The sequence below is a fragment of the Mchenga conophoros genome, linkage group LG7 (assembly GCF_057382185.1).
Source record: "Mchenga conophoros isolate Kocher_MC1m ecotype Shallow Benthic linkage group LG7, M_conophoros_male_GT1.1, whole genome shotgun sequence".
NCBI lineage: Eukaryota > Metazoa > Chordata > Actinopteri > Cichliformes > Cichlidae > Mchenga > Mchenga conophoros.
The window spans coordinates 12433843-12555738 of NC_140532.1; the positions used below are offsets into that span (position 1 = coordinate 12433843).

Here is a 121896-nt window from a genome sequence, read left to right on the forward strand (position 1 = left end):
AAAAAGGCAAAAGACAGGGAAGTCTTACAAAGTCACGCAGCAATGCAACTAAGCACTTCTTGAGTCATTGTTTTACATCCAGCTTGTTTTCATAAGATGACTTTGAGCTAATTCTTCAACCAAAGTTCAGTCTTTTTTTGTTCAGCTGAAAGCACTCATTTATGTTTTGAGTTTCACTTCTTTAAAATGCTTTACAGCGATTAATACTACAAAATATGGAACTTAATGGTGAGCAAGGTGGAGTGTTTAGCTTAGCAGCAGCTGATAAGACCCAAAGGAGATCTAATGTTCATCATAAGAATCCTTTTTACTGTCCTAATTACTTTTTCACCCAGGGTTAGGTAGGCTTGGATGGCCTTTTTTGCCCTTAATAAATCTAATTTTCATTTAATTATGATATCATATTAATTATCATGTATATACTCAGGTTATCTTTTTTAAATATTACAAATATAGAGAAAAAAAGAAAAGAAATCAGTCAGCATAAGTGATCTGTGCTTCATTTCTAAACATTTCCAACTCTGCATTTCATAAACATGGTTAAGATACAAGATATGGTTAAGATAGGCTTTCTTTGTTTTATTTCTTTATTTGGTAATGTAGAAGCTGAAAGTTTAAAAAAAATCAGCTAACACCTTAGGAACACAGCTGGAAACGCTCAAGCAAAGGGACATTTTGCACAAAGTTAAGCCTTCGAGGCACACTTCTCTTTCACACTGAGCTCACATCCGGCCTCCACCTGGGGCACGTTCAATCTGAGGGGAAGAAGAACAAAACAAAACAAAACTTGGCAAACATTCAACCTTTTCTTTTTAGGTACACTTTCTTCCAAAATCAGTATTTGAAAAAACAAAAAAGGAGACATAAAAGCATTTTAAAGAACCACTATTTCTATTCAAAGAAATACATTCATTTTGTTGGGGTTGAATGGAACCGAGGTTACCCGAAATAACTGCCAGCAACGGCCAAAAGCCTCACCTTACCCATTTGGTGCAGAGCAGTATGTCCTTCTATCCATGCACTGATTGTTGTATGTTGTGTATGAGATAGAAGGGCTTAGCAAAGGTTGCAAATTATTTATTTATTAACATATCCAAATAAATTACATACTGTACCTTTGGCAGATTAAGGTCAACTCTCCTTTTTTTCATGTTTTAGTACCACAAGCAGTGAATTTATAGCTCCAATGTAGTTCAAAGTGCGCACAGGAGCTAAAATCCACCCTCTGACATCATGATAATTCTCAAGCACCTCAAGATAAAATCTTTGAAGGTGCTGTCCATGTGCCTTGCAGAAAACACAGTTAAGCTGCCCGTGACATGTGCGAAATTCAATTACAGACCTGCTGTGAATGCACTCTGTGTAACCCAGGGAGATTGAAGGAAGCAGCAGCCAGGTGGCGACCCTGTAGGCAGCAGCGAGCACAAATCACAATGGCCTGGGCTGCTGCCAAGAGCTGGGTTTCTGCCATCACACAGCCCACCAACACTCCAAGAGCAGCTCATGGTCACTCATCACAGACACTCTCTGTGCATCTCGCTCTCTCCCTCTCTCTCTGCCTCTCTTTCAATGTACTCAGGTCAGTGGAAAGGGATTGCAGTACACATTGTTGGCCACTTTGCTCTATAATTCATGTCCTGCACCTAAAGTAGAGTACTCAAATTGTATGCACTGTTTTATCGGTGCCTGCAAAAATAGAAGCATGCATGTAGAGCAAAAAGCTGCATATTTTTAGATTCATGAGAGAGCTCACTGGGGTTTCTGGGGTTTGGGGTGTTAGGTACCATGTGATGCATATCTCTGCAATTCTGCCATGTTAGATGTTAGGTAAACAGTGTGGCAGCTGTGTGGTCATCCTTTAATTTATACAACTGGACAGCAGTGTGACACTGGGGTGAGGTGGGTGGGGGTATTTCAGGTTGGTAAAGAATCACCCAGGCAGTCATGAAATCTGCATGTGCACAGACCCAGACTTCCTGCATGTGGCCGCGACTCAGTGGCCATGGGGAGGATCCTGCAACATCTCTCTGCTGTTGTTACACAACAGCTGGAAATGATAGGAGTGTCAGTGAACAACATATGGCTATCTCCAGTGACAAGATGAAAACCAAAGTGTATGTCCTTTAAATGCAAAGCCCTGGATGCGTGTGATTTAAAGATTTAAATGATAGTTTGCAGTACCACTGTACTGTCAGAACATAATGGAGCTGTCGTGGCTTCAGCTTCTCCCATTCCCCCCACTCATGAGCTGTGAGTGGCAGACCAGCTAACCGGGCTTGACACGGCAGAATCAGCCTGAGTTGAGAGGGAGCAGCCGTGGGAGCAATGTCTGCCTGCCACATTGGAGACCATCAGCAAGACGTGTCAGCCTCCATTCCAGCTCAAGTCCAAAGTCGTGTCGTATTGTACGGCAATCCAGCAACAGATAAACCTAAATGGTAAATGGCCTGTATTTGTATAGCGCTTTACTAGTCCCTAAGGACCCCAAAGCACTTTACACATCCAGTCATCCACCCACACATTCACACACTGGTGATGGCAAGCTACAATGTAGCCACAGCCACCCTGGGGCACACTGACAGAGGCTGCCGGTCACTGGCGCCACCGGGCCTCTGACCACCAGTAGGCAACGGGTGAAGTGTCTTGCCCAAGGACACAACGAGCAAGACTGTCCAAGCCGGGGCTCGAGCTGGCAGCCTTCCGATTACCAGGCGAACTCCCAACTCTTGAGCCACGATCGCCCCTATGCAATCATACCTAACAATCAAACAACAGAAAACATACACACGGACGATGCTTGCACTCTTGTTGCCATTCATGGAAATTAGCATTAAAGTATTTAACCATTTATGAGGTCACTCAAGAGATATTTAAGTAATCCAAGAACTCCCAAAAGTTTCCTCTTTTTAGTTCAAGTACCACTTTCATGTAACCTGAAAGTACCCACTAATGCTCTCAAATAAGCTTTTTTGCGATGCTTTATATAATCATCCACTAACTGTCATCATAACCATAAATCAAATAAACTGTGAGGTTTTGGAAGACCATCAGCAATCTCTTTGATCTTTGACCCACTGGTGGGGAATGACACAGCACATCTGGATCAAATTGAATTTAATAGGAATTTAATAAATTAGCAGCTGCCGGCCTGAGAGTGTTGTAAATCTATTGTAAAACTGCAAGCCTGTTTGTATTTCTGTTAATAATTAATCTGAAATATGCTTTATCATTAACGTCTTATAATTTTATTTTGCCAGTTGTGCAAATGACAGTTAGTTTCTTTGACATATAGGGAAGGACTGTTGCACTCTGGGAAGAAAGTGCACTTGCCTTTCTTGAAGAGGGCCTCTGCTTTACGTCCCAGTATCACCGCATTGCAGATTTCCCCACTACATCTTTCTCTTTTTATTTAATTCCTCTGTTCAGCTAATCTAGATTATTTAACAAAACATCATGCTTTAAAGGGATTTAAGATGTCTGTTTGTATGTTTGCTTACTCACTTTCAATCAAATAGGCTATGACTGCCACAACAGCCAACTTGTTTGTTCCTACATGACAATGAGCATGAGGGGGGCTGGATAAAATCCAGAAAGCTGTTTCTAAAAACGGAAGGAGTAATTAGTAAATGTCATTTGAGAGGAGTATGGCGAATTAGAAGCCTGGTGGATCATGTAATTAGGACTGGAGCCTTTTCATAGGCGGCTCAGGGAAGGACGAGGACACCACAGCAGCATCCTCTGCTGACAGCACTGTGAGCTGTTGCAGAAAACACCATTTGACACACACAAATACTCTCTCTCTGTTTCACACACACACACACACACACACACACACACACACACACACACACACACACACACACACACACACACACACACGGACACACATTTCTGCATGCAGACACAGATCACAATGTCAAGCAAGGCTGACAGTGATACATGACCGTTGCTCTCTTTACATGTGACAGATGTCACATGTGAAAAATAGTGTGCAGTGTACAAAACATAGAGTTTGATGTTTTAAGAACGACTTAATTTCCTGTAAGCTTCAGATTTTACATGACAATTTAAAATGAATGTGTTTTATTGTTTTAATAGTCCTCCTGCAGTACAGGAAGCCTATAAACATATTACTATATCATTAAAAAAAAAAAAAAAAAAAAAATATATATATATATATATATATATATATATATATATATATATTACTATAATATCTGAAGTAATAATAATAATAATAATAATAATAATAATAATAATAATAATATAATTTATAGGTACACGTGGAACATAAATCAATTAATGTTCATATTTTCATGTCTAAAACCAAAAAAAAGGCCGGGTTTTCATTTCAGGTGTCAGTTTGGCCCTTTCCAAAAGCAATTTTGAGAATTCACTTGTCTTTAAAATAATTTGTAAAATAAAGTATAATAATAATTTGATGGTTTTTGATTCTCATATATGAGTATATGATACTTTTGCATGACTTATAGATATCTACCTCGTTTGGTACAACAAGGTACAACAAATCCTTATTATTGCAAATATCTACTCAGCCAATCGCATGGCATGCTTTTAGTAATGTACGCACGGCAAAAGTATTTCGCACACTGGTGATGTTCTCTTCTGGGATTTTCCCCACACAACCATCTGTAGGGTTTACAGAGAATGAAAGAAAATATCTATTGAGCAGCAGTTCTCTGATTGAAAATGTTGAAAGTCCTGACTGCTTCAAGCTCTCAGGAAGGCAACAGTAACTCAGAAAACCAGCCAGGTGTCACTCCTGTCAGCTAAGAACAGGGAAATTGGGTGGTGTGGTTGGTATGGTTCATGCTGGCGGCGGTGTAATAGTGAGAGGAATAGTTCTAACTGAGCATTGTTTAAACACCACAGCATATAATATCATTGCTAACCACATCAATCCCTCTGTGACTACAGTTTCACCCTATTAACAGCAAAGACCTGGAGGACATCTTAGGTCAACTGAACTCCTCCTCTTGCTGTTTAGATGTCCTGCCAACAAGTTTTTTCAAAAAGGTCTCAAAGACTTTAGAGTCAGACCTGTTACAGATCGTCAACTTTTCTTTAATATCAGGTGTGTTTCCAGAATCACTAAAAACTGCTGTAATCAAACCTATACTGAAAAAGGACAATCTTGACAAGACACAAATGAACAACTACAGGCCGATCTCAAATCTCCCATTTTTAAGTAAGATCATTGAAAAAGCAGTTTCTCAACAGCTCAGTTACTTCTTAAAACAGAATAACTGCTACGATGCCTTCCAGTCAGGTTTTAGACAGAATCACAGCACTGAAACCGCTCTGACCAAAGTGTTTAATGACATATGTCTGAATACAGACAGTGGAAAAATGTCAGTCTTAGTTCTACTGGATCTCAGTGCAGCATTTGATACAGTTGACCACAACATATTACTCAAACGACTGGAGAACTGGGCAGGTCTTTCAGGAACTGTACTAAACTGGTTCAAAACATACTTAGAAAACAGGAAATACTTTGTATCAATAGGTAACTTCACATCTGAGCAGACAATCATCACATGTGGAGTTCCCCAAGGTTCCATCTTGGGACCCCCTCTGTTTAACATTTACATGCTCCCACTGGCACAGATTATAAAGAACAACAAAATAAACTATCATAGCTATGCAGATGACACACAAATATATATCACAATGTCACTAGGAGACCGAGGCCCTGTACAGGCTCTTGGTAAATGCATTGAGGAAATTAATGACTGGTTGTGCCACAATTTTCTCCAACTAAACAAAAACAAAACTGAAGTAATAGTCTTTGGTGCCAAAGAAAAACGATTACAGGTCACCAGAGAACTTCAATCTATACATCTAAAAACCACAAACCAGGCGAGAAATTTGGGTGTAGTGATGGATGCAGACCTAAACTTAGAAAAACACATTAAGACAATAACAAAATCAGCTTACTATCACCTCAAGAATATTTCAAGGATAAAAGATCTGATGTCTCAACAGGACCTGGAAAAACTAGTCCATGCATTCATTTTTAGTAGGCTTGATTACTGTAACAGCATCTTTACAGGTCTACCTAAAAAATCAGTCAGACAACTACAGCTCATCCAGAACTCTGCTGCTCGAGTCCTCACTAAGACCAAAAAAGTGGACCACATCAGTCCAGTTCTGAGGTCTTTACACTGGCTGCCTGTCCGTCAGAGGATAGACTTTAAAGTTCTGATGCTGGTCTATAAAGCTCTGAATGGTTTAGGACCAAAATACATCAGTGACCTCCTGACCCAGTATGAACCTTCCAGATCCCTCAGGTCATCTGGATCCGGTCTTTTATCAGTTCCCAGAGTCAGAACCAGACACGGAGAAGCTGCATTCAGCTTTTATGCTCCTTATATCTGGAACAAACTCCCAGAAAGCCTCAGATCAGCTGAAACACTCAGTTTATTTAAATCCAGGCTGAAGACTCACCTATTCTCAGCTGCATTTGAATAAAGCACCAAATCCACACTTTTAAGCTTAAATTTCAAAACTTACACTAACTACTGATCTTATCTATTTCTGATTTTATCTGTTTTGATTTTATATACTGTTTTGTTTGTTTGTTAAGCTTAAATTTCAAAACTTACATTAACTACTGATTTTATCTACTGTTCTGATTTTAACTGTTTTGTTTGTTTGTTTGTTTGTTTGTTTGTTTGTTTGTTTGTTTGTTTGTTTGTTTGTTAAGTGGGTTTAGAGCTCTGGGTAGCTCCCCAACTGGGTCTAGACTGGGTCTAGAGAGTATTTTAAATTCAGGGAATTTAAAATAGAAAGTAGCTCGTCCACAGAAGGACTGGTAGCTCCCCTTACGATAAGGGTTCAGATCGCGCGAACAGGTGTGGGATTAGAGCTCTGGGTAGCTCCCCAACTGGGTCTAGACTGGGTCTAGAGAGTATTTTAAATTCAGGGAATTTAAAATAGAAAGTAGCTCGTCCACAGAAGGACTGGTAGCTCCCCTTACGATAAAGGTTCAGATCGCGCGAACAGGTGTGAAATGTGTGTGTTTAATTAGTTTGTTTGTTTGCTTGTTTTAATCAATTTTAAATCATGCTTTTTATTTGTTTTTGTTTCTAATGTCTCTGTAAAGCACTTTGAATCACCTTGTTGTTGAATTGTGCCATACAAATAAATTTGCCTTGCCTTGCCTTGCCTTGCCTTACATGTGTCATCTTCATCTGCCTGCTTCAGAATAAGGAATGATGTCACAAAGCTGAAATCATCTCAAACTGGTTTCTTGAACATGACAGTGAGGTCACTGTACTCAAATGGCCTCCACAGTCACCAGATATCAATCCAATAGAGCACCTTTGGGACGTGGAGCTGACAAATCTGCAGCAGCCGTGTGATGTTATCATGTTGATATGGTCCAAAAGCTCTGAAGATTTCCAGCACTTTGTTGAAAAATTAAGCCATTCCTGAAGGCAAAAGACAGTCCAACCCAATACTAACAATCTGCACCTAATAAATTGGCGAATACGCGTACATTTACTATGAAACTGCTTTTTGAACACCACAAGAAATTTAGGGGAATGTTATACAATCATTTGTCATTTTGCAGACCTTAACTTTACCGCTCAGTGTTTAAATCCAACATTGTTTTATTCTGATTATCCAATAAAGGAAATAACCGTCAAGCTTGATCAGCACAAACGGTCATTTCCTATAAACAGACTCTGTCATCACTGACCCTCGTAAACAACACGCTAATTCTCATCTCAGTGAGATGTTTTGTCTCTGAGGCTCCGAGACAAAAAACTGAGCATCATTTTTGATTTAATCTCCTGGAAACTAACACACATATCATTTTAGGAAAGACTTCACTGATCCACGGAGCAGGGTGGACTGAAAATTCCTACAATAAACACAAGGCAGCCCTGGTGTGTTGTAGCTTGACTCAGAACGTCTACACTAACAATTCCTGCAGTGTTATCAGCTGCTTGCGTGTGTGTCAATGCAAATCTATTCAAAAACTGGGCAGCTCTAACTGCTCAGTCACAGCACATATATGCAATGGTGGGTCAGTTATCAGAAAAGCTGTCATCACACGCTTTCTACTTTCACATCTAAGCCAAGGATTCACTGATCACTTTTTTACATTCAGTTAAAATTTAAGTGTGAGTGGCTGATTGAAGAAGATTGGGGGGGGTTGTTGAGGAAGATGCTCCAGGACCTAAAGGGATTTATGGCAGGGTAGATCAGAGATAACAATGAAGATGGAGTAATAAATAAATCTCCTCTCTAAGAATTAGCTGAAGGACTGACAGTGGGAGATTACACCATGTGCCTTTTCAATGAATTGGATGCTCAAAGATGTGTATTAGTTTTATTCTTGAGCTTGTTTTACTGTCTGGCTCATTACCACAGAGACACACAAGGGTGGAGTCCAAAGCTAGGAAGATCAAAACAAAAAAGGGGATTGAACCCTTTGTGCAGGTGATGAAACCCCTGCTTTTAATAAAGCTATAAACTAGATGGAAATTTGCACATTTGCACAAAAATTTGCACAATATAACACATCTTTACATGCTATGGAATTATTTTAACTACCATACACAAACACACACAGGGATGTCCTCAGTCCTCAGATCACCATAAATTCTGTTTTTATAGATGCTTTATTTACATTTTCAAATTATTAAACAGTAACATCCTGCATTCTTTTATTTTTACTACTTTTCATAGCTTATAGTTTAACCTGTACCCGTAACTGAACATGAAGTGAATCTGTGACTAGAGCATATTTACAAACAGAGCCTATATGACACAGCAGAGGATGCTGGCCAGCAAATTATTTTTGACCTACTTCCTGTCATTGCCTGCATCCTGATTTACAGTACTTCAACTTTAAAATGCAGCAGCTGATCACATTCAGACCACACGTGCTAGGACCATGCTGAGCAGCCATTTAAGTGCAAATAAAAGACACCATATATTGCTTTTTTGTGGGTTTTTGTTGTTATTATTTAAAAGCAATTTGAAAGCAATTTAAAAGCAAAGCAATTTCTCGCCTGCAGGCGCTGAAATGTGCTCATGAGAGTCAAAGAGTAACTTTAAGTGTTGCATAAAACCACCTAAAGCTAGAAAATATGTCACGGAGAATGTAGGTGTAGATTCATCTGCAGCCTAAACGGCTGCTCTCCTCTAAAGTTGTTGTTCTGTTTTGAAAGCTTCGTATTTTCCATTTTCCTCTCCGTTGGGCCTCCTTGATCGTCTTGAGACGAAACCCAACTTATGCGGCATCTCGTCGAGACGTCCCTGTCCAGGGACCTGAAATCTGCTTTCCCAAGCATGCGTCACGTGACTTCACCCAGCACTGCCTGGCTGAGCACCAAGCCTACTGGTTTCTGGATATTTCATGTGAGAAAAGGACAAACCTCGAACCCCTTTTCCTCTTATCGTTCAGTCTGAGACAGTTTTGGGGTTTGTTTGTTTTTTTTACCTTTTTACCTCATCTTTCCCCCCCACACCATCGGATAATGTGGACCTTCAAAGCGCTCGGAGTATGACAAAAGATTTTAGGATGCTGGACTTGTGCTCCTCGTTTTGTTTTGTTTAGTTAAATGCCAACACGGTGAATGCGTCGGACAGAGTGGACAAGCCTGCTGCTAGAGGTCCGCATTGAGAAAGTCAACATCTTGCCTTTCTTTATTTGATTTTTTCCCCCTGAGCGACTTCAGAAGGATGTAACGACCGATCCACCTTGCGCATCTGAAGTGTCCTCATCAAAATGCAGAAGGGAATACGACTTAATGATGGTCATGTCACCTACCTGGGGCTTTTGGCAAAGAAGGATGGTACAAGACGAGGGTGCTTGAGCAAAAAGAGCTCAGACAACACGAAATGGCACACAAAGTGGTTCGCTTTGTTACAGAATATGCTCTTTTATTTTGAGAACGAGTCCAGTTCTCGACCCTCGGGATTATACCTGTTGGAGGGATGCACATGCGACAGGGCGCCTTCACCTAAACCTTCGCTGTCAGCCAAGGAGTGTTTGGAAAAGCAGGTACGGAGAGCGTGCGCGTGCGATCACGCACAAACAGATACACACGCACCGTCTTTTTCTGCTTTATTGTTTTGCAGACTTCCAGCTTTAAACACCAATGAGGTGCAGCAATACATGCATTATTGTTTTTCTTTTCTCGGATGCCTCTGAACTCCCCAAGCGCTTCTCTTATACATTCATTCTTCATATATCGCATCGCATGATGACCCCAAATCCAGTGCAGCAGAATAGCATGAGGTTTGCTGTATTGCACGTTATGTAATCCATGCATGACATTAATGATGAGGTAACAATATTAACACCTAATGATGTTACGGCAGCCCTGGCAGTAAGCAATGTGGTGCAGTGTTTTGCTTTGGGTTGCACCAAACCTGCGCTCGACCTAAAAAAAGAAAAAAAAAAAAGGGGGGGGGGGCTTGTAGGGTAGTTCAGCGGTGCATGAGTGCATGAAATGCAAATGGATTTCTAGCCTCGTGAAAACGATGCATTTGCATTTTTGGTTGGTCTCATATTTTGCTTTTTGACTTCCAGCCATCATGTTTTTGACGTTTCAGGGCGGAGAGTGCTATATCCTACCTAATGCCCCATCCAATAAAACGTGCAAAAAATAAAAATTAAAAATAAAAGTTGTGGCCTCAAGGTTTCCATCCTGTGGTAATATTTTGAAATTACACTTATGGGTCAGGAAACAGCAGGGTGCCTGTGATCAGTCAGCACTGATCTCTGTGACCTGAATGAAATGGTTCAGTGTGGAGTGTAATGCTGGAGGTTACATTTGCATTAAAGGTGACAGCTGTCATATTTTACCAGAGCCTTTCACTCTAAAGTAGGCCATAAGATTTTTCAAATTTGAGTCCAGATAACTGCAGATGAAATATTTATTTAATCCTGCTTGATTTCCTCTGGCTCCTTGTTCAATTATTTTAGGGTGGAAAGGTTAACAGGCTTGTTAACACCGTTATTGTGATTAAACAGTCGAGGAACACGATGCTCCAATGCTGTCGGCTTTCCTTTGCTCACTCCAGGCTCTGTGCCTGACTCTGTAGGTAGAGCTGCAATCCAATGTGAGTCCAGGCTCTTCCTGTGAACAGCTGCCCTTGTGCTGACAAAGCAGAATGCATGCACACTGGTAAATGTTGTGCTTGCACAATTGCTTTAAAAGCACCCCAAAGAAAGAAAAAACCCTCCTTAAAGATAAAAAAAACAATGTCAGCAGTGCTCTTTTACGACTATTGTGCTGATTTAAATATGACTGCAAGCTGACAGACAGATAACATCTCTGGTTTCTTGTGAAACCTGTTTGCACAGTGCAGCAATATGGGGTGCACTAATATCTGATATCTGAAGCATTGCTTCTCACTGTATACAAATATTTTAATCAGGAGAAATCACCTGCATCCCCTAACCTTACCTATAGATTTGTTGTTTAATGGCAACATTTTAGCAACCTGCCATAATCCCCACATTACATTTATCCTGAAATGCAGTTAGTGTGAAAATGATAATGCGTTTGAGCCCGAGGTTTCTATGGCAACCCTTATTTGCATCCTAAAGAATGATGCAGTTAGAAGAGGCGGGGTAACAGCGAGGAGAGAAGCAGTGTGTCTCATCTCTCCTATTAATGTGAGCGCTATCTGAGCTAAATTTGTTCCTCGCAGTACCTTGGAGGGGTCAGGGTCCAATTATAGAAAACACAGCTTGCTCACACTGGGTAACAGCATCGCATCAACCAGTATCACAGGCAGCCTCTGACGGCAGGATCTAAACTGTAATGTAAATCAGGCGATCTGATTAAGAAAAGACACTCTGGGGTCAGTGGTGTTTGTAATTAAAACTCGTCATGAAGCTGAAAGAAGGTTGAGTTCTAACTCTTCAGTCTAATGGGTATACATTAACAAAAATATTTCTGCAATAAAGCTGCTTGTCAGTCAGAAGTAACTCGAAAGGGTGTAAAAAATATTCTATAATTTATCGCAAAATGCCTAATTAATTATTTACCACTCACTTATGTACACCACACAGCAGGACTGAGAAGTGAGCTGCAAATCCGTATCTAAATTAACTTATCTGTATACAGCTGAAAGTAAATGATAGACAAGCCTTAGTGCTGTATCGCATCTCATACCTGTTTAGATCAGTAACAATATTTAAAGGTGCTTGACTGGGACATGAACATAAATCAGAATAAATACAAAATGCTTAACATGACTTCACACCAGACAGTCTTAGATAGATCATGAGGGAAAACTACAACAACATACATGCCTCTCTGCCAGAAATAGATTTTCTTTGACGGTAGGATGAATACCTAATGAATGTGAAGATGAAAGAGCAGTCAGCCGTGAATAATGATCAGTTGCATGTTGATAGGTGCCTGTTGAACATCTGCAGGCCAAAGATTAGAGTCTGGTCAGACTCAGCGTGGCTGGAACAGTTCAGAAGAATGATGACAGTTCAATTAACTGAATTGTGATGTTGATTTTATATAATAAACTCTCATCTAAACAAGTGTTTACAGGTAGAATATGTAGATATGAGATTAAAATAAAAAAAAGAAGCAGCTGATTCTGAATTTTAGTATTGTGTACGGATTCTCTTGAAGTGTTAAAATAATCTATTATAAGTTCAGTTTTACAATCACATTTAAATAAAAACACAGAAATATTAGCAATTAAACATATCCTGTGATACTACCACAATTCTTTCAGCTGATGAAGAAGATGTTTCCATTGCATCCTAACTGTTCATTTGTGTTTGGATATATTGTATATTTGAATACTGCAAACGAGCTAGTGATATTCAACAATTCAATGCCCACTGCGGATAGTTATGCAGCAGTCAGGGATAGGTGTGGACAAACTGGACAAACTGGAAATTAATTAATTAAAAAGATCTAAGCAGGTTTAAGCAGAAAAGTTAGCTAAAAATTAGACAAACGGATAACCAGTATTAGATAGACTAGATATTAATGATTACGATAGATGACTAATATACAAAAAGATGATACATGGTTGAAATATTGAGGAAAATTGCTAACGTATTAATTGTTAGCCTTAAATTACAGATAAACTGCAAAATAAATTTCCAAAAGTTGATTCTGTTCATCTGGACGTAGCGTTTTGTGGCGTTTTTGTGGGAGAAATGTTTTGTCACTTGGATGAGTGACAAAATATTTCTCCCACAAAAACGCTGGGTCCAGATGAACAGAATCAACTTTTGGAGATTTACTTACCTGGATGATTGAGCATGCATCAAGATGGAAAATAAATTCTTGAGCAATAGACTGATAATTATGCTAGATTTTTTCTGCCATTAAAATAAAAAAAGAAAGACAGACAGAATGAATGTCAGGCAGAGCTAAGCTGAAATTTAGGTTATCTCAATATTTTAGGTCAGATGCCTTCCTTTTTTTTTTTTTTTTTTTTTGTATTAACAGAACAAAAATAGTGGCAGAAACAAGCTTCCATAGTTAGCTGCTAGTGCTAGTAGAAGTTGAAATAGTTTGCTAACAGGACAAACTTAAACATTGGGTAAACATAAATGATAAACAGAAGCTAGTTAGCTAAAATTGCATTTAAACTGATATGTAACTGAATTAGCAGTTGAAGTGGCTAGATAAAAGTACAGAGATGTAGCTGAAATACTTTGCTGGGTTAACATAAGAATAGATGCAATTTTATACACAGTAAATTGCTGTTAAATAGAGTAGTAGCTAAAAGTAGTGGCTGAATAGCGGAAATAAGAAGTTAATGGTTATTCTAATTGATAAGTGGTACTCAGAGGTATCTGAGATATTCTAAGTAGTAATATACAATCACCTTTTATTGTAGTTTTTTTGTATAAAGGCTAGGGAAGCTGGCTAACAGAGGAGTCACGTAAAAGCAGCCAGAAGTATTAACTTTTTAACAAGCAGAATTCAGGATCTGTAACAAAACGAAAAGCACAAAAGCTCTTCATTTCACCAGTCACAACCAGTACAGCGTGAAAGGGAGAATGGTGATCTAAAATCAAGTGACAGTGAAAAAAACAGCTGTGAACAACTGTTCACAATGACTGGAGTTGCTAGGAAACAGGTATTGCACAGTTATGTAATTGGCCGTGGCTCCAGCCTCCATGTCTTGTGGCATTTCCTCCTGGGAACCAGAGGCATCCCAGGAACTGAGCTGGGGGAGGCTTCCCTCAGTGTGCTCCATCAACTGCACTGGTGGGCGAGGAAGATGTGGCTTCCCCGGGCTCTGTGTGGTTTTTAAATCACCCACTTGATGTCTGCAGCAGCGAGGCAGTGAAACAAACAAAGCAGAGGAGAAGCTTCAGTCATGCTACTATATATAACAGATTTATCCGAAAGGTATCTGATAACGAGTGCTCCTTCCTGCGCGCAGCATGTGCATTGTTGTTGTGTGTTGGTTCTAACCGGAGCTCCTCACCCTCTCCTCGCTTTTTGTTTCAGTACTATTTCACAGTCAGCTTCAACCACGAAAACCAAAAGGCCCTTGAGTTGCGCACGGAGGATGTAAAGGACTGCGATGAATGGGTGGCTGCCATATCACACGCCAGGTAAAGCCATGCAAAGGCATATCAGCGCATCAGATGGTAAATTAGTAAAAGTTTCAAAAGTTTGGTTAAAATTTGAAAAACTTCACGGAATAATGCTTTATTTATAAGAAAGTCCTCGTTGCTTTCTTGATTTATTTAGTGAGACGAGACAGTGTGCAGTTAGATGACATTCATCACTCCAGCTGATATACAAAACCATGTGGTTTGTGTGTTTTCATGTTTTTACAGTTACAGAAACTTGGCTACAGAGCATGAGGCTCTCATGCAGAAGTATCTTCATCTGCTTCAGATTGTGGAGACGGAGAAAACAGTTGCTAAGCAACTTCGACAACAGATAGAGGATGGGGAAATAGAGATTGAAAGGCTCAAGTCAGAGGTAATATTCACTGTGATTTCATTCTTAGTACTTCTCAAGAGTAGGAATGTAAACAAATACTCGGTCATACATGCTAACCCCCTCCACTTTGCTCATCCTCCTCAGTCAAACCAAAACGCACCATCAGCTAAATTCATTTATTCCAGTAGAGTCCTTAAAGAACATCTCCTGTATTTATTTTCAATTACATTATTTTATTCTTGGACTCTGCTAGGCGTGATTCACAGTTACAGTAATCCCTATTTATGATATACTGGGTCATGCCCCCTAGTTCACCCTAGCAAAAATGGATAAATGTTGGATTTTATTAAAATAAAGGTACACATTTATTTTAATTAATAAATATGTATTCCTATTTATTCATATTATATATTCTGTATTTATAAATGTGTATATGTGTATATATGGTATATTTATGCTTATATCCTTGCTATCATTCCCCTTTATTGTATCTGTAACATGCAACTTCTGTTGGTGCTGTGCTACTGGAAACTGAATTTCCCGGAGAAACCCACCCGAGGGATTAATAAAGTTTCATCTAATCTTCATCTAATCTAATCTAATTTCAGCACAATAGCATCAGCAAATTCTTGACAGTTCCTTAAAATATATTCACATCAGTCACATTAGCTTCACTTTGTATTTGGTGGCCAGTGTGGTCTGCCCTCCACTGTTTGAGACGCCCTGCTCCCCACGGACAGCTTTTTTCTGATTGGCTGTGCCTCATAAACTAAAGATTTAAGCAGCACTTTTGCAGCTGAGAATGACATCGTACAAGCAACAATTATAAAAACTGAACATTTAGAGCAGTCTCAAACCAGGGGGTTTTTGCTCATGTGCTCATACTTGAGACTTCAGTGTCATGCATATTGTGAGTATTCACCACTGTCACAACATATATGACAGAAAATAGGTCAAAGCCATTGTGTTTCATCAACATCTGAAACTGTTAACTGTACAGGGCATGTCATAAGTACTACTTTCAATTATTTACATTACTTCTAGTTTTTAGAGTAATATTCATGCATTAAGACCTAAAGAATACTCATTTCCTTGCTGTTACCTGCTCCTATTATTGTTTCAATATCACGTATGGCATCTAAATATTAAATGTTTAAAAATAATTATTGATTACCTATCTTTAATATGAGAACTACAAATTTATAGTAGATCTAAATAAGCTACACATGTCCCCTCTCAGGAGTAACTGTTTGGACAGTTTGGGGCTTTTTATGACCTTACCAGCACCCTCAATACTAAAGGGAGCATTGTTAAAATATCCAGGATTTTGTAACTCTCTGTCTGGATCACAAATAGCCCAGGATTACAGGCTTTTCCATCGTCAGGCAAATGTGTGGCAGTCACACAAAATATCAGTCAGACCTGCTGTAAATAGACATCCTGGCACAATAGCACTATATTATAACTGATTCTTACTTTGCACTCTCATTCCTTTCCAAAAATTTGTCTGCTTTCTATCCTCGCTCCGACCTGCCAGCTCAACAAATAACAGCTGAGCCAGTGGGAAAACGATGGATTATGCTGATTATTGTTCTGTTTGTCTCATATGCGGAGACTAGTGTGAGAGGACAGAAATGAAAGCACACCCCCCGTCGCAGAGAAGAATCATGTTCAGGCCAACCTCTCTCCACTTTGCATCTCCTTTCAGGAACAATGCCTTCAGTAGGGCCATGTCCCCAGCTGTATTCTTCAGATCCAATAGTCATTTTACTTTAATGTGCAAATGTGATGCTTGAAATTGAATTAGGCCCTGAATATGCATGGACTATGCTTCATGTTGCATCTCTACTATGAAATTCAATGACAATTAACTCTCTCTGTCTACAAAGCCGAGTCTGGGTTTTTTCTGTTTTATTTTTTTGGCACTCTGTCTACCGCCCAGTCAGCATACACACAGGACAGTTTGACTGATACATATTGCATTAAAATGATCAACGTTATGACCGATGTAAATAAATATTAATCAACGCTACAGAGGAGCAGCCAAGTGAGCACAGCTAGTTTAGTCAGGCTAATGTTTTAGTGTTGACAGTGCTGACAGGTCCTGTCCTGTCGATTCAGTCACTTTGTTTACATGCTGTTACAGTAAGTGAGAAGAAGAGGAGTGTGTAAGTGGGAATGACTGGTCTTTTTTGTGGTTGCTTCCGTGACAGATTGCTGGGCTGCTCAAAGACAACGAGAAGATCCATGCCAGCCCTGCAGCCGCTCCAACTGACGATGACTCTGAAATTAAGAAGATCAAAAAGGTAAAGCAAGCAGTCTGAACTTCTGCCTTGATTTCATGCATTTTCATGTTCTGAGAATGCACGGTCTATTGCAGGTCCAGAGCTTTCTGCGAGGCTGGATTTGCAGGAGGAAGTGGAAAACCATCATCCAGGATTATATCCGCTCGCCTCATGCAGAGAGCATGAGGAAGAGGAACCAGGTGGTGTTCAGCATGTTGGACTCGGAGGCAGAGTACGTCCAGCAGCTTCATATTCTGGTGAACAACTTCTTGAGGCCGCTGCGCATGGCCGCCAGCTCTAAGAAGCCTCCCATCACCCACGATGATGTCAGCAGCATATTCCTCAACAGGTTGGCTCATCCAGAGTTCTTCTCTAGATAAAGAACATAATCACAAGGACACATACATATAAGCCTTCACTTCACAGTGAAGAACAGCATACTGGCAACCAGATAATAATGCAAAACCTGATGATTGTTAGCCATAGCTTTTACTTTTTTGTGGTTTTTATGGCAACCAAAGCTTTTTTACTAAACAACAAAAAACAAAATAAAATCAGACAAAAAAGACACACACTGGTCACACTGACCTCAAACGAGCACTCGGGCAAACACAGTTTTCATAGAATTTTCCTTGTGTCTATTTGTTTTTTGTTTCTGCACCTGTTTGGTAATTTCTTGGCATCATCCAGTCAGGTTTGTGCCGAGTTGAGAGGAAAGGCACTGCTGAGACACTGGTTATGCTGATGAGGAAGCACTGTGCAGTTCTGGTCATCATTTTGGCACAAATCTGAATTTGTGTTATAATACACTCAGATTACCTGTTATTGCAAATGCAGACATGGGGCAGTTTATGTGGCTTTAGCTGGTACACCTTAAAAAAAACTACCGTATCTTTAATTTAAATTTTTTGAAAACTTTGAAGCTATTGTCTCATCTGTCATTGGTCTATAGAATTCAGGCCACAAACAAAAACCAGAAGGATCAGGTACCACAATTCCTTCCCCTTGTCTACATATTCTGCATATTCATGCATAGATATCTTTTAATAGATTACATTAGTTGTGAGCGTTTTGCCATGCATAAGTTTTAAATCTACTGCAGAATGATGCATCTGAAGCATTAAGATACTTTTTAAAATTTTAAAATGGAATATCATCTGCATTAATATACTGGTAACCTCAAGTGCCTGAATTTGTGTTTGATAAGTGAGCAGCTTGCAACAACTTGTAAAGAGCTACATACTCCCTGTGTATTGGTTTGAATCTTCAAAGCAGATCTCCGTACATTTAATGTGCAATAATATTGTAACAGATTATGTAGAAATCTTATTTGTTAGCAGTAATCCTGATAACAAGTCTGTTAAAGTAAATACTGGTTCAGTGTGTTGTTTAAACACTGTATGCAATAAAAGTCAAAGTGCACAGTACAACGCCCAAACTAATAGAATGAGATCAAATAAATGCAGTGTGTATACTGGCTCAGAGCGACATGCTGAGCAGTAAAGAGAGGTTTGGGCCTCTGGATATTATCAGTGGTCTAAAACAAGAATCATAAATGTAAATACAATAATGATAAATGCAGATTACAGAGGCAGAAGCACCATGCCTGGTTTGAGGAAGAGTTATTCCTCATAGAATTTGGATCATTAATGTTTACTTTTGATAAGACACCTTGGATGTCACACCTCTTCAAGCCCTGCACAGCTTACACACACCTGGCACAGCATGGATACCCTAGTTATTAATTATTTATACCTATGAACAATGCAACTTCTCAACAGTACACTGGTATTTAAAGACAACTAAATTTCTGTGATTGTTTTTAGAACTGTTATTTTTTTATGGTCTTTTCAAGACATAAATGGATCTCTTTAAATATGCAGTCAAACGTAATAACTGCTCAGATTAAAATTAGGATTATTACTCTTAAAATCTTTATAGTGTGAGATTAGTTTCCCTAATAAATGTTTTTTTCAATCTCTACTTTATTTCAGTGAAACCATCATGTTTCTGCATCAGATCTTTTACCAGGGCCTGAAAGCCAGAATAGCAAGCTGGCCAACATTAGTCCTTGGTAAGAGTCATGTCTTTGTTGAATTTCATTACTTTATTCATAATGCACTCATTCAGATGTTTGTCAGAGTGCACGTGATGAAATGTGATTAAAAAAGTTTGATGTGTCTGCAGCTGACCTGTTCGACATCTTGCTGCCCATGCTGAACATCTACCAGGAGTTTGTGAGGAACCACCAATACAGCCTGCAGATCCTGGCACATTGCAAGCAGAACCGAGACTTTGATAAATTGCTGAAGCAGTATGAGGCCAAGCCCGACTGTGAGGAAAGGACCCTGGAGACCTTCCTTACCTACCCTATGTTCCAGGTTAGCTCATTTGTCTCACTGATATACACAGGAATAAAGGCAGGCCCATTTGTTTGCTGCATAGGTGCAGCCTGGAGCCAGCTTTTGTTGTTAATTTTGTGCTCTCGCAGCTTGAGCCAAGTTCTTTTCTCCATAAATGTCACCCTTGAGCCATATATTTCACCAACCTAAAACTAGATGCCTTTTGCTATGCCAATGATGCCCAGCTGTGGCGGTTTGCAAAGCAGTCGGCCACTTTGTTTTGCGATTGCACTGCCTGTGAGTCAAATGTAAACAAAAGGGTCATCACTAAAAATCTAAAAGGCAAAATGTTAATCTTTTCTCCTTTTCTTTATGATGTAGACTGTTCCTATGTGTCACCTATAAAACTGGTACAGTATTTATCCCTGTTAATCTCTAAGAAATACTTAATTACAAAGTAAAAGCACGTTCTTAGTGGGTGATCTTAAAGAGTAATAACTGAAATCCCCCTTTAGAATAGAAGTTAGACCCTTTTTATGCTGGTACTCCAAACTGTGGTAAAAATGCTTTAATAATTATGTAAATATGTTTAAAACCTGATTAGTCCACCTGCTACAGATTGAAATGATTGGTTTTTTTCGTGATGAGGCGAAAAAAAGGTGATCACCTATCATCTGCAAGTCTCTGATCTGTCTTATTCCATCCTGCAGTGAAGCACAATCTTCACAGTCAAAGATTCAAAAAGACCAGTGAGAACTGGGAATGTTGAGTGCAGTCACATACAGCGAGGTCCTTGAAGAAAAACTGCTAGTACAAGTGATGTGAAACTGGTTCAACAGGTCACCTTTCAGTGTTAGAATGACCTGAAGCAAAGCAGCCAAAACAATACTGGAGTGACATCAGGCCAAGTCTCTGACTGTCTCCCGCTAGAATTCACCCCAGTATAACATCTTTAGAAGGACCTGAAGATGGTAGTTCGTGTGCACTTTTCATCCACTCTGCAGAAACTTGAGAGGGTCACCCACGAAGAATTGGCAAAATTGCTCACATCCAGGAGGGATTTGACTTCTCTAAAGCTGTAATGGCTGCCAAATGTTCAAAATGCTGCACTGAGTGCAACACATGAAACAGGTGACTACATTCTGAAGAGGCAGTGGCATTTATTAAAAGCTGTGTAACCAGATTTGACTGATTTCCACTTGAGCTAAACCAGTGTTTTCATTAATATTCTCTGGCCTGTTTACTGGACATTGTGGCTCAGACAGAATTTGGCTTCAAATATACATATTGTAGCATGGCTCATTAACAAAAGAATTAGCAGGCATTCGTCTGCAGTGTCTCAGGATGTCTTGATTATGTTTTCATGTCTATAAAAATGGTTGGTCTCGGAGCTCACGCTCCTTTCTGGCAAGGCACGCATTTTCCCCAACAGTCCACTCTGCTGGGGCCTGCTGCAGGCTGTGCTGTGTTGATAATAAATTTTGCTGATGAGTGTAGATTGTGCTCTCTACTGATCTTCTTCTCATCGTGCTGGCACATATTTATCCCTGTGTTTGTACGCTTGTGCTGTGCACATGAAAGATCTCGCAAGTGAGCACGACTCTCCTGCTGCTTTCTGTTCTGCCTCTCCAGATTCCTCGCTACATCCTGACTCTCCATGAGCTGCTGGCCCACACACCCCATGAACATGTAGAGAGAAATAGTCTGGACTATGCCAAATCTAAGCTGGAGGAGCTTTCCAGGTATAACCCATAGCCCCAGATGGGCGTGGTATCTTATATGAGAGTAACGTCTTTTTAATTCATATGAACACAAATAATAGATCAGTCTAAAAGCTGTTGAATTTTTTTTTAGAATAACCAAAAAAGCATGAAGAGATATTAACTGTAAAGATAAACAGATACATTTTTTATTTAACCAAACATATAAAGACCCAATTTCAGCTTTTTTCTATTTGATGTATAAGCTCCAAATGAGAATGACAAAAAGGCGCTTTTTTTGTGTTGTTTTTGTGCTTTCTTAGAATAATGCATGATGAAGTGAGCGAGACCGAGAACATCAGGAAAAACTTGGCAATAGAGCGCATGATTGTAGAGGGCTGCGAGATTCTCCTTGACACCAGCCAGACGTTTGTAAGACAAGGTAACTCTCATCTTTAAGTGTTGTACTTTGGATCCCAGCAGACAGCAGGGTCACAACAGAGAGAGGTTTCCTGTCCCTCCACATTTCTGACAGCCAGATTTTACATTTCCGGCACTTTATTGTGCAGCGTGGCACAGGGCTGGCTCTCTCCTCCTCTCGGTCTCTCTCTGGGGAACAACACGTACTCCTCGCTATAAGAGCTTTTAATTTCTAAGTGTAATTAGACGGGTCTGTGGCAAACTGATGATGAATCTGCAACTGCAAATGTCAAATGTCCCCAACAGGCCGTGATGGATAAGAAAAGAGAAAAGAGACATGGTCGATTATTATTCCTCTGTACATATAGTCATGTACAGAGGGATGTGCATATGCCTTTTCATTTTTGTCTACATGTGTCTCTTCTTTGCTCCTCCTTCATTCTGTTTGGACCCCTTTTTTCTACATAAAGGGTCCCTCATCCAGGTGCCAATGAGCGAGAAGGGCAAGATCACCCGTGGGCGACTGGGTTCTCTGTCTCTAAAGAAAGAAGGGGAGAGGCAGTGCTTTCTCTTCTCCAAGCATTTAATCATCTGCACCAGGGGGTCTGGGGGAAAGCTTCATCTCACCAAGGTGGGCCTGAGCTGCTGAGCTGGCAGCATCACAACTTTTCTGCAAAAGTCTGGGACACCTGACCTAAAATAAATGAATTAACCAACACTCGATGGAATATTCACTACATTTGCTCAGATACTGTAGGCTCATTAACATGTGTGAGATTAGCAAACCCCTCCATCCCAAACGTTTACTGAGAGGTTTTCAAATATTTTACATAATAATATGCCAGATTTTTATGAAACTGAACCCTTCTTTTAATACCGTCTGTGGTTTTTCCACAATAATCATTCAAAGCTGTTGCTTCTTTATGCAGCATGTATGAAGTCTTCATTTTTAGTGATAAGGTTTGCCCATATAAGAGATCCAGATGATATCTAAAACCCTTCTTTGTCCAGCTTAAATATTTGGAATAAAAACAAACTTCCTTTTATGTATTTAAACTTAAACCTAAATATTCTGAAAGGATAAACTAATAGTAAAGATGCCCTAAATAGCATCAGATGTACCTTTTTGAAGGCTTTGTGTGTTTTGCCAAGCTGAAGTTAAGGATACTTTGGAGAATAGGATGAAGATGAGGACATATATCACCTCTATATATGAATGACACATATTTTTATGCTGATGGAACTGATTTTTTTTATGTATGCACTACATTTACTACATCTACATGTGTATTGTATGCTGTTTGCAGAACGGAGTAGTTTCGCTTATAGACTGCACTCTTGTGGAAGATCCTGAGGGGACAGATGATGAGTGTGAGTGTTTAAATATTTTCTTATAGAAATGTGCTTCATATGTACTCTGTTTCATGGTTTAAATAACTGATGAATACTAGAGGATGCTAGCTTTGTTAGAACAAATGAAAAATAATGCTCCAGTAAAGGCAGGAGCCTTTACTGGAGTAGTGAAATGCACTACTTGTTTTGGGTAAAAATCTGGCACTGTACAATCACATATGACATGTTTATGTCTTTACTGGCTATAAATGAAATATATAAGGAAAATGACAAAAAGTCTTTGTGTTTGCCTCAAAGCTAAATCAGACAAGAGTGGTCAGGACATGGAGCACCTGGACTTCAAGATTGTTGTGGAGCCAAAGGACAGCCAGTCATTCACAGTCATCCTGGTAGCCTCCTCAAGGCAGGAGAAGTCTGCATGGACTAGTGACATCAGCCAGGCATGTCAACGCACATCACAGTCTTCCAGCAGTCAGTTACAGAAATCACTAACATTTCCTCTGTCCTATTTCTTTACTTCAACTGCATGTGTCCTGCAGTGCATAGACAACATCCGCTGCAATGGCCTGATGATGAACGCCTTTGAAGACAACTCCAAAGTCACAGTGCCGCAGATGATCAAGTAAGCTGCTTCTTTACATGTAACTTGGTGAAGCTGCTCCCATTTTTCTTTTTCTTTTTTTTTAGATTTGTATTTGTTTTCTTAACAGGTCAGATTCAAGTCTGTACTGTGATGACGTGGACATCCGTTTCAGTAAGATGATGAACTCCTGCAAGGTGCTGCAGATCCGCTACGCCAGCGTGGAGCGTCTGCTCGAGAGACTTACTGATCTCCGTTTCCTTTCAATCGACTTCCTCAACACCTTCCTGCATTCCTATCGTGTGTTCACCACTGCTGATGTGGTGCTGGATAAACTCATCACCATCTACAAGAAACCCATCAGTGCCATTCCGGCCCGGTCAGTCACTTTACATTTGGACAGACTTGAATGTTGCAAGGTTGTTGACAGCGCTTACCACAGACAAACAAATCTTATTTGAAGTGTGTGGCATCCCTTCAGACCTTGCCAGCCTGCATAAAGATGGAATTGATTTATTAGGATGTGAAGCTTTGTCATCCTCTAATCAATGTGAGGCACATATAGGAACAAAAGTTCTGTGGTTATTATACAGAAATTTTTTTGTTTGTTTTATTCATAGAATTTCATGAAATTACACAAAACATGACAGGAAAACTATAAAAAGATATTGACTAATTTGATGAGATGGGTGCTGCATTTTCTTTTCTTAATTGCTGGGTTTGTGTTGCAAAATGCATAAACTATACTTTTACACAGTTAACAATATATATATATATATATATATATATATATATATATATATATATATATATATATATATATATATATATATATATTGCAACTTAGGAGTCACTGACTTTAAAAAGCATTCCAAGCAACATCCAAATATCCATATTTTCCAGTGCTCTCATGTTAAATGAGCATGGAGCTTGGTGGTTTGCTGTGTTTGTTTTGTTGTTTCTCGCACATCCTCCTAAGTGCAAATTCAGTCAGTAAGGTACCCCATAATTAATTATTTTTCAATAATCTTTTAAACTTGACAGTAGTGGTTATAGTTGCTTTCATTGTATGGTGCAAATTTAAGTTTGATCATGAATTAGTGGCTGGACATGTAGAGGGTGCAGCATGCGTGTAGTGTTCACGGGTATTTGTTTCTCTGTGTTTGTGTACATAGACACTGTATGTGACACTGAAACGATTAAGTCTATTGATCTTTTGAGCTTAGCGTGTGTATATATAGAGCTTGTTTTATTGGTTAAATCCAAACACAGAGACTTAGCAGATGTGGCACTGCTACAAGGCTATGGTGACTCTGTTTCACTGTATGTTATGTACATATCAGTTTGTATTGGTCCAGTCCATCCTGCTTGTGTGGGAGTGTCTCAGCCGGGCTCTGTCACTCTATGGCAATCAGCCTCGGTGCTGCAGGACCCCACCCTCCTGCAAAAGATTGCACTGGTGCTAACTCTCTGCTCTGCATGCCTAGAGTAAGGGCCCTGCTGTGGAGCTCAGATCAGGGCTCTCTATATCCACACCCTGCATTATGCTCTCCCGTGGCGCTTGTCATGTCACTGAGAGACACCTACTCTTGGCTGCTTGTGTCAGCAGCGGCCATGCGCACTATCGCTCACTGTGCTATTTATGGGAACCTGTGAGGTCGCCAGGAGGCTGACAGGGAGTGGGAGAGGGTTTTCTGAAACACTGCAGTCAGCCGAGACATAGTTGAAAAGAGACTTCTGGTTGCAGGGCTGACTTGGTTTGCATAAATTATTTCAGAGGTTCTGTTTGTTTAGCTAAGCTCCTAAAATATAGAGTATAATTAACCAAATAAATAAATACGTGCCCTAACGTCTAATGTTTATCCTCCCCTGATGCAGGTCACTGGAGTTATTCTTTGCCAGCAGTCAAAATAATAAACTTCTTTATGGCGAGCCACCCAGCTCCCCCAGGGCTAGCAGAAAGTTCTCCTCCCCTCCTCCTCTCGCTATTGCCAAGAACTCATCCCCCAACCGCCGTCGCAAGCTCTCTCTCAATATCCCCATCATCACTGGGGGCAAAGCTCTTGACCTGGCTGCCCTTAGCTGCTCCTCAAATGGCTATGCAAGCATGTATTCCTCCATGTCTCCATTCAGCAAGACCACCTTGGACATCAATAAACTGTATGTGTCCAGCCCGATCGCGAGCAAAATCTCTGATGAGGGAGAAGACAAGAAGGAAAAGGTGGACGACCCCTCGGCATGCAAACAAGGTGGGTGACTTGTAGCCATTCAGAGTACAATTTGAACTCTGCTTTGCTACAATAATGTCTTTAAAAGAGCTTAATACTTACTGCTGTTTGCTTGTTACAATACAGATCTCTCTGTACGAGAAGAAAGTGATAATGATCAAACCCAGAGCGATGACGGGGATCCAGAAGCTTCTCCTACCAAATCTCCAACTACACCAAAAAATATCAAATGCAAAAACTCCTCAGGTAGATTGTGTCTTAGTCTTGTACATGATTTAAAATGAAATGTCGAGCTTATAAGTCACTTTATATTGTTACACTGGGAAATACTTGTATTTAACCTAGCTACATTTCTAAATAATGAGATCAGGATGTGCACAAATAATACTTGTGTCAAAATACAAAACACACAAAATTCTGTTTCAACGAGAGCACATGTACCACACTCGCCTGCTGTTAAAAATCAGCAGCCAATCAGAAGAAAGTTGAATTAAAGTAAGCAGAGCTAAAGTGGCTTCTTTCAGAAAGAGGGCCAACACCAAGGCCCTTATTTATCCCATATAAAATAAGATTATTTTGAGTTTTGAAAAATGCAAAACTGTTCACATAGAGTCTTAAGAACTAAAGAACTAGAGCAAAATACATTTGATTACACAGACAGATTAAAAATCTGCAGAGTTACTCAGAGAAAGAAAATTCTGCCAAAAGTAATGACTTGTTGCTTCTTCTTTTTCTTTTAAGTAATCTAGATCCACAACAGTTTTTATCAGCTTATTCCTCAGCACAGGCTCCATGTCTTGACCAAATTTCATAAAATGTTGATTAACTGTTTTTGTGTAACCTTGCAGATAGACAGATGGCACTTGACAAAAAAAACCCCTTGCAGCTGACAATACTTGCCGTCAAGCATATTTTACCATCTGTAGGAGAATGATGAATTGTTTTACTCTTTAAATAACCCCGTTTAGCCATATGCTGTCATATTTCTATCTGAAAAAAAATATGCCACTGTGGAACATAAGTAACATGAAATATCAGTCGTTCGATGGTTATGAATATGTGGGGAAAGCCAACGCTTGGCTTCAGTAGGTGTTAGGGAAACTTGTGTCATAGCAACTACACTGAGAGCGTGTTTTCCCTACCGCCCCCAGTAATGAGGCTGTTTCACTGGAGCCAAGATTATCTTTGCCTTTCAAATCTTATGACAGAATTATACAATATAAGTTTTTAAAACGAAGCATTATCTGGAATATGTGAAATAACTGGAATAGTGAGGCAATGTGTGGGATTATTAGCAGCCTATGATCCGTGTTCCCGGGATTTATACATCGAGGAGTGCAGAGAATCTGTTGATTCCTCTGTTATGCTGATATTTAGTGGCTATATTTAGCTGCAACCATCTTGAATATCAAAGCCTCTTGTAAAGGAAAGTCTGGAGGGAAACTTTTGCATTGGCCTGCAGTGCTCCCTAGTGGAGGTTTGTGAAATGAAAAAACAGGCCATCCAGCTTTATGTGTATATTGAGTTATAATAATAAATATACATTTACGGCTTGTATTTTTTTTAACTGTCCTTGTGTGTAGAGTTTTCCCTGTTTTCCTACAACAACGGCATGGTGATGTCATCATGTCGAGAGCTGGACAACAACCGCAGTGCTCTATCTGCTGCCTCCGCCTTTGCTATTGCTACTGCTGGAGCCAATGAGGGTACCCCTACCAAGGAAAAATATAGACGGATGTCCCTTGCCAGTACAGGTATATTCACCAAGAAAGTGTTGGGCAATTCTCTAAACTTTATTCTCCTTCGGTGCCTCTCATTTAATGTATTTTTTTGCAGGTTTTCCAACAGATCAGAGAAATGGAGACAAAGAGTTTGTGATCAGACGAGCGGCAACCAACAGAGTCCTGAATGTGCTTCGGCACTGGGTGTCCAAACACTCTCCGGTAACGCATTTCATAGCAGAGATGTTAACACAGCATCTTGGCATATTTTCTCCTTAACAGAGGAAAGAAATTGTTTTGGAAAATAACTTAATAAAAATTTGAGAATATTATCCACACAGAATACAACTAATTCAAAACTAACCTCATGAGCAGTGATGATCAATGACAAAATCTACAGTTTTCTATCATCCGTGTGTGCTGTGTGTGCCTCTCTAGGACTTTGAGAGCAACAATGAGCTGAAAACGAAGGTTATTGCCTTTTTGGAGGAAGTGATGCATGACCCTGAGCTGTTGACCCAGGAGAGGAAAGCGGCAGCCAACATCATCAGGTACCGCTGAGTGCTGTTTGAGTGAAAGAGGGATTAAAAGGCATTTTACTGGGTCATTAAGCTGTACATCTTTCAGAGGTTGACCTTCTTTTTCATGTCATCAGGACTATAACTCAGGAAGATCACGGTGACAATCAGATCGCGATAGAAGACGTGACACAACTGGTAAGTGAAGTGAGTAGCTGCTGTTCGTGGCTCTATTTGAAATCAATCCTCTGCTCACTTGGCTGCTCCCATGATAATAGATGCTGAATATTTTTGATCAGTTATGAGACATAAATTCAGCAAACAATTAATGCATTATGTGATAGTTAGCAGATGGGATTCATTAGACTGGAATCTTGACGGTGCGTGAATTTGCACATATGTAAATGTTGCTCAAGAGTGACAAGCAGTGATTTCACAAATGCCACAAAGTATTTTTAGATACAGCTGCAGGAAGTGTAATTGAGTATATTTATTATAATACTATCAGCTAGACGGGGGGGGGGGTTCTGCCTGAAAAGATGACAAATTCAAAAATAAATATTGAAATACAATAAAACAGTTAAAGATTTCTTTTGTATATATTTTGGTGTCCTTGATCACAGAAACTTTTATGAAAATAAGACAGTCAATAGCACATTTCAGTCTAGTTAAAAGTCATTTTACCAGCACTTGACAAACTGAAGATGTAAAAGTAAAAAAAAAAGAAAAATTTAGAGGCGAAGGTGCATCAAAACCTACAGAAATACCTTGTTTGGTAGATTATTTATTGTCATGTTAAAAAAACTAAAGTCAAGTTAGCTAATTTAGATCATTTGGGATCTGTTTTATTGTTTTTTTGGACTGTTTGTGTCTTTCAGGTGGGAGGAGGGAAAGCTGAGACCTTCGAGAATCACTCAGCAATGGAAATTGCAGAGCAGCTCACTCTGTTGGACCACCTGGTGTTCAAGGTCATTCCATACGAGTGAGTGTCATCACACCACACAGCCAGGAAGCACGAACACACCAATACATGCTTCACTTCTTCTTTCTTGGTTTGCCTCACAGGGAATTCTTTGGCCAAGGCTGGATGAAGAATGACAAAAATGAGAAGACGCCGTATATCATGAGGACAACGAAGCACTTCAATGACGTACGCTCCAGTCAAAAAGAGCTCTTATCACATATTGAACCCTTCTATCCAAACGTAACATGAAGTCTAAACTACTTGTTTCTCGTTTTTTTTGTCAGATGAGCAACCTTATTGCCACGGAGATCCTCCGCTGTGATGATGTTGTAACCCGGGTAGCAGTCATCGAAAAATGGGTAGCTGTGGCCGATATCTGCCGTTGTCTACATAACTACAACGCCGTTCTCGAGATCACCTCATCACTGAACCGCAGCTCTGTTTTCCGTCTCAAGAAAACTTGGCTCAAAGTTTCCAAGCAGGTGCGTGTCTCTATATGCATTGCTGCTAGTCCCTGAAGTGCATGGTATTGTCACTGAACGTGTTCATTATCACCATTTTTTTCTAGACTAAAGCACTGATTGACAAACTGCAGAAGCTGGTCTCATCAGAGGGGAGGTTCAAAAACCTCAGAGAGGCTTTGAAGAAGTGAGTTCAAGGACATAGTTTCAGACTGGATCAACAAAGCAAACAAGCAGCACAAGTGGATGATAAGTGGTTTTTATTCTCTTTTTTTTTATTCTAGTTGCGATCCTCCCTGTGTGCCCTATCTGGGGATGTATCTCACTGATCTGGCTTTCATTGAGGAGGGAACGCCGAACTACACCGAGGACAACTTGGTCAACTTCTCAAAGATGAGGATGGTGAGATGTTAGGCGATTCCTGATATGAAAGACTTGCGCTAAGTTTGTGTCACTGACATCCTTGCTTCCCTTTTTTCCAGATTTCTCACATCATCAGAGAAATCAGACAGTTTCAACAAACAGCATATAAGATTGACTTGCAACCAAAGGTAAATTAATTAATCGCAAAGACCACAGAGCAGTAGTTCCCAACCTCTCTGACAACTGACTACTTGAAGAAGCTATTTCTAATATACGAGCTGCAATCAAAAATTTCAGAGACTGGGCCTGTAGAAAGTAACAGTGGTACCTGAATTAAACCTGGGCAAAGGAAGCACTTGGCAACAGTGGAAACAAAAAACTCCCTTTTAACAGGAAGAAACTTCCAGCAGAACCAGGATCAGGGAGGGGCAGCCATCTGCTGTGATCAGTTGGGGTGAGAGGAGGGAGATAGAGATTAAATGCAGAGTGATGTATATACACACAGAGTGAAAGTAGTGTATTTTTAAGAACATTAAAAATACTGACAGAAAACTTCTTAAAGTGCACAAAGCATAAATGTAGAAAAATTGCTCTTGGTCTCTCCTGACCTAATGTGTCGTTTTTGGGAATGAACTGAACTTGTTTCAGAATAAGAATCAGAATACTTTATTAATCTCTGAGGAAATTATGTGGTCACAGTTGCTCCAAGACAGTAAGAACAGGAAATAACTAACTTAAATTTGATAATACAAACTTACAAATTATAACAGAATAAGTCTAGCTCTAAATATAAATATCTCAGTATATTACACAAATTAAATATATAGTTGACATTGAGGTGCCCTTTTTATCGTATTGACTTTGTAATTTTCTTTGTAGATGATGTGATATTAAGCGTGTGGAGAATGGAGGAATTGTACAGCGAGTTAGCCACAAGCAGGAATGAATTCCTGTGTTCTAAAATTGACATTTGGTCACAGCACGGATTTGAGTTTAATGATGAAGTCATAAATAAAAGTTGGATAAAGTGGGACAAAAAATAGCAGGAAGCAGTTTATCGCCATGCAAGGAGACACCATTGAATAGAGGTTAAAAAAAAATTAAATAAGGTGCATTTTTTTGCTTTCATATAGGCACTCTCTGAGCTTTTTGATTGCATCTTGTAAATGCAAAGGCTAAGTTCCTCTATATCTTTGCAAAGTATTTTTTAGAAAGAAACAGGTAAAGTCCTCCAATAACAGCAAAAACGTGGGATGTTAGTTTTTAATTTTCAAGGTGGAAATGCTTCAAAAAGATAAGTTATGAATGCTTGGGACCCTTTTAGATATATTGCATAGCACTGTTTTGCCCAAATAATGATTAATGTTTTGTGTTCTTGTTTGTATTATATTATTCAAATAAATCAAAATCAGGCCAAAGTAACTCATTAGTTCACATAATCAAAATTTACAGTATAAACATAATGATACTGAGGGTTGCAACTAGTAACTTGCTTCTGTTTAGTATTGTTTAAACTGTGAAAATAGTAAATATAATCAAATAAAAAAAGTCCTTAAATTTGCTTTCCCCCCCCCATATTCTAGGTAGCCCAGTATCTGCTGGACAAAAGCTTTGTTCTGGATGAAGAAAGCATGTATGAAGCCTCACTCAGAATTGAGCCTAAAGTGCCCAACTGATGGGGAAGGTGGCCCTCCATAGTATTTTCTTTGTTAATATTACACATCAGTTAACATGCACATCAACATTTGTATAGCTGTACATGCTTAAGATCTTGCTCCTCTGTACAGTAGATGTTTAAAGTTGTTTGACAACATAAAACATTTTAGTGTATATTTTTCCGTGTATGATTTTTGTTGTTGCCATTTCCACAATGACACCTGCTTGAAGGATTTTTTTTTAATTTCTATGAGTATTTCAAGAACAATAATAGAGGTCACTTTAGCTGCATGCAACCGTGTCTTCTACTGTGACCAATGACATTATTTTGCATCATGCCATACTGTATCAAATTTGCACTTCGAGCACTCGTGTTGCTGGCTGTTGTTCTCTTGGCTTGAATTTTATTGATGACTGAAGTTCTCTGCAACCAATGTAGCATTGTAAAAAAAAACTAAAACAAAAAAAATACTCCATAAAATCAGGTAAAAGAGCACAGAGAATATAATTAAAGGTAGACAACAGTGATCAGTGCAACTGACAGCAAGGTATCCAAAGCATATGTGTCTCTGTGCTTCCCGAACCAAAACAAGAAGGATTTGTTTCTTCATTTCTGCTCACTATTCTAAAGACAGGGGTTCCCAACTGTGCTTACCACACTGAATGTTTTCCTACAGTGTAACTGTGGAGCAGTCCAGTATGTCCAACCAGATATGAAAGTGAATACAAGGTAAAGGTTCTTGTTGAAGTTATTGGCTGAATGAGAAAAATGAATACAGTCCACAGGAAGGTCAACTCTGTGAGCTAAATGCTAAAATTTGCATGCTATATTTGCGAAGTTAACTGAACAACAAGCTCACCACTGTAGCTTAACTTGTTAGCATGCTCACATTTTCTAATTAGCACTAAACGTATATTGAAAGCTTACAGAAATGTTATTGGTTTTGCAAAAATCAGTCAAGTATTCACCAAAAATTGTAAATATTGTTCTAAAAGTTGGAAAGTTAATGGACCAGTTTATCCTCTGTTGTTGTTGAGACATTTTATTAACATCCACTGATGTAAATCACTAATGTAAGCTTTACCCTGTCGACATCATTGAAATCAGAAGCAAATGTGCTGAGATGTGCCAAAATATTTCAGGCTGAGCTGCGAAAAATCGCACTCTTGTTGCTAGAACCATCAGCTCAGTCTACATATTTATACTGATACATATAGCTGATACATATAGACCAAATGTGACAAATGGGACATGATGTGCAGACACAATCTGTACACACTTAATTACCTGTAGAGTTTTTTTCTTCTTCTTCTTTCTGTCAAGTAGTAAATGTTCTAAAGCTGGTAATGATAAACAATCCATAGGTTGGGAACCTCTTCTTTAAGTTAAGTTTAGCTATAGGATAATACAGTTTCTCAGTTGGCACACGAGGTGCCTAAAGTCTGCTGAGTTCACTTATAAGCTGTGTAACAACATAAGAGTGTTAAAGAAGTGAGGTTTGTGAGGTTTAAGGTGACGGATTTGTCACCTGCATTTTTGTTACACTTGAAGTGCACCAGTACAGTTCAACGAGTTTCCCCCTTTATGCTTGAACTTTTTGGTCTTGACTTGTTAAATTGAAACTCATGGAAAAAAAAAAAAAATCACACGCAGTGGTTAAGTGTTGTACCTTCAGGTTCGGGTTCTACTTCTGTAGAGTAAAAGTTTGTTGCTCTTCTGTAATCAAAAGACAATCTGTCCTTTTTGCTGTTCCAGTGATTGTGGAACATGACTGTATATCACTCTGTTATATGCATTGCTGTTAAAAACTATGATAAAATGTATGTGAATGACCTCTGCCTGCAGCATTCAAACACTATTTTTGTAGTAGTATAAGAGAGAGTGACCTGCTCTTTATATGAACATGGGAAAGTATTTTGTACTTTGTTGTTAATTCACTTCACTGAGATGCGCTGTACATTTTGTACATGCAACCTGGCATATTTCTCAATGTGGAACAGTGTAATCCTCTCAAAAACAACTTATATCACAAGCTTAACACAAAACGCTACAACAGTGTGGTCTTGAAACCATAACTTAGAGGTAGGAGAGCAATTCAAAGTGTTTTGCATTTATACTGTAATCCTGTCTATAACCATTTCTGTTAGCAGGAATATAGTAACGTAGTGCTTATTCTGTGAATATTTGTATGTATTTTTACTATGTATGTACAGTACACTTTTGAAGCTAATGTGGTAGGCATGCAACACCTTCACAGACAGAATAATACTATATACTTATACTGTATACACTTATAAATGCACATACTCTTATAAGGTATATAAACAAATAAACATTTTGCTGTAAGCAATACCCAATGGTATGAAAATTATCTTTCAACCCTCATGTTTCCACAGCTTAAGAAATATTCCCAGTTTTGTAAGGAAAAAAAAGATTAAAAGAAGATGAAGAACATAACAACAAATAAACAAAAATATGTTTCCCAGTTACCTCTTGATAATAAATTCATTTTATCTCAGGGGCATTTTGTCTCAAGTGTTTTTGTAGATCTTGTATCAGTTGACATGCTCATCTAATATGATGAAATAAAATACAGTCTGAAAGTTCTTAGCTTTATAAGCAGCTCTCTGTCCTAGGAAGCAACTGTGCTCAGCGGCCTACCGTGATCCGGCAAAATCCGGAATTAATATGAAAAAAAATATTTATGATCATAATTAGAATTTTCACAAATGCACAAACTAAACATGACATAAATTGTTTTCTGATTCAATAAATATTAAAATCCAAGTTGCAATCACATCATAACTTTCATGAAACCTGGGACCAGCTTAATACCTGGTCTACTTAGATTTTATTGATTTCCTTATTTCATTTACTAACATCACAAAAGACTTGGTAATAACGCAGGTCTGACTCTAGCAGTGAACTTGATGGCATATGTTTATCTTGTTTATTTATTTAAAAATGATTGCTTCAAGTCATACAAACCATATTATTTCACCAAAATATGCCCTTGTAGCGACATTCTTAAATGTAGACACATTAAAAAATATTCAAACACAGATTAAAAAGGAGGACGCTATTAAACATGTTTTATAGCATGCTCATGCTATAAACTGGGGCTAAAATATTACTAACAGATTATATACGTTTATTTTCCTGCTGCTTTATACATTTAGTACATAATTTCCATTTCTTTAATGCCACAATGTCACTTTAGCCACAGTTGAGACGCCGCTTATTTTATGTTTATTTTAACCATTTTGTACGAAGGCAGTTGTTGTGCATTGTGATGATTATTTATTGCAGTGCTCTCCATTTTTTAATAACTATAGCTTAAAGCAAAACGCAGTCCGTGAACCATCAAACATTTACCCGTGGATCGCAGAACTATAGCCACATAGTTGTAACAGCAGCTGTTCACCTCGTGACTCGCCTCATCTGTTTCACTTCACTTTCACACTCCTGCTGCAAATACTGGCACTTGGAACAGTCGACACAATGTTCGTTTTTCTTGTGCTCTTTGCGGCCTCTGTAACGTCAGCTTTTCGCCTGTCTGATCAAGGTAAGTCGCTTCTTTTGTTTGGTAAAGTCCGCTTTACATTCTTATTCCTTTAGTGCTTTTTTGCTTTGACATTTGCGCTACACCAGCTTTCGCTTTCATATTTACGGCCACGGCGTCTGTTCTATTGTTTCATGTTCTTTATCGGACACTTTTTAACATTTTTTTTTTAACATGGATTATTTACAGACGAGTTTCACTTCAAGTCATGGATGGCACAGGTAGGTTATAGCGCCGTGACATAAGCAAAAGATTGCGCTCAGTATGTTGTTATGAGGAAGTTGTCTGGTGAGAAAATCATAGTAACAACGTGGCTCAAGTGGGTACTGCATCAAACTTAAAAATAAATGTCTAAATCAACACCCTTCCTCCATGTACAGTACAACAAAGGGTACAACTTGAAGGAGTACTACCAAAGACTGCAGATATTCACAGAGAACAAGAAGAGGATTGACAAACACAATGAAGGAAACCACTCGTTCACAAGTAAGACCTCTTTGTGTTTGCATTAACGTTTTGTTTCACGTGGCTCATCCTAAAGTGCTTTCACCTGCATTTCCTCTCTTCCTGCAGTGGCACTGAACCAGTTTTCAGACATGACATTCAGTGAATTTCGAAAGTCCTTCCTCATGTCTGAGCCTCAGGTAATGATGCTCATACAAGAAGCATTTTGCAATGATGATTAAGCTGTTGTTGGGGTTTTTTTGACAAGTTGATTTTTGCAGAACTGCTCTGCCACCAAAGGGAACTACTTCAGCAGCAATGGGCCGCTACCAGACTCCATCGACTGGAGAAAGAAAGGGAATTATGTGACCCCAGTGAAGAATCAGGTGAGTCTGAACCTCAGACATCCACATGCATGGTTGCTCAGTCAGACAGTAGATTAAAAAAAAACATTATAGTAATAGTAAAAGGAAAAAGGAAAGCCTTTAAGGGGATGCAGTTTCCCCACAATGCAGTGAAAAATGTTACTGTTGCATGTCGATAACAGGTTAACTAAACTTACTTGCTGAGTGGCATTGCAAAAACTGTTTGCCCTTAAATAGTTTATCCAGTGTTCCTCCAAACAAAACATGTCAACAGGTCTGCTGTAAGAAAAAGGCCCAGTGTTAAGTTGAGTTTTTTTAGTATTTCTTTCAGTGCATAAAATCTTTCCTAAAATCTTTGTGTGTGTGTGTGTGTGTGTGTGTGTGTTTACGGCAAAGGGAGGCTGTGGTAGTTGCTGGACGTTTTCCACCACTGGCTGTTTGGAGTCTGTAACTGCCATCAACAAGGGGAAGCTTGTACCGCTGGTGACTCGTTTTTTATTAGCTGATTACGTATCAAAAATTGCACTTCATGACAAAGCATAATGACTAACTTTACTGCCTATTGCATTAACTAGTCAGAACAACAGCTGGTAGACTGCGCTCAAGATTTCAACAACCATGGATGCAATGGGCGAGTCAAACATTTCCTACCTTCCCCTTTAAAAGAAAATTACGTGTAATTGCTCACTCGTTTAATAACATATTAATTTGTCTTTCAGTGGTCTTCCCAGTCAAGCATTTGAATACATCATGTACAACAAGGGACTGATGACCGAGCAGGACTATCCATACACGGCTTTTGTAACTATCAACTAAAAAAAAGAAACATTAAACAAAAGAGACTTTTCAGTTACAAACAGTTGTGTTTAATGGCTTAATTTATTTTAACTGTGTCTTTTTGTCATTTTAGGAGGGTAAGTGTGTGTACAAACCAGAAAGGGCAGCTGCTTTTGTGAATAGTGTGGTGAACATAACAGCAGTGAGTATCCATCAGGGATTTTCATCAAGGAAAAGTCTTTAGTGAAGCGAGTGAATGATGACGTTTTTCTGCCGTCTGTCAGTACAATGAGATGGAGTTGGTGGACGCTGTCGGGACACACAATCCTGTCAGCTTTGCTTTTGAGGTGACCTCTGACTTTATGAGTTACCACCAGGGTGTGTACACCAGGTAAGAAGATGTCATAATTTCAATTTTGTCTTTTTTTCACATTTATTAAAACATACTAAGTGTTTATATGATCACTATATTTGCTATAACCAAATGTAAGCAGATTCCTGCATGTTTGCTCCCATCATTTTTCCCCTGCAGTGTCCATGAAATGAATGGGGCAGACCTTTACTTGAACCTACTGATCAAGTCTATTATTCTTTTGATGCTCACATAAACACACATGGTCAAAACCTGTTTTTCATTTGGACAGCAAGTTTACCACAACCACTGCTGCTAAAATAAGAACTGAGAAAAGAGGGTTTAGAGTATTTCATTCAGTTTAAAATGTCAGTAAAGCTGTTACTTTCAGACATTTGAGAGGTTTAGTTCCTCTTTCTGAATAAAAGATATAGAGTCAGAAGAAACATGTTCTGCTTTCAGCACTGAATGCCACAACACCACTGACAAAGTGAACCATGCAGTTCTGGCTGTCGGCTATGGACAAGAAAATGGTACTCCTCACTGGATAGTAAAGAACTCATGGGGATCGAGTTGGGGCATGAACGGGTAATTTTTCTAATCAGTCACATGTAGAAAAATTTCCCTAAATATTATGAACCAAAGAAACAGAGTAACAGTTTTGTCCTCTCACAGGTATTTCCTCATTGAACGTGGGAAGAACATGTGTGGACTTGCTGCCTGCGCATCATTCCCAGTGGTGTGATTATTACATGTTTGCACATTACAAAAGGGCCGACGATGAAGCCAGTTCCTTTTTATATTGTTTGTATAGAGTTTGTTTTAAAATCAGCTGCCTGTGCATCTACAGATGTGTTGTTTTTCCAAAAAAGGGAAGAAGTCTTAACCCCCATTCAAGCACTATGACAGAAAGATCCAGGTCACTACACTATGAAATAAATGTAACTGAAATTATCACTTCATTGAAAATCATTCAAACTGTTCTGATAAAATTTGCAAATAAACTCTATTAAATATGTCGAGTTGTTATTCACAATGCACTGCAGTAAAAAGTCACAGAAAACAAAGAGACACAAATGTTACACCCCTCTGTGACAATTTTATTGTAAATATTTAAAAAAAAATCGGAGATTCTATCCATTGGTTTAATTAGACCATTGTGACAGGAATGTTGCAGGGTATGAAGGGCATTATCAGCAGTGTTGGGTAAGTTACTTTAAAATAGTAACTTAGTTACATTACTAGTTACTTCTCTCAAAAGTAACTCAGTTACTTCAAGTTACTCGTTACTTTCAAAGTAACTAGTTACTAGGGAAAGTAACTTCGGTTTTACTCAGAATTCTCTTGTTAATGTGTTTCTTCCATAACTTTGCCAGTCTTCTAGCTTGCTTACTTGCCACAAGTGCACTGTGCCACCTACCAATAGAAAGGAAAAGATAATGTGCATATTCCCACGAGAGAAATTCCACGCCTGGACCGTCATTGACTGCTGCCATGATTCTAGCCTACGTCACAGAGTCATGTGCGCCTTTTACATCCAACACAAAAACTGCAGTCGTGGTGCTTTCGATTGTACTCAGAACTCAGAAATTCTGCCTTCTGAATAGGAAGATGTAGGTAACACCAGACTGCAGATGAGCTGCATACAGGGCTGGACTGGGACAGAAAATTGGCCCGGAGAATTTGACTAGAGACCGGCCCACCATTATAGGAAAAATCATAAAGCCTTTGAATGAAAATAAACACTGTTGTGACAGTGATGTACACTGTTTCGATGGTATATATGCATCAATCTATCAATCGTTTGTTGAAAGATTCAGATAATTATTTTTTAAAAGCTAGACATTTTAAATGAGAATAAGAAAGTATTTCCTTGTGCCCCCCTTTCCCTGTTAATGCCCTACCTGCCCCCTGGCAACACTTTGCTAGACCCGCCCCTGCACAGTTACCAGCTGTCAGCTACCTAAAAAAGGATCCTGGTGTTATTTGTCTCTCAGAAACAGTTCATAACTTCCCTTCAACTCATTCATGTCACCTAAAAGGTAAACCTGTTTCTCCATCACCTGTTCAGCTCTGATGATCCAGTAAGGACATCTCCTGGTTTCATCTTCATGTTTCCCTCTCACCACATATCCAAACCGTATCATGACCAGCAGGTTTACAGCTGTGGCTCCAGCAAACATCAGCTGATACTAGAAATTAATATTAAATAAATTCTAACAACAGCTGATCAAGCTTAAAAGTGCTGCTGTTGTTTAGCGCGACATCGGCTGGTTTCCTCTTTCGGCACAAAGTGGGCGATAAACAAACAAGAGAGACGATCAGCTGATCATTGATCAGTTTTCATGATTGAAGTAGAAACGGGAGAGGGAGGGGGGAGAATGAGAGAAGAAGAGGCAGCTGTGCAGCAAAGACAGAATAACTCCAGCTTTGTGCCTTTTTCATTGTAGCTGAATTACGGGACAAACTGTTCCTTTTCACCTCAATAAGAAACGCGTAATATTTTCTCTGAATACCAGACAGGACGGTTGGCAACTCTAATAACTTATGAACAAAATAAAGTTCAACATCATTAACTTCATAGCACCACCCAGCTGTATAGAAACTCCGTCATGCTAGCTAGCACGCAGTACGGAAAAAGTCAGAATAACGAAAATAAACTCCACCTAAACTTGGTTCATATCTGACCCAGATAGACTGCAGGTCATAACTTCTTACCTGAAGTTCAGTTCACACTTGGACCGGCGGCCGCCTCGGGTCTCTTTTCCTTCTGCGTCCCTTTTCCTTCATCCACCTGCTGGCCTCCACCACTTGCTAATGTTACTGAATCTGTGGAAGCTCCGCGATAGCCACCACACGAAGTAACGAGTAACGACCCTATCTAAATCCCAGTAACGACTAACGCGTTCCTGATTTTGGCATAATAACTAGTTACCGTGCTCGTTACCACAATAATAACGTAGTTACTGTAACGCGTTACTTAATAACGCGTTAGTCCCAACACTGATTATCAGTGCTGCAAACAACGTTTACCCGGTAGCTTGATTTTGTTGGGTTAGGGTTTCTGATTTTTTTTTGTTTTTTTAATGCAACTGGGCAGCAGAGGTCGCTATTAGGTAGGTCTTCGGTCTACTATAGCCAGTGGTGGGATGATAATTTGTATTCATAAAATCATTGCGTTTTATGTAACACGATCGTAGACGGTATTAGATCAGCTCAAAGTTACATTTTAGGCTGCTTTTGCATTATAAACAAGTATAAAATGTGCGTGTGAAACCGGCCCAATGTGTTTCGTGCACGCGGAAGACTACATTCCCCATGATACTCACGCCAAATCAGCCTCGGCCAATAAGAAGTCCGTTTGTTGAATGGGCGCAAAAATCTGTTGTCTGGGTTTACAGGTACACATTGAGAGAGTTAATCTCCGGTCAAAACAAAGGGAAAAATATTTAACTGTAATGAACGTTACTGAGCTTTACTCCAACGAGGGGTACGAGTGAAGAGCGACTCTCCGGGAGACAGGTCGCACGTCGTGTCTAGCGTAATGCTAAACAAACTGCTCGCTGCTACTTCATGAATTGAGCTCTTATTGCTAGCCAGCTAACACGTTAGTGCTGCCTCTTAAAAACAATGTCCAGTCTACCACAAAATAACTTGAAGGAACAGCTAGCGAGGCACAGCAATGCTGCTCAAAGCAAGCAGTCTGTTGCTAAACCTAAACCGGGGTAAGTATGGCCAAAAAACTGCTAGCTAACTGTAAGCTTTGCTAACAGCAAAAGGATGGATACGTTTTGTTATTTACTGTACACTCTGTTTAGGGTGACAGTGCTGGGCATGCGATATGGTTTCGAATTGCGACACTTTCACCTCAAAGTCTGTAAGACTGTCTGTTAGACTAGCTGTCTTAACAGTCATATTGTTTTTATAATTCAGCTCCTTTTGTGTGTAATTTTCAGGGCTTTTTCTTTCAAAAAGAAGTCCTCATCAGGTACGACCAAGGTGGAAGTCCCTACCAAGGTAATCAGCTCAAATGTTTTGGCAAACAGGAATGTCAATGTCCACAAGAGCAGTTTGGTGACTCCATCTCCTTTGACATTTTCAAACAAGCTTGAGAGACCTCAAAAATCCAAAATCAACAACTACTCTGTAAGTTCAAAATGCAAGTCGGATACCATCAGCCCAGCAGATATTGCCTCTCCTGCATCCCAAACACCTTCAGTGGTCTCTGATATTAAGTCGGCACCAGCTCCAGCTAAATCTGACAGCCTATCTTGTAGCAGTAATTCATTCAATTTCACAGCTCTGGATGTGTCACGTAGTTTTCCTGTGGACAACTGGGATGATTTAGATGACTTTGAAACACCAGCCAAGGGAAAAAACAACTCATTCAGTTCAGAAGTATCAGAGAAAAGTGGCAAACTAAACTATGATTCCTTATTTAAAACATCCAAATTAACTAGCAAGAGTGGTAAGCAAACCTGCATGGAAACAGATGAGCCAGAGGAAAATGTCAACACCGCTGCAGTTTCACCAGGACCCAGTTTAAACCAGGAACCAGCAGACTGGTCAGATGAGGAGGAACTTGCCATTAAGATGAACAGAAAACATCCTGCACATCTAAAGCATATCTTGAGTGACAGTGAAGAAGATAATAATGCTGAGCTGGAACCTTTTACAGGAAGCACAGGTAACTGGGTGTTTATTTTAGGTATACACTGGTCAACAGATTACATTTAAAAACAAAAAAACGCTATGTGCTACCATGTGTTACTCTATAGGTAACAAGAAAATATGGATTGACCCAAAGACAATAGAGATAGATGACAACTCTGAGCCTGAAGATGACCTTGATTGCATTCCACCTTCACCCATCCCTGATGAGATCATTTACGCAGGCTCAGCACTGGAGACAAGGTCAGAATTTAGACTTGTCTGCATATTTTACCAATCATACTTGTGTTTGTAGCAGCCAAAATGCTCGAATGTTCTCTTTCATCCTGTAAAAAGTTGTTACTGCCAGCAATCGCTTCTCTGTAGTGATAATAGTTAGATTGATGGGGAAAGTTTTAAATATAGACAGTATATAAGACAGCCTTGGCTTCAGAGATGGTGCCAGTGAGCAAAAGGCGTAAACTTGAATTTCTTTAATGGCCAGCAAGTTTGGTTCCTCTGAACTTCCTATCTGTGGGGGAAAAGATCTGTGGGTTTCTCATCTTTGACCTTAATAAATACTTAGCTGATGAACTTAATCACTCTTTCAGGTCATATTTATTATAACAAGAAAGTCATTTTAAAAATTACGGTTGTTCTAAGAGTTAGAAACGTATCACATGACTTTCTTTATTTTCAAACAGAGCTGAATCAGCTGATGCTCAAATTGGAGACAATGCTGTGAAATCAAAGAGCCCCGTCGCACTGCATGAACCATCCGAGCTCTGCTTAAAAGACAAAACAAGTGAGTGTTGTACCTTTAAAAAAAAAAAAAAAAAAAAAATCCTATACTTCATTTTATTCAAAAGTATGTTTTGTTGTTTTTTTTCTTCCATGTATTGAATTCTTTTCAGATGAAAAACTTTTTGCTATCATGGAGTCCATTTGTGCTCTGGTTGACTCCATCCCTGAACATGAATTAATTGCTTTGTCCTGTGGAGATGAACTTTTACTGAAGAGGGCCCAGAGGTGTGTTAGCTTTGTGTGTAGTTTTGGTATTATTCATGGTGTTTTAATTAAATGTCTTTATGACCATAATCACCTGCTTTTATCCTGCAGGAAGAGAATTCTTGCAACTGGCGGTGACTGTTTGTTTAGGATGCAGCAGCCAGACAGCACAGTGATTTCTGAACCCAGCTTCAAAGAAACATCTTTTTCTAGCAACGGTGTTTCATCCAACTGCTCTGTGCCTGTGGACTCCAAGAAGCCTCCTCAGCATAGAAGATCTTCAGTCATCTCTGTGGACTATGACTCTGATCACTCTGACAGTGTTATTGATATAAAGCCCTTGGATAATAAGGACAGCAGGGCAATAGGTGTTGAAACTGACAGTATCTGTGACTCTCCATCAGCACACAGGTTCACAAAGCCATCTTTTAATATATCTGAGAAATCAAGCATTGATCTTGATGGCTCAGACCTCTTCTTCTCACCCAAGGACTCAGAGAGTGGTGCGCAGAAGAAATCGAACAACACCCCAACGTTTGTAGCTGCTGAAGATGAAGAAATGGATGACTTCTATAATGACGACTTTGATATAGATGACTTTAATGACTCTGATATCCCAGATTACTTTGACGAACCACAAACTTCATCAGCTGTGACTACAGCAGTGAAAGAGGGGGGGCCGAGCAAGTCCTCATGGGAAAAGAAACCAACAACACCTACTTCTGCTCCAAAGCCGTCAACAATTTGTTCTCCAGGCAAGTCATTTTGTACTCACTGAATCTGTTTTTGAGGCATCTGAGAACAGCCTATTGTGTCCCTCTGGTCCACAAATCTCATACAGTTCTAGATTGTTACACATTCCATGTGTACTGATTTCATTCTCCTGAAATGCAAAACTCCATATGAATTATATATTTAACAGAAAACGTATGTTTTTAAAGGTGGTCTGTCATACCTGATAAACACAGGATTTGATTTTTAAGGAACTTGTCTTTTTTGTGTCTCTATTTGCAGAACCCACCTTCAAAAACCCAGCTCATGATCGCTTCAGAGGCTTTAACTTCCCTCATTCACAAGAGATGATGAAGATCTTTCACAAGCGTTTTGGACTTCATCAGTTCAGGTTTAATCAACTAGAAGCGATTAATGCTGCACTGCTGGGTGAAGATGCGTTTGTTTTAATGCCCACAGGTTTGTAAAAGCATGCTTACAGTAGCAGTGCAGCGTTTGCTGTGAAGATGTCCAGGTATCTTAAACTGTTGTATTTTTTAGGTGGAGGGAAAAGTTTGTGCTATCAGCTGCCTGCGTGTGTCTCGCTGGGGGTCACTGTGGTGGTTTCTCCACTCAAATCACTCATCGTAGACCAAGTTCAGAAACTCACCACTCTGGATGTAAGTATGCTTGTTTCCACTCGTATATTTGATCAGAGAAAAGTGTGAAGTGCTTATGCGTGTACTTGGAAAATGTATTTAATAAGTTAATTTAATAGGTTTAAAAAGTATTTTCATTTTAACAGTTTTTCAAAACTATGGGTCAGTTCATATCTTAACTTTTGGCAGTCAGATTTGGTTCATTTCACCAGTTGGCCCCTGTCTGCCACTTGATTACTTGATAATGATTGGATTATAACATGCATCTCAATATAAGGCCCAGGGGCCAGAACTTGTCAGGCAAAGACTCCAGTTTGGCCCAAAGGAAGGTCTTGGAAAGTGTGAAGGAGGGCATCATTTTTGCACTGTTAACTGTGTTTTTTGGTTTTTGTTTTTTAAATAAGTTTTGTTTTTCCTGTTGATAAACACCTCCCCTATGGCCATTCAATTAGAAAAAAGTAATTGGGTAACGTATAAACAATTAAATAACAACAGAAAAAATCCTGTCTACAATTGAAACAAATGTTTTTTTCAAAATAAGTAATTATTTTGAAAAAACAGACATCCCGGTGCATACGTTTTCTGCTTTATGGTTAAATCACAGCCTGAGAAATGAAGTGCCACAGCCTTTTCTAAAATTTTACACATTTATTTCTCACAAGTTAAGTCCAAAGAGTTGAGCTGACAAATGTCTTTAATTTACTACAGCAGCATTTCTTTGTCATGTAGAGACTGCATTTGATTTGCTTATATTAAGATATCGGAGGGATTAACTGTGTAGTTAAACTTCCTTAGACTGACCAAAAGTTTTGCTTGTCCAGCCCACTTGCATTAATGTTTTCACTAACAGCTCCTCACTACATGGGAAATGGAACTGCGAGTCAATATTGTGAATAGTAATTTCAGTCTTGGTTTAGGAAGTTTTTTATACTTCTGCTGTTTTGTTTTTTTTGTTTTTTTTGTGTTGTTGTTGTGGTTTGTTTTGTGTTTTTGGTTTTTAATTTTTGTTTTTATTGTATTGCTTTACATTTCAGATTCCAGCAACAAGTCTATCTGGTGATAAAAGTGATAGTGAAGCATCGAGGATTTATATGCAGCTTTCAAGGAAAGATCCCATTATTAAACTGCTCTATGCCACACCTGAAAAGGTGAGCTTTTTGTGACTTGTAAACTAATTTTGAAAGATTTAATTGCATAATTAAACATGTCTGTAACTATAAATTCTGTAATGCTTAAAACTGACTTATTCCTCACTCCCCCCCCAAAAGGTGAGTGCGAGTAACAGGTTAATCTCCGCACTGCAGAACTTGTACGAGCGAGGCCTTCTGGCTCGGTTTGTCATAGATGAAGCCCATTGTGTCAGTCAGGTATGCTCCTTTGCTTTCATGCACACCCAATCCTGCTGTATGCTTTTATTTTTAGCAGCAGCCATTTTGAATCATTCCATCATTTTAAATCTTTCAGTGGGGCCACGATTTCCGCCCAGACTACAAGAAGCTGCATGAACTGCGTCAGAAGTTCCCTAATGTGGCAATGATGGCTCTGACAGCCACAGCTACTCCCCGAGTGCAGAAAGACATCCTCAACCAGCTGAACATGAGTCGACCCCAAGTGTATGTCTTCACTTTCAGCCTCTGGCTTAGATTTAAAACGTGTGTGTGTGTGTGTGCGTGCGTGCGTGCGTGTGTGTTTTTCTTCTTCTTGCTGGATCAAAAAGCAAAACAGTAACTGAACATTTTTCTTCTAATGTGTTTTCAGGTTTACGATGAGCTTCAACAGAACAAACCTGAAGTACTCAGTGCTGCCCAAGAAACCCAAAAAGGTGGATGAGGACTGCACCAGCTGGATCAAGAAGCACTACCCACGTAAATAATTCAGTACTTTCTCTGATCCCGGTGCATGCTATTTTCAGAACACTGTCATAACTGCTGTGTTAAATTTTTAACTGTATATGAACACTTTAAGCCCTCACATGTCTGGAACAGTAGGTGGGAAATCAAAACAGTTTGCAGACAACAAGCCAAGTGGATTACTGTGTAGAATTTTATTATATCAAGTTGTTGGATGTTATTTTGGATAGAAATGAAATCCCTAAGTTCTTTTAAATCTGTGTTTTGTCGGGGGTTATATGCATCTGTCTGTTGTTCTGATGCAGGTGACTCTGGCATCGTGTACTGCCTGTCTCGTAATGACTGTGATGCCATGGCCGAGAGTCTTCAGAGAGCAGGGTTATCAGCCCTGTCGTATCACGCAGGACTCAGTGACAGTGACCGAGAGTATGTGCAGACCAAATGGATCAATCAGGATGGTTGCCAGGTCAGCTCAAAACTCAAATTATAGATATTATGAACATAACCAGCAGTCTGGGTACCGGCCACAAAGACGAGATCACTAGATGGTTGCGTAATTTAAATCATGGTTTCGAGTCATGCTTGAAATCCTCTTTTTTCATTTGCTGCCAACAGGTCATCTGTGCCACCATAGCCTTTGGCATGGGCATTGACAAGCCTGATGTGCGCTATGTGATCCACGCTAGTCTGCCTAAATCAATGGAAGGATACTACCAGGAGTCGGGGAGAGCTGGCAGGGATGGAGAGATCTCTCACTGCATTCTCTTTTACTCCTACACCGACGTCCAGCGCATCAAGAGGATTATCAGCAGTAAGTGATAGAAAATCAAACCGTCCAGGCCAGTTCAGCTCCTAACATGTTTACACAGTGTCTTTTTGGCTTCTTGCATTATCGCAGTGGACAGAGAAGGTGACAGACACACCAAGGCAACTCACTACAACAACCTACACAGCATGGTGCACTTCTGTGAGAACGTGATGGAGTGCAGAAGAATTCAGCTGCTTGCTTACTTCGGAGAGCTGAAGTTCAACAGAAACTTTTGTAAGGACCATCCAGACGTCAGCTGCGACAACTGTACCAAACCCAACGTAGGAATCATTTCTTCTATGTTGATGATGTATGTAACCTACCGCCAGCTGTTTGTAATTGGCCATCAATGTTCCTAAAAACAGCAATACAAGATGCGAAACGTGACTGAAGACGTGAAAAAGATCGTGAGGTTTGTCCAGGAGAACTGTGAGAAAGTCGGAGCAAGGTTTGGCAAGACTGCTAACCAAAACAGACTGACCCTCAACATGCTTGTGGATATCTTCATAGGTACAGTACATACACAAGCAAGCAGTAAAAATGCATTTGGCAGCTAGACAAGTTGATATTCCCAGTACAGTTGTTTGAATTATGTGTGGTTAAAAACTGTAAATGTTCTTTTATGTCAGGCTCTAAAGCTGCCAAGGTACAGACAGGAATGTTTGGCATTGGAGCAGCCTACTCCAGACACAATGCTGACCGTCTTTTTAAAAAGCTGGTTCTGGATAACGTCCTGGTTGAAGACCTCTACATCACCAATGGTGGGCAAGCTGTGTCTTATATCTCCGCTGGAACAAAAGCAATGAATGTGCTGTCTGGACACATGCAGGTAAGAGGTCGCACATCAGCGTTTAAGGCCTTTACAGACCTGACAGGCATGATGAAATCAATTATCAATTGTTTTTCTTGGTGCTTTTTAATTTGCTTGCAGTGTGTATTAGAAATTCATATGCTAAAACATAGGAATTTGTGTCATTTTTACTTTAAAGCCCTTTGTACACCAATCGTTTTAAGTGTCATGAAGAGAGGTAGAGTAGGAAAATGCAATGAAGTGCTGCCAGTCAATGAAAACACTACTGGCTCTCATCATTTCCCAGGTGGAGTTTTATGAGACTGAGAGCGCGTCCACCATCAGGAAACATAAAGCTGCCACGGCGAAGAACGTCTCCCGGAGAGAGGCAATGGTGCAGGAGTGTCTTAAGGAGCTGTTGGATCTCTGCAAGCAGCTGGGGAAAGCATTTGGCCTTCATTATTACAACATTTTCTCCACTGCCACATTGAAAAAGATAGCTGGTAATTAAACTTCTCAGACACAGAACTTTTTATTTAATTTCAAAAGCAAACATTTTATAACTTAACACACTTTTTGTCACATTCAGAAAAGCTTTCTTCTGACCCTGAAGTCCTCCTGCAAATTGATGGTGTAACAGAAGATAAACTGGACAAGTATGGAGCTGAAGTCATTCAGGTCCTACAGAAATATTCTGAGTGGCAGCTACCTGGTAAGAGATCCTACTGAAGTTTTGCACATTGTAACTTTTTGAATCACATGATGGTGTGCTAACAGGCAGGTGGGCAGCATGTTCACCTGAGTTTGTGAATAAGATAACTTGAAAATGAGGCAGCATAGGAGCTTCCAGTTATATCAAATTGTATCTACTTAAAATCTCAGACCAGTTTAAATTTGTGACCTCAATGTCAGAGGTCAAGGTTTCTTAAAATCTTGTGAATGTGATCAAGACATCTAAGATTTTGGCATGTCTATGAGGAGGCTGACCACTAGCACTAGTGGTTGCCTGTAGTTTTTTTTTTTTTGTTTTTTTAATTTAACACAATTTGTGTGAATTTAAAAATAAAGTTAAATGTCTTCTGTGTATCAGAGGAGCAGGCTGACAGTGGAGGCGACGGGTGGATAGACACGGCACGAGGTCGCACTCGTGGAAATGATGAGGATGACACTGAATCCTCCACCTACTTCCGTAATAAGTCTGCACAGGGACAGAAGAGAAAGAAGGCTCCGTTCTTCAAGTATTCCAAGAAGAAAAAAGGATGTGGCAACACAAGCTCCAGTTCTAAAGGGTCTGTAGAGTGTTGTCTCACATTTCATCATCCAGTTGGGGATCATATTTGCCAATAGGCGTCCCTTGTAACTGAACTATTTTTCTTTTTTGCTTTCTTTTGTCTTGCTGTGGTGATTTTTGTGGATTTAGCCGTGGCTACAGCAGCAATAAATCCTGGTCGTCCTCCAGCTCCAGGGGTGGAGGTCGAGGGTCCAGGAGCTCAGCAGGTGATGCATCAGCAGCCAGGAGACCAGGATTATTGGCAGCCCCGATGCCTCAAAGCAGCCAGCGTCCGTTCTTAAAGCCAGTATTTTCACACTTGAGCTAGGACTCCTTCATCCCGTATCTGACTTTGTAGACTAGTAAGCTAATTTTCTAATCCACCAAGCTGCTGCTTCATATTGGACCAGCTAAAACTGCATTTTCTGTACAGTTATCGCATGTTTATATTGTTGTACATTTTTACTTTCTGTGGATGGAATCCTTCCCTGCACTTTTGTGCTTATCTTATTTCATAATAAAAATAAATTAAAATTTTATTCATGAGTATCGATGTAACTTGTTTTGTTTTTACACAAAACCACACGAGCAGCTGCATCCGTTTTTAACATTTATTTCAAGTTTGAAGTGTCTTATTTAATGGCACCAGTTACAAGGGACTATTGGAGAGAAACAATATTTTATACTGACTTGTACAGAAGGTTACCTACAGTACAAACATTGGTTTTGGAATGGATCAGACTGAACAAGAACTGGATTTGGCACATGGAGATATATATATATATATGTATATATACTTTTATATTTAACATAATTAAACAGCAATCTGCGATCTGAGGATAGAATGAGGCAGACTAGAGAACACGCCACCAGACATGGATATGCATATACACTCATTGACGTGTATGCACAGTTGTGTGAAGGTCTGTACTGGGAGCGAGCAAAGGGCAAAAAGCAGAGCAAGCTGTCTTGGGTTAGTTTCATTAAACCCTTAGTGCGAAAAGCACCATTCACATTAATGTGACAGGGGCTCTGGCCAGGGAGGAAATCAAGCCAATTAAGAACAAACCACCTAATTGTGGTCAGGTAAGTTGGTTTAAGTGATTGCAACAGAAATCTTAAATTCTGATTATTTTTTTAAATTTATTTTTTTTAGCTGTTTTAGCTAATAATGACTCAGATATGTAGACAACATAACACGTCACAGTAAAGTGCAGTCCAGTAGAATGAAAAAAAAGCAACCTCAGGCATGAAACTTAAGATCTTTTTGTTACAGCCTTCATAACAATCGATCAAAAGTTTACAGAAATCTGGTGGTTGGCTGTCATATGAAATTGCATTTTAAATCCATGCAGCTTATGTTACTGGGTTAATTCTCATCACGTGTATTTTACTTTTACTAAAATTCATGTTTCATCTTCCACTGCAACCACATATTTTTTTCAAAAAGTACAAACAAGCCAATTTTCCTTATGAACCATAAATGACAGATATAGCTTCTGTCATCTCCCATGAAGTAAAGTAACTGCAGAAAATGGAAACGTGGCACCACAACTGCAATGTAATGTCAGGTTAGTCACAGGAAACAAGCTTGCAAAGAGTTTTGCCTGCCTGTTGAACACTAGAGTCTAAGACAGAGCTGAAAAGTGTTTTTCCCCTCTTGGTTTGGGAGATTTAAGGATGGAGAAGTCTGTAGCCGAAAGAGATGTCGCGCCTCTCTGTCTCCATTCCTTCATCTTTGCCACTTTGGTAAACTGCAGAGTGAGGATCCAGGCACAGGGAGTAATGTTTTGCTTAACAGTGAAACAACAGAAAACAGCAGAACAAACATCCACACAAGAGGTCTCTAAGGAAAATGCCATTTTAGAAACTGTGATTACTGATTGCAAAGGTAACTGAGCGTCTAAGCATTCGAGTCCAAGCATCGTTGTTTGAGTGAGCACAACAGCAAATTGGGCGAATAAATTTGGCTCATCAAACATTAGTCATCATTAGATCTTAGTATACATGTTTTTCATACTTTTTGCTCTTACAGCTGTTTATTGCTTCATGAATAATGCTGCCTTTTTCTTTTTCTTTTTTTTTTAAATTGTTGCATGTTCAGAGAGACCGCTTAAGCTACATAATGCTGAGAGATGTAAAAGGAACACTTTTAAAAAAAGATGTCTACAACAATGCAGCCTGGCTGGACTAAAGGGTCATACTGACCTCAGTGAAAAAGTAATAAATATGAAGTATGAAAGTACACAAAAAAAGTCAACCCACCCGCCCCGCTCCACCCCCTGGTAGGAAAAAATGTGCTTTTTTTTCTTTTCTTCACTTAAATAAGCTCCTACATCAACAGCGTTCTTGCTAGTGTTGCTGTATTGATTCCATGTTTCCTTTTAGCATTGTGCTGAGAAATGTCAGTGCTGTTACCTCCACCAGAGATAACTATGGCCTGTGAAAGACAATTAGCCAAAGGAGTGGATCCAGCCACAATGCCAGTGTGCAAGCTACTCTGTCTGCAGTCAGGCCATAGCAGAGGACTTATATGCTCAGATTACACAGGAGCAAACAAATCAAGTAGCACCATCAAGCCTTTAGTGGAGCAGCTGCAGGAGGGTGTGTGTAAAAAAACCAAAAAAGAAAACAAAGAAGAAAAGAAAACATTAACCCTGTACAGCCGTTGATCAGCCTTCAATTTCGAATTTACATGGTAACTAATCCTTCAGAACTTCTCTACATCTCTTTCTCGTCACCCCTCTCACTTCTCCTCCTTCTCTGCTTTAGTCTGTCCAAGCCTCCACTCCATCACCATGAATCTTGCTTCCACTCCTACATAATGACACACTAACACATACACCTGCATTTGGTGCAGGAGGTACAACCCCCCCGATTTTAACCAGAATCCAGCAGCCGCGACAGTTATTGCTCCCTTGAGCTGTGAGACGGAAGAGCCTCAAGCCTGACCAAGACATCAAGGAGCAGATGTTATCTGATATAAAACTCCAGATAAAGAAAAGATTCCTGTATGCAGTCTGTCTCCACCAAAGTCGAGATTTCTGGTTTCACATTAGTTAATTCTAGATTAATTTATTGTTTCAGTGCGATTTTCCTTAATCTGACCAACAGATACTGTATTTATAAATGCAGAGAAAAGATAATTATTGCATTAATAGTAGCTAATTTTATGCAATATTCATTTTATCAAAACAGCCTCCTAGTTTTTTTTAAATGTTAAATTTTTAAGAATGTCAAATTACTTTGTGTTTGTTTTTTTAAGAGGACCTTTTATATCCTTAAGAGTAGCTTTGCATGAAAAACAGCTTAAAATAATTATTATTTACCTCATTCTGTGCTTTAGTGCAGCCCTTCAGCTTATCTTCTGTCTGAAATGAGCTATTTCAGCTCCCCCACTCCATCAGGTGAGTGGTGGTTATGTGCGCACACAACCAGCACTGTGTGCCTAAACATGACCATATTAGGGACATCCGCTCTTACTGACATCATGCAGGTCCAAGGGTCCAAAAAAACCCCCAAAACAAAACAAAACAAAACAAAACAAAACAAAACAAAAAAAATCAAACTGTCAGCAGCCTGAAGTCTGAGCTTCTGTCTCACATGGATTATTTGCACATTTGTATACTCAACTATCTTAAACATGAGAATCCAGCATATTTAAATATCAAAAAACAGGTCCCCTTTAACGTAGATCCAGTCAGTCAGGCTCCGTCACTTCTCCAAATTCTTCAAGTAAAATAAGATATGATAAAGTTATGAAAGTCGGACATATGTTTTTGAATTATTTAGTATTGGTGGTACAATGACATTCCAGATTTAATTCAATCTAAACGGTCATTAAAGTTGCACACACTCTGCTGGTGGAGTGATGGGAGGCATGATTAGTGTTGAGTGGATCTGGATAAAAGCCCTGTTTGTTTGTTTTTTGTTGTTGTTTTTTTGTTGTTGTTTTTGTTGTTTTTTCTTTTTTCTTTTTCAGACCTCCTTCCATCTTTCCATAAATGCTTCTGACCTTACAGCGCTAAAAAAGGTATAATTTAATCTCAATAACAAAATAACATTTCAGTTCTGTTAAAATATACATGGAAAACGTGTCAATATATATTAGGAAACAAACTAATTTGTACAAAAAGTACAGTATTACTCTTATTCTAACAATAATAATAATATAGTCAGAGCAAGGTTGATATGAAACCAAAATAAATCAAGAATTCTTCATACAAAGAAATCATTGAAATTCATCGAATTTCAACGTGATGAAAAAAAAAAAAAAAAGCAAATCAAATTAAAATGAAGAAATAACAAAAGAACTGAACCAACGAGCACATTCAAAGTTCTTAATTATTAAAACCATGTCAGCATTGCACATCTACCTAGACTATCATCTACTGGTGCCAGTGAATCTTTGCTCATTGTGAGCGTTTTTCTAACCACGTCTGACACTACTGGGAAAATAACACTACAGGTATTGGTACTTATTTCACCGTATCCTTATAAAGTGTTAGAAAATAACCTTGCGAACCTTGTATACAAATGTATACTGAAGTCTAACTGTGTCTTAAGCTATCGATAATTTCTATATTCCCAAAAAAAACTCATTAACCACACTTTCTGTTTTCCATTCCACACGCCTTCACTATTATTCCCGTCAAACTGCTTTGTTTTTCTAATGAGGTTAATCTGCTGCCGACTTCTGATGGGGATGAATCGATATCAAGCGCTATTACACCACTTTGACTCATGTATGGTTCACAGCAGAAGGCCCTTTGACTCTGACGTGACTCACTTTCATCTTTTACTGACAAAATCAACTTCCTTGATCACCATTCACGACCCCTTCTCCTTCTGCTAATCGTGTTTAAAAGCAATAAATAAGAAACGAAGGCAACGTTCATCTGTTGCGACAAAAAAAACATCTTCTGTTCCGGTAAAAGGAACTGTTTAAAATCCTTTAGTTCTTTGCTTTTCTCTTTAATTTTTTTTCCTTTGTTTTATTTGAAAAAATAAAATACCTGAAATGGCTTAAAATTTAAAAAAAAATTGCAGAAAAAAGGTGTCCTGGCTTTTGTAGAAAAAAAAAAAGGAAAAAAAGAACAACGTAAGCGAAACGAGGAGGGGGTTGAGTGGGTGAGGGCAACTTAAAGTGGAGGAGGGGGAGAGAGATCCTGGCCCGGTGTTACCAGGAGTGGTCCAAGCTGTATGTCTGTCTGCAGGAGGAGGATGAGAGAAGCAGGGTTCATGGTTGGGACGAGGCTGCCCTCCATCACTCCGGAGTCCTAACCGTCTTGTCAGACCCCCGAACAGGTTTATGGACTCTACGACCTCACTCTCACTTGTTAATGAGCAACCCGCCCACCCAGCGGAGCTTGCAGGCAAACCACCGCCTGAGGGGACAAAAGTATTCGTAATGGAACTGCTCAAATTCGGGGGTCTGGCGGATATCAGTTAAAAATGCAATGTCAAGGTCTGACTCGGTGAGGATGATGAGGAGGAGGAGCAACACAAAGAGGAGTCCAATGGTCACAAGGAGCAAACGGAGGACACTTAAGACAAACTTATTCACCTGTTCCACCTCGCTGAGGGCTGAGTCCCCCCCTGCGCCCTCCTGTGCAGATCTACTGTCCGCACCAAAATCACCCCGTTCCCCATGCATAGGGGTGCTCGCTTCCGACTCCTTTTCCTCCTCAATGCTGCAGGGCGCTCCATTGATTTGGCGTGATACGGCTAGTTCCATGCTGTGCTCAGCCACCGGCGTGGGCAGGACGCTGTCAGAGGGGCTGTAGGCCTCGTCAGAGATGACTGCCATCCCCTCGCTGGTATCTGCGACCTGGCTCCGGGAGCGTGGTATAAAGGATTCCCCGTGGGACACTGAACGCACCGGTGTAGAGTGGGCACTGTCACGCAAGGACTCCAGACCTGCAGAGGAGTTCAAAGAGGAAATAAAACAAGGGAATCACATGAAGTAGGAAATATTACACACATTTTAGACATAAAGAACTTATATAAACTTGGCTATAAAGGGGCTTTATGATAGTGGCACAATCGTGAATAATTTTGAGACTATTTTATACAAATTTCCAAACCTGCCTGTCACTCCAAGTTTTGATTGGTCTTTTTAACTGAAATTAGTGGAAACCACAGCACAGAGACAAGACTCCCCAGAGTGATATCTGTTGGATGCTGCTGATGCTTGTAAATCCTATTTTAGTTTTATTAGGCAAGGCAAGGTAAATTTATTTGTATAGCACAATTCAACAACAAGGTGATTCAAAGTGCTTTACAGAGACATTAGAAACAAAAACAAATAAAAAGCATGATTTAAAATTGATTAAAACAAGCAAACAAACAAACTAACTAAACACACACATTTCACACCTGCTCGCGCGATCTGAACCCTTATCGTAAGGGGAGCTACCAGTCCTTCTGTGGACGAGCTACTTTCTATTTTAAATTCCCTGAATTTAAAATACTCTCTAGACCCAGTCTAGACCCAGTTGGGGAGCTACCCAGAGCTCTAAACCCACTTAACAAACAAACAAACAAACAAAACAGTATATAAAATCAAAACAGATAAAATCAGAAATAGATAAGATCAGTAGTTAAATGTAAGTTTTGAAATTTAAGCTTAAAAGTGTGGATTTGGTGCTTTATTCAAATGCAGCTGAGAATAGGTGAGTCTTCAACCTGGATTTAAATAAACTGAGTGTTTCAGCTGATCTGAGGCTTTCTGGGAGTTTGTTCCAGATATAAGGAGCATAAAAGCTGAATGCAGCTTCTCCGTGTCTGGTTCTGACTCTGGGAACTGATAAAAGACCGGATCCAGATGACCTGAGGGATCTGGAAGGTTCATACTGGGTCAGGAGGTCACTGATGTATTTTGGTCCTAAACCATTCAGAGCTTTATAGACCAGCATCAGAACTTTAAAGTCTATCCTCTGACGGACAGGCAGCCAGTATAAAGACCTCAGAGCTGGACTGATGTGGTCCACTTTTTTGGTCTTAGTGAGGACACGAGCAGCAGAGTTCTGAATGAGCTGTAGCTGTCTGACTGATTTTTTAGGTAGACCTGTAAAGATGCTGTTACAGTAATCAAGCCTACTAAAAATGAATGCATGGACTAGTTTTTCCAGGTCCTGTTGAGACATCAGATCTTTTATCCTTGAAATATTCTTGAGGTGATAGTAAGCCGATTTTGTTATTGTCTTAATGTGTTTTTCTAAGTTTAGGTCTGCATCCATCACTACACCCAAATTTCTCGCCTGGTTTGTGGTTTTTAGATGTATAGATTGAAGTTCTCTGGTGACCTGTAATCGTTTTTCTTTGGCGCCAAAGACTATTACTTCAGTTTTGTTTTTGTTTAGTTGGAGAAAATTGTGGCACAACCAGTCATTAATTTCCTCAATGCATTTACCAAGAGCCTGTACAGGGCCTCGGTCTCCTGGTGACATTGTGATATATATTTGTGTGTCATCTGCATAGCTATGATAGTTTATTTTGTTGTTCTTTATAATCTGTGCCAGTGGGAGCATGTAAATGTTAAACAGAGGGGGTCCCAAGATGGAACCTTGGGGAACTCCACATGTGATGCTTGTCTGCTCAGATGTGAAGTTACCTATTGATACAAAGTATTTTATTAGATCTGAGTGCTACATTTGACAATGTGACTCACTGCATTTTACTGAATGGTCTCCAACATTAGGTTGGCATCTCTGGTACAGTCAGTTTTAAGGTGGTTTTATTCTTATTTATAGGATAACTCTTTTAGTGTTGATATTGGCAAATCACAGTCATCCTTAATGAAAATGACCTGTGGAGTTCCTCAGGGATCTGTCCTCGGCCCTCTCCTGTTTTTTCTTTCTCCACATGTTATCCCTGGAATAGATCATCCATAGTTTTCACATCTAACTTCTTCCTCACATTTGTTTTAATTTAACTGTTTTTTGAATTATAATTTTCTTTATTCCTCACCGTTAACCTCATTGTGCTGTGAGTATTCCTACACCTAATATGTTAACTTTTAACTCCTCTTAAATGTTTTAATTACTTTTTCTTCACTTGTTCTTGTTGTTGTTCTTCTTCTTGCTCTTGTTACTATTAAAGTAAGCGGTCAGTTATACTTTCCATCTAATGAGGCACTCACACACACCCTTTACTGTAGTTCTGGTACTGTTGAAAGGTTTCTGTTTGACCAGCAGAGGTCTGTTACGACATGCAGACACACAGGCTCCACTTTGAGAGCTGAAATTTGATCACGCTTTCTCCACAGTCAAGCAGTTAATGTGAATCATTTTAGAGTGTCTGTATTGTCCCAGGGGGAGATGTGTTTTCAAAGTCTGTCTACACAAACTATAGAAATAACCATGGCCAACATATCATATGGATCCTCCTCTCCACCCAGTGTGCATTAACACAAATGAGCACTAATAAAGTTTGTTTGTTTTGCTCTTTGAAATTCCAATATTACCAACATTACTAACATACTCATTTTGAATCCAATCCAAATGTAATGTATATATCCTTCAACAACAAAGCAAACAACCCACACGGGCTCTTACACAAAGAGGGTTGGAGAGTGAAGGGTATCAACCCAACAGCAGGAGTGGTATCTTCTCATTTCGGTGACAAGGCCCAGGAGGACCACTGGCAGAGCAATACAAAATGAACTCAAAGCAGGCTCCTCATGCATGTTTCCAGACCAGAATCAGACTCTATGAGGGTGGCATGAGGTCCAGACCTTCTTTAGTGGCACCTGGTTGTTGCCTCCCCACTGCACCTGCTGTCTCTTTTATTTGCACCAAAGCAGAATTTAAAATGGTTTTTGTTTCCTAACTGGACAGACTGATATCCCCGAAGTTTAACTGACTTCGTGTTATACTGATCGACTATGGTTTTCTACTAATGATCGACTCCTAGTCCTACTGTGTGTTTACTATTTTCTTTCAACCCACCATTTCTGGGTCAAAATCACTAATCTGCTACACATTTCCCACAGTTGAGTTTTTTCTATTCTTATTTTGATTTCATTTCAATTCTACTCACATTGAGGTTCAACTCTGATTTTGAAATTTGGTTCTTATCTGTGTAAGTTTTTCTGTTATTCTAGTGATATTTTTCTTTTTTTGTGAAATCATTTTATTAGCAGTAGCAGAGCTGCTACTTGACTAAAAACACTATCATCCCATAGTGCTACAAGCAACTATTGAACAGAGGTTCAAAGACGAGCCAGATATACAGTACTGCAGCTGAACTGGTCATAGTACAGTACAAGAGAGGCACAGTATAGATGTCAGTGAAGACGAGCTGCTGAGATCTTTGCTGACGTAATCACATTCCCCACAGTGTCAAAGCAGCAACATTACACCTTTACTATAAAGAGAAGGGATTAAAAATCAGCTTTTGATGAGGAAGCACAACACGAAAAGGACCTTTTAAAAACTGTAAGAAAGTAGGGCAGATTATGCCCGGCACCTAAGCCTCTGCGGACATGAAACTTAAGTCAAGTGAAAAGAAAGCAGCATAAAGGCTGTGTGAATGTCAGCGGCTATCTTTACTCAGAGTAGATCTGCCTCAGCTTATCCTGTGTTCTGCTTACAGCAGCGAGCCAGTGAGTAGAAAATGTGTTTGCCATTTGTATCTGCCATATTTAGAGCTCTAAATTTTGAACACTCTAGCATAATAAAACTTTTACAGAAACCACACACACCACATTATCGTGCTGTACTCTTGAAATATGACAACAGCGACTTAAATTTGCCTGTCCAATAAGCTGGAAGCGCAGAAGACCACAGGACTTGTATCACTTTCACCTCGCTCAGGAGGCAGAGACTAATTTAGAATAGAGAACCGGCCAGTCCATGTAAAGCACACTCCTGGCTGGTTCTGTGGTGAGTTTACCTGGAGGATTGCTGGGCTGAACGGAAGGTAGCGAAGCGCCAGAAAGAGGGGTAATCTTGTCAGACCCCTGCAGCCCAGTCAGGGCAGGGTAGAGGGGCAGGACGCCCAGGGCCTTCCCCAGCAGTCGAGGCCCCAGGCTCAGCACGCGAACTTTCACATCCCGGTAGCAATGATTGATCATACGCAGGTGGACATTCACCCGTGTGGTGATGCGGATCAGACACTTCACCATGGCTGCAGCGTGCGCGTGCTTATCCTGTCCTTATGGTCCCTTTCCAGAGTCCAGGCCACAGGGTGTGTTTGTGTTAGGCCGAAGGGTTCTGCTTTAGTTGCGGAGGTGAAAGAGTGGGTTCCTACACCAGTACTACAATCACTAGCATTGGCCTGGCCTGGTTTGGCCCCACCCAACCCAGTGACATAAATGGAGTAAAAGACCCAGGTTATTTTCAGCTGGCGTATTAATACCGCTGCAAGTCACCCAGTCAGCACACACACTGGTGGGTGGGTGAGGAGGGGTGCGGGGAGCTTTCTTCAACCCACAGCAAAAAACCCTCTAAGACGGTACACCTGCTTCTGACCTCTGAGTCCACTGAGTGGTGGTATGTACTTAAAAGCCAGGCAGGCAGACCAGGTCTAACCCTAACCCACAAAAGGGGTGTACACCTGCTGTGTCCATCTCAGATAACAGAAACACTCAAGCCACCTGTTCAGGGCCAGCAGGCCTGCAGGTGGGCTGAATAAGTGACTTTAGTTGCCACAGTGTTGGCACAACATGCGGTCAAACATACACACATCTCCAAAATGCTGCACTGAAGTGAGGCACGCTGACGGACGCACACACCTGCAGCACGTCCCACCAGCATGGACTGCTCCAAACAGCTCTAGTTACATCATGTGCTTGTGTGTACAAGCATTTTTTTTTTTTTTATAATTTCTCAAGAAGAGGAGGATCTCACCCATAAGATCGAGATTAGATCTTCATATTGACGATTTCAAATTTTGCGTGTCAGTTATTCAAGTGAACAGCCCCTGGCACTTGGTACGGTAATAGTGAGGAACTCAGTTCTTACCCTCCATGATAGATATGTGCACAGCCCTCCGACGCGTGCGCGGTACGCTGCTGAGCCGCGGCCCGTGGGTGATGGATGGACAACTTCTGCTAGGCACGAGGCCAGCCCTGCAGAGACAAACACAGACAGGAATGCGTAAACATCTGAGCTGTGAGTGAAGGTACTGTGGCCAGTAGGCGCTGCTGATATAAAGACATCTACAGTAGCTTGGTTCCTAAGAAAATGGAGGAAATTAAAGAAAATTGTGATCAAACATTCTGACCTCTCCTGAGTTCATAACTCTACCTGTGTATTTCTGGAGGTTCGCGTTTGATTTTGGCACTCTGCTCCATCACCTCTTTTGCCACTCGCCCACTGTTATAAAGCACAGAGACGATGCTCAGGATGAGTTCCACATACACGCACGCTCACACGCACAAAACCATTCACCCACCACGGTCTCACCCAATGCTATGAAAGCTATAACTGCAGTGGATGAGTATAGTAGATGAGCATCATGATTGATTTTGTCCTGGTGAATTCAGCAGTTTGTAACTGAATTACACCCAGTAAGACAAATGCACACACAGACTTCTTGGCAAAAAATATAAAAACAATGATCATGGTTTGCCCTTTAAAAGTGAACTCCACATTTAACTGACTCGAGTGTTTTCGCCATCTTGTCACTGAGAAACTGAGGTCAATCTAAAAGTAGCCATGCTTTTAAGCATACACACTCCTTTGTTTTCTAAATGGGATTATAATTTACAAAATGAACATGATGTTGTATTAACCAAGACTTAAAACTGGTGATTAAGACAATAAATGCATTATGAAAATTTTTATAAAAAGGTCATAAATTAAGAAGCAGGCTTTTCTCTAAACTCAATACTTTTTGTTGTTTTTTTTGCAACTAGAGGAGTGTCATGCTTTCTGGTCATGAGAAAAAAATTGAAATGCCATTTTAAAGGCACTTCCTCATTGGCTTTCTTTTGCAGACCCAGAAGTTCTCTATGACTGCTTTGTCACATTCCTTCAGCTGTATTTATGCAGACAGGTTTAAGTTTATTTTCTTAGAGTTTAAGATTTTCTACTATGGCCAAAATGCTTCCTTATCGCTGGTGTAAGGAGCTTTACTAATAACTTTTCAAAAGAAGATTTAAACAGAACAATGTTTGCAAAAAGAGACAAATTTTAAATGTAATTTTTCATTACAAACTAAAGAGTCAGAAATCTTAAAATCGATATCTGAAAACCAGTATAAACAAAAATACAAGAATTATAATTAGATTAATGTAGACAGGAGTAATAAACTAGACTCTTTGGCCACTTAATTAGGTACACCTGTTCAACTGTTCAAACGCAAATATCTAAATTCACTGCATGTAGGCATGGTCAAGACTGAGCATAGGAATGGGAAAGAAAGGGGATTTAAGTGACTTTGAATGCTGTCGGTGCTAGACGGGCTGATCTACTGGGATTTTCCCACGCAACCATCTCTAGGGTTTACAGAGAATGGATTAAAAGAGAGAAAATACCCAGTGAGCATCAGTTCTCCAGTGAAAAAAAGTCCCGTTGATGTCAGAGGACAGTGGCCAGACTGCTTCGAGCCAATAGCAAGGCAACAGTAGCTCAGATAACCACTCGTTACAAGCAAAGTATAAAAAAAGAGCATCTCTGAATGCACATCACAATGTTGAAGCAGATGGGTACAGCAGCAGAAAAACCACACAGGCCACTCCTGTCAGCTAATAACAGGAAACCGAGGCTACAGTTTGGGCAGGCTCAGAACAGACGACTGGAAAAACATTGCCTGGTCTGATCAGTCTCAATGTCTCATGAGACATTTAGCAGGTAGATTCAAAATTTGGTGTAGACAACATGAAAATATTGATTCATCCTGCTGCGTACCAACGGCGACAGTGGTGTAATGTTGTGGGGGATATTCATTTTAAGCCCCGTGGTACTTATTAAGTATCATTTAAACCTTATTTCCAATGTTTCCAGCACCTTATTGAATCTGCCATGAAGATTTAAAACAGAAGCAAAAGGGAATCAAACCCGCTACTAGCACAGTGTACCTAATAAAGTGGCTGGCAAGTATCTAAATATTCCGTAATTTTTATGTCGTAATATAGATTTAAAACAGATCCAAAGAAAAAAGCGTGTCATGACATCAGTCCCCTTCATTTCCCCCTCTGTGTCCTCTGTCTTGGTAGGTGTCAGTCCTTTCCTCCAGGCAAAGGTACCCTGACTTTAAAGCACAGAAGGCCAGGAGGGCCAAGTCTTCTGGGAACACTTCTCTCCACTCCAGCTGGGGGTTTTCTGCAGTGTCCTCCCCTCCCTGTCATCAGTCATATTGCCTTGTCGTGTACTCTACCTGTAGCGGAAACGGCTGCCCTTGAAGAATAGGTTGCTGCTGGACACAGTGCGAACCTGACTTGACTTCTCAAGCCTGATGGAAAAAGGAAAAGAAGAGAAAAACAAAATAAAAAAGTAAAAGTAAAGCATTCAATCAAAGACAGCAAGAAGGAAAGCAATGACAATATCCCATATATTCTAGGGAGAATATGACCCTAATACGAACACACAGTTAAACCCCGAATGCCTGTGATCTTTTGTTTTCTGAATCTCAGAACAAACGAGAAACTAGGATCAAATATTCTTTTTATTAAATTATGCATCTCATCTCTTTGCACTTTGGGCAGTGCATCCTCAACACGGCTCCATACAGGACTCAATGTTTATATTGTCATACTAAGTGTTGCTTTCTAGGGATATTTTTGCTTCTATCGTGTGTCCTCTTTTGCTCCCACAGACTTCCAAGAACAGTAAGATTTTAATAAATGGAAGGCTGATAAGAGATTAACAGTCTGCCACTTCAGGGAGTCATTGAAAGGGTCACGCTGGGAGCCTCTGAGCTCACACACTGAGCTTTTGGGGGTTTTTTTTCTGTTAACCATGATTCCTGGGCTGCAGAGAACAGAGGAGACTCGCACAGTTACTCATGGCTAAGTCAGGGGATCCATATCTCAGAAGGAGCACGAAAGTGCTTGTGGTCTCGTGCCAGTGCACAGTCGTTCACTACAGGTCAGCAGCAGCTCACACCTCATTTTCTCGCTGAAAAACAACCAGGAAGGGAAGTGCTCTGAGGATACTGAGGTACCATAATCCTACCCTGCCTGTCAGAGCAACTACATCATGATGAAAGGTTGAAAAGAACAATTAAATGACTTACTTATAGAAAGCTTGATTCTCCACTCCACACTTCCAAAGGTGCTTGCATGCCTCCGGTGTGGGTGCAAAGTATGTCAAGATGATCTTTTTGTCCTGCACGTTGAAAATAAGTGGGCGTGCAGGACAATATAACAAATTCTGATGGAAACTTTCTACAGACACACTGTCATCAAAACATGCTTTTTCCAACAATTCATGCTCTCACCTCCTTCTGATTTGCATATATGTGAAAAGTCTTGCCTTCAAACTTGAGTTTGGTCACCTCGTTCCTGTCCGAAAGACAATGCACACAAAGCCACAGCCTCTTTAAATATTTATTATAGTTCGCATAAACAGTCACAGATATGTTTTGGATGCCAAAATAAAAAAGTGTTAATATTCCCTGCAGACAGGGAATGGAGAGCAAGGGAAATCTGAGTGCTGCTGATGGCAAGCAAACAAAGCCATTAGCCTAAATGCTGCAAACATATTACATAATAAGTCTGGCTGCATAATCATGACGGTAACCTCTTGACTTAAAAGCATGCAGGTAAAAGTTTAACAGAAATGCACCATGCTGTGTAGACTTTCATTTAACCAATGAGGCATTTTCCTGAATTAAATTAAGCTCAAATCAGCTGCAAGTACAAGCTCCTAGTATCTTTTCTTGATCTAGTTTGCAGTTTAGCTGCTGTAATTAGCCATCTGTGTTCATGCGAGCCCCCGGCACGTGTCACAGGTAGAGGCAGATGGAGTCGCTCTGTTGACTGTGACTGTACATCCAGCTGCTGTGCACGCACTGTTTCATGTAGATTACTCTGCATAAAAAGCATGTATGTCAAATAAGATTAACTAAAGGCCCGCAGTAAAAATGCTTGTCTTCTCACAGATCTGCTGTGAGTTGAGTACTCGAGGAGTGCGCTGCGATTGGCTCACATGAGAAAATGTTTCACATTTGGCTCACCATTTGAGAAAATGAACTCTCTTGTTTCCCTGAAGCACCACAAAACCGAACGGCGTGAAGGCGAGAAAAGCAGGGTTCCCAGATACATCCTGAAGCACACAAAACAATTTCAAAATAAAACTTAATGAGATAAAACCGAAGAGGATCCCAAAGGAATATTTAACCATTCAAAATGGACAGAAAAGCATTTACAACATGTCTAAAGAGAGCAAAATAGTAATTTTAAAAAAATGCCACCCAACCTTGCATGGATGTGGATCAACACCATACGTCTCCAGCATCTGAGCTTTCTGTAGGAAATTTCGCTCTGATGTTTCAGGTTTCTGTCCACTAAGAGAGATTTTCTGTGTCAGTCCACCACAAACATTAAAAATTAAATATCGAGATGTCTAAATGTGAAAAGGCTTGGAAGAGAGGAACGAACAAATACATTTCCAATAATGAGATCTACTCGTTTAGTGAGACTAAAAGAGGTAAAGATGAATAAGCGCCCAAACAGATCAAATATGAACACAAGATCAATTGAAGCAAATAAACTATAGGATGACAAAAAACAAAAAGAAACACTTATTATTGATGTCAGCTTCTTTCTGGCTGTCACATTAACCTAAGTATTCAGGGCAGCTCTGTGCTTACATGGTATTAAGTAAAAGACACACCACTAGTGGGCAGCAGTGTCTCATATGGTTTGTCCTCCCACAGCATCTAAAGTAGGCTTTTGCAATTCTATCTCTACTGTGACTCAGATTATTTCTTTAAACTGATTTTTATTTTTTAATTTTTGTTTTACTTGCCCCCTATTTGTTCCAGACACCTTTAACTATTAAACAACCTCAAAATAATGCAAGATAACACGGTGGCTCATTCATTCATTTTTAAAAATGATGCAGATGAATGAATGAAATGCTTAATCAGCTCAGCAGCTGTCTCCAAAGTGTTTTTTCCTGTGCCTCTTCATGAACCCGCTCCATCAGATCACTTTCACTGCTACTTATCAGGTTAATGCTGTGGCTAGGACCCGTCGCTAATAACTGTTCAAATAAAGGGCAAGCTACAGTCTAAGTGCTTTTCTCCGCTATCTGCTCAAATAACAGATGATAATCTGTCTATCCAGCCCAGCGCAAACCATTGATACCTCATCAAGCCAGTCAATTACATAAATGTCAAAGCAAGTCTAGTGTTTCTTTTGGCTGAGCGATTGCAGGTCATATATTTTGGCTCTTACATCAGCTCCGTCTTGTGTATGTCCGCAATCCTTCGCTCCAACTTCTCAGAATGTTTAGGAAAGAACTGGAACTTGGAGCTATAACCTTCAGGATGCTTCCCAGGGTCGTAATCACCGATCTCAGCTGGAGGGGGAATAACAAAATAAAAAAGATTTACATTTTAAACATGTCCACAGACATTCATATCAGATAGACGTTAGATTTAAATGCCAGGGGAGTCGGGCTAAACATGGCCAGATTTGTTTGTGGTTCTTGCCGTTTTGTTCTCCCTTAGATGACCCTGACGTTGATTCCTCTCTGCAAAGAGGAGCTGACCAGGCAGCCTATGTTTAATTCATCAGGCCATCCTCCTCAGGAGGACCTGCCTCCCTGTGAAGCCAGCTGAGACTGTGTGTGTGGTTCAAAGATGACAAGATGCCAGATAACAGCTTCAAAGACTTTATAACAGAGTGCAATTTTCTTGTTCATTACCTCGCAACTGACGTAATTATCATACGGTACAGAACAAGCTTTCATTGTTTCTGAGTAGTTTGCTAAATCACATAGAGCGAAAAGTTCATTGCATCACGTTAGGGAACTCTCTGAGGAGTATTTTTCGTTCTTGTGAAAAAATCCTCAGAAAATCTATTTTGCTTGGCTGGTGGTGTTTATCAGGACGGTGCTCTATGAGGCACAGTAAAACAGAGGTTGAGAACACAGTGAGAAGCAGAGAGTGGTACAAGTAATTTCCATCTGTCACTTTTCATTACCTTGAAGGATGTAGGCAGCCAGCATAGCCGCATCCGAGGTTTTGCACAGGAGCCGACCGTGATAGAGGTCTCTCTTGAGTTGCAGGAAGACAAGATATCTACAAAGGACAAAAACCACGTCAGCTGCTCTCACTGATTATAAGAAAACTGGTCATAAATACAGCTGATTTTCTCAGTGAACATTAGCAGGTAAACGATGAAGCAAGCAGGCATGGCAAACCCGAGCAAAGGCTACATGTTGTGTTCGTGTTCCCCATGGGTGGTTTGAATATTTCTTTTTGATTTAGTTGAAATGAGGGTTTTGTTTTGGGTGAAATAATGGCAGAAAGACCCCGAGGGAGAAGCTGCTACTGATGCCGCTGTGCTTTTCTTAAAATCTCCTGCCTAGTTTCAGGCTCATCGAACCAATCAGCTCCTGAATCGCGAACCTTAATGATTTGCAGCAAAGATGATGATGAATAATAGTAGAGATGAATATTATTATTACTACCATTATCATTACTGTTGTTATAGTTAGAGGTGAAAAAACACTAAAAAACCCCCAAGACCTGCTTTCTTTTTAGTGTCTAGAACATTTCCACAATGTTTTTTGTTTTTTTTTTAAATGGAGACATCCCATGTTATTCACATGGCAGCAGATTCACAGACCCTTTTAAAAATATGATGAGTAAACTGCACGCACAACAACATCCCCAGCTATTTGGTGCTGATGGCTGCTGATCTTTTGATTACACTTCAAAACATCTGCACACTGATATGAGCACTAATGAGCATAGCCAACTAATTCTTTTATACATAATAGCAGATTTTCACTCGTGATTATAAAGGGCTGAAAGAAGGATGTCAAGGATGTTACTGGGATAAAAAATATTGCCTATATTTAGTAAGTTAGAATCAAAGTAGAAGTGCAGACAGGTGAAGAGAGATGCTATAACCATAACCATACCAAACTGTGCTAAAAGAACAGTTCTGCATAATGGACATTGAAACGCCACTGCATTAGCTTATACATGGAATAGCCACAAGGACTCACATCTGCCATCAATAAACAAACCAAAAAGGAAACAGGAGGCAAATAAAACTGTAGGCTGATGTCAAACCAGTCTGTTATTACAAAATAAATTCAACCGACCATGTTGTTAATCTGGTACTCCCATTTTTGCTCTTTTTGCTGTTGTTTTTTTGTTTTATTGTAGGTGGTGAAAATCAACACCATGCTGCAATAAAGATAACCTGTAACTACAAATAACACTCACTGGACACTTCATAAGGTCCACTGTGGTATAGATTCAACAAAGTGCTGAAAACATTCCTCACACAGAGGTCCATACTGACGGGCTCATAAAGGGATGGCCATGGTCATCAACAATACTTGTGTAAGGTGTGACATTTACACAACGCTCAGTTGGCACTAAGGGGCCCATAATGTCCCAAAGTGTCCTCTTACACCATTACACCACAACCAAAAGCTTGAACCGGTGATGCAAGGCAGTATGGATCCATCCTTTCATGTTGTTTACACCAAGTTCTGATCTGGATGTTACAGCAGAAATCCAGACTAATCAGACCGGGCTGGTCAAGCTCAAAGCAATCTAGTCCAGTTTCACTGTGTGTAAGGCAGCGTTAGTCACTTAAAGCTGAAAACTCTAAAAACAATGAGCATCTGAAAAATGACAAGCTAATGTCAACATAATGTCAAACACTAAATGAGACGATCAATCGGAATGAGCTAAAACAAGATAGTCGATCCTCAAAGTCACTTAAATCACATTTTTTCCCAATTCTGACGCTTAGTTTGAACTTCAGCGGGTCGTCTTAACTGCTGAAATACACTGAGTTATTGAAATAGCTCCTTAACAAGCAGTTGAAAGGGTATACCTAATGAAGTGGCAGGTGAGTGTATTTTTATCTCTTATCAAAAAGCTGCCTATTTTGCCTTGAATTTAATTTGGTATTAACATAGTGTCCAAACAGTCCAATTTCAATGAGTGGGCGTACGCAGTGAATGAGCATGCAACTGATTATTTGTCTTGTCTGTGGTCTGCACCATGCTCTGCCCACTGCACTATAATAATAACCATGAACTCACTCCTTTCTCTCTAATTCATTTCCACTTTCAATTAGAAACCTTTGCCCCCATCTCATCTACTCATCTATTCTTTAGGTACAATAGAAAATATGAATGCATCTTATTACACAGCAGAGAGAGAGACGGAGCGGACCTCTCTCCTGTCAGTAATGAATACAAGTGCAAACTGACGCCGTGTGAACTCACAGCTGTTCGGTCCGAGTGAAAGTGTTACTTTCACCAATTTAAAGTGATACGTTATTAAGACAGGACTACATTTGAAGAGGATTATTACATGGAGAATGTGTGCATTTGCACAAAAATCTTGCATGATGTTGCTTTTAATCTTCCAACCATTAACTTTCAGCACTGCCAGAGAAGGCTGTTACATTCCTCTGAAATGGTGTTCTGTGTAATATTCATCATAACGTTTTAGACGGTAAAGTGCTCAAGCATTTTAATTATGAAGGCACATGAATAATGTTTCAAAAAGAGGCATGTTTGCTCAGTCTAGAAGTTTCACAGCACAAATCTAATCCGAAGAAACAAAACAACGCCCCAGCACAGCTGCCATCTCTCTTCTTTCCCTCTTTAGCAAACTTTAGCTTTAGAAAAACAAGAAAACACAAACAGCCTTTATCAACTCATCTGAAGTGAAAGCCACCACAGTGGGTCATACCTAGTGATTTCCTCCTTGAGAGAAGCAGGATCAGGAGGGTAGAACTTAACTCTCAGACACATGGTGAACGGAGGCTGAGCTGGAGGAAACAAACAGGAAATATTTGAGACATGTGCGAGGATAACTTCAATAATTGCCAACAATCAGCAGAAACGTGAAATCTGACAAGTGCTTTTAGAAATGTCTTTGGTCAAATTAATTTATAGGTCTTTGTGTCTCTTGATCGATGCATACACTCTGTAACTCTGCTAAAAATAAAAAAATCAACCAACAATTTAATCAATTTAATGAGGCCAGGTACAATAAAAATATAACCTCTTCAACTATACAAGGCAGAAGACTTTTTGGGAGAAATATTCAGATCTACATGCAATATTGTACAAAAAATACTGTTAGAAAGTCCTCCTTTTAACGGTTTCCACGAGGAAACTTAGATTATAACAATTATAATCTATAATAATCTCTTTTTTTTTATCCAGATGAAAGTCTTACTGAGATAATAAAAACATTGTATAGAGTAACCTGAACAAGGAAGCAGCAAAGATTTAACTATTAGAAACATAACAATAGAAATACAACTGATACATCAGACCAAATGACTAAAATGTAAAGCACAGTTCTTCAGACTTGAACAAACTGTTTACATTCCCCCGATCAGACTGACAAATAACTATTGATCTTTTTTCATTGCATTAAATTACTTAAATTTAATAAACTAAGCAACTAGCTTTTTCTGTTGCTACATCAAATGTACATCATATTGCTACATAATGTATGCGATTTTAAAAGATTTCCCAACTTAATTTCTTAATAGCTTAATAGCTTTCTTGCTTAATAGCTTCTTTAATTATAAAGACACAAAAAGTAACTGAAGTACTTACATTTCATTTGCTTTGCAATTGACTTTGTGAACTCCAACCAATGCTGCATTTGACAGAAAAACAGACAGATACAAATGTCACAAACATCCCCTGAGAGTAATCCACACATCAGCTGTTACTGCTGACAGTTTTACGTGGGAAAACCTGCTAACACCATGTATAGTGTCAGAGCGGTACAGATTGATCAGTGCAATAAGCGAATGCTGCATTGAACCTAAAGAATTTCCAGAGGTTTCTTTAATGACATCATCAAATACTTCAGGTAAATAAAATAATTATGGAAAAGTAATAGATAATGTTTCCCATTCCCTTTAATATTAAATGTTTATTCTTTATTAAAGCATTCAAAGATATATATAACTCTGATTTACTCCATAGAATAATACTTCAATTAGTTTATTCAGTCATCTGACATAATAAATTAATGACCGCAAGTTAAGCAGTTTAAACAAAGTTTACAGTTTGTGCATGAAAATGTGGCTGAGCAGGCAGGAATAGCCAGAAACATTTTAAAGCTACACTCTTGTACTCAAAAGATGAAAAAATAAATTATACCTGTAAAAGAGAATTTTTGAAAAGCAACACAAATGACACAGTTTTATTTTATTATAATTAAAATTGATCCATAATGTGGTTTCAACAATAGAAATATATCTCATTTTAATACTTCATTTAAATACTAATAATCATAATAACATTTTTCAGCAGCTTTGGTAATATTTTATCTACCCAAAAAATCAGACTTTAATTTTGTTTTGTTTATTTGCATTTTTTAAATAATATGCCACATTGATGATCTTTTATTATTATTATTATTATTATTATTATTATCACGTTACATTATAAAATTTAATAAAATATACACATGACAATAATACTAATACCGGGCTCTGGTGGCTACACTTGTGTGTTTCTAGAGCGAGATTCAGATCCTGCATTTCACTGGAATCGTATTCTCTCTCCATCTTTCTCCGGTGTTGTCTTCTCGCCAACCCAACCCACCCACAGCAACAACCACCAAAATAGCCCTGAGTGACAGCATAGGAAATGCAGCATCAGCAGAAATTGGTTCTTGTCTGAAGAGCTACAACACGATCTGTGAACATGTTAATACTTCATGAATCCAGCAGTGCAACTATATGCCTCACAGCAGAAGCGCCTGTTGGGACGGCCTTCAGTCTGAAAGGTGGCGTGAGTAAGAGACACCGAAGAACACAACTTTTCACTCTGGACCACAATCTCGGTCTAAATCAAAAACATTCAAATTTTAAACTGCAGGCATGCACGTCGTTTTGACACAACGCAACACAGTAATGTGTGCAAAAAAGTCACTCTTAGTTCACATTCAACAGCTTCTGCTTTTAAAAGTTTGGAAGCCAGAGATAAAACAAGGCAGTTTAAAAACTTAGCACTCTAGTTTCAACTCAAAGACTATATACTCTTTCACCAGAAGTAGGAACTGCCTCTCTACTTTTAAGATTAGGCTTAAAACGTTCTGTGACAATGAAGGACTCGACGACCACAGTGTTGCAGTTTTTCAGCGTCTTTTATTTTCCAGTTTTTAAAGTTCCGTCTTTCCAGCTGCCCCATTTCTGTAGCACACACCGCTCACCCCTCCAGTCCCAGCAACATCCTTAACAGGGTAGACTTGATTAGGTGATGAGGTCAGGTGTGCGAGCCGGCCTCCCCTGACACCACACCCTAAACCCACTGCTCGACCCCTCCCCTGCAGCTGAGCCACAAACCACACCCTGCCACACTGACCTTTTCAATAAAGCATATGGTTAGAGCAGGATCAGGTGGCCCTGAATCCTCCCTTAGTTATGCTGCAATAGGCCTTGATTGCTGGGGGCTTCCCATGATGAACTGAGCGTTTCTTCTCCATTTACCTCTTTTCACCCACTTTGAGTTTATAAGCCACTTTGCATTTAATGATTAGTAATTCTTAATCTCTGGATCTCTTCCACAGACTGTTTTGTCTCCTGTTTCCCTTCTCTCAACTCCGATCACTTGCTGCAGATGCTCTCTCTCTGAACCTAAAGCTACTTCCTGTTAAAAGAGTGTTTTTCCGTCCCACTGTCGCTCACTATCACTAAGTTCTTGCACAGTTGTCTGAGTGTTGGGGTTTTCTGTCAAATTACAATATATATTCCCCTGAGGCTATATAAATAAGATTGAATAAAATTGAAAATTATCTAAAATACCAAAGGAGGAATTGTCTGAGGAGCTGAAAATTTCCTTTCTTATGAACAATTTCAATTTAACAATAACTAACGCAAACACGTTAATGTATATGTCATAACATATAAGAAGTACGGATGGATGTTAATACCATTTCACTGGCACTATTAAGGTCAGATCATCTTCCAATCCCCTTATTGTCCCCTGATCATTTTTTTTATGTGCACAAAAAGTAGGAATGCAAAAGTTTTCAACATCAATACAGCTTTCTTAGCAACAGACTAACGTGTGACTCAGATGAGGCGAGTTTCATGTCACACAAACATACTACCATTTATAGAAAACGTTTTAAATATTTGAGGTTTATGATTCCAGTAAATTAAATAATTTTTAACATCTCAACTTTAACTGGTTCTCTATTTCCCTCTCTAGTAAAACAATGGGCCCATTAGGCATTAGCTGAACTTTCTATCAAGACTCAAAGCTCGTGCAAAGACATGAGACTAATTAAAGATAATCTCATCTGACCTCCAGGAAGAAACAGATGCCTTTCACCTTAATGATATTGTGTATTTCAAGGATGAGCATTTCTTTCTCTCAGACTAGATTTTAATTTTGTGAAAAGTACCTCACTAAGAAAACCATAAATGAAATGCACATTAGTATAAACACAAAAAACCTCTTGCCACACTCACAGATGTAAACACTTACCCGCTGCTTGTCTGGATCCACATATCTGATGCCAAAATAGTCTTTTTCCAGTAAGTTGAGGTTATGGCAGATGAGGTCAAACAGATATTGTCCCTTTGCATCCCGCTGCAATAGAAGAGCAGAAAAACTGAAATTCAAAAGCAGCAAATCACATATTCGAGCACATGGCCCCAAAAAAATTCAGCCAAGAAAAGCTAAGCCTTTAAAATGAGAAATATTTCCTGCTAGAAGAATGCTTTGCTCACTCCAGCAGATATATCTTGGATTCATCTAATATTAATACGAAGCCAGAGCCATCTGAAGTGTCTGGAATAAACCCCATCACACAGCTTAAAAAGAGAAAGGATTAAAAGTGATGAGGTCTTTCTCGGGTTTGCTTATATTTCTGAGTCTCACAATGAAGCTTCCCTCAGAGCAATGGTTCTCAAACTGTGCAGCAGGGCCCACTGGTGGGGCATAGAGCCACTACAGGTGGGACGCTGAAGACCAGGGGGAAAATGTGGAGTGAACAGTGAATAAATATGATGATTGGGGGACTTTCTTTCTGAACACGCTGTTTGGAAAGAAGCAAAAGAACAAACTGAGAGTTTCTCAGTATAATTGTTTAGCACTGGAAGTGTTTTACACAACTGCAGACACCTGCAGATTTAATTTGCCAATACATTAAAAGTGATTATTACAACTGTGTGCATCGCTACAGAAAGCCAGGCAGGGTAATAATTGAGTGCGTGGGTGACATACGGTACAATATCATGGCATATTTCGTGGGAAATACAGAAGAACTGAGCAGCTAAACTCAAATAACCTCAAATAGCAGAGCTGAAATTTTAAGCAGATTCAAAATCCTTAAATGGCAGGAGGTCAAGTACATTTAAAAAGTTTTAATTAAGCATGTGAAACTGAGCTGTCTACGACACTTCAGTGTCTCGGCTTCTGTGGTATTAACGCGTTACATCAGAGCATACGCCTAGTAAATGTGACGAGGTTAAAAGGTTGGTGATTAATCAATATCGGGAAGACAGCACCATTAATCCTAAGGCTACTCCAGTGCTGTCACTGCTCAACAACTACCACCCTGACTGGGAAACATGAGGCCAGGTACAAGATCACAGGGTTGACTTAATGTGGAACTTTTGCAAGCCTAAACCTCAAGTCCAGAAAGGTATAAAACAAACCAAGTCAGGCTTTCTTTGACTTAGCGATTCCACTACACCTAAACCTCTAGTTGGAGATAACGGGTATAATGATGGTGGTTATTTAATTTCTCTCTCCTTCAGGCTCTGTGCGCACTCATATATAAATGGGCATTTTACACATCATATCACTCTTTGATGTATGACCCCTTTGAGCTCCGCCTACTCCAATCAAAGAGCTTACCAGATGACGATGATAAAATCTAAATTTAAAAAAAAAAAAAATCTAAAGAACATATAATAATCCTGGAAATTAACGTTTCAGTGAATTATTTTACTGCTCAGTGCGCACACGGTGCTGCTGCTTAATGCTAAGGTGATGGTTGCACACTAGAGTTCTTAACTTTTAAATTGGATACATTTAAACGCTGCTGTACCACAGCCTCATAAAGCAGATGTGGAAGTAGCTTTAGGTTGTCTGCAGATCAAAGCAAAATTTCATTGATTGAACGGGTATTCTTGGTGTGTGTTCTGTGTTCTTGTAGCTGTAGTTCCAGCAGTATAAAACATATTCCAGCACAGAATCTTTAAAACATGCTGTAAACACAGCGATCGTGGCTCAAGAGTTGGGTGTTCGTCTTGTAATCGGAAGGTTGCCGGTTCGAGCCCCGGCTCCGACAGTCTCGGTCGTTGTGTCCTTGGGCAAGACACTTCACCTGTTGTCTACTGGTGGTGGTCGCCTCTGTCAGTGCGCCCCAGGGTGGCTGTGGCTACACTGTAGCTTGCCATCACCAGTGTGTGAATGGGTGGATGATTGTGTATAGTGTAAAGCGCTTTGGGGTCCTTAGGACCAAGTAAAGCGCTATACAAATACAGACCATTTACCATAAATAAAGGAATCGGTGAAACTGTGGAACTTAGAGAGCAAAAAAGAGAGCAACTCTTGTGACACACAAAACTCAGCTTGACATTTCTTATCTTCATCTTATTTTGGTTCTTTAGACCAGCGGTCCCCAACCCACGGGCCTCGGACCAGTACCGGTCCGTGAGTCGTTTGGTACCGGGCCGCAAGAGTTGAGGCTCAGGTGTGAAATATGGTTTTCAGGGTTTTTATCGGTTTTCAGTTATTTTGTTATCGTTTTTATTGTTAACTCTGTTTTCCTGGGTCTTTTCACGTGTGTTATGAATAAATCTTCTTTTTTTCGGTACCGGTACTAGTTTTATTTTGTTGTATTTATCCGCGACACCTTAAAGGCCGGTCCGTGAAACTATTGTCGGGCATAAACCGGTCCGTGGCGCAAAAAAGGTTGGGGACCGCTGCTTTAGACCATAACTTCACTGCTTTAGTTGCATTACAAATTACACATCATATTGTACAGTGTCTACGTGCAGAGCGTAATGCTTTTCAGCTAATAAATCCTATGGACACTGTTCACAAAACCCAAAATAATAAGAAAAAAATGAGAGACAAGCTGGTGAAAAGCTCTTCTTCTGCAGAGAAAAAAAAAGCTGTTCCCTAGCAAATCTTACATTTCCACTATTTATTTATTTATTTTTACAACAAATGTAGGTCAGATAAAAGAAGCCCACTGGTAGATCACAATGTTCGTCTGCAAGCTTTTAGTATCTTATTGCTAATATTTACTGCCATTCAGTGGAACTACAACACAGTTGTGTGTTGATGAAAGCTTTTAGAAGCAAAAAGGCCAGATATTTTCCCCGAGTGCTGTTTCAAAGCCAAACGGGCCTACTAGGACGGTAAATATTGGTATTTTCATATCCATCGGGGCTGGAAATATCAAGGCAAATTAATTCTAATTCCGCTGCGTTTCTGGTGTTTCAACTTTAGATTGTTAGTCGCAATTACAGATTTGAATTCATTATGAACTAGTTTATAACTAGTTTGATGGATTTGTTTGTTTGTTTGTTTTTTTTGGGGGGGGGGGCAGCCTCTAAAAGAAAGCAATCAAATCTAAAAAAAAAAAAAAAACACCCAGCTCGTGTCTGTGCCTGAATCTAATTGACTGAAGTCTTCCTAGTATTCAAGTCTCAGTGCTCACAGTGACTAATGAGGGGGTCAGCTGAGGTGAAGGTTGAGCACCCACAGTCAGCCGTCTGTCTTATTCCTCCTCCTCCTTTGCCCCGTGAAGGCAAGTAGAAGCGTTCCTGGCAGCACACCCCTGCATGTCATTACTCCGGCTGCAGATAACAGGCACTTCATTAGGAAAAGGCTTGTCAATGCCGAGCTTGTCGCTTACCCACCATGACTGTGTGCCAAATGCCCACTGGAGTTCTGCGACTGAGGGTAGCTGACCTTTATGCAGCGAGACTGGGGGGTTGCACGGGTGCTCGCCACTGTCACTTCAAGATTATTACTTTGTTGTATTATCACTAACCGATCTGACGTGCCTGTTTGAAAAATGGAACAGCAGGAACCCCTCAGTCTGCCTGGACACTATCACACATTGGCTGACAAATTAATGGAAAAACCAATAATAACATGCCTTAGTAAGAAATTTTTAAGTGTGCTGTGAAACTGATTCTCCAAGAGTCTGGATCTCTCCTGGAGGGATTAATACTATTCTCCCAAAATATATTTACTCATTTGACGTTTTAATGGCGCCACAATCTCCCCTATATGTTGACCCAATCAGTGACCACTGTGGCTGTGACCTCTGATCACTTAGAATAACTTTATATTGATTTGCAGTGGCCCTGGAGCCAATCCATGCCACCAAAAATGCGTTTGGGGTTAGGGATAAACACGGTTTCCCAAGAGTTCAAAATTCAGAGTTTCAGTCCTTAAACAGACACACAAGTAAAGCAACAATGATCTAAATGACTAAAGCGTTTAGGCACCATTCCAAATCTTGGTTTTATTACTGGATCCTAGAGCCAAGCTCAAGGAAACCACAGACAGCAAGAACCCAAACACATTAAAAAAAGCTTCTTTAACAGAAGAGTCAGACAGGACATCTGTTCTTTTGTTACATGGAAAGAGCAAGTTTGTTTAGTATTCAGCAGCAATCTCATGCATCTCTCTTGCTCCCTGGTGCCCTCTACACAGCACAGCTGCATTATCCTCCCACCACTCGCTCTAATTACAAGATAGAGGTGATTGCAAGAGAGAAAGAATGTCCTGAAATTTCTAATTAATTCTAATGAACCACTTCCTCGCTTTGACTGCAATTTTAATATAGCATTACAAGAGCCACAGCAGACTTACAAAAGGTTTTATTGATATAAACCTGTGGCAGAAAGAGTTTCAACACAGCCAGGGAAGCAGGTGTGACCCTGAGATCTCTGACGCCTGATCGTGTCGTGCCGCCCAGTTTGAAACTCTCAAAACAAAACAAAAAAAAATCTAGAAATAATCAGAGGAGTAAGAACACGTCATTTTGAAAATTTGTTTAGTAGGAAAAATCGCATGTGGCCAAATGTGTGATACATATATTTAAAAATATTTTAAAAAGTCACAATTCATTGCTTCAGCCTTACTGGTGAATTTGCATAAAGATGCTGTTTCTTGAGGGTGAGGCAAAAAGTAGAGCTCAGCTTTAGCTTAACAGCCTCAGTCTTCTTTTGAAAATGCTGAATTTATCGATAATAAGACGTGGTTTAGGGAGCTGCTCGCTCTGGTTGCTTACTTAATGAATTTTTAAGGCCTTTGTCAGGCATTTTTAATATTCTAGCTTTTGGACAACTTTCAAAATGAACGCTGTTAAACAACTTTAAAATTTCAAGGTTGGTACTAGTCTGGATGCATGTCAGGTTAATCTGTGATTCTAAACTGGCCACTGGTGTGAATGTGAGAATTTGAGCTTTGTTAGCTCTCTGGTAGACCGATAACCTGTCGAGGGTACTCTGCTTATTGCCTGATGAGAGGTGGGATAGGCTCCTAAATTTTAAAAGCAGTTAGGAAAGTGAATGGATAAAAGTTACCTCTCTTTGACTGTGTCCTGATCTCTCGCAGGCTTTCTAACCAATCTGATGGTCTGTTCTAATTAATACAATCTTTCTCACGTCTTTAACTGAAAACAGCACAGTGGTTCTCCAAGATCCTAAAGATCTCCCTGTGTACAATGAGCACTTCCTCTTCAGATTAATCATTAAAACGGTCTCCATGTCACCAGATAAGCACTGACCATCAATAAAAGATTATATCACTTTATAGTGAGAGGAGTGGAAACACAAAAAAAGCCATTTAGTGTGTGTGTGTGTGTGTGTGTGTGTGTGTGTGTGTGTGTGTGTGTGTGTGTGTGTGTGTGCGCGTGCATTTGAGAAGTGTAACCTTAAAGATACTTTTTGGCGTGAGGTGATTTCTTTGGTTTCATAGGCAGATTGCTTTCTTTCGTCCCAGCAGATTGAGGTATTGCACTGGTTAATGTTTCAGACAGATTCAGACTCCTGCTGTAGTTCAAGTCATGACCCCGCCGCTTCAGCCGGGAAAGGAGTGCACAAAGGGCAACCCACAACCGCTAACAGTTAGTAAGAAGCAAATCCTTACAGCACGTTTGAAATCAAGTCTGCTTCTAGCAGGTCTTTGCTTCAAGGAGCAGCAGATTATTTGTTGGGTGTAGGTCATTTCTGATTATTTTACACTGTTTTAAACTTCAGTTGCAGAAAATAAAGAGAAGTATCCAAGGATGATTTTAGAAATAAAGCTTTATCATTCAAAAGAGTTATTAATTAGTGGTTTGAAGCTGAATAGGACAGGAAAAGTGCTCGTTCTCTATAAATCTACTGAGTGCAAAAAAAGAAATGGCAAGAGTTCAATTTGGACCTCACAAAGCCAGTGTGTGACATTGAGTGATAATGGGAATAGATTAGGTCCCAAAATTTGGGAACATGTGGAGATTTGTTCATAGTTCTTCCTATGAGTAAGTGATTAAAAATACAACCAGTGTGAATTGAAACAATCAGACTTCTTCCCCAGCAATAATTTAATATACAATATCAAGAAATCAGTGCTCTATTGTAAAAATCATACAAAAGACTAATTACAAGCCTAGAAAAAGTGAAAATTCACTGACAGCTGAGGTCAAAAAACTAAAAAGACTCTTTGAGATGAACGAGTGTTTAAAGAACATCTCTAAAAACTTGCTCTGTTGACATACAGCAAGTAAACATACAGATTCTTTTCTTACTAGCGGGTCTGCATTAGCTTTGAAGCAGTTTAGCAACACACACTAATATAATGCAACACAGCATTACAGTAATGAGTCTTTGTACAAAACCCAGGAAACAGTTTGCAGTAAAGTCTCACTAGCAGAAAAGTGGGCCATCAAAACATGATGGGAATGTGCAAGGATTTGCCCCAGAAATGGGAGGAATCAGGAGAATAAGCAAAGCAAAAGGGAGCTACGGATAGAGAGATACGGACAATTGCTTTTAAAGCTCTCTCAGCAGCTGAATGGGTGACAGTTGAGTTCGCATTTGAAAGCGGATCTCATAAGAGAGAATGTTGTATTTAGCACAATGCTGAAGACTGCACCCAAATTATTCACAATTGACCCTGAATAGGTGACCCTGGATGAAGCTGTTCTCCTCCTAATGTTCTGACTTACACTGCTGCACTTTCACACAAAAGAAAAGAAAAGATGAAGTGCTTTATACGTCTGCAAAATGCAACCTATCTGGCATTCTGCTTACTATTTAGGTCAACAACAACAGCCTGGGAGACTGTATTTCTTAAGTTACATCATCCAATTTGTGATAAAAGGAACCACTGTAAAGCTTTGGGATATTAAGTATTTATAAAAGGAAAAAAGGAATCACAGTGTAAGTAAAATTATAATGAAGTCAAGTAAGAAAAACTGCAAACGACAAGCTCAACAGGGTAATTTATTAGCCACAGCAGCAGTAAATCAGGTGTTTATTTATTTGTGAAATTTTCTTCTAGTTAATCATTGGTGAGTTACCACTAACACTAACACACAGCCAGATTTTTAAGTATTCCATCATTAACCAAAAGTGTTGACCTGGCCACAAAAACATTTTCTATGAAATATTCCCACTATGAGGTGCACTTTGGTACAAAAACATCTATTACAATGCATTAATACTGGACTTACTGGGTTTGCTAAATATAAGGCAGCTTGATGTACAATATCTATAATGCCTTCTTTTATATGTAAAAATATTACATGATATTTAAATGCACAAATTTTAAAATTTCACAAAAACTAAATTATTAATGTAACAAATGCTCTGCGAAAATCAAAATTTGCATTAGACCATCAGGAGTGTTTATTATAAATTTAAGCGTGCATTTATTTTTTTAAGTCAAGAAATCAACATAATGAAGAATAAAATCATCAAAGCTGTCAATCAAATTACACTTAATGAAGGCTATTCCATGTAGAAACTCACTAACAGAGATTTTCTTGGATTGGAGAAGTGGGAAAAATGTAATTATAGACAAAGTTTGAGACTTGTGAACAATAGGGAAGCCTTAGATAGCCATTAGGGTGTCAAATGCAAATGCGTGTAGCGTGAAAATGCTCCTGGCAGAACACCACAGGCTGGTTTGGTTGGCTGCTCACATACATTCATGTATTGCTCATACATTATACTTTAAAATGTAGCAATTTCTAAAGCATTTACTTTTTTACCACTTTAATCGCTTATTTTTATTCATTTACTGCGTTAAGGTGAAAAAAATATAAAGTATAAGGACATATATTGTAACTTTGTGACACTTCAGCCAGTTCTGGTTTCATTCTTTACCAGAGTTTTTCTTTCTATACCGTACAAACACAAGGGTTTGGATGGAGACTGTTTAAGGAGATCGCAAAGAGTCTTCGGTTATGTCCTTACTTTAAAGTGAACATCATCCATAACAATACTGTATGATTAATGATTAGTTATACAAACATGCTTTCTGGGTGACAAAAACGATGCACCCTAGACCTGAAGTGTCTCTAGAAGTATATTTGATGGAGATTTGTTTGTAGCATGTGCCTAAATGTGCCTGCGGGGACAAGGAAATGAATATGTTTCTGAGTCATTAGTCCTTCAGCCCACCAGTGATGGATTTCGTTGCCAGCTCTACTCTAATGGCCTTTCTGTCACATTTCTCAGCTGTACATACAAGTGAATATTGCAGATACCAGGTTTTACTTCGTACAGCTACTTTAGACCACTGTGCAGGGAAGGTTTTAAAGAATACAATGCAAGAAAACAAAGCAAAAAATGTTGTCTTTATTTGAAACCAAACATTTTATTTTCTTTCGTACATCCCCTGGTTACTACAACATTCGTGTTATCTTGGAGTTGTTCCCCCACTGCGTAACATTTACTAAAAAGTGTGACAAATACCCCCAAAACTGAATGAGCAGCACAATTGGTGTCATGCTTGGGATTAGCATAATGAAAACAATGCCCGTTTTATTTATTTTGATTTTTTTTTTTGGCATTTGCACAGCTCTGGTGGTGATGTGCCAGTGCAGTCTCCCCCACTGTAGAGAGAGCCTGTCGAGCAATGACTCAGTGTGGCAAATTCAGACTACATCAACCCCGCGGCCCTGACATTTATTCCCATGCAATGTTAACCTCTAAAGGAAACAACTGGGCAGTCTTATAGCATGCAGCGTTATCACAACTACATGTAGGTCTGGCTCACAGGATGACACATTTTACCGGACGTGCCCATTTGGGCCGCTGGCGAAGACTCATTCACACATTGACTGACATCTGTCGTTACACTGGGTGTGTAGCCATAAGTACTGCTCTATAGATTTCTTGAAAAAGGGCAGCTGTTTAGTGCCTGTCAGCCTTTTAATCCATAGATGGCATCTAGGAACACTGGGCTTTAAAAGAACGTACCCCAGAGCGTGTCAGAAGTGTTAAAAGCTGCACTGCACGGTTTACTACCTGTCACTGTTCCCAGGCTTCTTCTACAGTGTGCCTCAGCACCAGACTCAGCCGTGGGCTTTTTCTAAACAATAAGGCAGCTAGATCATTTCTCCATTATCCTTCTCTTTGCCAGCACTAACCCCCTATCAGGCAAAGGCAGCCGGAGCCTTTCAGGCCGTCTTCACCAATGACTCTTTCAAGCCTGCCATCTCTAAAAATATGCGAATGCCCCCTTAAGGCCTGTTATTTCATGACCATGCACCTTCTTTTTGGTGTGATTATCAGCAGCACATGCTAATAATGTTTACCCCTTTTCTTTGGCAGTGCACACATTTTATAGATTTCATGACTCTCTCTCCCTTTTTCTCTATTTCAAGAGCTGTCTTGCAAAACTGCTTCTCTGCTCCTACTAAAACAATCTGCTGACACAAACAAAACAGCTGCTGAAAGCATTTGTATCTACTGTGATAACACCGCTACTGTCAGATCCTTAATGAAAAGCAAGACCACACAAGACAGAGAGCATGAAGAAAATAGGGACTTCTGGGTTCACTCAGATGCCATATCTTTTTACTGTCAAACTGCAATTTCCCTTCTGAATTCTTGGTCTTTTTCTGTTACCACCGCAGAAGGATATTTCCCAGCCGCCTCTTCTATTTTTGTCAAGTGGGCTGATTGAATCTGAAGGCACAGGAGAAAACATCAAAAGGGAACGGCCCGTTTGCACATGTGCATTTGACTGAATGCACCAGAATTACCATCGAATGGTGAAAATATCGGAGATTCTATAAAAGATAAAACAAAGAAGCTCGTGTATCATTTAAGTGGACTGTTTTATGTCAGCAGACTTGTGTTATATCTACCAGGATTTCTGGAGTTTAGCATAATTAGGTGCTAGGAAACAAATTGAAAATAATCTTTTGAACCACAAAGTGACCACATCACTAATAATGACAAATTAGTATCATTTTTATTTTTTTGATCATGGAAGCATGAATTATATTTTCAAAGTCTATGGGAGAAAGATAGGATTTTAATTTGGCAATTTTTTTTTACTTTGAGGTGGAGGTCACTGATATTCAAACTCATCCTAGATTTTTAATAGCATCACCTATTGTATGAATCCTAATGTATGAAAATCACTGAATTCAACCACCCATCTACCTAGTAGGGTGATGACAACACCCCATCATCCTTTTATGCTTGAGGGGTAAAAATTGGTCTTAACAACTGTGGTCACTTGCTTCTCTAATTTAAAAGGACTTTCTAAAAACAATCCAAGATAATAAGTAAATAGATAAATAACAAGTAATAAGAAAAATAATAAGTAAGAGGGCCAAGGGTATCAGTTAACCCATTTAGACAGGTTTGATTTCCAGACACAATATTTTCAGTCTTGTTTTTACTAAGGGTAAAAAATTGTGTGTTAACCAATCTTATTTAGTTAAACAGTCAAACACAGGCTGCAGTTTGATTCAAGCATCCAAATAGGAATGTATTTAATGGGAAAGAAAGTAAATTTGAATGTCATCAACATAACATGAACGGGAATATTGTACTTCATGAAAATCAATAAGGAAACATAAATAACAAAAAAAAAAAACAAAAAAAAAAAAAAAAAACACACAATAACCCAAGATGGAGCCTTGAGGTACAGCACACCAAATAGGGGCTAAGGAGCTGTGCCTTTAAGACCAACAACAAGTTGGTTCAAGTTCAAGTCTTGAATGCTGCACCCACCTGTGTCAAAGACTTCATAAAAGAACTAAAAGAACTGAAGAGAACTACAACAGCACAACTGTCAAAAGTATTGTCTCAGTGACATAATGGGATTTAAACTAGAGTGTAATACTTCACAAACACCATGAGTATCTAAAAAAGTGGTTTAGATATAGAAAAAACATTTGGTCAACATACATACAGTTATTATTTGTTTAATATCACATGCGGATTGTGAACTCTTAGACACAGAAGTTTACAAAAAAAAAAAATCCAGAGCTATCACTTTGTGTTGTTTGGATACCTGTGAAGATAGATTCACAGTCAGCTGGACTGCAGTAGCACACAAGCCCCAGGGCCCCATCAATAGAGATTTTAGTTCCCAGGATTCACTCCTCTTCCTGTGCCACATCTAGTTAGTCTTATGTGACGCTACCTTGTCCAAAGCATTCATGTTGTCATAAAGCCAACCACCAGAAAGGTGATGACAGGTGGGGTGTTAAGCAGTAAGCATGAAAAAAGAATGGAGTTAGGATGGAGTTGTGTTTCACAGCAGGTGTAGTAAAACAAATAAGAATTAAATTATAATTGAAGAAGTTCTAGATAGGAAGCTTTGCAATATAACATTTTCCTGTCTTCTAATGTAGCTGGTTACCATTGTTTTCTCAGGAGGAAACCAACAAAGGCACACAAATACAGACTCATTGTCTCTGGCATAACTGCTAATCACAAAGACAATGACAACAGTCACTGAGTGACTAATTTATCACATACAAAATAGTCCATGAAACTTAATTAATACAACTCTCTTATATATTTACTTCCACAAACAACTTATCCAGTGTCCTTACATTCCAAAAAGCACACTGATAACACACCAGCTTACTGACAGAGGTCTTTAAAAAAAACATCTAAAAGTGTTTTTGTGATATCATTCCCCTGCTTCCTCAAATACAAAGAGGCATCCTAATTGCAAGCAAACTGCACATCTTCCACCAAAAAAAACAACAGCACAGTGATAGGATTGTTTCTGTAAAGTCAAAAGGCAAAACATCAAAGTCAGTATAAAGAGGGAGACGCTTGACAGTGAAGTCAAGCTTTTCTCTGGTGAGTAGGCGGAAGCTTCATTTTTCTGGCTCTGCTCATAAAGTCACATCCAGATGGATGATAATACGTGCTCGAGAGTCACACTTGTTTTTTAAGAGATGGTGGGAAGTTGCTGTCAATCAACAAAAACAACTTTTCAGACCAAATAAAATTCTCTCTTTTAGTATTTTTAACACTCCACTACATGGGTAATTATATTATATTAATATTGGTAAGATATAAGTCATTTTACATGTCCAAGTAGACATATAAAAGCATACAGTTAAGTTGCTGGAAAGCAAAGAAAGAAAACACAATTTAACAAAACTCATCTAATTAAATAGATTGCATGTGAAGTCAAAGTACTTATGACTTGTCTATCAAGTCAACAATCATACAGTGTCCTTGGTTTTTCAGTCAGATCTACTGGTCACTACCTCACTGGTCATGTACACTTTTAAAACACCAAGACAGTGATGGCAGAAATTTTCACAACAGATCTTATATAACCAATGGGCTACATCACAGTGGACGTCCATTTAATATACTATCTGTTGCACGGCCATCTTAATTCTTCAAGACATGCTGAACTCACTTAGGCAAGCCTGAAGGACATTCAAAGCTCTTCTTTGGATGTTGGCCTCCTTTCATTCTGTTCTCTGTCAAGATGATCCCACACTGCTACAATAATGAGGTCCAGGCTCTAGGGAGGCCAATCTACTCTGTATGCATTTACTGCTTTGGGAATGTGTTGCTAAAAAAAAAAAAAAAAAAAGCCACTGTCAGTCATACTATTTCAAGATGGTACTGTGTGGTGGATCAAAAGCTGACACCTTAAGCTTCAGTGGACAGTAAACAGATCAACTGAAGGGCCTGATGCATCTCTCAGGTTCTGTGTGGGGTCTTTTCTGCATGTTTTTCCTATTTCTTTAGGATATGACTTTCAGATATTGCTCATCTGCTATAGATTGTTTTTTAGGCCTGGCACCTTTTCTTTTCCCTCCAGCTGTTCAATTTCCTTACATTCTTTTAAGGGCATATTGCAAAAATACTATTGTATGACACTTTCCTCTTGTCCATCACTTGTCTATTTTTTTTTTTTTTTAAGGACACTGCACACCATGCCAAAATACACCAAGCATTTTGGGGAAATAACTTGCTGGTGCAAAAACAGTAACAGCTACTTTGCTAGTAACAAAGTAACATATAAAGGCTAAGGACACCATTTAAAATAAGTTCTTTGCTAAGCTGTTTGTTATATATAGACAACACTGGTTCATCCTTTGATTTTGGTGCCTCTTCAAGCTTAAATAAGTCATAGGTCAGTATTAAGTGGCTTACCAAACAAAAATGCCTCCTGTGAAAATGATCAGGACTGGACTGAAAATGAGTGAAAAAGCAGCCAATGTCAAAAGAAAAACTCTCAAGACCACTTGAGAGTTACAAGAAACTCTGGCTCCAGAACAGGAACAGAGAGAAAGACAACACTACAATACAGTAAACGTATGCAAATTTAGATAGCTCTTAATAATATAACACAATCTGGATGAGAAGCAGTGCTTCTTTGTAAAAGGCATTTAACAACACAATTGTAGTAACACCTGGATTTCCCTTAAATCGCCCTTCAATCACAGCCTGTTGAGCTTGGTGAATTAGACTTCCACTGCTAGGCTATATAGCAGCTACTAGAGTTATTTGCCTAATTTGCAGACTTACAGGAACGTGCACAGATCTGAATACCCAGATATCTATGTGTGTAAGAGCAGTCCTCAACCACACTAGCACAGAAGCTGGCTGACTGGAGAAAAGATGCTAAGGAATTACCACCCTTGAGCTATTTAAAATGTCTCGTGCTTAATAGAGTGACCCTCTGTGATACCACTTCACCCTCACCATTGTCTCTAGAGCCCAAGGAAATATCACTTTACAGTGGTGAATCCAGCCATAAAAATGCAGAGAGCTGTTTGGCCCCGGAGACCGGCTGCCTGAGCACAGAGGCGTGAAAGACCCACCGCTGCCTCAGTGTGTCAATGCTCTAATGGAGTCCCAAGGGAGGCGCAATCTTTTCAATAAATGATTCAGAGAAACAGTTTTTGTTGAATGCTGCTCTGTGTAGTTTGACAAGTTTAAATGATGCCAAAGGTGGGTCATCAAACTTCCCGTCGATACCTTGTAGTGAAGACTGATTCAAACAGTTCAGAAAAGAAATTACAGAGACAGCTTTTGTAATTGGGATTTAATGATTTTTTTAATGCGCAGATTTTGCAGAGCACCTGACACGTAAAAACTCACTAGTTGTAGATTCTCAAGTTTAAACCTCCAACAAACTAAATGTTGGAACGTTTGAAGCATTTCTACAAAAAACAAGCACAATAGCTTTCCATTTTCAGACCAAATTATCAATCGATGTAATGAAGAAATAAAGAATAAGCATACATGCTCTCAGAGTAGTTTATAGGCTATCCCTGAAATCTTACACTAAATATCACAGGCTCTCATTAAAGTTAAGTAATGTTAGGCTCCACCATAATATAGAAAATTAGGAAATCATCTTTTGGTCATACACAGCTTGCTCACCCTCTGGGAAACAAAAGGGCCGTTTCAATGCCAATGAACTCTCTGGGGTGTCATAAAACTGACCTGTCATTGAAAATGCCAAAAGGACATGTAGCAAATCTTTCCCCTGTAGGAAACACAGCCACAAGGCTTCATCGATCCCATTGTGATGACAATTTTATGACATTACACAGTTGATATACTTATAAAGTGTCCTGCAAAAACAACAGGTACACTGAAGATAAAGGTGAATGAGACATTTCATAAGATTTACCCGCAATAGTCCCACTATACTACACTATTTGCTTTTATGTCATCTGTTCTTCCCTATCAGCTGTTATGGTTATTTTCATGGTGGACTTTACGAACTTCAAACTCATTAAATTTACTTACTGAGTTTGTATGAGAGCCCAGCACGTCTCTACTTACTTTTACCACAGATTAAGAACAATCTCTTTTAGACTGTGACGTTGGTCGACTATGTAGTGTGACAGCCATGAAGCTTGCAGCCCCGCTGTTCTGTACTTGGCAACTAAAGAGCCAACTTAAAGAGGTGCTTTTGAGTGTTAGGCCCAGGATTTATAGTGACAGTCTATTTGAGAGATTTCCTGTGGTGTCATTTATAGAGCTTCAAGGAGGAGTCTCCCAAACTGGACACACTGGACAAATAGGAATCCATTGCGCAAAAAATCTGATTTTTGATTATTTAACTGGTCCAATATATTGGCCGATATTTTGGCCAAACAAACAGATTTACCACCAAGTTCTGCTTGAACCAACTGATTGTTTATGGAGGGCCTTGACTGTCAAAATACATGAATGAAATACATAATTCAATAATTAATTAAATATGTAAATAATTAATTAAGTGTCAATTGATTAAAACTGTAAATAAATAAATTAATAAAAGTTTTAAACAAAATGAATTGACAATTATTCATATTTAATTAATTAATTGATTTTAATTTAGTAATGTGTGGCGGGACGCAGTCTGCGATGATGTTGCAGGTGAGATGGACGCACCTGCACAGCAATTGCAATCGCGCCTTGCCGGCTTAAAAGTCTGACTGTTTAATGTTGTTGTGTTGTTGATGTGTGTGGCAGCCGACAGAGTGTCTTTGCAACAGCAACGATGTGCAAAAGTGTGTGTGAATAAACAATGCTGAAAAGCATAAGAATGTCATCAGGTCTGCTGTGGGTTCTTTACATAATGGCACATTGAATTATTTAATACATTTAATTCAATATCATTTAATTATGTTTTTATTGAATTTGGCACTCAAGGACTCCACAGTTGTGTTTGTGGCACTTCAAACTCATGTGCTCCTAACAAAGAAGGTGCAGAGTGACTTCTTCTGGTGGAGTCAATGCTCATCACACGGCTGAAGGGTGTTTCTCCCATCTTTTCTTTATTTGTTAAATTTGAACTTTTTAGCTTTACGAATGCCATCTTCAATAAATTGGCCCAACCAACACTCGAAAATTGAAGTAAATGTAGTTTGTAGTGAAAATTCTTAATCTCTCTTAAAAATAAAATAGAACTGAAACAGTTTAATAATCAACATTAACAATTTGCAAACAACCCCCTCCAGGGGCAAGGGTACCTAGACCCGGTTTGTAGAGTACGCTTGGGGAGTGTGATCGTGTGTACAGCGTCTCTTTATGTCTGTCTCCACGTTGGTTGAGTGTGGAGTAAGTGCATATGAGAGCATGAGGGTGGGATGGATGTTTGTATATGTGTGTGTCTGTATTTCTGTGTCTATATGTCAGGTTGGGTGTCAGGCGCCACCTCTCTGGGGACATCTTAGGCCCTCCAAGGTTTGGAGGCCTATCTCCCCCTACCACCACTTCCCCTGCCAGTGGCGGACTCCCTCAGACATCGGTGCGTTGGTGGTTCTTTGTGTCCGGGGATGGGCGTCCAGGTACACACCGGCTCACTCCTTGGCGGCCGCATATCGGGGCCTGGAGCCTGGGGCTCGCTCGGGCCACTTCGGAGGTGGGGTGCCCCCGGCCTCTCGGCCTGGGGCTCGGTCACTCAGGCACGGCTGGCTGCCGGCGGAGCTCACGGACGCGTCATTGCAACTCCCCCTGGCTTCTGCTCCGCGGCTGCTGAGTGAGCCCTCATCTGGGACTCTCCTCAGCTCTTTCTGGGACAGTGGCGCGGCTGCCCCTCTGTTGGTCTTCCTTGGTCTCTTGTGTTCTGGGGGCCTCTGGATGTCTGGAGTTTTACCTGCTTCATGCCCTGGAGGACGGGGCTGTGGCCCCCCCACACCCTCTAGCAGATCATTACATGAAGGAACCTTTTAAAAAAAAAAAAAAACAAGCGCGTCCATGCTCACAGGTGTACACACGGGTGATCACACCCACAAACTACACCCTTTTTGGCTCCTACCTCAAAGCACACTGTGTTCTGTTGATCTTATGTGCTGCACAATAATGTTTAATATTTAGTATTTACTGTCATATTCCCATATATCATTGTGATGTTGTTTATTCTATTACTCTTGTTCTCTTCTGCTTGTTTTCTTTTTTCTTTCTCAGCAGGTGACCCAGGTGATTGATATATGCATTTTTTTTTAAAAAGAAAAGAAAAAAAAAAAAACAATTTGCAAACAAAAATCAAATTCACAATCATGGGAGTGCTGAAGCCTATCCATGCTGCCACAGGGCAAGAGATGGGGTACACTCTGGACAGGCTGCCAGTCTGCGAGGATGAAATAGAGAAACATTCACACCAATGACCAATTTACGACCAATTAACCTAACCAAAGCCCACGTATATCTTTGGATATACATGGAGGAGGAAGCTGACGTATCCAAAGATAACGCCAAACAGGGGGAACATGCAACCTCCACACAGAAAGGCTCCAGTCTGCATTTGAACCCAAGATCATTTCACTATGAGACAATGGTGCCAACCACTGTTCTACCCTTTGACTCAATCTTTCAACCCTTTCATTTTCCATGGAAAAAAATGGCAATGATTGGTTCAAGCCCATCAAATTCCTTCACAGTCCTTCCTTTTCGTCTTCTCTGAAAGTAAACCTATCATGCTGGGATTAAGAATTTTTCTTAAGCAGCTGACATCTTAAAAAAAAAGTAATCATTACAAATGGGAATAGACATTTTTCACTATTTTCTACAGACAGAAAATGCGAACTATTAAGAGTAAGAACAACAACTACAGCACTGAATGTGCTTTTACACGTGTTTGACAGATGATTTGCAAAAAGCCGTGCTGCTGTCATGTAAGTGTCGTAGGAAACACCTAGCTGTGAGGGATCTTTTGATGCACATGTCTGTGTCATCTGTGTGGACAGCTTGAAAGAACTTTTCTGTAAGTTGACTTCAGCTTGTTCAGGTCTCAGAGTCTCAGCCTTTGACAGCACAAGCTTCAGTGGCTAACCTTGCCGGAGGTTAACCGCAAGGAAAATGAAGAACCCCGGAACATAATTAGTTTGCATGCTTAATTAAAAGCTGGTATTTTGAGAGCAATCTGATTGTACAGCTAATATAAATTAAGCCTCTTAGGATGAATCTCCAGGAGGGGAGCAAAAAATAGAAATTTCAAAAGTAGCTGTGAGAACTCTTCTGGCCGTCTTTCACTTCCACGCAGCTTTGCTTGATCTCCTGGGGGAGACACAGTGCTGATTGTCTTAAAAGCCACAGAAGCTAAAGGTTAGAAATGTTTCATACTGGGGTCCAGTACACCATGTGATAAGACAAAGCAGTGTTTAAATGAGTTTGTAAGCAATCAAGACGTTTTTCAATAGAAGACGGGGAACCGCACTGCTAAAACAAGTAACCATGTTTCCACACAGCCATGACAGATAATGTCCAAGAAACCAAAGAAAGACAAAATGAACATCACACTAAACTACATATAGTGCGATGATCCTAACATTTTGTCTCATGCTATGAATCCAGCATAGACCTTTCCTTTAAAATAGTACGCCTTCACTTCTTGCTGAAACTCCAAGGATGTGGCAGCTTAAATTTGGCTTGAGCCAAGATAGCAAAAAAGAAAAAAAAAAAAAGGCTTTGGTCAGTGAGAGAGGTGATTTTACATTTAAAAATTATCCATTACATTTAAAAATTCATAATGTACAAAAAGCCAACGAGTAATTGTGTTCAGTAATCATGAGTTCAGTATTGACCAAAGCAGTCGTGTTTATGATTTTTACCATAACTAAGCAGCCCTGCCCTCAAGGATCTAATATAAACCTTGATGGATAAATCAATCCTTTTCTCTCCCTGGTATTCCTGTGACATTAGCGTTCCTTAAAGCGGATGATAAAGTAGCTGACAGTGAAGATGAGAGAGGAGAAGAGCCGAGCAGAACCTTTCTGTACTTTTACAGCACCAGTCTCTTATTCTTGCTCCTTTGAATACAAGAGAGTGTGCAGATGAATGGTCACAGAAGAAGGCTTAACATAATTATAGCACATAACAGGCAAAGCATAGGGTGGCAAATATGTTTTAACTTTCATCACAACGGTGCCCTGCTTCAAACACGTCTTTGACAGTCTCATAGCAACAGCCGTATCCATGAGCAGCACTCTTTTAGCCTCTCTTAGTCCGGCCCATGCTCTTTATTTCATGCCCTTTGAATGAAGGTAGGCAACTTGTTGCAGGACACGTACAATGTAAAGATAGCACTCAGTCTTCCTCAGTCTCAAATTCATCTTCAGCTGTCTCCCACACAGCTTACATAAGGTATTGATTTGAGTGTGCCAGACTTCAAATGGAAAAACAAGTGAGTAAGAAGCAACTCTGAATAGCTTTAACAAATAAAATTTTAAAGATTTATCCAAAACAAAGATTAGTAACTCAACATCACAGAGCCAATTGACACCTTGCGGTGAAAAAGAGCAACAAAGTCTAGTAAACATAAAAAACCCAAAAACTGAAGTAAAGCATCATGAGACAAGCAGGTGCTATGATATAAAAAGGACAACATAAAAACATTTTTATGTAAATTATTTACAAATCATGTAGAGCCATGTCAACAAAGGCACACCCCCTCCAATTCAAATCCTTGATGCTTTTCTTTTTTCCAGCTTTCTGTTGTAGATTTGCTCCCATGCTTGAGTCCAGTTGCCTGACCCAGTTTCAGTTCAATCTTTAGCTGTCAGACAGATGGCCTTCCGTATACAACACGTTGGTATGGAGACGACTTCATGGTCGACTCAATGACAGGAAGGTGCCCAGCGGCCATAGATCAATACCAATCATCACCCTTCCACAACCGTGGCCTGACAGTTGGTATGAGGTGTTTGCGCTAATATGCTGTGTTTAGTTTTCGACAAACATGGTGCTGTGTGTTAAGAAGAAACACCTCAACTTTGGACAGTGTTCCAGAAAATGTGTGGTTTGTTCAGATGCAACTTTGCATCTGCTGCCATTTTCCTTTTAGAGAGAGGAAATTTTCTCTTATCAAACCTAATAAATAAGCCATACTTGTTCAGTCTTTTACTAATTGTGTTGTCATGAATTTTAAAATGTAACATACTAATCGAGACCTTTGGAGTCTGAGATGTAGTGCTTGGTTCTCTGAGCATTACAGTCTGACCTTGGGGCGGATTTGCTTGGATTTCCACTCCTGGGAATACTGGCAGCTGTCCGCAATGTTTACTACTTGTGAATAATGCTAATGGATTTGATTAGCAGCAACTTGTTGCTACTTACCCTCCTGATTCCTATAGAAAAGGTGTATCTAATTTTTCACACACATATTATGCATTTTGGATTAGATACCTTAAATAAATAATGATACAGTGTAATTGTTGTTCATCTGAGATTTCTTTTTCCCAATTAAATGGATGTCAAACTCATTTTAAAATGCAGGCAACATACAGCCCACTCTGAGCTTATGTGGGCTGGACCAATGAAACGCCCCTTTCTGTCACTGCAGAAATTTAACTACACATTTAATCAAAACAGTATGTCTCACTTTTTCTACATGAAAAAAGAAATGCTGCTGTAGTCCAAAGTTTATTTCTTCCCCTACATTTTCCAAAGCCATCCAATGGGCCGGATTGCAGTCTTTGCCTGCCCAATTGTGGCCCCCGGGCCTTATGTTATACACCCCCGCCTTAGAGTATTCATGAGGTATCACTTTCACAAGAATAAAGATTAAGATATACTTCATCACAGCAGCCAAAAGCATAAAAAAACAACATTCATTTATATTCCTTCCTCAATACAAATAAATTGAATATCATAAAACAAAATAGCTAAAACAGGTACAAAATAAATAGCACAAAAGGAGTTCAGTAAAATGAAAAATATGATAAGAGGGACAGCCCAAAAATATAATGCCTCCAGCCACAGCTGTTGCTGGCACAGAGACAGCTGTGCTCTACTAACCTCTTAAGCTGCTTTTTGTTCAAAAGTATCCTCGTCTTAAGCTTCCTCACTTTGTTTATTGCAATAATGCTCAGAATTAAAAAAAATAATAAATAGTGAAACAATACCTTCAGCATGTTGTTGTTGCTCTGAGGAGCGCATATATCTGTAGTAATCACGCTGGCAGAAAAAGCAGACATTCTCAGTTCAGCTTGTCACCCTCCAAGTGCTGTCATGCTAGTTTGGCTCAGCCCAGTGAGCCTCTAAAGATGCAGCGTGCATGCAGCCAAATGCTTTTTAAGGCGATTTGGAAAACTGAAGAACACAACTTCCAGATACACTGTGCAGCATACAGGACTGCTGCTTGCACTTAAAAACTGACCCACACTGCATTTTCGTGTTGCTTTAATATGCAGAATCATTACTACAGAAAGCAGATTTTTAACAAAATGTTGTTTAAGGGCATTATAATATATCAACCAAATAATATCAACCATCAAATATTTTCCGAGCAACTTAAAATGTACAATAATACATTAAGGAAGTCAAGAAATTCATACTTCGCCAAAATAATCAGTATTAACAAAAATAATCCCAAGGTCCTCTTTTCCACCATAGATCATTTATTTAACCCTGATTTTAAAAGCTCCAAAAGAACCCCCACAGACTCGCTCTGTGAGCAGTTTGCAGACCACTTCAGGGGAAAGATCAGCGCCATCAGATCTGATATTTTATCTAATCGCGATATGATTGTAAACACATCTGAGGGCTCGATTGTACCTGAGGAGACACTGGACAGCTTTGTCCTGGTTAATGCTGAGAACTTTCAGAAGGTTTTCTCCACAGTGAGACCCACCACATGTCTTTTAGATCCAATTCCTTCTTCACTCTTTAAAACACTTTATGGATTTTTTTGAGGCTGAGCTTTTATACATGATGAATTGCTCTCTTCAGTTGGGTGTCTTCCCTGCTGCCTTTAAAACGGCGGTGGTGAGGCCCCTTCTGAAGAAGAGCAATTTGGATTGTAATGATTTTAATAACTACAGACCTGTATCCAACTTACCATTTTTAAGTAAAATCTTAGAAAAACTTGTTTTTACTCAGATTACTGATTTTCTCAATGATAGACAGATCCTGGAGATATTCCAGTCTGGATTTAGGGTGAACCACAGCACAGAGACTGCTCTCCTAAAGGTTTTAAATGATCTTAGATGTAACTGGGACTCCCAAAAGCTCTCAGTCCTGGTGCTACTGGATCTAAGCGCAGCCTTTGATACAGTAGACCACGCTATTCTTTTAAACAGACTAAAACACATGGTGGGCCTCTCTGGTGCTGTACACAACTGGTTCACTTCCTATCTCTCTGACAGATCTTTTATGGTGAGTATGGATACATGCTCCTCTAAGATCCATAAAATGACATGTGGTGTGCCTCAAGGGTCGGTTCTAGGCCCTGTACTTTTTAATTTGTATATGTTGCCTCTCGGCAGTGTCATCAGGAGGCATGGAGTGAACTTCCACAGTTACGCTGATGACACGCAGCTGTACATCTCCGTGTCTCCTGATGACACCAGACCAATGGATGCCCTTTTTAACTGTATCTTGGATATAAGATCCTGGATGGCAGAAAACTTTTTACAGCTTAACCAGGACAAAACTGAAGTTTTAATTGTCGGTCCTGAGGCTCAGAGAGAGAAACTCTTGTCTAAATTAGAGGCATTTTCACTATGTCCTTTGCTACAAGTGAAAAACCTGGATGTTATTTTTGACTCTGAGCTTGGTTTTATCCCACATGTTAAACATGTAACCAAAATTGGATTTTATCATCTAAAAAATATAGCCAGAGTCCGCCCTATTCTCTCTCGGGCCAACACGGAGATGCTGATGCATGCTTTTATTACCAGTCGCATTGATTACTGTAATGCCCTGCTCTCTGGTCTTCCTAAGAAGAATATTTCAACTTTACAACTCTTGCAAAACTCGGCAGCTCGTGTGCTGACGAAGACCAGAGGGCGGGCCCACATTACACCGGTTTTAGAATCGCTGCACTGGCTCCCCGTGTGTTTCAGGATCGATTTTAAAGTTCTTTTATTGGTTTTTAAATGTCTTAATGGTCTTGGGCCTTCTTATCTCTCAGATCTGCTTTTACCATACGAACCCTCGCGGACCCCGAGGTCCTCTGGTACTGGCCTTTTGATTGTCCCTAAAGTCAGGACACATACTCACGGAGAGGCAGCTTTTCAGTGGTATGGTCCTCATCTGTGGAACAGCCTGCCGGAGGAGCTCAGGGCCGCAGAGAACGTACATGTTTTTAAGAACAGGCTCAAGACCCACCTTTTTAATTTAGCTTTTACTTAGCGTTTATTTATTTTTTATGCTTATTTATTCTATCCTGTTATTCTATTATTAACTTAGGATTTACCTAATATTTTTTGATTTTATTCTTATTCATTTTTTAATCTTCTTACTCTATTTATATTTATATTGTATCCTGTTCTTATTTATTTTATCATTTTACCCTGTATATATCGTATTGCGTCATATCTCCAGTGTTTCCTTGGAGGGCGCTCTCTGCACCGGGGCTGTTATTGACCGTGGCTGCTGGGTCTCTGGGGTCCTCTCAGCCTGGTTGGGGGGCTCCTTGGCCTCCCTCCTGCTGTGTGCCCAGCCCGGAGGCTGCAGTCTGTGACCGGCTCCCGGTGCAGACGGCTCTCTGTTATAATGTTTCCTCACTTGGCTCATGCGAGCCCAGCCCAATTTTTACTCTTTAAGTGTGCGCGTGTGTGTATGTGTGTGTGGGTGGGGGTGGGGGGATATATGTGTATTGAGAGTGTGGGGAGTGAGTTGGAGGGTGGGGTGGGCTGCTTTTAACTATGTAAAGCACTTTGTGCTACATTTTTTCTGTATGAAAAGTGCTTTATAAATAAAGATTGATTGATTGATTGATTGATTGATTGATTGATTGATTGATTGATTGATTAAATAAGGATTAGTTTTGAGGTTTTTTAGATTTGTTTTTAGATCACTGGTCTATGAAACTTTGCATAAGTATTAAGGCATTTTGAAAGCATATACTCTCAGAGAACAGTACATATCTAACAGCGATTTATGGAAGGAGAAACATGAAGCACAAATAACTCTGCTGCCTTCCTTCAATCTTTTCTGAGCACGAAAATCATTAAACATCAATGAAAAGCTGAATTAATGCATTCTACTGGGTATAATGAGACTCTTCCCCACAGTGGAAAAAATGTGATGTCAGTAAGACCAAAAATAGAGAGACTCTTGTATTCCCCTTTTGTATATCCAACTCCTACAAAGATAGTATGAGTAAAACAGCAGATTTCACAGATTGCTGGGTTGGTTGGTTTTTGTTTTGCAATTTTGTTGTCATGCTAACCTGTCTCATGAAAAGTTACCTGGTCCAAAGAAATGATAAAAGATAATGTCATGTACAATTTTCAGTCTGAGACATTAATTTTTTGCAAATTGACAAGGAGAAAGTTTTTCTTATTGATCAATCCATAGAACATACGTTTTATCCAGCTATTCTTTTTTTTTTTAACAAAGGCTCGAAACCAATGATATTTAAACATCATCATAACACTATAACTTTTCCTTTGCCTTGCTAATGAAAATGATACTTTTTCATCATGAACCTGCAAACAAAAAGTTTCCTGGCAGCTTTTTTGTTGTGTTTTCGGGGCTCAAAGCCTTTTTTTTTTGTTGTTGCAGGTCAAAGCTTTTTGAAAAGCTTGATCGTGACTGAATGAGGTTAGTGGATTGATGCTGCAGGTAGAAAGATGCAGGAGTCTGCTGACTGACACAGTGGAGAGATGACATTGCCCTGGAGGGCTGGTTGGAGTGCAGGTGCATGCTGGTCCTGCCTGCCCACTTTGGATCTTGTCAGTTAAACAAAAAAGCACTCTGGCCCTGGAGCATCCTAAACCATTAAAAGGACCGTGGGTTTAAGAGAGTCACTCAAATATTAGTAAAGTTCCTTCAGCTTCTATTCCACTTTCTCACAAAGAGATTCCATATCACCAAAAAACTTCAGGATTTAGATGTCAGTATCCACTGCTAGAAAATGATATGCGGCTCAGTAAATTCTATATTAAATGCATTTAAAAACTGTAAAAAGAACTTTTACAAAAAGTACTCAATTTACAACAGCTACACGGTATTTCCTTTCTCCAATTATCCTACTATAGTTTTTGTGATTTATGGTTTTCTTTAAAGGTCAAAAACCATGAGTCTCCACACCGCCACAGACAGTTGAGGTGATGGTTCATCGCTGCTTCAGTGCCCTTTTCAAGACAGACAGGTCCAAGAAGAAAAAATAAATAAATGAATCAAAAAAGCAGAACCGGTCTGGCCGCTTGTGCAAAACAAAGGCTGGGCCACTTCACAGTGAGCAGCGAAGAGGAACAGATTGCTTCTGCTCTGCATGATCACAGTAGGGACCGTCCTGAAAAGGGTCTTTGTTTGCTCCGGGGAAGCTAGAATGGCGCGGCTCATCTGCACAGGATGGCATGTGGTCCGGTGTAACTGGAACCAAGGCGGCATGGGAGGCTGCGCTCTTTGCTGTAGGTTTTCCCCCCTCTGTCTTTCCAGCATCTACTCAGTCATGCAACTCTAGGTGCAATGATGTAATGCTGTAGGCAGCGTGCAGCCTCCCCACTGGCTCTCATAAAATAGAAGAAAAAAATATTCAAAAAAGCCTTAGAGACAGATGTGTTTCCTACACTTTCCACTTGATAAAAATGCTGCAAACATAATACGAGTTCCCTTCCACAAGTTAAATGAGAGCAATTTGTCTTCTCATCTTCAGTGTGAACCTGCGATGCATTTGTTGTGTTCTTACATGCATAAACATTTCCCTCAAATCCCACAGGAAGACGGTTAGAAAACTAATTAGCAAGTGCCATCAACAGAAAATTGCAACGTGAGCCAGAGAAGCTAAAAATTCCATCTGTCCACAAAATTACTGGGCAGGAATCTCAGCTATATATCTTCCAAAAGGCTAAATATGAATGTATACCACATACTATAACTGGAAAAACCCCTATATGATGTGGTGACCGAGGCGGACAGCGATCATTTCAGAATAAAGCAACAAGAAGCAGGCAGGAAAGGGCACACGCTTTCTCCCACTCTGCTGCTGCTACTCTTCTGCTCTAGATGGATGAGCTATTCTAAAATGAAAACCTCATCAACAATAAGATGAAGATCTCCTTAGTCAGCAAAGTAAAACTACAACTGGAAATGTGCAGGTAGATGTGTCAGCATACCTAAATTTATGACTCTAGCATGATCCAGGCTACATAACAAGCAAATGACAAAGACTAGCAATGGGAGAAAAAGGTTTACTGCATTAAAAAAGATACATGAATGAAAAACAAAGAATATGTACAGGAAAATTGAAACACTTTGGCACATTCAATCCTGTGATGTTTTTTTTAACTAAAGGAATATAAGACAGAATTTTTTAAAAGGGAATATATTGAAATTATTTTAGTTCAGCTGAAACAACAGAGCCACTTAAGCGGTTTTAATCATACCAAACAAGGCTCTTGCCTCTTTTTTTAAGGTTTTCCTAATTAATAAATACTTGTAATCCAACTATAATTCCTTTTCTGGAATAAATGTGGGTGTATGCGATTATTCTTTACCAAGGGTTTTAAATTAAATGTCAAGAAGAAGAGAGAAACGCTGATGTATCGTTCATGAAACACATTTCTGTGCAACAGGAGTCAAAGAAAGAAACAAAACACAAACATGTATGATTACACCGGAGTCGGGGAATGCCAGAGGGACACAGGTCATGCATGTGTAGGTTTGGTTCAGTGGATATTCAGTTAGACGAGCAATCCAAAACATACACGCACACACACACCCAAACATCAGGCAGCCATCATTGTATGGCTGGTTGAATGATGGTGATAAATTAGGGTAACATTTCATGAGGAAAAAATCTGTCCTTCATAAAAAGACATAAGCAGTAGCTATTCCTCAGAGGAAAGAGAAGGTCGTAATTATTTCTAAGTCTGGCCCTTTTGATTCTTTGTACCGTCCCTGAACAAGGAACCAAACCCCAACCAATCTCAGGCTGGTAAATGTAACCCAAGCAATAGGTGACTGGTTAATATCCAGTGATGACATGGATTATGTCCTGTGATCGAGGCAATGTCATAACACAGTGCATGGAGGGTAACAAACTCCCTAAAGAGATACATAACCTTGAATGAGATTCACTTGAAAAAAGCCTTTTATAACAAAATAGTTCCCTAAACCGTACTTTAGGCACCCAGAGAGAACTGGATCTTTTGCAAACCGCCCATGAGTCCAAAACGCTGATCTCATTACTACCATGTAATCAGCCCTTTTAATGATTCGGGCCCCCTTTCAGCCTTCCCTACACATTACGTCATCAATCTGCTCCACTGGGATTCAGTCCTACTCTCCTAGCGCTGAGCCCACTGGAGCATTGGGGCTGGATTAGCAGAATGTGCTAATGCTGCACCCTTCAGGCTCTAATTACTGTACCAGAACAAGCAGATATTCATCTGGCTGATGCATTGTTCGCTTTGCCGCCCTGCCAACTGCTGTCACTCTCCAGTCTTTACTGGTATGCCGATTTTGGACATAAAGGAATGAAAGAGCACAGCTAAACTGAAATTTTGGCTCACAAACCGGGTAATGTGGTGGGAAAATAGCAGGGAAAAGCTAAGCCTTATCTTGACTGTCATAACGCGAAGATCTGTCATGATAAAGAGAGGAGGCAAGTGAGGAAATGCAACAGGAAGTGTGACATATTTGTGTGCAGAGATAGTTTTGGGCAAACACTACACAGCACACCTGGGAAGCAATGACGAAATGAGCAGTTGCCATGGTGATCAAGTTGCACAGCCTCGAAGAACTCGAAGGACGAGAAAATGTAATTCTTTTCCCCTTGGCTGCCACTCCAGAAACACCAAAGATGGAAAAAATAATATTAATAATACAGCAATTACAATACAGCACTGCTCAGTTTCAACTGAACTGTCTGTGCAAATACAAAAGATCAAGGAATCAGGTAAAGATGTGTTTAAGGATATCGCGAATGAGCCTGAAACATTAAATGGACCACATTTTACACCAGAAGAATTATTATTCACATTCGTCATGCGACAGAAAGTAGGGCCACATCTTCACAGCTCGTTGGACTGAAATCTAAAAGCAGCGTGTTTTTCTATAATCCTCTCAGGCTAGCAGTTACATAAAACATCTTGATTGAGAGAAATAACCCACTACTGGATATGAGAACAGGGTCACAGAGAAATAAACCTGAAGAGTGGGCCGTGATCTAAACATAAGGGACCATGCGCAGAAGTGCAGATGGAGGCAGAAACAGCTAGAAAACCTGCATTAAAACCTGCACAGCTGCAACTTTAAAGCAGAAATTTACTGAGTGCATGTGATTTAATATTGGATGTGGCCTTATCATCTATCACATATATGGAAGACAGCCGAATAATAGAAACTAGCTTCTAATATCGCTCACATGTGATTCTTTGTGTATTGTATTCCTGGAGCCTGGCTGTGACTCTATTCTCTACGAGAAGTGAGACATCCATCTGGCTTTCTTTGGTGATGACATCCTGAAGGATTTCTGACTGTGCTTAAATAATATTATCTTGTTGGCATGGCAGTTTGCTGTGCCCCCACTCCCTTTCGCTTACTGCCTCCCCACGGTGACTCATCAGGCCATAACCTTGAAAAACGACCTTCAGCGCCCACACTCGGCATAGAAACACTGACAAGATTTACAAAGCACTTTAGCATTGGCCTTCATTTTCCTCCATCTGTCATCTTCCCAATTATGTAGGTCTCCGAGCATTTATATACTAATGATTCACTGGTTGGTGCAATACAGCATATTACTGCCAGATTCAATACAGTATTAGCTGCAAGATCATGGTGTACCGAGCCGGTTAAAGAGCCTGCACAGTCTTCTTGACTGGCTTGTTAACCTTCAACACAGGCCTGTAATAGTTCTTAATAGTCATGTTTAAAATTAAAAAGGATTACCATTGCCCAATCGATTCCACTAATATCTGTCACCACAGTGCAATATGCCAACCACTGTCCTGAGAGACAAATGCAATGTGCAGTATGTTTTACTGCCAAGCATCCGTGGGCCAAAAAAGCCTCAGAGGAAATTATAACCAGCATTGTAGGTAGTAAGGAGTCTTGCAGGGAGTCCTATTTTTGAATTGTAAATGATATGTTGTGAGATAATTAGCAGGCCAGGTTCTTAGAGAAAAGGAGCAGACTATTTAAAAGTGGAAAAAAAAATGTACAGGTGTAAACTGTTGAAACAATACAGAATTCATAAAGAACTCATGGTCTAAGATGAAGCAGTGCTTCTGTTTAAATGTGTGAGCACGTCACTGCAAATCACTGAATCATTCATTTGAGTCAGTATTCTCAATAGTAAGACTAATTATTATATTTTCCCATCACCAAGTAATCTGATTCTCTCACACAGGTCTCTATATGTCAGTGTGAAGTCCAGAAAGCTTGATCCACCTTTATTTATTACAAGACTTAGTGCTGATCACATTAAAAATGTAATGTTATTCTTCTATATGAGTCATGTGGCCCAGCAGGCAACTGAGCCAAGCTGGAGAAGGATATCTAATGCAAATGCATTAAAGAAACTGAAGACACCCTTTCAGCAATGATTTTATGGTTGCTAAACAGTTTTAACCAGAATGGATAGACTACCAAGTTTCCATCTAATGTTTTTATACACACGCGGTGTAAATAAAATGATTAAAGTGTAACACTTTGAGTCACAACGTGAGAGAATTAACAAAGACTTAATTTCTTATTCCGGCGAGGCAGAACCTGCATCTATCAGAGGAGACGTCCTTCCCACAGTCATCGAACTTGCTCAGAGGCAAACTCAAGTTTATCTGTACAATAATGTAATTACCCTGATATGACATTAGTGAAGTTGTGATTTTGTGCCATCTGCATAGAATTGAAGTCGTGCGCTGAATTACGACTTCACACAAATTGAGAAATCGGGAATTTGATTTGCTTAGCAACACATGCACCAGTAAACAGAGATTCTAATATATATCTAAAGATCACCTGCTCATATTTCACCCATCTTCTTTTTATGATACCCTTGATAATGATCCTATAGCATTAGCATTATTAGCATATTAACTTTGTGAAAAATTGTACATGCTTGGCATGCTGGATGATTCAAATGATTAGAAAAACAACAAATGGGCTTTGGCTACCACTGCCACAGAAAAGGCCCTGCTCAGCCTTTATGAAAATATATTGAATCATGCAGCTTTCTTAACAGCATGATCTTCATATTGGCTTGGCTATTACAGGGCAGAGGAGCACTGTAGTTACACAGTCAGTCAGAGCTGAAGAGCGTGTGCACTTGGTCTCATTAGAAGATCCTGCCAGAAGCAGCCAGAGGAAAATCAGCTGGATGCTACAGGGCAACTCCACTGAGTGGCATAACAGCCAATAAAAAGCCTGCCTCCAGTTTCTAAAATGCACGGTGGCAATAGACAAATACTGAGGTAAAAACTGACCCACAAAAACTAAAAACAGGAAAGAAGCAAGCGGCACAAAGAATATGAGCAAGCAACACCGAACATAAAGAAATACTTATTTGTGTAGATAGTGAGCATTTTCCATGACAATGAAAACACTTGCATTAAACCAAGGTGATGTTTGCACTGAATGAAATGGGCAGTGAAATATTGACTGCAGAGTCTGGCCAACATTCACAGAGTCAACAGGGCCTGACAGCTGGGTGGTAATTACTGCACCATTCACAGAAGGACAACGTCTTGGCAAAGACTCAAACACTACCACTGAGTTCACACCACACTAAAAGGTTACAAGTCAGTTCAATGTTACAGATAGGCAATATGCTGATTTCTGCTCAATTAGCAGTAATCAGCCTTAGTTATGACAAAGTGACACTAATTTAGTTTTATTAATGCAGCCAACACTCTTTCCTACTAAAATGCAGTGATATCTTAATATGCAACATCCTCAGCATTCAGTGCCCAATACATAATTCATATCCTTCATCTATTATTCAGCCACTCGCAACTTTATGGCACAGTCTACTAAGGCAATTACGTAATTAATGCAAAATAACAAGAAAGAAACCACATCGTCTATTACATGCAGTCCCTGGTGGCTGAAATTGTAACTTTTAAACACATTCTACTGTTTTTTAATAATAAAATCTCAAAAAGAGCAAGGACAGAAACTTTTTTATAAAGTTTCACCGATAATACAGATTAGTGATTGAGGGATGGAAACTGTATCATGGAATAAATATCAATAACCAGTATATTAATGAAGAAAAATGTACTTTGAGCATAATCAAAGCTTCATTGTACAGCTGTCTTTCCTACAGGCTACCTCACTCCTTAGCCTTAATTGTGACTACACAACAAACATTACCAAGCCAGAAACAACAGGAAAGGGGTCGTAATAGGATGTCCTGAAGGAGACTTCTACCTAGGGGCTTTCTATAAAGCACTCCTACCACAGTTAGTTACCCTCATTAATTATAGAGGCCAGTTAAAGCCTAGCATAGTATAGAGAAGCCTTTCAGGAAAGCCCAAAGGAGGTGGCAGTCAGCTGGCTCAATGACCACTGCTCTAAACTCAGCAATTCATTCAGGAGGGAAATCTGACTCCCTCCTGTTCAAGAAGAGAAAGAGAGAAGGTGCAAGCAATGAAATAAATAAACCTCAGTACTACTAGTCAGGTGATGCCATAATGCCTGTAAAACAGCTGTGTGATGATAATAAAACAAGATGCATCAGAAGCAGTCTTCTTTACAGAAATACCACTTCATTGCAGTGTTACAAAAGATCTAACTACTGAGTGTGTGTACAACAATTGACTTAACTCTGGTGTCCAAAAGCTCTGACACACACAAGGGCTTTGACTCCTGTTTTCAGCGGCTCTCCGTCTGTTTACAGTACCTACAGAAAAGCGTTAGCTTTGCCAGTTTAAAATAACTTGTATCTATTGTTGTAAATGTCTGAACGACCAAACTCCACTGTAACTCAAGTAAAGTAAACATAAAAGCGCAGCAATTAAACTAAGCAACAAAAGACTCGCGATTAGCAGCAGGTTGAGTGTAGTAAATATTTTTAGCTTGTTTCCAACACCGCCTGGACATTTTCCATTTTGCTGGATTTGTAACTCCACTTGGCGTTTCTTATTTGCAACTTGTTTCTTTAGATCACAATCGTGCTGTTCATATTATGTCACAATCATCCCTGCAGCATGTGCACCCGCTTTGTGTCATTCATCAGAGAAAGAGGCCATAGGCTACGTGTTATGTAACCTGGTAAACATTTTCTTAGATACCTTTATCTTGAAAGAGAATCAAACACCAGCATAGTATGAACAATTCAATCAATCCAAGATATATGAGTGAATTTTCCCAGAGCGCTTGTGCTCAGGGCACCGACAGGTTGGATATTGATAGTTGCAGATGTTTTTCATGATCCATGGCCTTTGCATTGTGCTTGAGGCACCATGTGGGCTGGGGGGTGCCGAGGCCATCTCTTCTGTTGAGTTTACTCTTCAAACCTGCACAGGAATGACTGCTGCTAAAAATAGCTAAGCTCACCACAAACCAGACTGTAGCATCATCAGTCCACAGGATATCTATTGATCACCATATTGATTAAAAAGATTCACACCTAATTGCTTTCCAATGGACTGTTATGATGAGAAATAGGCAAGAGGGAAGCCTCTGGAATAGGAGAAACCATTAAAGACCCTTTAAAGACAAACAAAGCTGCATATTTATTCAAAGTATAGCAACGTGTAAGGTTTTTTAAGCTGTTAGTATCGGAAGCACTACACGTTTTTTTCTCCTCACAATACTGTAGCACAATCTCATCCCTTTATAGGAGGGGAGATGCACAGTCTGTGTAGCTGTGCAAACAGTTCTTTATTTCCCTCAATGGCACATGTCTCCCACCCTTGGGGTAGTGGGGGATTTCTGCAAACCCCACATATTGAGAGGATAGCACCACTGTTTAAATAGTGCCCTCCAGACTGCTATTATGCTACCATATGGCACACCTCTGTCTGTCTTCTAAGTCAGAACAAAGAGAGAGCTGCCACTAAAAGCTAAAACCATTTCCTCATCTTTTGTGCACAAACTCTTGAAGAGGCACCAATGTACCCCCCCCCCCCCCCAAAAAAAAGCATAATCTTTGCATATTCAGACTGCTTTGAGCTTGTAGTAAGGCAACAGCAACTTAAATAATCAGCAAATAAAACCAAAGTATGCAGAAGAGCATGTCTGATAGAACAGGATGAGGAACCTTGGAGCAGATAGGGTATAGTAGTAGAAAACCACACTGGGTGACACAGCCAAAAACAGGAAACTGTGCTTGGTCTGATGAGCCTCAATTTCTGCTGTGAAATTTGGATGGTAGGGTCAGAATTTGGATAAAACAACATAAAAGCATGAATCCATCCTGCTTTGTAGCAGCAGTTCAGTGTGGTGATGGTGGCATAACTCTGTAGGAATATATTCTTGGGACACTTTGGGCCCCTAAGTACCAACTGAACATTGTTAAAACACCACAGCCTCCCTGTGTTTCCAGAACCTTGTCAATTCTGTGTCATTAAGAATAAAGGCAGTTCTGGAGGCAACTTGGTACTATTAAGGTGCACCTAATGAAGTGGCCATGTGTATGTTTCATACCAGTATTAACATTTAACAACTTCTGTAAGTAATTATTATTCAGTGATTGTAGCTTTTTCACGATTGTTCACATTATTCTATTTTATGACGCATGCGTCTTTTCCATTTGTTTCATCTACCCTTTCTTTATTTTTTAATTAATTCACATTTATTATTATTTCATTGTCCTCAGTTTTATTTGATGTACTCGTATTCTGGCCCATTACAAATTCAAACTTACTTCTTTGATGTTTTTTCATTAATTTATTCAATTAAAATGTTTATTATTGCAGGTTATTTATTTTCTTCTATTACTTCTTAGGCTTTATTATCAGACTGATTCATTAACAGAGTGAGGCACGTCATAGTTCATAGCTGGTCTGGACTGAACACATGAACAGCTTCAGTACTGTTTATGTCTCACATCTCAGTTTTATAGTCAGTTCCCAAACAATTTTCTCTGTAAGAACTCCAGATGTCAGGTACAATTATTTCATACCCACTCCTCCAGTGACACATTACACTGACTGTATACAAGCTATCAGAGTTCTCAAGATTTTGTTAGAAAGCAAAGAACAACAACAACAATAAAACAAGGCCCATATCTAGTTTTACCAGGAAATCGCAGAAAACACGAGTTCGGTCAGTAATAATGGAACAAACATCCCCAGAGAAACGCACACACTGAAGATTATATGCACAAGAGCTAAACATGAAACGTGAGACATGAAACCCTTATCACTAGGAGCCTACCACTTGTCCTGAAAACCCATTTTCCTCACGACGGCAGTGCAAGCGTTTAGCACTAACATGTGTCAGCTCTGAGGATGGTTTCTCGTTACATACTTACATACATTACAGAGCACGCCGTGACATTTTCTGAACCTAACAAAAAGGTGCTTTTAACTGACTCTACCATAGTGAGCGACAGACAAAGACAGACAAATGGCATATACTGATCCTGGCTTGTTGTCTATTATAGCAAGACACACAACTAATGAACCAGAAATAATGAGAACGTCTTTTTCCTTAACTGATTTCTACCAGCTGTTAGCAGAGGGAAAAAGAAAACAGTGAAATTCACTGTGACGGGCATCAGTTGTTGCTGCAGTCTCAGAGCTCGTTCCAGCTTTGTCAGCTAATCAAACTCAATATATGACTCGGAAATGCACTGCACTGGAGTAATGTAGAGACATAATGGGACAAAGTTGATGTCAATTATTTGTCTTTGTGATGCTCTCGGTGATAGAAAATCTATTACCAAGTAATACCAAGTAGTTCCTGACATACACTGGATTTTTAAGACCGATACCGATATTTGGTGATTTAGAAATCAGAAATTTTTTCTGTCAGACACAGGAAACAGAAACCGAGTCTTAAGAATGTTTCCAGGTTGAATCAACGCTGTAAAAAAATAAAAGCAGTTCAGAGGGCAAAATAGGATCGAACTATTAGGGAAAAAAAAAAAAATTCTTGCAACTAGACAGAGCAGCCTTTTAATGGCAAACACTGCAGTACTGTTGCTGCTTTTAATAAAAACACATTTGCTGAATTGAACCAGGACCTGCACTGGACAGCTGTCTTTGTGTGTTGGGGTTGTTGTGTATTTTCATTGGCCAGCCTCTTTGTCCCCCTGTGTGTGTGTTCATCTATGTCCTCTCCAGAGACGCTCATCTTTTCTGACTGCTGCGCTGACACACACACAAAGGAAAAAAAGAGACCGATTGCATGCATGAATAGCTGTCCATGTAATCTGCAGTCCCTGACACACGTGGAACAACAGGAGCCACCCAGGCTTTTATTTGATCCTAAGATGGACTAAAATATTGACAGATCAGCGATTTGTCGTGTAAATATGATGTACAAATGCTAACACAAACAATGCAAACAATCCAGAAAAATACTGACGCTCATAAAGCAACTCATCGAACTACCCACTGGAAAAGAAAATTCTTTCTCTCGAGGAAAATTATCCAGAGTGGGTGGAAAATAAGACAAAGATGAATTAAACACTGAAAGCGTAAATTTTCAACTCTAAACGCCAAAAACAACCGCTCCGCCTCATCTCAGCATCTTCCTGTACCGCTGGACACAGCTGGCTCAAAGCTCTCCTACTCTATCTTTGTTATTTTCATCAACTGTGTGTCATCGCACATCTGACAGAAAGCGTATATTGTCACAGATAAAAGACACTAAAGGAGAGGATATCAGAATAAACAGACCCTGCACTCCCTAAGTGCAGCTCAAGTAGCCCTCATTACAGGCACCCAGCCACGTCTGCAGGATGATGACAGGATCGTGTATTTCTCGGAGAGCTACACACTGTTGGGCTGGAGTACAGATGGTTTTTCCTTAATGATCACTTTCATTATGACGCACAAGACCAGCCGCCTTCTTCCTGGTAAACGAAACAAAACTGTAAAACACACTCTGCCGAACACTGCTAATGTGACTAGGGACAAAGTGCTGCAATTCTTTCACCATTTCATATCGATAAATTAATGTCAATAGTATTGTTTTGTTCATTCAGACTGATGGCAGCATGTTGGTAATTTATCTGCAGAAATGATTACATGAGAAAGCAATTATTTGCAAACATTGGCTGTGTCACAAGCTTCTGATTCTGTTGGATTAAGAAATGAATTTTACTCTGTTTCACTTTTGGTTCCCGTCATACTGGCCTGCAGAGTGGTTGGCGATTCCCAGGCAAGCGCAAGTTGAGAGGGAAAAATGTGTATTTGCCAATCAGTCAGCAAGTGGTTCCTGGAGGTTGCTGGAAGCTGCTACGTGATATGCAATTACTTTGGTCAATAGCAGATTGCCTCAGTCATCCACAGTTCAATAAGAGAATTCACACCCAGAAACAGTCATCACAATATGTTGATTTTAATATAGTAAGGCTTTTTTCCTTTCTTTCAATGAGAGCACTCTCTGTTTTTAGTTTGCATCAGGCTTTTTCAGGTTTTATTACCACTCAGAAAGTATCTGAGTGTGTTTGCAGACAAGTCGGCGTGATCCATGCTATCTATACTCAGCTGCAGCAATCTGCTGGCCACCAAAGCAATAACAAGGATGTTTTTGGTGCAGAACCATTTTTGCAACCCCTCTCCATAACAATAAGTGACAATGAGCAACCACTCACCAAACCAGATAAAAAAAAAATACAAATTTGTCCCTAATGACTCATTTCTACATCTGTGTGACTGGTGTAAAAGATGTAAAACTAACAATTAATAAGAAGAACCTTGGGAAAATGTGTCCTGATGTTATAAATCAAGTGAGAAGTATTTTTTAAATAGACTTCAACACTTTAGTGTTTTTGCAGCCAGAGCGGTCGTCCTCTGCTTTCATTAGACAGAATACACATGTAAGGCATTCCACATTTGCTTCACTTGTAGGCCTATCCATCTTTTTTCTTTTCAACAATCTCTGGTATGGACAGATAAATACTTAGATCATGAATCCCAGGTTACCCATTCAGTTATTCCAGTCTGGCAATAGTTACTCTGCAGGATCAGAAAAATGTTTAATCTTTTCCAGCTGCAGTGGGTAGTAGCTGGGTTGTGCATTCAGAGGCACCTGACACAGTATGCTCCTTGTTAATCACACAGACTCTTGGCAAATGCTGTGCATCGAATCTCAGGATGCCAGTAATGTCTCAGATTTCAGAAGCTCTCACAAAATATTGCTTGAAACATTTGTACTTATGATTTCTTTATACAAAACTCACTATCTGAAAAACTGCGTGAACAGAACCATTTACAAAATGCGCACTGATGCCACACATTTGCGGTGTATGAATACTGTCTGAAAATGCGTTACGAGACCGTAAGATAAACATTCCAGCTCTTGAATACATTACATGTGACAAAGCAAAGTCATCCCTCCTTTTAAATTAATACGTGTTAAGTAATACTTCAGTTTTCTGGAGCTATATTCCAGGGATCAGGATCCTTGAAATGAGCTTTCTGAATCACAAAACATTTACATTAACTTGGAAAAATAGGAAGTCATCCTTGGCCTTCCTACTGAAAACAAAAAAAAACAGTAAACGGCATTACAGTGCTGTGCAGAAGTCTTGACCCACTCTTTGCTTCATTACATTTTGCTTCCAAGGAGCCAGACTTTCTTGTAATTTTTTATAGTGGCCTTGAGCAACGCTTCTCCAAGCTTTCTGATGGTCTTTCATAGTTTTTCTTTGGACAGCAGCAAAGAACCAATTTGAAATTGTACCTTTAGGCTTTTAGGCTGTAAAAAAAAACAACAACAAAAAAAAACAATTTGTTCCTGTTTTTTTAGCAGAATATATGAAAGATGTCAAAGATAACACAGTCTGACAGGCATAAAACATTTTTTTCACAGAAAAGGTGATTCCCAAAAAGCTTTTAGCTGAAAACTTGACATATATCTGTCCTAAATGTGAATCTGAGCAAGTGACAGGCCTTAAAAGAACTACAGCAAATGAAAAGTTTCTGAAAGTCTGTCATTAAGAAACAGGACAAAAATTAAGCAAAGGCCTGACACAGGACCTGAGAGATGTACCTGACGCTTCAACTGAGTCATCTAGTATTCACTAAAGTTTAATCAGAAATCGTTACTTATTTCCTCGAACAATATCAAGAAGTGAGTGGTGGCCCAAGATTTTTCCCCAGTACTGTAAATGATACCACTTCTAGTCCGATAATCATATCATGTTTTTTTGTTGATGTTTTCTTGTCTACTTGAATGACAGCACACGTGCAACCACAGAGCTGGACAGAAAAATAAACTAGTCCTTGCTATGCCCTTCAGAACAACAACAGCAAATCATCCATTTCTTTAATGGCAAAGAACAGTCGACACATTACAGAGACGAGGCCTCACAGAGCACAGCGAGAATGTAAATCTGCTGAAGAGACAAATAAGACAACTAAAACACAATGATGGAGGCAAGGTGAGATGAAGAACGGAGGGAAGGAACGGCAATCATTAGCTCATAAAAATCCTGCAGTGAGACGGTGTGAAGCTGAACCACAATCCCGATGACACAGAGAGAAAGAGGTGACCTGTGGAGCAGATGAGGTCAGGATGAAAAAAGAGACATGGGGAAAAATGTGGAAGATGAAAAAAATGACAAATATGCTCCTTTGTAACACATCAATCTTGAGTACGATGAATACTGAACTAAGAGCTGAAGAGTAAACTAATCACTACCATATTGTCCATCAGTTCTGCTCCGGCTGTATTTTTACTGTTTCGTTGGCTCGTCGGCCAACAGAAAACTGTCACGGCTGTCAGATCACATCTGATTTAAGCTCAGCACCTGACCTATATGCTGATGACACCCGCTCTGGTATAAATCTCCATCACAAAGCAACTTTTGTGCTGGAGAAGAGATCACTCACGAGCAGAATAACGGTTGTCCTGACAAAGACCAACTATATTATGTTCTGTTTTAATGTGCAGACAATATGTCAATAATATTAAATGCAAAGAATTTACTGCAGATACTAAACATTTTTACTTGCTGTTGTGCAACCCAAGTCAAAAAGCAACATTGTGCTAATTTCACTTGCATTGTAGTAGTCCGAGTCCTGTCCCTGCGCTTCCTCATTAGTCTGCAGAGGCACAGGGCCTTGAAGTACAGAGTGAGACAAAGGCTGATTCTCTCATACAGCAGAGAGCCCTGAGGCCCAAAGACAAACAGGAGCAGGGCAATGGAGAGAAAGCATGAAGGAAGCATGGCAGAGAGGACAACAAATAAAGCCTGAGTATGGGAAGCAGCATTCTGCAACGTGCTTAACTGAACTTTCAGAAGCAATCCGAGTAAGGTCCAGTTCCAATTATAGAGATATTCTGAATTTCAATTTAAAATTTTCAAACTTGTTCTGTACTAAGTGAAAGCCCTGCAAAATTAATAAAATCTTATATTGTATACCCTTTGCAGCTATTTGCAAAGTTGTGGTTGCGCATGTAGTGGCCCCAGAACAAAAACAAGAAGGCAGTTACACAACACAACTCTCACCCCCGCCCCCCCAAAAATCCCTCTCATTACAAAAGGTAACCCAATATCCAAATATTAAGGTTGCTGTCCTCCTCCAGTAAATCCCAAGCTTGCCCGCTACAACATTGCAATTAAAATTCTGTTTGATTATATATTGCACTTGCACATTTTTTTAAGGTCACTGCTTGAAGGCGGAACTTATCTGATTAGTTCCAAGGCTTGTGGTGGTGGTGGTGCATCATTCCTGTTGAGTCATGACTGCAGGTTACAAACATCCTTCCCTATCTGTAATTGATCAAAGCTTTGTTTCTCCCCTTGTAAATATTCCAAGGCTCTCGAATTCAGTCTCTACCAAGAGTTTCTTGCACCAAACTATTTCATTAATGAGGCCAGTGAAGTATGTAAATCAAAGTAACAAGCTGTGCAATCTGTTTGCATTAATATAGCTGTAGGCCATCTCCCTTTAAAGTGAACCTAATCCTGAGAGAGGAATGGGATCATTAGCTGCTCTACTCGCATCCACTTCTCTCATTAGCAGACCAGTCACCACGAGGATATATTGCTGTAGTAGTGTGTTTTAATATTCATGCTTTCAGGTGGAGCACAACCTCGAGCCCCCTCTGTTTCTCTTTGTCACACAAGGCATCCCAGACAACACAAAGGCAGCACTGCTCCTGACACACTGACAGACTGCCTCCCTGCTCTCCATTCAGACCCCCACCCCACACACACACACACACACACACACACACACACACACACACACACACACACAAAGAGACACTGGAGAATATAAGAAAGCCATTCGGTTAGACCGACCCAAACAGGCTATGCTATACACCCACATTTAGCGGCCTGTTGACAATTATAAGAAAGCATAAACTGCTCGTGTGTGAGCTCATACTTCAACGAGTGTGTAGCAAAAGCTTCTGGCATCTTGTCTTCTGCTACGCTCTTTCATGTATCCCAGCAAGCCAATGCAGGTCAGGCTAAGTTTAAAATCCAGGTACTGTAACGCTCTGTTGGGGCACCTGAGCCGAGTGTGAAACAGCAATGAAAGACAAAGACCTCATCCAGAGGGTACCAACGGAGCAATGGCCCTTTGCAGTCTTTACACAACGCACCAGCTCTTTCATTATCAGCAAAAACTGACTGATAAAGTGTGACTGAAAAGAAGCTGCTTCCACGTATCAAATCCTCAGCAAGGGGACTGTAGAATGCCACTATAGACAGACAGACAGTATAGCGAGGTAATCTGTTCAGCCAATCATGACACTGGCGTGCACCGATGGTGGTAAACAGAAATGACAGATTACGTCTCATGAAACATTTAGACCTAGCAGAGATTTTAATGATTTATATGAAGTATTGCAACAGCATCAGCCTCTATGAGATCGGAGCACACAGACATATGCATATCTTTCATCTCTAATACACAGGTTCTATGTGTATTAAGCCTGGGCTGGACACTTCTGAGGGTCCTCACAATGTAAAGTCAGTCAAGAGACCGAACTGCAGACATCACAGATCACTGAGTTTTCACACCATCCATCCATTTATTTCTGCTTATCCAGCTCAGGGTCGCTCTGGGGCTGGAGCCCATCCCAGCTGTCACAGGGCGAGAAGCGGGGTACACACTGAAAAGGTCGCCAGTCTGTCAAAGGGCAAGCACACAGAAACAAATAACCGTTCACACTCACATTCACACCCAAGGCCAGTTTGGAATCACCAGTTAACCTAAAAAGCAGGTTTGGGGGATGTGGGAAGAAGCCTTAGTACTCGGAGGGAAACCACACAGGCACAGGAAGAACACAAAAACTCCACACGGTGTTTTCATGCTGGATAACGTAAACTATAATAGCTATGAATAGTTTTATGCCATATCGTATAATCTTTGATAAATTTTTGCATGATATAAAAATGTCATATTGTGATGTCATATCAATAGCAATGCCATGAATCTATGTTCTGTGCAACAGGACAAGCCCAGGCATGTCTGAGAGCAAGAGCAACATCTCATCTTCCAACTACAATTTAGGAGGTTTGGTATGTCAACAACTTCCAACAAAGCACAAAAAATATGCAAGAAACATTTTATATAGTGCCATTTATATTTTATATAGCATATTTTTGCAATTTTATTTTTGCAATTTTATGTAGCTCCAGACATGTTACAAAGTTTAGTTACTTTAGCTATTGTCAAACTGAAGTGCTAACCAGTTATTTTACACTTTTACGTGAAATACCGAGAGAGAACACTCACTAGACCAGCGGTCTTCAACCCCCGGGCCTTGGACTGGTACCGGTCCGTGAGTCGTTTGGTACCGGGCCACGAGAGTTGAGGCTCAGGTGTGAAATGTATGGTTTTTGGGGTTTTTAATCATTTTTCAGCGTTATTTTGTTATCGTTTTTATCGTTAACTCTGTTTTCCTGGGTCTTTTCACGTGTGTTATGAATAAATATTCTTTTTTTCGGTACCGATACTAGTTTTATTTTGTTGTATTTATCCGCGACACCTTAAAGGCCGGTCCTTGAAAATATTGTCGGGCATAAACCGGTCCGTGGCGCAAAAAAGGTTGGGGACCGCTGCCCTAGACACACCCTTGTGCTTCTACATTTTTCATGCTGGGTCACTGCATATAAAGCTGTGCCACTATTATTGCATAGTGCTGCTGGCACTGTTTCAGTAGACTCACACTTCAAATTAGGAAGTGTGTCATTAGTGACAAAAGCTCATTGGAAAAGAAGGATGGGACATTCCCTCTATTTACTTACACTTGTAAATGAAGCTGGATGGAAGCATTAATAATCCACTGTTTAGTATCTTTTTCTATCAGAAAGCCACATTTTCCACCCCTTGCTGCAAATAAACATTTGTTTTCGAGCTAGCCACATTCCCCAATGAAGATTTTTACTTGAGATGAACTTATCCTGACTATTATTTTTTTTAATCTGAAACACTTTCAAATTAATATAAGAAACCACATGCTAACGGACATTTGTTTATGCACAGCTCTCTTTACATCCCACCATTTCAAAAGAATATATCCATTAAATATATGGTATCAAACACCTGTTCAAACCGGTATAAACAATATATCAGTATGTTTATTTACATTTTATAACTCTGTTCATTATTATTAAATTAAAAGTTGGATTGTATTATTCTAGCTCAGACTTTTTTCCTGCAGCAGAATTCTTGACTTGTCCCACTAAAACACAACAGTGACCAATTCATCAATTAATTTTATTACTGACAAAGATGTTTAAACAAGAAAAAAGGTGCATAAAATCAGCTACTGCATTTGAACACGGGCCAAAAATATTAGCAATAAGGAGATCAATAAAACCATTTCATTCCTTTTAGACTTCATAAAATATCTAAACACCAGATGGGAATAACAAGAGTAAATATGCATCAGTGGAGCAGTCCCATGATAGTCCTGTTGTAGACAAACATGACAACAGTCAAATCACTACTAGGGTCCTCTGGGAGTACTCAGGGAATAAATTACCTTCCTGTAACTGCTAACGGCTACATCTTTGTCTGTGGCCTTTTGGAAGAGAAATCCTGACCACTGAGTGATCTCACATTTTGTTAGAGTAACTGTGGAGTCCCCGTAGCAACAGCTGAGCTGCTGGCACTGTGTTTCAAAGTGAAGCACCCTCAATAAGGCTACCATCCCCCTGCAGCCTCCTCACCAAGAGGTCAGCAAATCTCAGGAAAACTTCCAGAGGATTGATTGTATTCACTTTGTATTCATTTTGGTTAAAGAATATAAAACTTCAGCAAACTCTTTATTTTCTTAGCATATTTTTTTCTCGTAAGTGATAGAATTGAGACTGGACTGTGAGCGACTGGCTGTGTTTTCAAATAGCAAAACAGCTGTTAGAAAAAAAAAAGGATAAGCATAGGTTTCTAAGAAGATAAGCTATAATTTACTTTATCAGTGGAGGAGTTGTGCAGTTGCTCCACTGTGGCAAAAAAGCAATCACATTTTTCTGCACTCCTTGAACTTTAAATAGAATTCAACTAAAAAGATGGTGGAGATGGTGGGGGGACCTAGCCAACAGTGTGTGTCTGACTGTCAACCCACAGCCTCCACCACAGATAGATCTGCAGATCCAGAAGTGGCCAACAAGACTGCAAAGAGAGAATGTAAATAATGGACTTCTGCAAAACTGTAACTACAAATAAAATTGAATTCATAGTCACGTTGGTAGCACAGTGGTTAGCACTGTGCACGTACAGCATGGAGGACCTGAGTTTGAATGTACTGGATGGCTACGGCACCCTAAGATACTTTGACTTCCTCCGACTGTCTAAAATCAGTCATGTTTGAAAATTCTAAATTGGATCCAATGGCTATTTGTCTCTCTCCTGTCTGTGGACAGGACAGCAGTCTCGACCTTTCATACTATAACAACTTAATGGATATATGCTTGTGTTTTTTTGTTCTTTAACAGCCAAAATAAACGAGATAGCTCCCTGTGACACTAAACTAAAGATGGATCGATTCAGCCCCCCCGGATTGTAGTGAAGTAATGTTGGCCCACTATTTTTTACAACATTGCTTCAGTTCATTGAGGTTTGTGGGCATTTCTTTATGCACAGCTCTCTTAACGTCCCACCATTTCAGGAAATTTCAATGGTGTTTTGAGATGGACTGTCACTGAGCTGTAGATTTAGAGCTTGAGATCACTGTCATGACAAAATTATGGCCAAGCTTTGGCTTTTGGACAGATGACCTCACGCTCTAGAATACTTTGGTATACTGATGAGTTCATTGTTGACTCAATGACAGCAAGGTGCCCAGGTCCTGTGGCTGCAAAACAAGTCCAAATCATCACCCCTCCACCACCATGCTTGTCAGTTGATATGCTGTGTTTGGTTTTTGCCAAACATGGTGCTTTGTATTATGGCCAAACATGTCCACTTTGCTCTTGTCTGCCCAAAGGACATTGTTCCAGAGGTCTTGTGGTTCTTTTAGATGCAAACCTAATCTGTGATACCACATTCTGCTTCTACATTTTGGATAAAATTTGTTAAATATATAATGACACAGTTTAATATTCCTTGAGGGGTTGTTGACTGGAGGTTGGTTTTATCCACTTCTCAAACTGTTAGGACCAGATGATTTTTTTCATCATGTCCTCATCATAAAACCATAGAACTGAAAGAGGGTGTAAGGTCCTTTTCACATGGTGTATTTTACAGTGATGTCCTTTAAAGGTGACATAATATTACCGGGACCTAAATCTGTTTTCCCAGTGACAAGTGTTATATCCCCACATACACACACACACACACACACACAGAGGTTCATGGTGTGAAAGCAATATCAGCTACACGACTGTAAGCTGATAATAATGCTGGAGTTTTGCTTCAGTAGAAGGTAAAAAAAAAATGACAGTATATTCTCTTTTCACAGTGGGCACACCCACTGTCCTTGAAAAATAATACAGCTTTTTTTTTTTTAAATGTGATTCATCTTTTATTCTCAGGAAATGACAAAAATGAGAGACAGCTAATTCTCAGGCTGACTCTGTGTGGCAACATTGCATTGCAACATTAAAATCACAGAGCAGAAAAAGCCTGAGGGCAAAGAGGATTTCAGGCACTTCCATCAACCTGCATGGAGACAAGAACTCATCTTACAGGGCGGTCTAATGAGATGTGCTCACTTTCCCTTCCCAAACATAGTGGAAAGATCCATAATTCATTAAAGCAAAACTTATGTTCGTGCATTACAGCTGCCACCGCTTTAAAAAGACGGACACATTTCCTGCCCTTCTTCTGAAAGCCCTTGGTGCCCTGCTTTGCTCTGGTGCATGCGTACTTTGTGCTTTTAATTTCTGCTGAAGGTGGTTTTATTATGCAGACACCATGGGGGTGGTTACACTCCACTGAATTAATGTCACCTGATTGAATGCCAGGGAATGGAAGAAGGGTAAAAATATGAATATGGAGCCTTTGAAAAGTTTGAAAGTGCATTGAAAAAAAAATCAGGTAAAAGAGAGGCTCAACGAGTATATGACCTGAGCTAGTTTGCATCCCCTGTTTTTGTTTTCCTGGTGGGCCATGAAACCGATGTGGCTAGTCAGGTGGATTTTACTCCTCCCTCCCTGGGCCAGGTTAGGCAGAAAGATAACCAGGATGCCAGACAATCACAGCAGAGCTACAGCATTCTCCTCTTGCACTCCACTCTTCTCTTTTCCACCCTGGTGACGTCAGCCCCCTAGACCACACGACTCTGCTGCAAACAGCACACCTGCTGGCTTCACAGTCCATCTGGCCCCGCTCCATGTCTTGCTCAGCTCTCCGAGCAGAAATGCAGATCTGTTTACAACCTGGGCACACAGTCACGATCCTATAGTAGCTGCGGTTTGCATTTCACGCTTGCTCGCTGGGGGAAAGAGGAGTGGTGGCTCTGTAGCCCGCTGGTGACAGCAGACACTAAAGTGACAACAATCACGCGTCTTATTAGGGTTTCGTTGTTCCCATTACAGGTTAAACAATTCCTCGGTATGCTGCAAGATGGTTTTGCTGTGTGTTTATCTACATGTCGCTGACTAATCAGGAGAATTCTCCCAGGGTTTCCTTACATCACTTCACCACAACTCCACAGCATCCACAAACAGAGCAGCCGCTGTCTTGTAATTGAAGTGACAGGCCCTCTCACCTACTACTAAAATCAGCATGAACATAAAACTGCACCATCATCAAAGCAACGCTGGGAGTAGAGAGAGACCAAAGGGAGGGAAAGACGGTTATTATGATCAGGGCCTGGGCTTGTTTTAAGTTTTTAAAGAAATATGCCTGCGCTGACAATATCAATCGTTTGTTTTGGGTTCTGGAAAATCCCTCTTAAAAGAGGACATGTGCCGTTCGTGAACACCGGGAAGCTGCAGCCATTTAATCATCACATCCAACCCTGCATCAACAGCACATGGCACATCTTTGGTTTTATCAGTGTAGTGGCACATTGTGCAACTGAGGGGGCATGTTTCATGGGATACCCTATGTGCATTGCTGGAAACTGCATGGACAGCGTTACCAACAGCCTCCCTTCTCAAGATTGGAGAGGATATTATTATTATTATTATTATTATTATTATTATTATTATTATTATCATTATTATTATTATACAGAGGGAGGGGAACTGCTTTCATTCATTACTTTAAGAGGATAGTGAGCTTCTGGCAACCACTCAATCCGAGCTTGAGTTATGTCTGTACTACAAGGCTCCCTGACGTCTCTAATCCCACGACCGAATTCTCTGATGGTTGAGGTAATAGTAGGTCATGAAAGGGGGAGAAAAAAGGTTTGCACAAGCCTATTCGGGATGGCAAAATAAATAACTACACGTTTCTATTTTAGGTCTAATTTATCTTGGTTGACACCAGCAGCAGGAGCAGCAGCGGGGCATTCAGGCACTTGCTGCCACCCCCCCTGATAAAACACTTGCTTTTCTGTCTGCCAGGTCAGACACAATCGCAGCGCGCTGTGGACTGAATAAACAGGTGACTAACCTGAATGGTGCACGTATATTCCGTGTCGTCCAGCAGCCTGACCGTGCAGTTGTATTCCCGCTCAAGATTCCTGACGCTGCCACTCATAAATCGGCTCAACATCTTTCTCTCCCAGGTTTCGCCGCTCTGCGTCTACAGGACCAGAACAATAAACTCGAACACCAGCATGCAAGTGAATGTCACATTGACCGCATTTCCCGGTCCCCTGAACGACCAGCAGCCACGGATTCAGCCGCCGAGGCAAGCACCATTGTTGTCCCGTTAAGTTTTCCGTGCTGTGGGCCCGTGCTGAGAGCGAAATCCAAGGATGCCCGCATCCAGATCCAGAGGCTGCTCAGCCCTGCTGCTCTGTGTGTGTGTCTGTGTAGAGCTGAGGATTATCTCTCACCATTCACTGCTGCCACTTGAGCAAGCGGGCGGGTCCAAATGAAAACTGACGTCAAAGAGAGCCAACGGGAGTGTGAAGTTTCAGTATATACTGATTTTCTTTTCTTACGCCTAATTTTCCCATGACCAGCAATTATGCATTAGAAAACTTTTAAAAGGTTAGCTTCTTTTTATGACTCCCTCAGTATGAAGTTAAAATTATTCACCCAAATCATGCTGTGCGAGGAGCAGTGTGAATCCTTTAATGGGTCTTTGGAGGTAGACTTCAGGTTCACGATGAAACGTTGGAGAGAAATCAAGCTGCTCCTGCCTGGCTGACCTAAAACCAGCGGCGTCGGGTGTCACACAACTTCCCAGGTGGTGGATATTAAATGTGTTGGGCTGCCACCTGCAGGCCATTCGTTGTCATTGCGGCAAGCAAATTGAGTGAAAATGTTTCGTCAGCCTAAAACGGAAATGCAAAGCTTGTATTACAACAACAACAAAATCACGTTAAAGTGGCGTAAGAGTGTATTAACAATTTAAATCGATAAAAACAAGCCGTCCGGAGGATGACGTACATCTCTGCCGTGACCCGGATTCGAACCGGGGTTGCTGCGGCCACAACGCAGAGTACTAACCACTATACGATCACGGCGAGCTAACGGGGACTGACTGCACCCCGCTTATTTTTGTCTTTAAGTAGAGTACGTCATCACGATGCTTCGAGGTCGAAAATTGATTTATTTTAACCGTCGCCTAATCCACTAATCCACATTTATGTCCAAGACATGAGTTTTTCATAATCAAACACTTGAAGCTAATTGTTGTTGGATCACAAATCTAAATTGTCTGGTGAAAGTGCCTTGCTCAGAGGTTAGAGGCAATGGCGTGTCCAGCGGGGTGGCTTGGGGGGGCACAGGCCACCCCCCAAACCAGACTGGCCACCCCAGGTGCCACCCCAAAGGCAAAACAATAAAATTCAATCAAATATCAAATGTCCGATTATGTTTTCACGGTGACGCTCAGATATCCGAGTGTAAGTGAATGCAGCATCGCTTCTGCGCTATGCGCATCACGTTAGCAAAGGTAGGAGAGCCAAGCGCGAAAGATGGCACTACAGGAAACAATTTTTCGGTGAAAGAAAATGAGGACAGAATAAATGTCCCGGTAAGTAATATCAAGTTTGTTGAGTTTAGTAAACTTCGGTGAAATTAGAATACCAAGGAAAAAAATAACACTTAAAGAATTATTGCAGCTGTGGAATATTTCAGACAGTATGCTACTGAGGGCAGCTAACATAAGAGTTATGCGTTATAAGATATAATCTAAGTCGTAACATTGCTGTATGGAGCTGCAGATTTGGTTGCAGGTTAACATAGCTGGACTGGCCATCGGGCATACCGGGCATATCCCCAGTGACTTATTTTTTATTTTTTTTGTAATGGCATGAACAATGAGAGGTGGTGGATTGGCCAGATGCAGGTCGATGTGTAGAAATAACTCCGTTGTTTGGTGGTGGCTATGACGGGGCTTCCACAGAGGCAACAGGTGGATGAGGGAAGGGGAGGCAGGAGGAGAGACCCGAAGCAGCCACCAGTCCGAGTGTCAGGTGAACTGAACTTCAGGTAAGAAGTTATGACCTGCAGTCTATCTGGGTCAGATATAAACCAAGTTTAGGTGGAGTTTATTTTCATGTTGCTGACTTTTTACTGTCAGTTGCAATAACTCATACTGCGTTCTAGCCAGTTTGACGGAGTTTTTATACAGCTGGGTGGGTGCTGTGATGTTACTGATAGTGAACTTTATTTTATTCATAAGGTTAGTAGAGTTGCCAACGGCTCCTTAAAAAAATGGAATGGTCCCTCATTCAGAGAAAATATTACACGTTTCTTATTGAGCTGAGAAGAGACGCAGTTTGTCCCGGACTTTAGCTAGAATGGAAAAAAGACACAAAGCTGGATTTATTCTGTCTTTATGCTGCACAGCTGCCTCTTCTCTCATTCTCTCCCCCTCCCTCTCCTGTTGCTACTTCAATCATGAAACTGATCAATGATCAGCTGATCGGCTTTTCTCTCTTGTTTATCGCCCACTTTGCGCCAGAAAGAGGAAACCAGCAGATGTTGCACTAAACAACAGCAGCACGTTTAAGCTTGATCGGCTGTTGTT

At 39.9% G+C, this 121896-nt stretch overlaps 4 protein-coding genes and 1 non-coding gene across 10 annotated transcripts; 3 read left to right on the forward strand and 2 right to left on the reverse strand.

Moving 5' to 3' along the window:
• Positions 1-9334: 9334 nt before the first annotated feature.
• LOC146569673 (ras-specific guanine nucleotide-releasing factor 1) lies at positions 9335-34052 on the forward strand. 2 transcript variants are annotated; one of them, XM_085282126.1, is made up of 27 exons: positions 9335-10042; positions 14493-14599; positions 14828-14975; positions 17150-17242; positions 17317-17570; positions 19216-19295; positions 19409-19602; positions 21196-21305; positions 21587-21705; positions 22154-22314; positions 22991-23054; positions 23334-23476; positions 23576-23658; positions 23747-23995; positions 25495-25865; positions 25971-26090; positions 27428-27598; positions 27681-27787; positions 28004-28116; positions 28221-28290; positions 28962-29065; positions 29149-29233; positions 29332-29529; positions 29616-29695; positions 29793-29910; positions 29991-30059; positions 31455-34052. In XM_085282126.1, exons 1-27 carry the CDS (start codon positions 9767-9769, stop codon positions 31545-31547), a joined length of 3780 nt encoding a protein of 1259 aa, XP_085138252.1. In that variant the 5' UTR covers positions 9335-9766; the 3' UTR covers positions 31548-34052. The 2 variants fall into 2 exon arrangements, with proteins under 2 accessions (XP_085138252.1, XP_085138253.1); XM_085282127.1 differs by having other exon boundaries at positions 28221-28281.
• Positions 34053-34188: 136 nt separating this feature from the next.
• Positions 34189-38046, forward strand: LOC146569674 (pro-cathepsin H-like). The gene is made up of 12 exons (XM_085282132.1): positions 34189-35093; positions 35280-35311; positions 35471-35576; positions 35664-35734; positions 35816-35920; positions 36296-36382; positions 36475-36530; positions 36619-36700; positions 36810-36878; positions 36961-37067; positions 37491-37616; positions 37704-38046. The coding sequence occupies exons 1-12, from the start codon at positions 35030-35032 to the stop codon at positions 37771-37773; spliced, it is 975 nt and encodes a 324-aa protein (XP_085138258.1). The 5' UTR covers positions 34189-35029; the 3' UTR covers positions 37774-38046.
• A 2312-nt stretch (positions 38047-40358) lies between these two features.
• Positions 40359-49330, forward strand: blm (BLM RecQ like helicase). Of its 2 annotated transcripts, XM_085282125.1 has the most exons (22): positions 40359-40753; positions 40985-41045; positions 41136-41715; positions 41807-41942; positions 42383-42483; positions 42593-42707; positions 42798-43441; positions 43701-43877; positions 43959-44077; positions 45091-45204; positions 45325-45423; positions 45521-45669; positions 45815-45921; positions 46212-46372; positions 46522-46717; positions 46805-46995; positions 47080-47224; positions 47344-47543; positions 47812-48007; positions 48094-48216; positions 48595-48793; positions 48925-49330. In XM_085282125.1, the coding sequence occupies exons 1-22, from the start codon at positions 40659-40661 to the stop codon at positions 49100-49102; spliced, it is 4086 nt and encodes a 1361-aa protein (XP_085138251.1). In that variant the 5' UTR covers positions 40359-40658; the 3' UTR covers positions 49103-49330. The 2 variants fall into 2 exon arrangements, with proteins under 2 accessions (XP_085138251.1, XP_085138250.1); XM_085282124.1 differs by having other exon boundaries at positions 40985-41715.
• A 41-nt stretch (positions 49331-49371) lies between these two features.
• Positions 49372-119761, reverse strand: frmd5a (FERM domain containing 5a). Of its 4 annotated transcripts, XM_085282131.1 has the most exons (15): positions 119362-119761; positions 72396-72500; positions 69504-69546; positions 68623-68701; positions 65876-65973; positions 65126-65249; positions 64143-64230; positions 63901-63989; positions 63163-63226; positions 62959-63050; positions 62101-62175; positions 60027-60095; positions 59742-59848; positions 54341-54693; positions 49372-54161 (listed from the first exon to the last, which is right to left on the reverse strand). In XM_085282131.1, the coding sequence occupies exons 1-15, from the start codon at positions 119461-119463 to the stop codon at positions 54114-54116; spliced, it is 1536 nt and encodes a 511-aa protein (XP_085138257.1). In that variant the 5' UTR covers positions 119464-119761; the 3' UTR covers positions 49372-54113. The 4 variants fall into 4 exon arrangements, with proteins under 4 accessions (XP_085138257.1, XP_085138255.1, XP_085138254.1 ...); XM_085282129.1 differs by having other exon boundaries at positions 49372-54693; positions 62959-63041; positions 119362-119760; XM_085282128.1 differs by having other exon boundaries at positions 49372-54693; positions 119362-119760.
• Positions 119762-120313: 552 nt separating this feature from the next.
• trnah-gug (transfer RNA histidin (anticodon GUG)) lies at positions 120314-120385 on the reverse strand. The gene has a single exon. It is a non-coding gene; the product is annotated as a tRNA-His (tRNA).
• Between the last annotated feature and the right edge of the window lie 1511 nt (positions 120386-121896).

Bases quoted from the DNA above. Each gene is read 5' to 3' on its own strand.
- blm (XM_085282124.1), top strand. From the start codon at position 40,659: ATGTCCAGTCTACCACAAAATAACTTGAAGGAACAGCTAGCGAGGCAC. The intron at 43,442-43,700 runs GCAAGTCATTTT...CTCTATTTGCAG, and splicing joins GTCAACAATTTGTTCTCCAG to AACCCACCTTCAAAAACCCA. The intron at 45,205-45,324 runs GTGAGCTTTTTG...CCCCCCCAAAAG, and splicing joins TCTATGCCACACCTGAAAAG to GTGAGTGCGAGTAACAGGTT.
- frmd5a (XM_085282128.1), bottom strand. From the start codon at position 119,463: ATGTTGAGCCGATTTATGAGTGGCAGCGTCAGGAATCTTGAGCGGGAA. The intron at 63,227-63,900 runs GTGAGCCAAATG...TCTTTCGGACAG, and splicing joins AGAGTTCATTTTCTCAAATG to GAACGAGGTGACCAAACTCA. The intron at 54,694-59,741 runs GTAAGAACTGAG...ACTCCTCTGCAG, and splicing joins GCACATATCTATCATGGAGG to GTCTGGAGTCCTTGCGTGAC.
- LOC146569674 (XM_085282132.1), top strand. From the start codon at position 35,030: ATGTTCGTTTTTCTTGTGCTCTTTGCGGCCTCTGTAACGTCAGCTTTT. The intron at 35,577-35,663 runs GTAAGACCTCTT...CTCTTCCTGCAG, and splicing joins AGGAAACCACTCGTTCACAA to TGGCACTGAACCAGTTTTCA. The intron at 37,068-37,490 runs GTAAGAAGATGT...TTCTGCTTTCAG, and splicing joins CACCAGGGTGTGTACACCAG to CACTGAATGCCACAACACCA.
- LOC146569673 (XM_085282126.1), top strand. From the start codon at position 9,767: ATGCAGAAGGGAATACGACTTAATGATGGTCATGTCACCTACCTGGGG. The intron at 10,043-14,492 runs GTACGGAGAGCG...TTTTTGTTTCAG, and splicing joins AGGAGTGTTTGGAAAAGCAG to TACTATTTCACAGTCAGCTT. The intron at 23,659-23,746 runs GTAAGCTGCTTC...TTTTCTTAACAG, and splicing joins ACAGTGCCGCAGATGATCAA to GTCAGATTCAAGTCTGTACT.